Source organism: Castanea sativa, chromosome 8 (assembly GCF_040712315.1).
Source record: "Castanea sativa cultivar Marrone di Chiusa Pesio chromosome 8, ASM4071231v1".
Lineage (NCBI taxonomy): Eukaryota > Viridiplantae > Streptophyta > Magnoliopsida > Fagales > Fagaceae > Castanea > Castanea sativa.
The window spans coordinates 15,078-147,500 of NC_134020.1; the positions used below are offsets into that span (position 1 = coordinate 15,078).

The 132,423-nt window shown below is 36.7% G+C and overlaps 1 long non-coding RNA gene and 1 pseudogene across 1 annotated transcript; both read left to right on the forward strand.

Moving 5' to 3' along the window:
- The first annotated feature begins 49,366 nt into the window (after positions 1-49,366).
- On the forward strand, positions 49,367-50,507 carry LOC142606616 (uncharacterized). Its single transcript, XR_012839131.1, has 3 exons — positions 49,367-49,472; positions 49,892-49,985; positions 50,103-50,507. It is a non-coding gene; the product is annotated as an uncharacterized LOC142606616 (long non-coding RNA).
- An 11,431-nt stretch (positions 50,508-61,938) lies between these two features.
- LOC142605624 (CMP-sialic acid transporter 3-like) lies at positions 61,939-112,944 on the forward strand (annotated as a pseudogene).
- Positions 112,945-132,423: the final 19,479 nt, after the last annotated feature.

Here is a 132,423-nt window from a genome sequence, read left to right on the forward strand (position 1 = left end):
TTTCCATTTTAACATTTCTCAATCAATTTAGAATTTGATTGGGTCCTAAATCAACCTTAGGCCTTAGAATTTTAGTATCATTGGGGAACAAGAGCTCGAGTTGTAAAGGTACAAAATGTGGTGTCTACAACACCCCATGTTTTATTGTTTACTTGCATGTTTGTATTGTGTGTGTATTTGTGGACTTAAAGTTTATTAACCTACAAAATGGTTCGTCTCTTTAGGCTTTCGACTACACTTGCGAAGCAAGTATAGCCAAAAGATGGGCATTTGTAGACACCTTATTTTGTACAAGGTTAATAAACTTTAGTTTCCGGTCCTAATGATGAGCTTGACATGTCTACAAAATGTAATTAAATTTATTTTGATAGTTTGGAAGTAATTACAATTCAAAAGGCTTTTATCGCTTTCAAAACGGTGCTAAAAAATGGTCTTTGCTCACTGTTTTGACCATAAATTTTGATCCAAAATGAATATTTTAGTAAGGTTTCTTTTATTGGAATGTAGACATCGTAGGCTTCAATTTGAAAATAAATTTTTCCTAATTTAGATTTATATTGAGTGAGTTATGGCTGTTTGAAGATGGGCCATCAGAGTTGTCAAAATTAGGGGTTTTGGGGAAGCATGCGTACGCATGCCCCAACCATGCGTCACAAGGTCATTTCCAGAAGCCTATAACTTCTTCTTTTTTTTAGGGCCAAAATCCTCTCTCTTTGATGGGCCCCAGCCCTTAGACCCTTTGGAATGTCCAAAACCCTCTAAATGAGTCTAAAAGCTCTAGGTCAAACATATAAATACAACCTTATGCCTCAAAACTAAAACCCTAGCTAGAGAGAGTTGATTTTTCACCAAAAATTTTCTAACCTTGAATCATCTGCACTCACAGATTATGCACGTTTTTAGGTTCTTCAAAACCTCTATCTATTGGTCTTAAGGTAAAAACTATTTTCTAATCTCTTTCAAAACCTTTTCGAAAAATATTTTCAAGAACATCTTTTTTATTTTAAGTTGTGACTACCTATGAACTATTGAATACTATGATTCCCTTGATTATCATTCAATCTTATTGTGTAGGCACTAAGGGGCAGGTTAAATATCAACCAAGTTGTGTCCATAAGCAAGGTGAGTCTCTCTTCATGGCTCTTCCTTAATTTGGATTTTTATAAATTGTATTCTTATTTTTATTAATTTGATTTATTTGTTATACATGCTTAGAAATATGTTTTGATTTTGTTTTTTTTTTTTTTTGTGTCTTACCATGTTTTGAATGAAGGGTTGAATTAAATATTAGAAGCATGCTAGGTTTTGTTTGATTTTTGTTTGGTTGTGCTTTAAAACTGTTTTTATAGGCATGTATGCATGTGCATGATTTATGTATGCGCACGCATCCTCATGCCTAGAAACCCAAATTTAGGGTTCTTACTATTTTGTTTGTTTTGATTAGTTTTAATCTCATGTATAGGTCCTGTTCAGTTTAGTCTTCACGTGTCTAGGTCTAAGGTTAGTAGAATAACATGTTTTCCTTGTTTATTTGACATATTGATAATTTGGGTTTATTTCTTAGATGAACCACATGAACATGCATTGATGTATAGGTACTGTGATGCAGTGAGGTAAGTGAGGTAAATCATGCACAATTACATGAACATGTATTTGATTTGGATGATGAGCATGATATGGTTGATGACATGAATATGCTTGGTTGATACTATGATGTTATGCTTAAATGTTCAAGTATGCTTGATTTAATCTCATGATTGATGATACTGTTTTGTGATGTGCTTGCTGCCCTTGGATATATTGTAATACTCAAAACCCATACCAAGGATTTAGATGCATATCCTGTCTTATAAATAATCAACAATTGCTATAATGGAACAGGGCGTGCTTAAATATCCACAAAGAATCAAACCATCAAGTCTTTCTTATAAAATCCGTCAAACTAAAACTTTAACAATAAAGTCTCCAAATACAATCCCAAATAGATTCAAGAATACTAAACTCACCATCCTAAGAAAACATAATAAAATAGTTCATCAACTAACATAGCTCCAAAAGAAGTCTTCAATCTATGGCTCCAATGATCTACCACTAAAAGATATTCCACTACTCTAATCTGAAAGGGTGAAGAAAGGGGTGGGGGGGGGGGGGTGAGCAAAAAGTTCAATAAGAGACTACATAAACAAAACAATAATATCAATAACAAAATATAATTTTTACAAAATATTAACATATAGTTTTAACAGTAATATAATATATTATATAAAACCATCAAAAAGAAAATATTTAACTATAACAATGTAATGAGTAAATAAAATAGTAACCACTTTAGTTAGCCAAAATACACTAAATAGGTAAAAACAATATATTATAGTAATAAAAAAATTTCCACTTATAAAGGTCAATAACAATAAAACAGTAGTTCGATATGGAATACATTAGTCAAAGAAAGACATAAACTACTAAACACTTGGTGCGTGATTCTCATGGGAAACAATAACACTAACCTCAGAGAGGCAACACTGGCTCCAAAGAGCAAACGATAACACTAGCTCTGAAGAGCAAACAGTAACACTACTTCGACCGAAGACCAACACTTAACCTTGCGTTGGCAAAGTTTGCAAACTGTCTAGCTGACCATTTGAAAACATTCTTACTTTATCATATTATTGTCAATACCAATCATATATCATATAATGAATACTTTCTCAAAAATATAGTTTTGAGTCATTCTTAACATACAAAAAAATAATAAAATTCAGGTATGTATAAAGTAATGACAATGGTATAAGGTTTTGGAAACTTCGTATATAGACATGTCTTAAGAGACGTCATGTTCTAAAGTCCACTTACCTCTAGTTGCTAAACCAAGCTTCACTTCAATTGTCCAAAATGATGTCAACTAGAACCTAATTAAGGATCAAATAACTCAATAAGGGCAAGTTTTGACTAACCAAAAAGTTCTCTTATAAAAATTTTCCTTAGCCACTGTGAAGTTTTTGCAATATTAAATCTAACATTGTTTTCTAATATACATCATGTCTATACTAGATTTTATATAATTACAGTGTAATCCCTAATTGTACAATCTACTATAATTATATATATACCATTGAACACTGCCTATGGATATCTATATAGGCTTAACTTATAAAGATTGGTGATGCTACTCCACATATATATTAGGATCTCTTTCAAAATCAATAAACTAATGTACATTTATATAGATACTTCCATGATAGCCTATTTTCCCATGAATCTATCAATATAATTTCTAAAACTTCCATGCGACTTTGAGATGATGAATCCTAAGTCAAAGATGTATTTAATGATTATCAGTAAGGCATATATAGTAAGACATTTACCTCTACGGTTTCGTCCTCATGAAGCTTAGCAATTAAGGAATAGCAAGTCGTCGCTCTCAAGATAAATAAAAGAAAATTTCCTTTCATGTGGCTAACTTAAAAAGATCCAGTAATTATACACACACACACACACACACACACACACTTCTAAAATAACACTCCAACTTAGTCTAGGAAGATAATCTCACTCCAATTAGTACTCTTAAATAAAATTAGCTATACACGTTAAGTATATTTCCTACTTGGGCTAGAGTTTAAGACCCACTAAAACTTATCTCTTTAGTCTCCAAGAAACCCATAAAAGTTAAATATGCTTCCAAGACTTTAATTCCCAATCAACTTCAAATTAAGGTTGTTTAGATAGGCTAGAACTCTTAAGGATTCCAATAACACTTAAACTCCTAATCCAAATAGGTTTTAATCTCTTATCAATTTCCTTAACTGATAAGAAGACTAAAAGTTTAATATGAATAATTTACAAAAATAACTCTCCATGTTACATCTTCTTTTATTTATTTATTTTTTTTGGTAGTAATCATAATACAAAATAATATCACTTTCAAAATAATTCAAATAATTCACCAATTCCACTCTAGAAGCAATTAAATTAAATTTAAGTGTGGTGGGCGTTAAATATATATCGCTAGACGAATGATAGGGTTTTATGCTATGGATGAGTATGGGACATATGCCATGTTTGAATGTTAAAAGAACGTTAGTGTGTGTGAGTATAGAATAATCTATTAGAAGACCCTTTGATGGGATTAGGATTTGGAACACAATGAGTGAAGGCTGACCTACGGGTCAGGTGGGGTTGGGTGCCTAACACATTCTCATCCCCATCACTCTGAACACATGCCATGGTAAAGATCAGTCCTTTCACAAGGGTGTTACATTTATGGTTCTTAGACCAAATCTAGATGACAACTCCATTTACACCTTCCACCATGGTCCACCCTAGGCCAAGGCATACTTCCCACAGATTTTGGGAAACCCACAATATCTAACTCACATGTGAATATTTTAATTTGGGTTTTTTTTTAAATCTGACGTGGCAGTATAGTGAGCAGTTTATGTAGCATGAAAAATCATTTTATATTATTCTGTTTGGCACTTTAGCTTTTTCCATTCAAGGATAATGACAAGACTAAATTGACACGGTACTGAAAATGTTAGAGACCAAATTGACATGTGGCACAAATAATAGAGACTAACTTTGTAATTTACCTTATATATAATTATTTTTTGGTGATATATATTAGTATGTAATACATATTAAATAAAATTTGTATTTTTCCAAACGTCAATTTGTATCCCTAACATTACTATTATTTCATACATTTTAGTTCAAGAGAATTACCATGAAAGTAATAAAATTAGTATCCTTTCCATAAAACTGAAATTCTTTTGTACCCATAATTTTGCTAACGACTTTTAAGAGAATTGATACTCCATGGTATTTTCAAGGAAATCGTTCATATTTAAGGCTGTATTTGGTTTGACATAAAATATTTTCCGAATGTAAAATATTTTTCAAATGTTTAGTTGCATTCTTAAAAATGCAATATAAATTATATTTTTTTACTACTTTCCCACATTTTCTCATCTCTTGAGCACATATATAATATATAAAAAAAATAGTGAAATTTTAGATTAAAAAAAATCATGATCGAGGATTGGAGGTGAAGGCAAGCATTGGATGTGGTTGGCCACTGGAGACCAAGGATTTTAGTGGGGGTGGTGGTAGATATTTGGGGGGGGGGGGGGGGGGGTTGGGGTTCTTTTGATGAGTTTTGGGTGATGTGGAAAATGGTTTATGGAAAATAAAAGCATAAATCAATTTTCGTCATAAGTATGGTCGACAAGAAAACAATTTTTAGTTGACCAACATTTTTAGTCGCCATAAATACCTAAAAGTGTAGAAAATGCTTTTCGAAAATCAATTTTTTAGTCGAACCAAACATAACCTGAGTCTCATTCCCCAGTTATAAAAAAAAACACAAACATTACCTTTTTTTGTAGTGGCTTAAAAAAATTTAGACATCCTTCACTCAAAAACCGTAAAAAAAAAAAAAAAAAAAAAAAAAAAAAAAAAAGAGCAAAATAGTAATAACTAGTTGCTAATTTGTGCGATACACGTGATAGTTAAATAAAAATTAGAAGTATTTAATTTTCTTAAAGGTCTATGACTTGACTTAAAAAAAATGTATAACTTTAAAATGAATGAAAATAAGTAATTTTTTATTCATATATAATGGTTTAGAAAAATTCTTTTTCTTTCATATCATTGGTTCCACATAACATATCTCGGAGTGGGCTATTCTATAATGATAACTTCACACAATACTCAACTGTAATTAAATCTACTATTCACCACCAATCTAATCTGTGTTATCTTGATAGTAGAATTACAAATTGCATTCTCATACCATTCATCATTTAGAAGGTAACTGAAGTAATTATTATATGTAATGTATAAATTTTATTCTTTTACAATATAAAATTATTAAAATAAATCTAGGGTCCGTTTGGATAGAGCTTATTGCTGAAAACTGAAAACTGAAAACACTGTAGCAAAATAATTTTTAAATGTGTGAATAGTGCTGTGGGACCCATTTTTAATATTTTTTTCTAAATAAAGTGCTTGTGGGTCCCATGAACAGTGCGTGAACAGTGAAATAACGTGCATGAACAGTACCGGTTACTATTCATGCACGTTGAAATAAAAAAAAAAAAAAAAAAAAGCTACAAAACGCAGAATTTTGAAAACATGGCAACAATAATCTGTATCCAAACTAAGCTCTAATGTTCTAGAAAAATTTTTGAAATAGATTTTTAAATTTATTAAAACTTAGTTAATAGAGTTTCTATTTTACCTAAAAGTAAACTATTATATACAATTAATGAGAATTTAACCATTTTTTGCAAAGAGAAGATAACCATAGGCCCAATTTTTATTTTATAACATAGGATGTTACAGTTAGATTTGTACCATGTGTAATACGTTAGTCCATTATAATAGTTCCAAATAATATCCTAGTGCCTATCTATATGAGTTTTCTTTCTAATGATGTCATAAAGGATGGAGTTTAATATAAGTCATTTAAGATCCAACGTATCCAATAATTTAAAAAAAAATTGTAATTTCAAAAGTTTTTTAATTGTAAATTTTTTTATCATAAAATAGACTATATCTAAACTCTAAAGGAAAACATTAGGAATGATCACATCATCGATACTATATCATGATGGTTGCAAATGGCAATATTATTATTCATGATTAATAGAAAACAATGAAACTGTAAATTAACAATTTAATAATTCAAATACCAAGTTTAAACTACAACAACACATATACAGAAAACTCTAAATATTGGAACATACTTCTTGTCATTTTCATTATTCAATCAAAACCAAATTTTCAAAGATAATTGTGATTCAATTAAACCCAATACATACATACACATGAACATAAAGAATTCCAAAAATAAAAACAACAATCTCCAAAGCCTCTGCCCAATTCAGTCATTATTTTTTTTTTTTAAGACTATGCGTTCTTTAGTTCTTTTTCCTATTATGTTTCATCAAACTTTTTCTAATTGACCAAAATATCTATTGTATGTGTTAACATTAAACCTAATAAGAAAACTTTACATACCATTTGTTATGAAGGCGCTCCAAGAACCAAAATCAATGCAAGAGACTATACAATTGAGTGGTGTTGTAAGAATAATCCAAAAAAAAATTATTTAAAATATAATATAAGAATGAAAAGCCAAGTTGAAATTGTAACAAATAATCCCTAAAAAAACTATTTATAATATAATATAGGGTTATGGATTCCTAATCAAATTTGATTAGGGTTATGGATTCCTAATCAAATTTGGTTATATAATTTTTTTTAAAGGATGAATATGTTGGTAAAGTCTGTTTGAGATAAAATGTAAATCCTATTGAAATTAAAAATGATATGTATTTGTTGAGTCTCATTTGATATAATTATAGAGTTTAAATCCTATATAATTATAGAGTTTAAATCCTATTGCTTGTATTAAGTGTAGGAAATATGGATAACGTGTTACAGAATGTGGAAAAGGAGAAAGTGCTGAGAAAGGAGAAAGAGCTAAGAAAGACAAGACAAAAATGAAACAAGATGGAACGAATATAAAACTAGCAACTCTACAAGACTTAATGACAAAAGCAAAAATAATAAAACAAGAAATTAAAGAAGATTATAGACACTCGATTTTGCACCCATGATTTAATCAAGGAAGGTGACTGGAGTGATCATCCATGTACCCAAAAAATTATTTTTGCATTACATGTATTATTTTGTTCTTGCATTACATGCATCAATTTGTTCTTGCATTGCATGCATCAGTCTATTCATTGCATCTCATAACAATGATTTTGAGATTCTAACGGTCACAACGGTGCGTCCGGTTTCTAAATCAAACCATTGGATCGAAAGATATCGCATGATCAAGTTTGCACATTCCATATGCATTGTGTCTAGAAAGAGTCGACCACACACGATTAATTTAAGTTAATTCTGATTGGTCAAACAATTAAAATTAATTAAATAATTTTGTGATTGGTTGATAATTAGTGTTTAAAGTAGGGTTGATGCATAGGAATAAAAGGGAATATTGGATAACAATAAAATTGTGGATAATCTAAACTTTATCAAGATTTATTTTAAGGGATTTATGCACAAGATAATTGTTCAAGATAATTGTTTTTAAAAAGCTTGAGTTATCTAGAAAAGAGATTAAAAATAAAAATCATGGACGGAGGATGAAAACACGTCTAGATACAAGGACCGATCAAAAAACCCTAGAAGAAGAGTCCAAATGGCACCCCAACACGAAAGTGCGTTCGGCATCCAAGAGCCAATTCGGCACTTTTGGAGTGCCGAATTGCCCCCTTTTGGGCTTTGGCCCAATGGCTTTCGAGTGACGATAAGGCACACCATTTTAGACCTTTTCACAAAAGGATAAGAACGGATTCACATCCTAATCGTTCATGCCTATTTTTTAGAGATTTCTGGCCTCTATAAATAGAGTCTGGGTCTTATGATTCAGCACCTTTTTTTCACACTCTAAGAGGCATACGTTTTTAGACTTTCAAATTGCTGATCCTTGCAGATCTTCTCTGAGATTTGTTGCTTAAATTAGGGTTTTTAGGTTTTAAAGATTACTAAATAAGTTTCTTTGAACCCTAAAACATCCTCTCAAGAACAAAGAGTGCTCATACAAGAGGTTGTTTCTATCACCCTATCATTGCTATGCTTCTTTCATTGATGAATGTTTTTATCCATAGAATGAATGATTCACCATTGTTTTGTTTAAAGCATGATTATTTTTCAATGTGATTGTTATAATCTCTTTCTTGAATGTCAATAATCTGCATGTGAACAACTCTTTTTCTTAAAATAAAACGGATCTACATCTTCATTAGATGTAGATCTGACTTTTTCTTTAAAATAAAACGGGTCTACATCTTCCCTAAATGTAGATCTGAATTTTTCTTTAAAATAAAATGGATCTACATCTTCCTTAGATGTAGATCTGAACTTTTCTTCAAAATAAAAGGGATCTACATCTTCCTAGATGTATATATGAATTTTTCTTCAAAATAAAACAGATCTACATCTTCATTAAATGTAGATCTGAATTTTTCTTTAAACAAAAATGGATTTGCATCTTCCTTAGATGTAGATCTAAATTTTTCTTAAAACAAAAATTGATTTTGTATCTTCTTTAGATACAGATCTGATTTTTTTTTCAATACATGCAAATTTTTGAAATAAAGAACGAGATCATGTATTGTTGTGATTGTTGTTTGTTTTGTTTGGTCATGTATTATGAAATTATTTTATGAATGAAATCCTCTCCATAAAAAAAATCTTTTCCAAATGGAAAACAGATCTGATTTTTTCTGTTATGAAAAACCATTTTTTAACCATCACAAAGCAGATCTGATCTTTTACAAAACTCAAAACCATTTTTTTATCTCCTAAAAACATATATGAATTTTTTAAACTAACCAAAAGACTTTGTTTTTATTAAATAAAAACAAATCTGAATTTTCTCTTCAAAAACCATTCTTTTTACACATACAAAAACAAATCTGATTTTTCTAGTCAAAAATAATAATTAAAACAGATCTGAATTTTTAAACAAAAAAGAGGATACATTCATAAATGGTTTTGTGTGGTTTAGTTTATTTCACATATTCAACATATCATTTATAACATGCATAAAAATGGTACATTGGTCATAAGAGTCTAGAAGATTAGACTCTATCTGGGTGGAATGGGTGCTTAACACCTTCCCATTCTGTAACCTAGCCTCCGGATTTAGGTCTTTGGCTAAGTAGATCTAGTCTTATCTTTATTTATTTTGGGTAGATTGTAACTAGGACAAAAAGCCATGTATTTTGGTAGATTGTAACTAGGACCCAAAGCCATGTAATGTTCAAACTTTCAAACTTGTATCTTTTCATTCAATCAATAACAATGAGGCATTTCAATCATGTAAATTTGTACCTTAGTTTTTCTTATTTTTTTGTACATAAAAAAATTAGTGGCGACTCTGCACCAATTACCCAAAAAGAGAGGTACCTTAAAAAGCACACCATCAAATCTCTCTTTTTTTGAGAGGTAGCTCTGAATTTGGCGAGGTCTCTCACAGTAGTGACTCCATTGGGGACATTCAATTCGAGGTCTCTCATAGTGGCGACTCCACTAGGGATGTTAAGGGCTAAGCTTCATATTAGACTTAAGTGACCAAATATGTACCATTGTTTTGCAAGGTCTTGCATGATATAGTTGGTTGTTTGTTTGCTTATGTTTGATGGGATGTTGTATGATAATTTGATGTATGGTATTTGTTATGTGTATTGTTTGTTAAAATCTTTCCCTAATAGTCATAGTATGTGTCACTCAAATAGTATGTATGCGCCCCTTTTCAACAACTTGTAGTGGTAGTAACCATGGATCACCGATCTTCATTAGATTCGGGTACCTAGTGGCAAACTCACCAACTTATAGCTTAAAGTCATTGGATCATTTCCTGTTGAAAGGACAAACCATGTCTTTTAGACCAACATAATGTTCATTACATTACAAGTTGGGAGATGTAATGTCCTAGCTATGGGAAACAATGAAACAACAAACCCACCTTACAAAGTAATAACTTAGAACCTATCCCTAGGTCAGTCCCGGTTAAAATTGCATTATATGTTGCGTGTGTTTGTTTTGGTTAATTGATGGATGTGGATAGGGTCTTAGCTTTGATTGACCTAACCAAGCCTGTCACATTAGGGGGGAATTTGGTCAAGATCTGAAGGAAGGCTGCAAAGAGAACCTAAGTCCAACACACAAGCCAGTAGCTCCAGTTCCAAGCCCGTCACTCCCATCACAATACTGCAGCCTTCAAGCATAGAAGAAACCCTGCTGCTGCAACATCACAATCCCATATCTGACCTACAAGATACTTCAAATCCCAACCAAATCACCTAACATCAACAAATGGGGGGAATTGTTAGGATTAGTGCCCTTAAATCCTATTGTATGATGCTATGTATGACATTATGTATGACTTAATGTTATGATTAATAAAGTTGTTTTATTATTATCTAAAATAATGGTAACATGAATATTGGGACATTATCATATAGTCCATGAGATGCATAGTATGTGATTTATGTGAAAAGTCACAGAAGATATAAATCACAAGTTCTTTGTAAACTCAGAATTGTAGTTCGTAGTCGGTGATGAAATTGGGCATTTCATCTGCGAAGACTATAACATATCAACTAAGATAATTTGTCTTGATCATGGAAGTGTAGACTTCTAGTTGATATGTTGATATGTTTTGAGAGTTAAGACATATTGAACTGGACTGCTGTGAGATTTATTATTCTCCTAACGACTGTCAAATGAATAATAAATCTCACGACTTCTATTTGAATGAATTCTTAATCCTAAGAGAATAATGGACCTGATCATGGGGTGTAGGTTGCTTTGATATTTTAGGAGTGAGATCTGAAATAACGGTCAAAACCTCAGTATGTTGGGCAGCCACATTTAGTGTTGATGGAACATATATTCTCAAGATGGAATTCATAATCTCTTAACAGAGATACCAAAAATTCTCTTGAGATAAGTTTAATGGGTTTGTTATTCAGAGAGTTAGGCCTGACCACTTTGGTAAGAAGTTACTAAAGTATATATTATGAAATTGGATTTCATAAATATATGATGAATAGCTTTAAAGGATTAAACCGAGTACTCAAGGATAAGATGTAGTAATTTACAAAGTAGCAGTCTACATTCATGACTTTGTATTACTACAAATATTTTATAAAGGAGTTGCATTTATAATAAAGTCTTGAGATATAATTTATTAATAAGGCCTAGAGTGCAATTATATTTATATAGTGGTATTAAATATAATTAATGATAACTTTGGACTTGTCAAGAGTTGACGGAAAAGCCCAAGGCCCATTGGAGCTAGTGTCTTATTGGTCCATTTTGATCCCACTCCAAGCCACACACTAAAACCCAATTGGAAAGGCCTAATAGGCCAGCCCAATTAGATAATCAATTAATTATAAAGGGAGAAACATACATAATTTTTTATTAGAAAAAAAAAAAGAATAAGAGAGAGACATCATTGTGAAATGGTGTGTATGTGAGAGTGAGACACTCTATCATTCTCCCTTAAAAACTAATTGAAAGACCACACATCTTAAGCGTAAAGTGGAATTAGAGTGAAGATTAAAAGTGTTCCCAAGTACTTCTAATCTTTTGTTTTGAATTTCACCACATCAAGGTACGCTATCTTGTTCTTAAATTCTGAAATTTACATAGTACATGTTATCAATCATGAATGAAATAGATCCATGTTTGTTGCTTCAGCTGTGTGTTTTGTATGAGATACAAAACCAAAGTTTCCAACAATTGGTATCAGAGCTAGGTTTTCATATCATGATTGTATAGCATGTGATTGGATTTTATAATAAAAGGAAAAAAAAAAAAAAAACAGTTCCTTGATGATATCGACTTCACACCAAGGATGTGATTTCTCTTGGTTTGTTCGAAATGGCCTATCATCATAAAGTAATGGTGTCGTATCTTAATAGTTATTGCATCACTTGTATATATATCCGTGTCTTCACAAGGATATATTGTTTTTGAAGTGGTCAAGATTATATCTTTCCATGTATGGCGTGTTATGATTATGTTCATGTCCAATGCATTGATAGAGTTTGATGTATCGGTCTCTTGTTTTCTTGCAATGGATTGGTATATTAATGTAAGTGGAGTAACTGCCATGATTAAGATATATATTGTGTCGTGTCTTATGGATGCCAAGGATATAGTTATTGAATTTCCATAACTGTCATGTGGGTGATTCAGTTATTGCACCGCTTGGAATTCATTGCATGGTATGAATGTTATTGCATGGCTTGGACTTCATTCATTGCATGGCTTGGACTTTATTGCACAGCTTGGCCATCTTATAAACTTGAAGATAATTGCATGTTAATTGGCATGGATGTATATACGGGTTGGATGACATGTTGCATATATTATATGTTATGTAGTTATCATGTAAGGTTCACATGTAAGTTATATAAATAATGTAATAATTATATATTACATATAATAATCCGTATATTATATTATATTATATATATAATATAATATAGTTTTATAATGTAATATGAGTTTATATTACGTTATATATATTTATATACATTAATGCTAGGATTATGAAATTTATTCCTAATGAGATTAGGATTATGTTTTCAAAGTATCTAGCATTATTATGGTCCTTGATCTTAAAAACCTTTAATTTAAAATATCTAGTGGAAGAGAGATATAAGGGTTGGATCTCACGGTCTCCATTGTTGGTTCATAGTAGTGTGAAATATATACTTTGTCTTTACTTCGAGCTTAGCATTCCATGCGGAGAGTATTTATTTCATGATCCTACAAGATTAAATTTCCTGGTTTATAGTGGTTTGATGAAACACCTTGTCTTAGCCTTGAGCTTTGCATTCCATGCGGAGGGTGTTTTTATCATGGTACTACAAAATAAGCCTATTAAAGGGATAAAATGTGGCTACACATGATTCTAAACAATGGTATACACTAGACTAAGTATTATGGTATCCTCTATGCTGAGTTCTTACTATTATTACTTAGAGACTAAATGTAAAACGGCATATTATTAGTGTTTGATAAGAGTTATCATGATAGCACTAATAATGAGAATAATTCTTAATCAATCATAGTATTTTATATTCACTCTATGCTGAGGGATATTGAATATGGGATTGGGTTGTCATTGCATATATTATATTGTGGTTTTATTAGGGTTCCATACTATATGTTTATATGCTAAATTGATAATGTCCAATTTACTTATTATATTCACGTTTATTATTTTCAGGTTTTATCATGGCATCATTTAACCCACTTGTTGCTATTCTTAATCTAAACAGACTGACTGGATCCAACTATGTTGACTGGAAAAGAAATTTGGACATTGTTCTTACAACTGAAGAGCACAAATATGTGCTTACTCAATCATGTCCTAGCTTTCCTTCATTAGATGCTCATCTTGAGGAAAAATAACGATATGATCGTTGGCAGAAATCTAATGAAATGGCCAAGTGCTATATCCTAGCATCTATCTCAAATGTTCTACAGCATCAAATGCAGGATGTAGAACTAGCTTCGGACATAATGCTAAGTCTGAAGGAGATGTTTGGTGAGCAAAGCCGTTCTGCAAGGCCATTCTGCAAGGCAAGAAACTATGAGGCAAATTTATAATACCAAAATGGCTGAAGGAAGTTCAGTGAAAGAGCATTGTCTTAGGATGATTGCTAATCTAAATACATTAGAAGTTTTAGGTGCCGACATTGATGGAGAATCCCAAGTGGATATGATACTCCAGTCACTACCGGATTCATTTAAGGAATTCAGACTCAATTATAATATGAACAAAAAGATTTTTTCTTTATCTGAATTAATGAATGAGTTAGTGACGGCGGAAGGCATTCTTGGTCTTCTAGTGTTGAAGTCAATGTGGGTGAAGCTTCTACTTCTCAACCTAAGTCGAAAGGCAAGGGTAAGAAAAAGAAGAAGAAGAAGGACTTCTCTAAGAAAGATGGTAAACAAATTATTTCACCCACAAATACATAATACTCATCACACCCCTAGATTTTTTTTTTTTTTGTTGTGATTAGAAGATATAATAATCTCAAATTATAATAAATGCAAATTCTTAAATTTTACCCAAAAAGTAGAAGAGCCTTTGAGCATGTGCGTGAGAGGCTAGTACTTTTTTAACATAATATCACAACATCAAATATCACAAATAACTTAATATGAATTTATGAAATTAGTCAAAATTAATGCTACTAAAACTATCTAATAGCCAACCACTTTATTTGAAAACTCCTATGGGTGACCATAATGAAAGGCAAATACAAATTCAATGGAAAAATATTGTGTGATTCAAAAAGAGCCTATTCTAACATGTGTAAAATGAGGTTTTTTTTTATTTTTTTTTTGGTTTAGTGTCATAATTTTTCATTCATCCCAATTTTAGGTTTACGGATTTGTCCAATAATATTACGCATTGCAAACTACTGATACGATCATAATTGTCATGAGGCAAGCTCCAAAAAACGAACACAAAATTTGTTAATTGATTAATTTTTTAAACATTAATATAATTAGAATTAGAATTAAAATTTGTAGGACATAAGTCAAATTGAATGGTTCTACATTACGGGTGTGGTCAATCTTCTATTTATATTGGGTTAAGTTTCTAGTTACTTTTTTTTAGTCACATTTGAAACTTACATTTTTTTCAATGTCATGACCACAATATATAAGGATCTCATAAAGTAAACAATGTCTAGATAATAAAAATGTTTTCTAAAAATTTCATCCATAAAACATATATATATATATATATATATATATATATATATATATATATATATATATGATAGTGTATGACAAAGAAGATTATGATTCAACATTTTTATTAAGCCTTCCAAATGTTTTACAACAACATTTGCGGTTATCCTGTTATATTTAAAGACTTTTCACTTTTTTGTTAATTATTTATTTATTTTTTGCTAATAAATTTTGTAAAATTATATGTAATGAATAAATAAGAAAAGAGGAAAATTATCTTACGAGAGATTCTCATGAAACCTCTCTCCTACAATATGTGTGGGTTTCCTATACTGTCGTGACATATCTCCCACAAACCCACCTAAAATGTTTTGCCTTTTGATATGTTTGTAGTCATTTTTTCTAGAATTTTTTTTCAAAAAAAAAAGCTTCATAAAATTTTGTTTGTTACTAAAATTTTGATCCGCCTTATATTTTTCTTTTTCACGATCTCCCTACTAAAATGTTTGGATAATCAAATTTAATGGTTACTAAAATATACTCAGAATTATCTATATCACTCCTAGCTATCTTGCACTATCAAATAACAAAAAATAAAAAATAAAAAATCAAGAATTCAATGCAACATGAAAAATGAAAAGAATTCTAAAATGAAAGAAAGAAAATAATCAAACAAAACGGTATATGCCATTCAGTTAGTAAAATGTAAACAAAATGATTTTGAAAATTTGTTTGTGCCCTCTACTTAGTCCACAATCAAAAGGTAGTTTCTCAATAAGACGAATGGTAAAAAAAAGTCAGCTGCTTACAATACATAATATTTACTTGAAAAAAAATACATCTCTCTTAAATCCAAAGCCAGGGTAGCCAATTGTTCTCCCATCTTGCTAATATCCTCATGTTCTTTGCACATGTACATAACATCTGCAAGAAAAGAAAATGGTAAGACCAATGGTCTCCACACAAAGCACAAAATGGTGTTGTAGAGTAGAGGTCAAAGATGCAAATGTTCAATCCGAAATAAAACCAAATAAATTGTGCAGGCAAAGGAATGATCGAGTGGCACAACCATCCATTGAGTTTCATTGATTTCCTTACGAAATCAAAGAATTAATAGGATTTTGAGAAATGCTCTGCGTATTGGGTTCTATGGTTTGCTAACAGCACGACACATGGTCTTGCCTGGCTTGCAATTGAGATTAAATCCATTTAAATTTTTGTTCAAAAAAATTCTGAAATAAATTTATTACAACATAAATAAATAAATAAAAAAGCAACCCTACTCACCTTAGATTCTATATGACAATGGTTGCAAATTGGGGCATTAAAAAATTGGACAACAATGAATGGAACTCAAAAGAAGAAAAACATGTTGAGAGCAAAAACTCAGTTTTTGCAATCCAATAGATTTATTTATTTTTATAAAAAACGAAGGGAGAGAGTGTGTAATGACTTGGTGATTTTTTTTTAACTGCATCCATGGAATGGAATGAGATAAGGATGAATGATATCTGAATTCAAATGAGAGAGGTAACCGTGTAGGTTAGAAAAAAAATAGTAACGTGGGTTGTTTAGCTTATTTTTCTATTTAAAAAAAAAAAAGTTGAAAACCGTTTAAATTGTAATAAAATGTGTATATATCTATTTAGTTTTTTTTTTTAAATAAACTTGAGGATTTTTTTTAAATAATTTTTTTTGATAGAAAGATTAAAAAAAAAAAACAGCAAACATATAGTTGCTTAATAAATTTTTTTGATAGAAAGATAAATGTGACAATGATTTTTTTTTTTTAAGGAAAAAAAAACAGTAATGTGGGGTTGTTTAACTTTTTTTTTTGTTTAACTTTATTTTCTATATATATATATATATATATATATATATATGTATGTATATATATATATTTTTTTTAAAAACAGCAAACGTATAATTGCTTTGAAGAAGTGGGTTAGTGGGAGAATGATCCTATTTTGTAGGAAATGTTTTAGGTGAAAGTTAGAGATTTATTTTTACAATGTTATCCTCAAATTTTGTCTCTACTTAAATGTAGGTTGTAGGGGTATTTTGGAACAAAAAAAATTCGGTCCAAACAAGAGAAGCCCCTTAAATAGTAGTATAGATGAAAAAACCGTGCAAAATTAGGGCTTTTAACTAGTGTGTGTGTGTGTGTGTATATATATGAGATGGGTTCAACTTACACTTGGTGAAACTTCACAAGAACTATACATTTTGTGAACCATTGATTACTGCTAGATCTAAGAGTAAAAAAACATTCATACTAGTGTCGCTATTACTCCCTAAAAATTAGTGATTTAGACATTAACTCTTCTTATTAAATGAAAAAAAAAAAAAAACGCAGCATTTACTATTTAATGCTACCTTTCACATATCTATTTAATTTTTAATGGAATTGACAAGGGAGATGCTGAGTACCTGTCTTCACTCCGAGCTCCAGTAAAGCGATTTAAATCCGCAGATTATATTGCACTTCCTATCATTTTTATAGTCTTCTTACTTTCTTATAACCTAGAGGGTAAAGAATACATGATACTTAAGTATATATGGCCTTGAGTTTGTATAAAAGAAAAATAAATGAGAACATGCTACTGGCATCACCTCACAGGGTGAAATGTATGTGAAATATATCTTTGCATGTACGTTGAATGGAACTCTAATATCACTGTTTCTAATTTTGTTATTTTCTGGTTTCAGTTCTTTATTTTGCTGCATCTGAAGAACTTCTCTTGCTTATGTAGCACACTTAAATCAAATAGTAAATAGCATATGTAGCACGCTTAGATTACATAATTTTTAGAAAAATAAATTAAATTAAAGAGAGACTGAAGCTGTGTATGCTTCATTTCTTAAAAAATGATGTATTAGGCCTTTTTTTTTTTTAAGAGCGCAGGCCATTCATTTTCAATCTTGTACCATCCTGCTAAATTTTGAGTTCCAGCCCGTAAATTTATAGATGACACATGCTCATCAATATATGAAGCATACACAGCTTTAGTCTCTCTTTAATTTAATTTATTTTTCTAAAAATTATGTAATCTAAGTGTGCTACATATGCTATTTACTATTTGATTTAAGTGTGCTACATAAGCAAGAGAAGTTTTTCAGATGCAGCAAAATAAAGAAATGAAATCAGAAAATAACAAAATTAGAAACAGTGATATTAGAGTTCTATTCAATGTACATGCAAAGATATATATATTTCACATACATTTCACCCAGTGAGGTGATGCTAGTAGCATGTTCTCATTTATTTTTCTTTTATACAAACTCAAGGCCATATATACTTAAGTATCATGTATTCTTTACCCTCTAGGTTATAAGAAAGTAAGAAGACTATAAAAATGATAGGAAGTGCAATATAATCTGCGGATTTAAATCGCTTTACTGGAGCTCGGAGTGAAGACAGGTACTCAGCATCTCCCTTGTCAATTCCATTAAATAGATAAGTGAAAGGTGGCATTAACTAGGAAATGTTGTGTGTGTGTGTGTTTTTTTTTTCCTTTAATAAGAAGAGTTAATGTCTAAATCACTGATTTTTAGGGAGTAATAATGACACTACTATGAGTGTTGTTTTACCCTTACATCTAATAATAATCAATTGTTTACAAAAGGTGTAACTCTTGTGAAATTACACTAGGTGGAACTTGAACCCATCTCTCTCTCTCTATAAATAAATAAATAAATAAATAAATATATATATATATATAGGTTGAGTTCAAGTTACACCTGGTGTAATTCTAAGTAATGTTACACCATCCAATAACTTGTTATTGAATTAATGTTTTGAAAATCCAACCGTTGAATTACATGTTTTATATGTTCATTATGTTCATAACATGCATGCTAATTTTTATATTAATTGGATGTTATTTACCATTTGATCCATAAACTCATCTTTTATATATTATTTTAAACTACAAAAACTTGAATTTTAACAATTAGTTAATGACATGACTATTAATTTTTTATCACCTTGAAATTTTGTAAACATAGAGAATATACGAAGATAATGTAATCTAACAGTAGATTTGTCAATATTCGCATCTAATTAAAAAATATTGAGTGGTGTAATATTGTTCAAGGTTACACAAGGTGTAACATTGCTTAAACCCGTATGTATGTATATATATATATATATATATATATATATATATAAACTCATTTACTATTAATTTTTAACTATCAAATTTAAATAAAAAAAAGGAGAGATAAAATCTCACTTCATTAATATGTCACCTACTCATCTTTTCATACTTATCACTCCGAAACATTAGACCTTGTTTGGTACACTATTTTTAAAAAACACATATTTTTAAACAATTTTATATATATATTCACACACTTTTTTTTTTCACTTAAAGCCCCTCGTTTCTCTCCTGTTTTGTTTTAGCTTTGAAGTCTTTTTCAGTCTCACACACTCCCTGTTGACCTCAAAGTATTTTTGCTGCAAAATAAAAAATTTCAAAAAGTTGACCTTCCAAGATGATTCATATTTACCTAAAAAATAATGCGTAAATGCACTTTTAGTCCCTAGATTTTAGCGTTTTTCCATTTTAGTCTTTACATTTTAATTTTACCACTTTTAGTCCCTAATCCAATTAACGCGTTCCATTTTGGTCCTTTCCGTCAGTCAACCGATGGAAATTGCTGAGGTGGCAGTCGGAGGAATTAAAAAATTATTAAAAATGCCACATCACCCTGACACATCAGCATATAAATTTAAAAAATTAATTTTTTAATTTTAACAAAATAATAAAAATTAAAACTAAATTAAAAACTAAAATGGATAGAATTAAAACAAAAATTAAAAACCTCAATTACTAAATCGTTGGATCAAATCGATGGTTGCTGGGTTTTGGTGATGGCGTTTCGGTGGTGGGTTTCGGTTGTGGAGTTGAATTGGTGGCTGACTTTGGTGGTGGTTCGTTTCAGTGTTTGCTGGATCCATTTGGTGGTGGGTTTCGGTGCTTGCTTGATACGTTTGGTGGTGAGATTTGGTGCTTGGTGGGTCTGTTTGGTGGCTGGGTTTCGGTGATGGTCCTTTTGGTGGCTAGGTTTCATTGGTGGCTGGGTTTTGGTGGTGGCTGGGTTCTATTCGGGGTGGTGGTGGCCATGGCTTTGGTTTTGTTTAGGTGTTTGGTGATTTTTTGTTTAGGTGTTTGGTGAGTTGGGTATTGGGTTTGGGTTTGAATTGCTCGACGATGGTTGATAACAGGTTGTTAATCGAGGCTAAGGACGAAGAAGAAGGCGGCAGTTTTAACTCGAAGCCTAGGGTTTCAGTGGAGAGGAATCAGCGGTTGCTGAAATTGTCCTCCTCGTTCATAGCCGATGGACTTTCTCCCAAGTCTAAATCTCTGTATATGAAGCTTCCCTCTCAACCTCTCTGTCCTCAAATTGGACGGCTCTTCCTTCGGTAATTCTCTCTTTTTCTTCTATGAGGTTGTTTGGTTACCGAGAAAATCGATGAATGTGGAAAATGTGCCTTTTTTTTTTTTTGGTTTCTAAATTTGGAATAAACTCACAACAACTACATATCAAGTTAATGGATTGTGAAGTTTTCTGATTCAGGATTTGAACTTATTTTTCCAATTCTTTTCCTACAATTTTCTCAGAAACCAAAACAGGGTTGGGGTTTATTTATGCTAGACTTGAAGTTGAAATCCAAAAAACATTTCAAGTTTTCTCTCATGGATTTTGAAGTAATTGAGGTTTTTTAATTTTTTTAATTCTGTTATTATTTTTATTATTTAGTTAAAATTAATTAATTAATTTTTTAAATTTATATGCTGACGTGTCAGGATGATGTGGCATTTTTGAAAGGCGTAAATGCACTTTTAGTCCCTACATTTTGACGTTTTTCCATTTTAGTCCCTACATTTTATTTTTACCACTTTTAGTCCCTAAACCAATTAACGCCTGTTATTTTCGTCATTTGCGTCAGTCAACCGACGAAAATTGCTGAGTTTGCTGCTGAAGGAATTAAAAAATTATAAAAAAAGCCACGTCACCACGACACATCAGCATCTACTTTTTTTTTAAAAAAAAATTGTCAATTATAATTAAATAAAAAACAGAAATAAAACAAAAAAAAAATCACTAAAATTAAGATAAAAATTTATCTTTACTCTGTCTGATGTTTTCTCCTCCATCTCATTTTCTTAAATTAGTTTTTCTCCTCAATCTCTCACCTCTCTTCACTCACACACAGAAGCAAAAAGAAATCCCTTTCCACAAAATCTCTCATTTTCGGTAACCCTAAAAATCATGGCTGAGCGCGGCGGAGCAAGAGGAGAGCGCGGTGGCTTCGGCAGAGGCTTCGGTGGAGGACGCCCCAGAGGCGACCGCGGACGCGGTGGACGCCGCAGCGGGAGAGGCGAGGAGGAGGAGAAGTGGGTGCCAGTCACGAAGCTCGGATGCCTCGTCCATTCCGATAAGATAAGATCCCCGGAGCAGATCTACCTCCACTCCCTCCCAATCAAGGAGCACCAAATCGTGGACAAGCTCTGCCTTAGTCTCAAGGATGAGGTCATGAAGATCATGCTCGTTCAGAAGCAGACCCGTGCCGGTCAGAGAACTCACTTCAAGGCCTTCGTCGTCGTCAGTGACAACAACGGCCACATCGGGCTCGGTGTTAAGTGCAGCAAGGAGGTCGCTACTGCTATTCGTGGCGCTATCATTTTGGCTGTGGGTAGGCGTGGTTGTGGGTAGGCATGGGTTCGGTGACTGGGTTTTCTTTTTTCTCATCTCTTTCCCTCATGCTTTCTATTCTCTTCCTCGGTGAAGCTTCTCTCTTCTCAAGATCGGCAAGATCGGCTTTGGGTGGGTGGGCTTCAAATCGGTGTGGGGTCGTTGGGGTTATGGGTGGCTGTGGGATTTCTGTTGTGGGTTACCGTTGCTGTTGTTGGTTCAGGTGATGGGTATTTGGCTGTGATTTGTTCTATGGGTTCGAATTTGGTTGGGTTTGGTTTCTGAATTTTAGTTTGAATTTCAATTTGGGTTTTGGGGTTTGATTTGATGTTTAAATGGAATTTCAGAGGTGGTGGTGGTGGTGGTGGTGGTGGTGGTTGGGTTGCAATGGTGGGTTGGGTTTTTTCTTCTTGTTTTCATTTATGTCCTAGTGATCTGGGTTTGAGTTCTTGGATTGCTGGGTTTATGTTCTTGTGCTGGGTTTATCTGGAAAGAATACGAAGAACAAGAAGAACGTGAACTTTAGTTTTTAATTCTATTTTTGTTTTTATTATTTAGTTAAAATTAATAAATTAATTTTTTAAATTTATTTGCTGATGTGTCTTGGTGACGTGGCATTTTTTTTAATAATTTTTTAATTCCTCCGATAGCCAGCTCAGCAATTTCCATCGGTTGACTAACGGAAAGGACGAAAATAACAAGCGTTAATTGGTTTAGGGACTAAAAGTGGTAAAAAAAAATGTAGAGACTAAAATGGAAAAACGTCAAAATATAAGAACTAAAAGTGTATTTACGCATTTTTAAAAATATTTTAATTCCTCCGGCTGCCACTTCAGCAATTTCCGTCTGTTGACTGACGGAAAGGACCAAAATGGAACGCGTTAATTGGTTTAAGGACTGTTGAGGACTCTTTTTTCGGCCCACAAGGCATTACTTCATTGGCAACCCATGCCACATCAACATATGGATTGGGCTCACACAATGAATCAAAGCTCATGGCCCATATCACCTTTCTTACACCAATGGCAAGTGGCTTCTTCAACAAGAGCCCATATTTACACAACATCACAACAAAACCCGAGGTATGTCATCTCATCTTCGGCTTATGATCCAAGCTCATAAGTCCCTTCGGGGAAACTTTGGGAGTCGTGGTTTGGAGGGCCAAGAGGTATGTCCAGTATAGCTCCAGTGGTTTAAAGTTGATAAAAGAAGCATGTTGCTTGGCGTGTCTTCTCCAACTCCCTAAACTCTGACGAGTCCGTGTGTGGCGGGTAACATATGGTAAGCATCTCTTATCACGTAGCACTTAAAATGATAAAATTCTCCATTACTCTTTTCCTAAAGCTTAATATTCATCACATGACACATATTCAATATCCCCAGCCATCTAGCTGCTGGGAATATAACTGCTCATTCAATTCCCAGCTGTTGCTATACAAATTTGGGAACTTCATTATATTATTCTACATAATCTCATTACTACTTTCAGCTAAAATCCAACTCAAACACATGGCCTAATCTGATTGGCTATCCTTCATCTCCAACTATATGCAAAATATTCATTATATCACCCATACCCAGCTGCTGTCTGCCACAATCAGACCATATATTTCTCTGTCAGCTGCTAGAGCAGAGCATTAAATACTCTTCTTACTCACCAAGATTAAGTTACAACACAAAGGGACCTCAACTAAATCTCTAAACCTTCATTACCTTTCAACCAATCCTTCTATTACTTGCTAGAAATGTGTTGTAATGAGACCTTGCACCAAAAACACAAACACCCAAAAGGGGAAACATTTCCAGCAGACCCCCAGCAGTGTATTCAGCACTTGACACCTGGCTGGGAGTGATATCAGCAGCCAATTAATGCTGAAATCCCAGTTGCCAGCTGTTATGCCTAAAATAGCAAGATACCCTTGAAGGTGATCTTACCATTTTCAGCTGAAACCATAAAGTAAATGATGAATGACCTCTCCAAGACTCTTCAATCACCATGCTGACCTCTTTTGCTTCTGTCCAAAGTGACAGTTGCTCCTGACAACTGGGACAGCTGCTCTTGACAGCTGGGACAGCTTTTTCAGGACAGATATGACAGCTGACCCAGCGGCCTTAGCATTACTTTTTTTTCCACATTTGGCTAAAATCAAAACCAACTATGTAACTATCTTCTCTTTTGCTGAAATACATTCCTTTTCTGTTGCTTTTTCCCCAGCAGCTCTTACCCAAAATAGCAAGAACATCTTAAAGCTAAACTTACCATTTTTGCCCAAATCTTAAGATGGATTTTCTGAAGATTCATTGCTATTTGGGACAGATTTTGGTTGATATTATTTGCTAAAATACCCCCTCAAACTCAGCTTTAAATGGGACCCTTCATCAACACCTCAAAGGGGGACAAAAAAAAAAAGAAGGGAGAAGAACTCTTTCAAAAACTTCTTCATGCTCTCTCCCTAAGCTCTGAATGAAATTCTGAGATTTTAGTTTCCAAATAAGGAACTAAACTCTTCAGTCCTTAGCTCACAAATGCCTTCATAAGCCCTCATCTATCCTCTAGCAGTATAGACCAGCAGTAAATTCTAGCAGAAAAGCCCGAAAGCAAATCCCAACAGCTTTGCTAAACACACTACAACCCTATTACCACTCTTATACTGATTTTCTCACTCTTCATACTCAGAAAATAGACCTATCTTACTGCTCCCATCTCCAAATACTTATACATATCTCCATACTCTTCTCCTACAAAATCTTTCCTCTTGGAAAGCAATCTCTACAACTTCTCCAACGGTTGTAATCTCATATTTTTACTATCTTCAACTGCCATATCTTTCATACTTTTATATATCATACATTTACAAATACTATATCCCACAAAACATCTCTTTCTTCACTTCTCTTACACAATCTCATACATATTTACGACAACATTACATATAACACATTACACTCTTCTAAACTCCACTCTCATACTCTCTCACTTTGAAGTTCTACTGTTTTGTTGCTCATAAACACATATCGATACTCTTCTTTATCTCTCATACTAAAAGCCTTTCTCATGAAAGGCACAAACTTCTAATGCTAAAGCCCTTCTCTTAGAAGGCACTAAGACCTCATATCAAAGCCCTTGTCATGGAAGGCACAAATCCATGTTACATAAAACCCTTCTCTTAGAAGGCACAAATACTCCATACAAAAGCCCTTCTCATGGAAGGCAACACTACTCATAACTTCACAATAACTAAAAGAGCATTGTCGATGGGAAAACTCATTTAAGTGCATGATAAGAGGAGCAAGCTTAACCAGCCCCTACACACAACTAGGCATACTCTCTCTCCCTCCAGTTGCACCCATTTTTTCCCTTCAATCTTGAAGTTATTATGGCAAATTGCCTCTCTACCACTAGGGCCACTCTGCTGGGATATCATCAGCTCACAGAAGCTATACAGCTGAGCTAAGAAACCATACAAAGATAAGTGACTTTGCTTCCTTATCTTTAAATTTACATTATTGAGTACATGACTACTTTACCTCTAAATAAATACTACTTTATCTCAACCGTTGTTACAACTACTAATCAAACCTATTATATCAAGCACATGTTACATATTTATTCAACCATTATCGTGATTCTTAGACTTTAGCTTTAATGGTTTGGTAGGCGTAAAAGGTACACCGGTAGCCGTTGGACCACGTGGCCCAATGTTGAGTTCCGGGATGCAACTCCCCAAAAGAACCCGGGCCTAGCAAGGTCACCCCTCCAAAGGACCACACGTAGCCGAGCCACCGAAAAAGACCCTCGAACATTTGGTGACTCCACTGGGGAGTTGCTTGTATCGCCACATCATGCCTTTAAAGTCTAGAATCACTCGTCATAAAGGAGAACTTGACTCCCAATACTCAAAATCTTTTGATCTAGCAGCTCACGGCGTTGAGTTACAACAATATTATCTCATAATGCTATTCCACTTGTCTCTCTATCATTCAAGGCAGCTCCATGGCTACAACATTCTCATTATAAGCTTATTGACCCCAAAAAAGAAGCTTTTCCATCATCCCAGCCAGAGAGGGCCTCAGCAGCAAAAAACCCTCTTACCGCTGGGTATATTCACTCTCTCCATCATCCCAGCCACAGAAGGCCTCAGCAGTAGAAAAACCCTCTTACCGCTGGGTATATTCACTCTTATCAATCATCCCAGAAACAGAGGGCCTCAGCAGCAGAAAACCCTCTTACCACTAGGTATATTCACTCTTATTCATCATACCAGCTAGAGAGGGCCTTAGCAGCAGAAAACCTTCTTACCGCTGGATATATTCACTGTTATCCATCATCCCAGCCACAGAGGGCCTCAGCAGCAGAAAACCCTCTTACCACTGGGTATATTCACTCTTATTCATCATACCAGCTAAAGAGGGCCTTAGCAGCAGCAAACCCTCTTACCGCTGAGTATATTCACTGTTATCAATCATCCCAGACACAGAGGGCCTCAGCAGCAGAAAACCCTCTTACGGCTGGGCATATTCACTCTTATTCATCATACCAGCCACAGAGGGCCTTAACAGCAAAACCCCTCTTACCACTGGGCATATTCACTTTTATTCATCATCCCAGCCATAGAGGGCCTCAGCAGCAGAAACCCCTCTCCCCGCTGGAGATATTTGCTATTATTAGTCATCCTAGCCACAGAGGGCCTCAGCAGCAGAAAACCCTCTTACCGCTGGGGATACTCCATGTTATTCATCATCCCAGCCACAGAGGGCCTCAACAGCAGAAAACCCTCTTACCACTGGGGATATTCACTATTATACATCATCCTAGCCGCAGAAGGCCTTAGCAACAGATTACCCTTCTTTGGCTACAGTATTACCCAGCAGTTCAACATCAGTGGACTTTATCAATAAACTTTCATACAGCTGGGCAGATTTATTATTATCCAGCAGTCCAACAAAAAAGGGCTTGAACAACAGCAAACCCTCATGCTGCTAGACATATTCGTTGTTATCCATCACTTCCGCAGCAGCAAGCCTCATCAAGCAGAAAGCCCTCATTTTGCTGAACAATCTATTTTCTTCCCCAGCAGTTCAATCAAAAAAGCCCCCCGCAGAAAACACTTCTTCAGCTGGATGAATTATTACATCTCAAATCCCTATTTTCCCTTTCACCAAATACAAAATACTCAAATAACCCCCACATATACTTTCCACATATGACCCAAATACTCTCTATACAAGCCCCATAAATCATTTTGGGCCCATACAAATATTCACCATGCCATTACCATGTTGAGCCACAAAATTATACCATCTCTACAAAAAAAACTCAAACTCATTTACCTTGTGGGCTAAACCCAAAAAGGCCCAACAAAACCCTTTACTAAGTCCGTTGCTACACGGCACCTCTAAGCCCGTTGTTACACGGCACCTCTAAGCCCATTACTACACGGCACCTTACTAAGCTCGTTGCTACACGGCACATTTCTAAGCCCGTTGTTACACGGCACCTTTTTAAGCCCGTTGCTACACGGCACCCTACTAAACCCGTTGCTACATGGCACCTCTAAGCCCGTTGCTACACGGCACCCTATCAAGCTCGTTGCTACACGGCACCTTACTAAGCCTGTTGCTACACGGCACCTCTAAGCCCGTTGCTACACGGCACCATTCTAAGCCCATTGCTACACGGCACTTTTCTAAGCCCGTTACTACACGGCACCATTCTAAGTCCGTTATTACACGGCACTTTTTCTAAACTCGTTGCTACACGGCACCTTACTAAGCCCATTGCTACACGGCACCTTACAAAGCCCGTTGCTACATGGCACATTTACTAAGTCCGTTGCTACACGGCAATATTTTTTACAAAATCTCAAACTATTTTACAAAGCCCAAAAACTTTTTTGGCACTCACTTTACAAAGCCCAAAAACTTTTTTGGCACTTATTTTACAAAGCCCAAATACTATTTTGGCACCCATTTTCCAAAGCCCAAATACGATTTTAGCAACCATTTTCCAAAGCCCAAATACTAATTTGGCACCTATTTTACAAAGCCCAAAAACTGTTTTGACACTTATTTTGCAAAGCCCAAATATTATTTTGGCACCCATTTTCCAAAGCCCAAAACTATTTTGGCATCTATACTACAAAGCCCAAAAACTTTTTTGGCACTTATTTTACAAAGCCCAAATACTATTTTGGCACCCATTTTCCAAAGCCCAAATACCATTTTGGCAACCATTTTCCAAAGCCCAAATACTAATTTGGCACTTGTTTTACAAAGCCCAAAAACTTTTTTGGCACTCACTTTACAAAGCCCAAAAACTTTTTTGGCACTTATTTTGCAAAGTCCAAATACTATTTTGGCACCCATTTTCCAAAGCCCAAAAACTGTTTTGGCATCTATTTTACTAAGCCCAAAAACTATTTTGGCACCCATTTTCCAAAGCCCAAATACGGTTGGCAACCATTTTCCAAAACCCAAATACTAATTTGGCACCTATTTTACAAAACCCAAAAACTTTTTTGGCACTCATTTTACAAAGCCCAAATATTATTTTGGCAACCATTTTCCAAAGCCCAAATACGATTTTGGCAACCATTTTCCAAAGCCCAAATACTAATTTGGCGCCTATTTTACAAAGCCCAAAAACTTTTTTAGCACTCACTCTACAAAGCCCAAAAACTTTTTTGGCACTTATTTTACAAAGCTCAAATACTAATTTGGCACCTATTTCACAAAGCCCAATTATTATTTTGGCAACTATCTCCAAAAGCCCAAATATTATTTGGCAACTATTTCTAAAAGCCCAATACTATTTTGGCAACTATTTCTAAAAGCCCAATATCATTTTGGCACTATTTCGAAAAACCCAATATTATTTTGGCAACTATCTCTAAAAGCCCAATATTGTTTTGACACTATTTCTAAAAGCCCAATACTATCATTGGCAATATTTTATCAAAAGTCCAAATACTAGTTTGGCAAAATTTTACAAATACTCAAAAGCCCAAGCACTACCCTTGGCAATATTTTATCAAAAACCCAAATACTATCATCGGCAATATTTTACAAAAGTCCAATACTATTTTGGCAACATCTTATCAATAACCCAAAACTACTAGTTTTTAGACAAATAATTATTTCATAAAAGCCCAAATTTTATTTGGCAAATAATATTGTGCTCAAAGCCTAAAGTTAATACTTTGGCAACAACATATTTCAAAAGCCCATGATTCAAGTCATGGCAAAACTATTTTATCAATGGAATTCGATCCCATATTAGAAGCCCATGGTTCAAGCCCAAGGCAATTACTTATCAAAGCCCATAGAAAATCTCATGGCAATTATCTCTATTTCACTAACATACAGGTTATCATTCGAGACCTACATTCAAGAAGCGGAGAACTTTGCAAGAGAACTTTCTTAATCCATCTCGGATCATGCCAACATTTTGCTACATTACTTTCAACCTATCTCCATTGCTACATGGGGAATCTTTGCTGAAAAATGGATCACTCTTGCTGCCCTCCACAAGCAAAAATCAGATCCAAGGCTTACTTGAATGCATCCAGCAATTCCATGGCATTATTCCAAACTACCCACTGCTGTATCTTCACATTATAGCTGCAAAGGTCAGAAAAGTTACTGCATCAGTAAAAGCCTTGCACCGCTGGGGAGCAAGATGAGTACTCCACAATCCTTGTTACTTCTGATCATAACCCAGCAAATGGTGAAAAATGCAAAAAGCCAATTGCCAACGACTTGGCAAGAATCCACCTACCGTTGGGAAAGATGAAGTAGTCTCCAAACTATCTAAGTCCAACAAAGAATCATCTACCAACGTTGTCAAGTGGCACCTTTGATTCTTACTCAAGGGCAACAAGAGGTTCAGTTGAACTTACTTCCTAAACACGAGGGGAAAGCGGCCACCACACTATTCTATTGCTAGATCCGGACCATCGCCATCAATCTGGTATTTCTTACCTTACCGTTGGAATTCATGCCAGTCATACTTTCCTAGAAGCTGTCAATGCTATTTCCTTCATAGACAATGTCACAAAGATCAAATATTTTCAATTATTATCATCTACTCAACAGTCATTACATTCAACAAATCACAAAGTCATCCGGAATGATGAATCATTTATTCAAGTCTAGAAAAGATTACCCCAGCAGTAAACTGACACATACCCAGCAGCTCGCCTGGGTAGAACAAATCCCAGCTACTCATGTTCAGAGCTCCAGCAGATCCATCAGTCTATATAACTGCCCCCAACAGACAGACTTACTGATCTAGCATGCTCAATCAAGAAGTTATCATACAAGATCATTACCACAAGTATCTACACTATTTCAAACAGCAAAGTGTCAATTTCACTATTGGATTTGTCAACGTATTCCTCACTTGCTAATATATGCTTATCCAAGGCCTCTCCACACTTGGGGGCTTGGTCTTATCAATCTAAAGGTTCCATCGCTAAGGGCCGCAATTGGAAATTTATCACAACAAAGTACAATGATATCAATGGAGAAACATTTTACGGCTGGGTTATTTTTTGCAGAAGCACTTTACGGCTGGGTTACTCTTTTCTGCAGAAGTACTTTACCGCTGGGTTATCTTCTACAGAAGTACTTTACCATTGGGTTATTTTCTGCAGAAACAAATGGAGCTCTATCCATTGGAGTACTATTATGCCAAGCCCATGGCAATCCCACGCACCCTTTTCAAAGCCGTGGTAGTCCCACGCACTACACTATTGAAATCATAGCAGTCTTAGCATCACACCGCTAGGATCTTTGCAAATGTCATCTTACACTTGGGGGGCTTAGTCTTACACTATCTATTTGAGAAGACTACATGTAGAGCTACATGAGGACCAATCACTCCACCAATTAAATCAAGGCTACTGCTCTAGCTATGGACTTTCTACTACATTAAATCTCTACATGTCCAGCAACACCTATTTTATTACTCCAACAGCATCACACCCAGCTGCAATCTTGAACAGCTGCAACATTACCTTGTTGCCCTCACTCTAGCAGCACCACACTCAATTGCAATCCTGAACAAACATTGCCTTACTGCACTCAAACCAGCAGCACTACATCCAGCTGCAACATTGCTTTTCTGTCCTCAATCCAACAGCACCGAACCCAGTGGTAATCCTGACCAACTGCAACATTGCGTTGCTGCCTTCAACCCAGCAGCACCACACCCAGTTGCAATCCTGACTAAGTTGCAACATTACTTTGTTGCCCACAATCCAGCAGCACCGCACCCAGTTACAATCCTGACCAACTGCAACATTGCTTTGCTGCCCTCAACCCAGCAGCACCATATCCAGCTGCAATCCTGGCTAAGCTGCAACATTACCTTGCTGCCCTCACTCCAGCAGCACCGCACCCAACTGCGATCCTGATAAACTTCAACATTGCTTTGCTTCCCTCAACCCAGCAGCACCACATCCAGCTGCAATCCTGACTAGCTGCAACATTACGTTGCTGCCATCAACCCAGCAGCATCATCTCCAGCAGTCAACAATTTTAGACTAGCTTATCTAAAAAAGTCTTCAAGTAAACCCTCTACTCGTGCATGCCCTTGTAGTACAAGCCCATGCACTCGGGGGGCTAAATGTTGAGGACTCTTTTTTTCGGCGCACATGGCATTACTTCATTGGCAACCCATGCTACATCAACATATGGATTGGGCTCACATAATGAATCAAAGCTCATGGCTCATATCACCTTTCTTACACTCATGGCAAGCGGCTTCTTCAACAAGAGTCCATATTTATACAACATCACAACAAAACCCGAGGTACGTCATCTCATTTTCGGCTTATGATCCAAGCTCATAAGTCTCTTCGGAGAAACTTTGGAAGTCGTGGTTTGGAGGGCCAAGAGGTATGTCCAGTAAAGCTCCAGTGGTTTAAAGTTGATAAAAGAAGCATGTTGCTTTGCGTGTCTTCTCCAACTCCCTAAACTCTGACGAGTCCGTGTGTGGCGGGTAACATATGGTAAGCATCTCTTATCACGTAGCACTTAAAATGATAAAATTCCCCATTGCTCTTTTCCTAAAGCATAATATTCATCACATGACACATATTCAATATCCCCAGCCATCTAGCTGTTGGGAATATAACTGTTCATTCAATTCCTAGTTGTTGCTATACAAATTTGGGAACTTCATTATATTATTCTACATAATTCCATTACTACTTTCAGATAAAATCCAACTCAAACACATGGCCTAATCTGATCGGCTATCCTTCATCTCCAACTATATGCAAAATATTCATTATATCACCCATACCCAGCTGCTGTCTGCCACAATCAGACCATATATTTCTCTGCCAGCTGCTAGAGCAGAGCATTAAATACTCTTCTTACTCACCAAGATTAAGTTACAACACAAAGAGACCTCAACTAAATCTCTAAACCTTCATTACCTTTCAACCAATCCTTCTATTACTTGCTAGAAATGTGTTGTAATGGAACCTTGCACCAAAAACACAAACACCCAAAAGGGGAAACATTTCCAGCAGACCCCCAGCAGTGTATTCAGCACTTGACACCTGGTTGAGAGTGATATCAGCAGTCATTTAATGCTGAAATCCCAGCTGCCAACTGCTATGCCTAAAATAGCAAGATACCCTTGAAGGTGATCTTACTATTTTCAGCTAAAACCATAAAGTAAATGATGAATGACCTTTCCAAGACTCTTCAATCACCATGCTGACCTCTTTTGCTTCTGCCCAAAGTGACAGCTGCTCCTGACAGCTGGGACAGCTTTCCCTGACAGCTGGGACAGCTTTTTCAGGACAGATGTGACAGCTGACCCAGCAGCCTTAGCATTACTTTTTTTTTCACATTTGGCTAAAACCAAAACCAACTATGTAACTATCTTTTCTCTTGCTGAAATACATTCCTTTTCTGTTACTTTTTCCCCAGCAGCTCTTACCTGAAATAGCAAGAACATCTTGAAGCTAAACTTACATTTTTGCCCAAATCTTAAAATGGATTTTTTGAAGATTCATTGCTATTTGGGACAGATTTTGGCTGATATTATTTGCTAAAATACCCCTTCAAACTCAGCTTTAAATGGGACCCCTCATCAACACCTCAAAGGGGGACAAAAAAAAAAGGAGAAGAACTCTTTCAAAAACTTCTTCATGCTCTCTCCCTAAGCTCTGAATGAAATTCTGAGATTTTAGTTTCCAAATAAGGAACTAAACTCTTCAGCCCTTAGCTCATAAATGCATTCATAAGCCCTCATCCATCCTTCAGCAGTACAGACCAGCAGTAAATTCCAGCAAAAAAACTCAGCAACAAATCCCAGCAGCTTTGCTAAACACACTACAGCCCTATTACCACTCTTATACTGATTCTCTCACTCTTCATACTCAGAAAATAGACCTATCTTATTGCTCCCATCTCCAAATACTTATACATATCTCCATACTCTTCTCCTACAAAATCTTTTCTCTTGGAAAGCAATCTCCACAACTTTTCCAACGGTTGTAATCTCATATTTTTACTATCTTCAACTGTCATATCTTTCATACTTTCATATATCATACATATTACAAATATTATATCCCACAAAACATCTCTTTCTTCACTTCTCTTACACAATTTCATACATATTTACTACAATATTACATATAACACACTACACTCTTCTAAACTCCACTCTCATACTCTCTCACTTTGAAGTTCTACTGTTTTGTTGCTCATAAACATATATCGATACTCTTCTCTATCTCTCATACTAAAAGCCCTTCTCATGAAAGGCACAAACTTCTAATGCTAAAGCCCTTCTCCTAGAAGGCACCAAGACCTCATATCAAAGCCCTTATCATGGAAGACACAAATCCATGTTAAATAAAGCCCTTCTCTTAGAAGACACAAATACTCCATACAAAAGCCATTTTCATGGAAGGCAACACTACTCATAACTTCACAATAACTAAAAGAGCATTGTCAATGGGAAAACTCATTTAAGTGCATGATAAAAGAAGCAAGCTTAACTAGCCCTTACACACAGCTGGGCATACTCTCTCTCCCTCTAGTTGCACCAATTTTTCCCCTTCGATCTTGAAGTTATTATGGCAAACTGCCTCTCTACCGCTGGGGCCACTCTGCTGGGATATCATCAACTCACAGAAGCTATATAGCTGGGCTACGAACGATACAAAGATAAGTGACTTTGCTTCCTTATCTTTAAATTTACATTATTGAGTACATGACTACTTTACCTCTAAATAAATACTACTTTATCTCAATTGTTGTTACAACTACCAATCAAACCTATTATATCAAGCACATGTTACATATTTATTCAATCATTATTGTGATTCTTAAACTTTGACTTTAATGGTTTGGTAAGCGTAAAAGGTACACCGGTAGCCGTTGGACCACGTGGCCCAATGTTGAGTTCCGGGATTCAACTTCCCAAAAGAACCCAGGCCTAGCAAGGTCACCCCTCCAAAGGACCACACGTGGCCGAGCCACCGAAAAAGACCCCCGAACAAGAACTAAAAGTGATAAAAATAAAATGTAAGGACTAAAATAGAAATCAGATCAAAATATAAGGACTAAAAGTGCATTTACGCAAAAAAAAATAATCAAGAATCATATTTTAATTTTTAGATCTTTACCTCTCTCTTTCTGTTGAGTATTTTTTTTCCTTCCCACAGTTTTGGATCCTCGTTCTTATGGGTTTGAGGCTGGATTTGAAGGAAAAAAATACAACTTTTTGTCTTTTTGCTGCAAAATGCATACATCTGATATTTATTCTACAAAACAGATTCAACTGGCCTGATTTCTGGTTTTTATGATTGAACTGGTAATTACTGGGATTTTTCCTTTTTTCTTTAATTTCTGGCCTTTAAGCATAACCAGACGGGATTAGTGGCTGGTTCCGGTTGAACAGTTCGGACGGGCAGTCCGGTTTTTAAAACCCTGGTTTTTTTCACTTTTTTGAAGGACTCAGCAAAGTTACAAACTTATACCTCACCATCTGGAGAAAATAGCAAAATAACCCTAAGTTTCTAACTATATAGTTAGCAGGCCCGGTTTGCAAACTATATCATAAACTAACATCTCGAGTCTTAGACGCTCGATTTTGGGCTAAAAATCGAGTCTTTAAGGCTCGGTTTTCTCTGTTTGATGTGGCGTTTTTGCCAGGTGGCGTCCACCTGGAAATCGAGTCTTAGAGACTCGATTTATGTGACGTGGCCATCTGGATCTGACGTGGTTGTGCCACGTGGAAAATAGGAAACCGAGTTTGTGAGACTCTATTTAAATTTGGGTTTTTTTCAAATTTTACGCCTCTCACACAGCTCTCCTCTCTCTCTAACACAGCAGACTCTCTGTCACTCTCCCTCTCTCTCACTCTCCCTCACTCTCACACACCGAACCTCAGCCTCTCTCACTCGCTCACCCTCTCCACTCTCACTCACTCACCCTCTTCGTACTCACCAGTCTCCACCATTTTCCATCAGGTTTGTTTTTTTTTTTTTTTGTGCAAAATGAAATTATTCTGTTTGGTTACCGAGAAATTGAACTAGAGAAAAACAATACCCATGTCTTCAATTTCACTATCTCATCAATTTTACTCACCAAAATAAGAAAAACCCAATTCCCATTACTTAAAAGTAATGGGTATGATTCAGAATGGGTATGATTCAGAATGGGTATGATTCTGTGTGTGTTTGGTTTGGGATTTTGGGGTTTTGGGTTTGCTTTGGCCGTGTTGGTATGCTGAATTGATGTAGGCTAGTGTGTTTGGGATTCTATGGACTTTTTTAATTAATTTTCAGATTCTGGGTCTGATGATTTTCTGTAAAATCAAATACAATATCTCAGTTGTGTCCAATGCAGCATAAGTAGTAGTTTAAAGTTCATGAAGCAAGTTAGAGGTATAATTTTCATGCTTTTTTTTCCTTCTGGATTTGGTAGTTTTGGGTTATTTTTGGTGTGGATATTTTTGCTTCACTAGACTTGAATTTGAATTGTTTGCTGAGATTTTTTATAGTTGTTGTTTAACTGTGTGATTGGATTTGTATAGGTAATAATTATTGAAAGAATTTTGGTTTTTAGTGACCTCTGATGAGAGGTTGGCATTTGAGCATGATTTGGAATGGTGGGTAGATTTGGATTTCGAGTTTAATTAGGAATATTTTGGAAGTGATTCATTTTTTTTTTTGTTTGGAGGGGAAGAGGGTCTGATTTATACAGTTGACACCTATTGTGTTTAAGTCTAAGTTCATGCTTGATTGTTGTCTGCCTCCTGTTTTGTTTTTCATTTTAGCTTGCTTATTAATGCGTTTTGGTATTTGATGTTTTGGAGTTCATATCATGTGTTGTTTTACTGGTAAACTATAATTCACACTCCTGGTCCCTTTAAGACCTTACTGTATTTGCTGCAAGGATGGTACCGAATGAGGTAAAGAAAGTAGGTTGGCAGAATAGCAATCAAACTTCTTACCAAGAATAGTCTCTCCACCTATTGATAAGACCCCAATAGCAATCAAACAATTTCTTATTGGATGCAGAATTGGATGCTAACTTATATGATGGCCAAAATTTCATTTATATTGTGTGTTCATTTCTCAAACTAACTGCTTATCATTTTTGTGTAGTATGGCTGCTGCAAATGCTGGGCGGATTGACTATACAGAGCTGGACCCATTGACGGGTCGGTGTTGTCAAAGCGGCTCAAGCATCGGTCCGAAGCCATTTGGAATGGGCAGGTAAAACATAAAACTAAAGATTTAACTAATGTACATCTATTTAATATATACAATGTAGATGCAAATGCCACCCTTATATTTATCCATGGTTCGATCCTGTGCGGGATCCGGGATCCGTTACCCGCCGTAGCCGTAGTTCGAGTTCTCCAATCGAGAGCCAATGGTGGACGACCGAGTCGGGAACATCATCAAGGCGGTTGGTTTGGAGGGACTCCTTTGGGTCCCGGGTAGAGAGATTGACCACGGTTTGATAACTGCCTTAGTGGAGCGATGGCGGCCCGAGACTCACACCTTCCACATGCCACATGGTGAGATCACCATCACATTACAGGATGTGGAGGTTCTTCTCGGGCTTCCTGTTGATGGTGACGCTATAACAGGGAGCACGCAGAAAAGTTGGGTGGATGTGTGCCGGGACTTCATTGGCTTTCAACCTATAAATCAAGACAACCATAAGCAACTTACTGGTCAGAGGATTCTCATCAACCGGCTTTTGGAGCAAGTTGCCGATCCATTGCCGCCTAATGCTGAAGAGGACCAGCTGCATAAGTATGTACAATGCTACATCCTAGCGCTATTGGGGGACACAATATTCATGGACAAATCCGGCGATAGGGTGCATCTAATGTGGGTGCAACAGTTGGAAGACCTTCGTAACCCACGAAGGTACAGTTGGGGAAGTGCTTGCCTTGCATGGTTATACCGAGAGCTATGCGGGGCAAGCGAAGACACTAGTCGGATTGGTGGGTGCTTACCGTTACTCCGGTATTGGGCATGGGCCAGTTCCCCTATTTGTGCCCCGCAGTTGAGCATGGTCCGCCAGTGGGTGCTTATGGTCCTCCAGTGCGTGGTCCATTGTCCTTGAAGTAAGTCTTTACCTCATGCACGTCATCTACATTATGCGATCATTCCCTAAGCTTATAATAATGTAACTTGCTTTTATTTATTTATTTTAAAGGCTTCTAGCAATTTTTTATGTCAACATTGTGTAAATTTCAAATAGAGGTTCAATATATATGATTACGTTAATATACTCCAATTTTGTGATTGTCATGTGGCTTGCATGTGCTTTGTTTTTTGGCGTAAATGCACTTTTAGTCCCTATATTTTGACCCGATTTTTATTTTGGTCCCTACATTTTATTTTTACCACTTTTAGTCCCCAAACCAATTAACGCGTGACATTTAAGTCCTTACCGTCACCCAACTAACAGAAAATGCTGACGTGGCTAATGGTACAGTAAAATAATAATTAAAAAATCTATTTTGGCATTAAAAAATTGCCACGTCAGCTTTTAAATTAATTTTAATTAAATAAAAAAAATTAAAAACAAAAAACTGTTTCTTTTTCAAAATTTTCAGATCTAAAACTGATTTTTTGTGTGTTTGAAACTCGTCACCTCTAGAAACTTTCTTTCAGATCTGTGTGTTTGAAATTTGCTTTTAGATCTGAAACTCGTCGCCTCTGGAAAGCTCGTCAAGGTGAAAAACTCGTTCAAGCTCGTTCCTGCCGCTCTGGTGAAGAAGTCCTCAACCGTTTCTGCTCCGGCGAAGCCTAAGTCCGTTGCAAATCCGAAGGCAACCAAAGTGGCTCCCAAGGCAAAGAAAGTTTCAACCAAGCCAAAGCCAAAGGCAAAAGCTGCAACGTCTGTGAAGCCTAAGGCGAAGTTCGTGATTGCGAAGCCAAAGCCAAAGCCAAAGATGAAGGTTGCAGCGAAGGCAAAACCAGTTGCGAAGCCAAAGGCGAAGGTGGCAAGGACTTGAACGAGAACAACTCTGTCGAAGAAGGCAGCGCCGGCAAAGAAAGCACCGAAGCCGAAGAGCGTGAAGTCTCCGGCGGCAAAGAAGAAAGCTCCGGCGAGCGTGAAGTTAGGGTCCGGTTTTGTCTCGGTGGAAGAGATTTTTGTGTTGTGTTGTGGTTTGTTTTGTTGCTAATGGGGTTTGGGACTTGAATCTTTGTTAGATGTTAGAAGTTAGAATGCTAACAACAAAGATTTCATCTTAGAAGCCGCGAGATTGAAGAGTTTAATTTTCATTGTGTTTTAGGTTTTGGGTTTTGCATATTATCGAAAATTTCAGAAAAGATTTTGTTTTTTAGGTCTTGGATTCCTGTGATTTTGTATAGATTGTTTTTCACATTTTTGTGTGGTTTTCGTTTTTGGGTATTGTTTAGAAAGTTGGGGTTCTTTGATCAAATTTTGATTGATTCGTACAGCTTTGAGTCCGATTCGCAAAGAATCATTGAATTCTGCTGGGGATTATCGAAGCGGGGAAGGATCCATTCTTGTATACCTTACTGTTGCAGGGTTTGTTGTTGTTGTTGGTCTGATCGGCGTGGGTTTGTTGTTGTTGGTTTGGGTGTGGTTCAGTCTGATCTATTTTGTTGTTGTTGATGTTCATGTTCTTGATTCTGGGTTTGATGTTCATGTTCTTGATTCTGGGTTTGATGTTCATGTTCTTGATTCTGGGATTGTTCATGTTCAATTTTTTGTTTTTTATTTTTTTATTTAATTAAAATTAATTTAAAAGCTGACGTGACAATTTTTTAATGCCAAAATAGATTTTTTAATTATTATTTTACTGTACCGTTAGCCACGTCAGCATTTTCTGTTAGTTGGGTAACGGTAAGGACTTAAATGTCACGCGTTAATTGATTTAGGGACTAAAAGTAGTAAAAATAAAATGTAGGGACCAAAATAAAAATCGGGTCAAAATATAGGGACTAAAAGTGCATTTACGCCTTGTTTTTTATAATCGAGTTTCTTATTCTATTGTTATTATTAATTAAGTAAATATCTATAAGATGATCTTAGTAGTTATAACATTGGAATTATCTCTGTACGAAATAATCGAGATATTGATCTATTGCAACTGATTGTAGGTGGTTGTGGGTCCCAAACAAGAAAAATAGGCCAGCCCACATCTTCAGGGACAGATATCGCGAGCAAATAGCTTCAATGTTGCCAGACCAGGTGTGAAAATGCATTGTTTTACATGTTTAGGAACAAGATATTGGATTGAGGGGATTTGAAATATAAACATTGCTACCTAACGTATTGTGTACTTGTTTTTTGGTTGTTGTAGGTGGTGTGGCAGCCATATGAAGCTGAGTTAGAGGACCTTCCGCCATGGTGCGTTGCAGGGAGGGCCGTGTGGACGGCAACGGTGCCGCTTGTATGTTTCCACCTAGTAGAAAAACATACACCGGATCGTGTCGTTCGTCAATTTGGGATGATCCAAGAAATTCCTCGCAATGTTGACACCGACACTGTGCTTCATGGCATTGATTTGAGGGGGAAAGTCGGTGTTGATTGGACGCGAAAGCATGCTGTGCATATCGATGAGTGGGGTAATCGCCTTCAACGACGTTGTGAAGCAGTGCTTGGTGATATGCCTCCACAGCACGAGTACCATGACTGGTTCAAAAGGATAACTCGAAGGTTCATAGATAGGCTCGGTGCTATAGTGACTCTTCTGGTAACTTCTCAATGTCTTCTACATCTTACCATATTGAAATAGCATGAAACCACCGTTTAGATAACGGTATACTATCACATTTTTTGCTTAGCACTTGGTCTCTCTATAATTTGCAATTATTACTAGCACAACCAATTCTAAACCAACATTTATTTTATTATCGATTGGCATTGTTGATTTGGTGTTGCATTACTAATATGTGTGGTTTTTCCATGTGCAGATTGAGGGATACGTCCGTTTGTTGAGGCATCACCCAGTGGGCACAGAGGACCACAAGGACATTGCGAGGTCCTAACGGCAGTGCATGCAATTGAACGTGTACAACCTCCTATTCCTGAGGCCCCGAATGAGGAGGCACCTACTCCAACGGGCCCAAGCACGAGCACAACCCCGGCCGGATGTCGCCCTCGTCCGCCTGTTGCTAGCCCTCGGGTTGTCCCTACCCCCGATCCTTCTCCATGCATCCCACATCCATCCCCTAGCCCAACCATCCCTTCATCCACCCCCCAACCAACCCCGACCCCCCCCAAACCATCACCCACCCCACAACCATCTCCTCGCCCCACCATACTGACGCCCACCCCACATCCTTGTCCTGGGTCTGACATTCGTCCACCTACTCCACGGTCATTTCCTCAGCTGTTACCCATTCCATCCTTTGACCTGGGTATTGATCCAACTCCACCTGACATGCAGCAGGAGCCACCCTCCCACAGTACATCTTCTGCCCCATCTTCAGCCATCGACCTACCCCATGTTCAGGCTGAGCAGACTGTTGGGTTACCTACAGTGGCAAAAGGTCGGTCGAAACGCATATCAAAGGCACCTCCTTGTGGGACAGGGGGGCACAAACATGGACACAATGCTGGGCCCGAGGCATCTGACGAAGGACATGCAAGACCTCCTCCTTATTATACTAGACGGCATAAGATTCAAAAAAGGTAACTCAAAGCTAAATGTGAAACAACACACTTTATAACTAGTGGTATTCCTCTTTTCACATTTCAATCTACTATTGATTACTTCATGATATTATTATGGAGGTTAATATGGTTTTAACGTACATTTTCCGACGTTGGTGATGGGAACGAGTGGTTGAAGGGGGCCAAAATGACAGTGATGCGGGTGTAGAAGACGGTAAGCAACTACTCTGACTTTGGCGGTTAAAGGCCACAATTCACTCTCGATTGTTGGAATAAAAACGTAAAATTTCATTCTTCTCTCTTTTCTTTTTGTTCTTCGCCAATAAATTTTTGTTTAATATGTGTTTCTTTGAATTATTGTTTTGTAGTTTCATTTGTCTTACAAACTTGTGGGGTTGTTGGCGCCACTTGTACTCTGCTTGGTATCTTATTTCCCATGGAAACAGCAAAATCAGAAGAGGATAAGCCCACAAAAGATTTTGTCAAGACGGTCGAAAGTTTTGGTGGACTCAGGTTCTGCATTTGCCTGCATTGGAGAAAGCCCTGCCAGAGGAACTAGTGAAATCTTTGAAGGAGCAGGGATTGTTGAAGAAGGGATCAATCCGGGTAGATATGGAAGAATTTGGATCTAGAAGAAATAGATTTTGAAAGGCTAAGCGAGAGAATTTCTTGTGTTGGAAGATCAGATTAGTACAATGAAAGATATTATGGGGAAGACTGGAAGAGAGCATTGGATGTGGAGGGATCAATCATCTGGGTAGATATGGAAGAGTTTGGATCTAGAAGAAATAGATGAAGGGCTAAAGCGAGAAAATCTCTTTGATGTTGAAAGAGCGGATTATAGCAATGAAAGATTTGAAGGAGTAGAGAGCATTGCGGCGCTACATCCGGAACGGCTAGAGAAAGATCCGGAAGAAATAGCTCGGAAAGAGCTACAGAAGAAATACTCTCGCATGTTTGCAGAAATCCGAGAGAAGATAGAGACAAGTGCCTGCTAGTGCTTGGTAGATGTTTACCTGCTATATGATGTTTCTTTTCGATACTTTATGCTTTTATGTTCTCTCTGCCTACATAAAACTGCATATTACCATTTCCTATAATATCCGGTAGCCCTTACATCACTTTTTCTTATGGATCTCATTAAGTTACCTCTTTTCATCAACTTTTGTTTGTGGAAAATTCGATGGTTGCATCTGAACTCTATATTTGGATCCAATATCATCTAGATGCTTTAACGTCTTCTCAACTTTTTAACTCCTAATTTGACTTAACTCATTGTTTTAACCTGTGGAAGAGACAATTCATATGAAAATTGAGTCATGTGCTGTTGAAAATATGTTAGATTCTTTGTATTCTTAACGTGCTAGTAATTTTTAAAGTACTAAAGTAATGCAGGCTAATTTATAAATTTCATTATGGGAAAGGCGAGTCACCTCACCTTTAGCATTTCGATCTTTTACGTTTATCCATTTACATTATCTCATCCTACTTGCTAAATCCTATTGATGAATTTAGAAATTTTCTGTTTTAGCCGAACATACGTGCAAAAGCAAAACCGGATAAATGTATACAATACGCTTGGAAAAAAAAAAAAAACCCTTATAGTTTAGTTCATGAGTGAGAGTTTAGTGCCGTAAGTTTAAATTGATGGCTTTTAGTCCACGAAATAACTTGGTCAAACTAAAAACTAACATGTTATGGCTTCATTATGGCTAAATTACATCGGTTTAACTTAGGTAGGGACTAAATCGATCGCTTTAAGTCTTGGAAATAATTTTAATTTCTCTTATATCAATAGTCACACCCATATCACTAGTACTCCCTTCGATATATCTTGCTTGCTTTTCCTTTTTCTTTTTGGCTCTTGTTGGTCCACTAACGTTGAAGTTGAATTACCATCTTTGTTTTTGTTGGTAGTGGTGTTCTTGTTATTGCTAGTGCTCTTATTATTAGTGTTGTGTTTTCTCCCATGGGATTTATCTATCTATGTGATTGTCTAATTTTTTTGCTTGAACTGATTTTGTCAAGGTCTTTGTTTTGAGTATTCGGGTAGATATTGTGTACTAATGTTATTTCCTTGTTCCTTTTATAGCATGATGTTTCCGAGATAAAGAGCTTGATTTACCGATCTTGTTGTGTAGGACTTGTTCTTGTAGCAAACAATGTTTCTCTGCTCAACAAAGAGGCAAATGCACCTATCTATAGTCACGAAGACTTAAAAAATATTAAAAAAATAGCTGAGAGAGATGATACATTTGACCTACTCGGGAATTCAACGGCACCTTCTATATATGGGCATTCATGGATAAAGAAAGCTTGTAATTTTATTGATGCTTAGTGGAGTGGAAAAGAACTTAAAGAATGGAACCCACTTGCGAGGGTGAGTTGTACCTTCTTCTCTAATATTCTATCGGCATTATATGCATCTTTTTTATTGTACCCTTTCTCTTATGCAATTCTCTTATTTCACGTATACGGGACCATTCCTTGAGGCCCTAGCATAAGAATTGAACGTTGAATGTTAATAAACTGATTAATTGTTTCTTTCGGCGACATTAATATGATGATGGTTGGTGATCCTACATTTGCCAAGTCTCAACTTCTAAGAGCCATTATGAATATTGCTCCCTTGGCCATATCAACTACAGGTCGGGGTTCTTCGGTGTTGGTTTGACTGCTGCGGTTACTTGAGATCAAGAAACAGGTAAAGCATCTCCATGTGCTCTAGCATTTTGCATTATGTGGCATTTTTCTTCTTCAAGGAAATGGTAATTGACCGGTGGCTGTTGATCGGGAGAAAGAAGGCTAGAAGCCGGTGCGATGGTTCTTGGCGATCGAGGTGTTGTACGTATTGATGAATTTGACAAGATGAATGATCAAGATCGTGTTGCCATACATGAAGTTATGGAGCGGCAGATCGTAACTATTGCCAAAGCCGGTATTCATGCGTCACCCAATGCTCGATGCGGTGTGGTGGCCTGCCGCAAATCCCATATATGGAACTGTAAGTGGTACATATGGTAGTTATTCAAGTGCACCTTCTTGCAAATGCTAGGTGATTGGTGCTTTAATTGCTTAGCTTGATTTCATGCCGTTTGCGGTTGTGCGGTATGATCGTTCATTGACTCCGACGAAGAATATTGGACTCCCGATTCTCTGCTTTCTCGTTTTGATTTACTATTTATAGTATTGGATCAAATGGATCCCGATATTGATCGTCAAATCTACGAGCATGTTTTGCGCATGCACGGTACCGTTCTGCAGTTGGAGGTGTGTTAACACTAATCTCATGCTCGGAATACTAGTGGTCTCTATGATGAGCTTGATTAAAGAGTTAAATTGTAGGTGAGGCGACACTTGATGGGAGCTCAAGATATGGAAGAGAAGACGAATACGATGCCGACTCGTCTTTGTCAAGTATAACCGAATGCTACATGGAAAGAAAGTAGAAAGGGGACGGAAGCGTGATACCCTTACCATCAAGTTTCTTAAGAAATTTATTCATTATGCAAAGCATAGGATTCGGCTGATCCGACCGATGAGGTCATTATAATTATTAGTTTTTTATTCCCGCCTTAATGTAATGAGGCTATAGCCGAACTAATACTAGTACTTTTTTGTGCAGGCATACGAACAGATTGCAACGGCATATGCGAGCTTAGAAATACCAGTTCAAATGCAAAGGTTAGTGCATTGTAATCCATTGACAAACATCCAGAAATTAACTATCTGGGTTTTCTAATCCACGAAAAACATATTATACAATTAATGATAGTTTTTCTCTTTACCAATTCGTGTGTAGACTGGGGGAACACTTCTAATCACCGCTAGAACCTTAGAAACCATAATACGTCTCTCTACCGCTCATGCCAAATTGAAGTTGAGCGTAAAGGTACTTGGATCCATCTCTCTTTTGATGTCTTTTGTAATTAAATGAGAATATAATGAGATTTGTGTTCATTATACTCCTTAAGATTTTGGAATGAATCTAAGTTCAATATTCATGTTCGAGGTCTTATTTGTATTGACCTTTAACCGAGGAATTCCATTGTTTTTCTGCTTGCTCATCACAAATTGATCTCTCTTGGCGAGGTTTCAAAGTCGATGTTGATGCTACCCCGAAGGTTTTATATTTTGCAATATATCATAAGGAATTGACTGAAATGGAGGAGCGTGAGCATGAAAGGGAGAAAGAATTGGAGAGAAAACGTAGAGCCGACCATCCTGGTGGAAATGATAGAGACCATCGTCCTGGAAAAAAGATAGACGCGAAAGTGGAACTTCGGATGTAGAAGGGTGAGCCATAGGCTGTATTTTCTACATGAATTTTGAATGTACTTGTTGCTTAGAAGCATTGGTATCTATTCAAGGAAAATCTGTCATTTGGCTTCATTGAAATTTGTGCATGCTTTTATATATATACTTCTATATATAAATAATCACACTTTGTGTAGTTTTTGGTGTATACTTTCATTTGAATATGCAAGCTCGAACTAATTTGTTTTATTTTGTCTTTTCAATTATTCTTTTGCCTTTTTAACTATGGGCAAGTTCTTTATTCCCTATGTGTGTATACGAAACTTCGGGCAACCATGGTATTTGGATGTGAATCCTTTCTTGTGTAGATGAATTTCAGCCATTCCTTGCATCGCCTAGTTGAGTTAAATAGGTTTTCCTATAGACTGGTTACATAGTGACCATCATTTTGATCTCACATTGATTTGGGTGTAATGTAGTATGTTCAACAAGCTAGTCACACTAAATTGAGTTTTTAATGATTTTAAACTTTTATGAGCCAACAAGGTTTTCAAAAGAAGCCTATCTTTATTTTTGGATAAATATTTTAATGCTTTCTTCAGTTTCCTTTATTGCAGCAATGGTAGTTTGACCAATTTACGTAATCAGTAGTTGACAAAATCAGTATTTTGTTGACAAGTACCCTAAGTACAGAAAAATGCATGGAAATGTTTCAAAGCATGTGACATTGGTCACAGAAATGAGCAAGATGGCTGAAGAGAGAAAACTCATGTTAGTTTCGAAACGAGCGGGGAGTTGGCTTGTAATGGTGGTCAAGTGGCAGCATTTGAGGTAGTGTAATCAATTGTATGGTGTCTTGTTTTTCTCTAAATATTGTTTATGTTACTTCATATATGTCCATGGGCCTACTTAGATATACATTTTTCTAGATAATTTATAATAGAGATTATTATAAGATACATAAGTATGGATTTTGATATAATTTTTAGACAGCTATATGGTCATGAATCAAGCCGAAGGAGTAGATTGTCCTAGTACAGGAGGTTGAAGAAAAGGATGTTGTCTTGGATGATTTTGTTGTATGCACACATGCATTAGATACACTCATCAGTATGAGACAGATTAAGATGGATTATGTTATTTACCCAATGCTCAAATATGGTTGGGAAATGAATTTACAAATTTTAATTTGTTAAAATATATTTTAAAAAAAATGATACCAATAACAAAATTTCTTGAAATATATGAAAAAATGATGACCTGGTGAAAGTAGTTTTACGCATTGGAACTAATAATAAACTTGAGTGGCTCCACCGACAGCAACTGCATTAGTAGCTCTGTTTGTTACTATGTAAAGCATTTTCCTAGTGAAAATGTTTTTTACACAATATTTTCAAGGAAAATAAATTGTTATATATATATATATATATTTTTTTTTTTTTTTTTTTTGGGATCCTAAATTTTTTTTTCTACTATTTGGTTGCACAAAATCTCTATGTTAAAACCAACAAAAAGTTAGTAGGTGGTGGTGGGAGGAGCTTCTGTTTTTTTTTTTTTTTTTGTGGAAGGGGGTGGCAGTGGTGCAGTGAGGAGAAGTGGGACAGGGAAGTTAGGAAGGTGGTGTGGGTTTTTTTTTTTTTTTTTTTTTTTTTCTAGTGTTAAGGGTATTTTTCTAATTATGTTAAAAAAAAAAAACTACATAATTTTTAGTTATCAGTCAGTGTTGCTGGCATAGGGTTTTAATTTATTTATAGGTAAGTCTTACTCAGTTTATGGACTTTGATGTGTGGCCTTTGGTCCAATTCGTTCAGGAGTTTGTTTGTTAGTCAAAGTAGGAATTCTAGTACTATTGGGCAAAGCTAAGATCTAGAGTCTATAGAAGTGTCATTGCACTTAAAGAAAGATGGAGTTGCTGAATGGAAAAATTGAGTGTATTGAGTATTGAGGGCACTTTGGCCTTAATGTTCAATTCTCACTTTCAATTCCCTCTTTCTTTTCTCTTTAACTTTTTTTTTTTGATAAGTACCAAGTTTAATTGAAAATGAGAAATACCTTCTGTTCACTTTCAATTTCCTCTTTCTTCTCACAAAAAGAAAGACATCCTCCTAGGAACTCTGACACTCTAAATACTCTTCGAAGGAAAGGAATGAGCTGTAATGCCACAAATAACCCGGTAATGGGACCGAACGTCAAAAGTACCTCTCCCATTCAAGCTCCTGCTAACATTTATAGGAAAGGAATGAGCAGTAATGCCACGGATAACCAGGTAGTAGGACTGCTCATCAAAAGTACCACTCCCATTCAAGTGCCATCAAAAGTACCGCGCATCTGTTACCATCCGCATTACTGTCCACGTTACTATTCAGGTGCACTGTTCACAACTTGTAGGTAGATTTGATCTTAGTATCTTCCCATCTCTTACGCAAACCTAAATGAAATCCTTTCTCATCCTTTCCCTAGTTATTAATTGACCCTAAATCCAAAATCCTCCTAACTCTAATCCTCCCACAAGCAAGGAAGAACCTTCAAAGCACAAAGCTATGCAACAAGGACATTGTAATTTAGGTTTTTTGCTAAAAAATTGGGCATTGGCTATAGTTTGTTGGACACATGTTGGTTGAGATAGTCATGTGGGACAACTTTTATTCATGTTTAATTATTTATTTATTTTTTATAGGGATTTTGATGGTAACTTATGATTAAATACAACATGGCAATGGTTTATTATGAAGTTCTTTTGTATATATTCGAAAAAATCGTTATTTCCTACGGCCCGATTTACAATGACGTCTAGGATTGTAGGGGTTGGCAGAAATCCTCAATAGGGTAGTCGAAGTTAGCTTCATGATTGAATTAGCAAAGTTTAAATTTTTATTGGGATGTACATGCCTTTCACATGTTTGAATTATAAGTAGATATGGGGGGTTTGTTTGTGGGTAAATGCATGCGAGGTAAAGTCAGAAAATCAGCTGTGATTTTGGAGGGAGTTACAGTACCAAGAAACTGAGTGCTTTAGTGGTTCTTTTGGTATCCTCACATTACCATCTGATTGTGAAATATGCATTGAACTGTTAATTAAACAAGAGGTTACGATAGATAAAAAAAATGTACGTTTTCAACCGATTGCCTTTACGCCCAATTTTACCTAACTAATATGACCAATGGAACATGATTAATTGTCTTGTTTAGTGGTTCATGTTAGATTTAAAAATGTACGCACTCTTCATTTCTGTAGGACAATAGCACATACAGATTTGAAGCCTGAATTGGCCCTCCATCCCTAATAAACATTGAAAATAGGCAGCTTGCAGGTTTTGCACTCTTTCAAGATGCCTCAAGACAGTTAACCGCAAAATCAGCTCCATATATTGAAAGTGGTTGAAGTCTCCAACGACTATGTGTCCATAAACCGACATCATAACCCACACCGCCGGATAAAATCAATCATTGGGTAGAAATGTTGCGATTTCGTCATTTTATGGAGGTTCATATGGCGGCCGGTTTTCAAGTTACGGTTCAAGAAGGCAAGATTCTCTTTAGCTTTAATGATTCTTTCCTAACGAGATTCTTCTTGCTTCCTCAAGTCTTCCATTTCTTTATATTTTTCCCTCGTACTTGCACCCCCTATAGACACATTCAATCAAGGTAAATTATTCATTTCCAAATGAAGCTAAATTTCTACTGCAATAGATTTTCCTGAGGATTCTACGTACAATTTAGTGGTTTTTTGTTGTCTCTCCCAGTGGATGCTCCAAATGTAATGGTGCAATTGGTTACATTGGCTCCATTGGAAATGAGAAGTTTGGAGAGGAGATGACAAAAAATTAAAAATCAGCCAGTGTTAATGTGAGTTTCTCTTCGTCTTAGACTTGCACTGAACGTTGGTTATGTCTTCACCTTCTTATTGGAGTTAAGACAATTATGAAAATTGTAATCAGGTACATTCTACCCAAGGATGAATCTACATCAACTGGAACCTGTGCTGTTTATGTGGTTGGTGGTCAGAGGTCAGTGATATGTCATGTCTGCACGTAAACTCAGAATGCAAGGTCAGTTCCATAGGGATTGCTTTGATTGCTTAGTTTCATGATGATTTATATGTTCAATCCAGTCAGCAGTGTTGGTAGGTTGCGTTTGTTGGACAGATAATTTTGCTGCTTTCACTTGCATTTTGTCAGAAAATATTTTGTAATTATAAGTAGATCACGCAAATAGGCAATACCCTACATGATTGGCCCATGTCCTACTCTAACAGTTTCCAACTCATGGCTCCCATTATTACTACTAAGAACACTTGAAAATCGAGAACCCCCTTCATTATAGTCCCATCTTATGTTCTCTATAGTAGCTTATGCTTATCAGGTACACAACTAAAGGTTTAGCTTGATTGTTATGAGAAATATATTTGTCTATTGTGACTCTGGTGTTAGATGTTGGAACATTTACAGTGTTCAATTCTAATCTGCAGGAAATTGGAGTTAATGTCACAATATTTTTTTTATTAAGCTTGCGTTTGCCTGATGTTACCTTCACTGGCGAAATTAAGGACAATGCATGTTAACGTAAGTTTTCTATCTTATTACTTTTGAAGAGTTAATTACTAAATTTTGTGAAGAAAGAATCTCCTGTGGTGCCTTGTAGCTGTACGTTTCTTGTCACACGATTGTATTTATTCTCAGGTTTGGAGGTTCATTTACATTTTCTATAGGGTGTGCAAGTACAAGGGAAAAATATAACGAAATGGAAGACCTAAGGAGCAAGAAGAATCTTGTCAAGAAAGAATCATTAAGCTAAAGAGAATCTCGCTGCTGCTGAACCAGAACTTCAAAACCGGCCACCATATGAACCTCCATAAAATGACGAAATCAGCAACATTTCTACCCAATGATTGATTTTATATGGCGGCGTGGGTTATGATGTGAGTTTATGGACACATAGTCGTTGGAGACTTCAACCACTTTCAATATATGGAGCTGATTTTGCGGTTAACTGTCTTGAGGCATCTTCAAAGAGATATGACAGTTTTTTTTGCTATCATAAAATGTATTGGTGTACCTATAAAATAAACTGTGATCTTGTTGTTGTATTGCTGCAAGAGTCCCCAGTGGACCAGATTGTATGTATAGGTATTCTATTTGCAACTGTAAAGTCTAGAAACTAAAGTAATGGTTATTATGTTAATGGTCAGATATTTAGATTTTATGTCGTAACTTCTTCAGTTGCATCAACTTCAATCCAATTCAATCAGCTTCACGTAGGCCACCTAATCCAATGCATGATTTTTATTATATAAAAAACTCCACTTCTCAGTCTTGATAAGCCATGTATAAGAGGAAAAATTTTATATCTTCTATCTCTGCAATACTATTTAATTCCAGAAGTTTGAAATTTCATAGCTGTAGTTTAGATGTGTTTCATAGTTTTGTTATTTATCTGGAATTAGTTATCAAATTTAGAAACTAAACTATTTAATTTATGTCTTTGAAACACGTAATTGTGCGAAGTTTGAAATTAAACACCCTCTATTTTAGATTAATTTCATAGTTTTGTTATTTATCTGAAATTAATTATCAAATGTATAAATCGAGCCTTTGAAATTCGATTGCTTTAATGTGAAAATCAAGTTTCAAATTGTCGATTTTTAAATATATCCTTTCTTTCATAGTAAAAAATAATCGAGCTTTGAAAGGCTCGATTTTATTACGTGACTTTTTAAAAATATATCAAAAAGATAAATGAAAATCACGTGTCCAATTTCTACAGTACGTTTTTTCAAATTCGGTTTGGCATAAATGGAAAAAGATAAAATATAAATCTAGTTTGAGAGCCCCGATGTACATATAAAATCGAGTTTAAAAGCCTCGACTTAGAGTGAAAATGTTCTCCCTATTCGATTCGAGTTTAAAACCCTCGATTTTAGTTTAGTGGTTTTTTTAAAAAAAAAATATAGGAAATGCCGCCTTAAAAATCAAGTTTAAAAGCCTCGATTTACATTGAAAATCGAGTTTAAAAGCCTCGATTTACCAAAAGAAATCGAGTTTCAAAGACTCGATTTCTACTGGGATTTTGTTTTTTTTTTTTTTGTTGGTTGCAGCTACAGCAGCGGTAAACAAGATTTAGGTTTCCATTGAAAATCGAGTTTGAAAGCCTCGATTTAAATTGAAAATCGTTTTTCAAAGCCTCGATTTTCACTGTAGGTTCTTTTAAAAATATGAATCTGAATGTCTTGCCACCCACGAATTAAAATGTCTCTCTTCTCCAACATGCGCATTTGGAAATCATTCCCCTATTGACCCCATCATCATCTCCGAGAGAGAGAGAAAGAGATAGAGAGGTACTTTTTTAGCAGCTTCCAAATTTCAATTAATTACTTTTATGTTTTGTCTGTTGTCTTCCAATTTCCAATCTTTGTTTTCTTTCTTCACCATTCAAAGTGTCCCAGACACGCACTCTCTCTAATGGTGAAAGTCCATTGATTACATCATGCAAATACAGTTCTTTCTCCCTCAGTCAAACTCATAACTATCTTTCTAGTTAATTTCGGCCATCTTCTAGTAAATAATGTTTTCATTTTTTTTTAATTAATTGTCAAGTTTCTTTGAGTTTAACAAAGTTCCCAAACTTTTTTTTTTTTTGTTTTTCATTAAATGATGGACCAGAAACATTACTATCATAGAGATGAAATCATAATTTACGCAAATTTTGCTAGAAGAAAAAGAGGCTCAATCATACCAACATGAATTTTCTTTCATTTTTTGTGCCTTCGAAAGGAGACACATTGATTCATACGAGACCACACTCCTAGTTTTTTAGTAAGGCAATCAAAGCTGTTAATAAGCGCAATTGTGATGTTCAAACATGCATTCTAGGCCAAATAAATATAGGAATGAAAAGTTGTATTATTAATTTAAAAAGTCAGCTAGCTTTTCCTTTCTAAGAACAAAAATAGCATCATCAAAAGGGAATTTCATATAGAAGGAAGAAAAAGTTGGAAAAGGATAAAAGTGAACCTTTGCTTCCGTCTCAAGAGTCCACAAAGGATTTACTAGAACTGCATGCTCCTTTCTCATTCTAGCACATTTCCCAACTAGCTAGGCCAACTCTTATTACATTCTTTTTATTGGTCTGATTTGGTCTGATTTGGTCTGATTTGGTCTAATTTGGTCTCATTCGGTCTGATTTGGTCTGATTTGGTGTGATTTGGTCTAATTTGGTCCATTCAGTCCACTTTGTTCCATTTTGGTCAGGAAGATCCATCTTTGTGTACTTACATATATAATTGGAGACAACATGTTTAGGTTGAGAGCCCTTATTCAAAATCTAAATTTATTAAAACAAATTCTCGAGTTTGGGGGTCATTGTCCACCATTGCTACAACGATATTCATAGTGCTACATGTCTTTGCTCAATAGCTCGGCCTTGTTGAACCTATCTAGTCATATCATTCACACTCACGTCAATACACGGATCTGCATCATTTTGCAATGCACCGTTTTCAAGGATGCGAAGACCCACGAAAAGTTTATGATGCATTTAACACAACTCGGTATTGTCTTGTCAAGTTTATGTCGGATGAAACACAAGCATGCTAAATACTCTTCACATGAATACTTGTTCGACTGAATAGTCATAGCGATACATCGCAACTACGCCGAATAAGAGAATCTCACTATGACATTGGGAACATTTGAACAAAAAATTCGTATCGTGGTTTTCCGGCTGTATTGACATGACAAGCCTGAATATGTTAAATTTTATTATTGAATACACAGTGGAATGAGGTTATAAATGTACCACAATTCTTTTCTTATTCCTACACCACTAACTTTGTAGGTTGAGTAAGCTATGAGTCGCAACGCCTCAACATCATCTCGTACACGTAGAAACAAGTTTCAATCTACTTCAACAAATGAATTATCACAAGTTCCGGCGGATCAACAACTACAAACATACACAGACCACTATGGAGGGAAATGGGTTGGAAAGAAGAGAGATTTCGTTAATATGCCAATATACACGTACGAGAGTCTTGGAAGCGTTGGCCACATCATGGTCGGCAAACCTACAAAACTAAGTACAGATACCACCGCAATGGAGTTCACCGTAGCAGAGCCACCATGGTCAACCCTATACGAGAAGAGGTGTGAGTTGGAGGTGTATTGTCGATGGCACGGGTTACGAGTTCCTAAGGCACGCTCAACCGAGTTACCTAGAGATGAGCCTGCCAACATACTTGCTCGCCTTGAACAAGAGAACAATCAAATGCAAAGGCGGTTAGACCGTTTTCATGCAGTCCAAAAAGCTAGGAAGCATCTAAAGGGGAAGGCGCAAGAGCGAGCCATGAAGTCTATTAATGAAATTACTGCGTTAGATGATGAAAGTGACATTTCAGACTCCTCAGATTCAAGCAATGATGACTTCCAAAAATTTCTACCTACGAACATTCAACGTTGTTGTTGATGTCTACACGTTTTGTACAAACTGATCTGTTGTTGATCGTGAGGGCAAATGATCCTATTGTTCGTTGTTGGTATGTTATGAAAAGATGTACTTGTATTAGTGTTTGCAAGAATTATAAGTGCTTGGTGAAAATTATGGTCTAAACTCAATATTCCGTGAGTAAAACTCGCTTTTCTAAAGTAATACTGAATGTCATTATTTAAATTCTTTGACAAATTCTTTGAAATCAATTCGTCCATCTCCATTGTCATCAAAGACTCTGATCATCCTTTGGCATTCCACTTCCAAAGGTTCCATGAGCCCCACTGAACAGATCTAACATTTGAAACAACTAAACCACCGAGCTTTTTTTCTCAAATCAAATAATTTCCTACACGTCACGCCTTAACTCTCTACTTTTGTTTCTTTTTTTTCTTTTTCTTTTTCCTTTTTCTTTTTCTTGTAAATTTTAAATAAGATACAATTTTTAACCTTAGCATATCAATAAACTTCCCTAATTGACAACAATTGATTTGAAATGACTGGTGGCAATATTTATCCCATATTTTAAATTCATGGTTGAAATCTTTTTAGATCATTTAGTTGAAAATCCACCGAAATTATTGATTAATTATCAATTTATCTCAATTTTGTCTTCCGCAAGATTGTGATTATTAACCACAAATTGGCAATGCACCAAATGATAAAGTAGAAAAAACATCTCCAAAAGAAAAACCACTGCAGGGCCGGTTAAGGCAATTTATACTATATAAGGAGTTTACAAATTATAAAAGTAAAAAATAAAATCTTTGTAACTAGTCTCTATAACCCAAACACCCCGCAGATAACTCATTGATGTCATCATGGAAATTTAAAGCATAAAGCATGACATGTATTATGTAAGTAATGCAAAGGAGAAAAATTAATCAAATTGAATGTTTGAATATGATATTAAGAGAGACAGAGAGACAGAGAGAGGCAACCCGCCAAAGCTAAAGCCATATTTAGCCATCAAGGCTTTGTTGACAAGTATTATTCCGACAGATGTGACTACATTAAACATCCATGAGGCCAAATCAAGAGCACCTTTCCTATCAAACAGCTTTGCTGAAGTTATTTTTTTCTTCTGGTGTTGGAATTTGTCACCTCTATTTTCACTGCTCAGCCTTCATGAAACCAACTATTACACTGGAATGTCAAAAGGCACTACCTTTATCTGCATGATGAAACAAGTCATCCAACAAAGTCAGAATCAATGAAACCAAATGACTCTCTTTGCAGGTAACAAACATAATTGATATCAAAATATACACATCAACAAATTCTTTCACTGCAAACTCTAACTTATCTTTTCTTAAACTACATGCACTGACACACACACACACAAACAAAAAACCTTGGAAGCTTTCAACAACTACTGTCAAAAGTGAGATTATCAACCAAGAGCTTTGTGGCTCAATGAATATGCTCGGTCTCTTTTACGAGGAGAACCTACATTTGAATCCCCCTTTCCCTCACTTGTTTTAAGCAAACTAAAAAAAAATGAGATCAGCAATTGAACAAAATATCAAACCACACACCATATAAAATCTAGAAGGGCAAGCACACGCTTCTCCCTTCTTGTTGAAGTTATGTGATGAGAGGAAACACTAGTTGGAAAATTATTTTGTGATGTCAAGTATTCTAAAATCGACTCGGGACACTTTTTGAGACATTAGCTCTTTCACATGCAACATAACATGCTATAAACTCAAACATATGGCCTATGTCTTTCTTAGAAGGCCATTCTTCGACCAATCCACCGACATCTTCACTATCCGACCTCTCCGTCCGGGAAATGTCCCTATTAAGCATACAAATAAGAGAGTTCACCGTATCTTGGACCAATATATTTTGACATCCATTGTGGGAGCGGGGAGGAACAAGATGATTCGACTCGACAAGGCTTATGAGGATGAGAAAATCGGATACCTTGTAGCTTCATGGCCACAAGTCATTTTCTCATGAACACCACGTTGCAACACCGCAAACATCAGCAAGGTATTCAACTATCAGACGCAGAAGATCCAAAGCTGATACTGAATTTGAAGCTAATGCAGGTCAACAGTTGATTGTTACCATCCTCCGGTGTCATCTTGAGAGTGTAAGAGCCTGTGAATACCACAAACCATCGAGTGGTTGATGCGAAACACTAGAGTAAAAAAAATAAAAATAAATGATAGATTAAATTGTTATATTGGACTGTGACAACTAACGAAAATGTTAGATATCTAATGGTAAATGGCAACAAAATTCTAGGAATTGGCCCCGTTAAAAATCGAGTTTAAAAGAATCGATTTACATATATAAAATCGAGTTTAAAACCCTTGATTTACACTAAAAAGCCGCCTTTGCAAATCGAGTTTTAAAGCCTCGATTTTTAGTTTAGTGGTTCTTTTAAAAATAATAATATTCCGCGGAAATGGCGCCTTTAAAAATCGAGTTTAAAAGCCTCGATTTACATTAGTAAAAAGTGCGTTTGAATGTTGAAAAGGAAATCGAGTTCCAAAGACTCGATTTCCACCGGGATTTTTTTTTTTGGTTGCGGCCTCTTGCGGCGGTAAACAAGATTTAGTTTTTTCCCTTCCCCTACAGCAGTAAACAACTAGATACAACCAATCAAAGGGTACAAAAGAAACAAACAACCGGTCCCAAACAGTTACTATTCATTACTGGCTAGGCAAAAGCTGCACAACGCAACTAATGTGACGAGTACAATGGATAACAAATAGTTCAATTACAACAACATTCAACAATAAACAAAATATAGAAAAAAACAACTAACTAAAATTAACATAGTCTACATTCGGCAACAACATTCAACAAAGAAAAAAAAAACACTTGTACATGCATATACAGAAGATAACGACAAGTCCCACGTACATTGCCAAAACTTTAATCGAGTCTTCGCTCGCCTGACAAACATGAAAATACAATCGTTAGTTTCCAAATGCGAAGAACAAAAACCAAATGAAATTCATAGCATATTATATAAAAACAGTGAGAGCACTTGCCTAGTTTGTAGCACTACCACTTGTCGAAGCCCCAAGGGAATTGGGACAGCTTCTACGGTTATGCCCCTCTTGATGACACACTCCACATCGCTGCCTCGGTTGAATCTCCCTCAAGTCCGGATCTTCCCTCCGGCTTCCCCGTTCTCGTCGTACCCCGTCCATTTCATTCCTTATTCTTGAGGCCACAGGACGACCTTTGGCCCGCAATAGCCGTGGGTCGGGCACCCACCGTGGTCCGCGAACGTCCCTCCACAATGACTCGACTTTGGCACCACAAAATGATGTGAATATGTGTGAATGGCGTTGTTCAAACTATAACATGGGTCAATATAGCTGGTCGCATCGAGGTGCAGACCTTGAAGAACTTTAATTGCATGTGAACAAGGAATCTTCAAGTTTTGCCACTTTTCGCAACCACATATTCTATCAAATGCGTGCACTTCATGACTGTGGTTTCCCCCTCCACCTCTATGGTCGTTGTACGGGGTAAGCACTTGATATACACCAGTTTCATGATTAAAATTCCTCACAGTGTGGCCTGCGGTTTTCTGCGCATTTTTGTTATAGATCTCCATTGCATAATCACTCCACACCTTACCTCGAGAGAGATCTTCCGTAATTTTTTTATGTCGATCGTGGAAATATGCAACAAGTTTGGACCAAGTGAACTCAACCATTGCCGCAATGGGCAAACCGCGGGCACCTTTAAGTACCCCATTAAAGCACTCAGAGATATTGGTTGTCATTGCCCCGTAACGTCTTCCACCATCATGTGATCGGGTTCATTTGTCCACATCCTCACTGGTTAAATATGTGTATAGCATACAACGTGCAACATGGCGAGCAGTAGGGTCTACACCCCTCAGTAAATTAATCTCGGCCTCCTTAATGATTTGCATTATGGATTCAAATTTAGCTTCATGGGTCGCATATCCAGCTTTCAAGGCCAATGCCTTTAGAATCGGGTCATCAAAGCGTTTGTTGAAGTTGCTAGCAACATGTCGAAGGCAATATCGGTGATATACCTGTTCTGTTCCGTCCCTCCCTCTAGGCCACTGTCGAATGGCATTTTTGATACCTTTATGTCGGTCAGAAATAATGCAAATGCCGTTGGCAGGTATAACATGCTCAATCGAAGCCTTGAGACACTCTAAAAACCACCCCCAACTAGCCTCTGACTCCTTATCCACAACAGCAAAGGCAAGAGGCAAAACCTTTTGGTTGGCATCAGTTGCCATTGCAATCATCAAAACCCCTTTGTATTTACCATACAAATGAGTCCCATCAATAGAAATCACTGCCCTACAATATCGGAATGCAGCAATGCATGGAGCAAATGCCCAATATACATAGCGCAATAACGCAGAATTCTCGTATGGCCTAGGTATGGTGTGATAATTGTACTGGGTACCCGAATCCTGATCCAAGTATGCCAACAACAACTTTCGCAACCTTTGGTAAGACTCCTCCCAATCCCCAAATATCTTAGCAATTGCCTTTTGTTTTGCGTCCCATACTTTATAGTAAGAAAGCTCATATTTATACTTAGTATGTATGATGTCCCAGAGATCTTGTATACGAGCAGTGTGATTTTGTCGCAATTTTCCCACAATTTCTGATGCAACAAAATTAGAATCCATCATTTTACCGTCTCTTCGCAGGCCAAAGGGTATACAAGTGTGTGGACCCACATAAGACGTGACCATCCATAGACCATTAAGTTTAACCTTCATGAATGCCCCAACGTACCACTTGCAGTTGTCGTCAATGCATGCAGCGCACAATTTAGTTTTGGTCGACCTCCGGATTATAAAATTTCTATTATCATTTGCTGCGTATATTATCAATGCACGCTTCACCGCCTCTTTATTTGCAAAAGTCAACCCTTTATGAAAATGCATCCCATCTTCCCAAGTTGAAACAAATGGTATCTGAAGACGTGAAGGATCAACCATATTTTCCCAAGTATTTGCGTAAAATGAGTCGGCAGGAGGTCTGTAGGCAGTAGTCGCATTTGTATCATGCTGGATGCCAATATCATGGTCTGCATCACCTTCATCATGGTACTCCATATTTTCCTCTTCAAAATTGGGAACAACTTCATGGTCATCCATATCGTTCTCAAAGTCGCCTCGCTCAATCCTCTCTTCGTATTCATCCACATCATCAATATTTTCACCATCATTCGCGGCATGATCTTCGTCTTCGTCTTCCTCCTCTAAATGTGTCTCTTGAGGATGGAGGGGTTCACCAGTATTGGCAACATGATCTTGAGATGGGAGCGTATAACCTCCCATTGTATACCCTCCCATTGTAGTACATCCATCATCTAGGGCTGTAAATTGTAAAGCCGTAGTTGTTTGTTGCACCACCTCAGTATCAACTTCTACAAGCGGCTCCGAACTTACGTACAACTCAGCAGCATTTACTTGGGGCATTTTTTGGATCCTATTAAACATCATCTTTACATGTTTGTCTTCTTTGATCTCCATATACCCGTAATTTATCCGTTCATGAAGGACTTCTTGTGGGTAACGATAAATAATCTTGATGTCATACCAAGCAGGGTTCAAACTCAATGAGTGCATTATTTTCCTCTTCAAATCATCCAACTTCTTCAACTTACGACGTATCATCATGTAGTAGCATTCAATACCCGGCCCTCTAAATGGGAATCCGTCAATCTCTCCAGGATTGTCAAGGGGTCCACCATAGTATACATTTATATCAATATTCTTCAGAGATTGTAAACCTATTAGAGAGTAAAGTATAATATGTTAGTGACATATTTTATCTCTTTTATTTAACATCAATTAGAAAACCTTGAATATCTACTCAAAGTACAAAAATTACAACTTCTCACCCCACATCACATACAAACACACTCAATCATTATCATTTCGTACTCAAACAAATAAAAAAATTAAAGACAAAACTCACCCCCATTACAAAATTTCGACTCAATTCTAACAAAAATATAAATAAAAATATCAAACCAAACAACAAAAGTCATGAGGATGTGCAAATGAATGAGTGCAATTTGATCATGAGCAATCAAAATTAGACATATCATCTAATTTCAAAATCAAGGCATTAATATACAGTTAAATATACCATAAGTGATATACAAACTCAAATTTAATACAAATTATGCAGAAAAGGAAGCAGATAAATTCACCGAAAGCTAGCAAAAAGACTTCCTAGGTCATGAATAAAATATATATATATATATATATATATCTTTCTCCTTACTTTCTAAAATAGATATATATATATATATATATATAAATATATTTATATAAATATATATAAATATAAATATATATATATATATATATATATGTATGTATGTAAATATATATATATATCTTTCTCCTCACTTTCTAAAATAAATATATATATATAAATATAAATATAAATATAAATATAAATATAAATAAATATAAATATAAATATAAATATAAATATATATATATATATATATGTATGTATGTATGTAAATATATATATATATATATATATATATCTTTCTCCTCACTTTCTAAAATAAATATATATATATATATATAAAAATAAATATAAATAAATAAAATAAATATTAATATAAATGTAAATATAAATATAAATATAAATATAAATATAAATATAAATATAAATATATATATATATATATGTATGTATGTATGTAAATATATATATATATATATATATATATCTTTCTCCTCACTTTCTAAAATAAATATATATATATATAACAATAAATATAAAAATAAATAAAAATATAAATATAAATATACATAAATATAAAAAAATATAAATATAAATATAAATATATATATATATATATATATATATATATATATATGTATGTATGTATGTAAATATATATATATATATTTATATAAATATAAATATGTATGTAAATATATATATATATATAAATATGTATGTAAATATATATATATATATATATATATATATATAAATATGTATGTAAATATATATATATATATATATATATGTATGTATGTATGTAAATATGTAAATATGTAAATATATATATAGGTAAGAGTGAGGAGAACATTACCTGACATGAGGATGTGCAAATATGCTACTAGGATTGTATGAGAGTGAAGAGAGGAGCAATGTTTGTGTGAGAGTTGAGAGAGGAGCAATGTTTGTGTGAGAGTTGAGAGAGGACCAATGTTTGCAGGATTGTATGATGAGATGGTTTTGCTGAATGTGTGAGAGAAGAGCAATGTTTGCTTTCCTGTACAGTTTTTTTTTTTAAGATTCCTGAGAGACCTAGGAGACCTTTTTTGTGAAGACGTACACGCGTGCTTTCTTTTTCTGAAAATTCACGTGATACTTACTTTCAGAGACAATACACTACTTCACGTGATATTCTTTCTGAAGATATTTTTTCTGAAGATTTACACTACTTCACGTGATACTTTTTCTGACTGAAGATATTTTTTCTGAAGATTTACACTACTTCACGTGATACTTTTTGTTATATTCAAGACCAGGTCTTCATATCAGAGATACTTTTTGTTATATTCAAGACCAGGTCTTCAGATCAGAGTTCAGACTCTCCAGAGAGAGAGACATGGAAGTGACAGATGGGACCCACCCCCACTTAAAAATCGAGTTTATGAGACTCGGTTTCCATTTCAGGAAACCGAGTCTCTAATACTCGAGATCTAAGTGGCGTTTACGTGGCAAGAATCGAGTCTCTAATACTCGGTTTTAAAAATCGAGTCTTAGAGACTCGATTTCCAGGTGGATGCCACCTGGCAAAAACGCCACATCAAACTAAAAAACCGAGTCTTAAAGACTTGATTTTTAGGCCTAAAATCGAGTCTCTGAGACTCGAGATGCTAGTAAATGATATAGTTTAGAAACCGGGCCTGCTAACTATATAGTTAGCAACTGAGGGTTATTTTGCTATTTTCTCCTCACCATCTCTGAACCACAGTCTATTTCTTAGATCTCTCTTTTAATTACTTTCCAAAATATTCAGATTATTGTCATTTGGAGAAAAAATTTCCCTTTTTGTTACTGCAAATTGCTATTGGATCCAACAGACCCATTTCACTTTAACACTGTTTCTCTCTCTCTCTCTCTCTCTCTCTCTCTCTCTCTGTGGGGGATTGAGCTCTCCTTGTTTTCCCACAAGATCTGATTGCAATTGCTCGCTTTTCTGACTGTATTCAACTGGGTATGATTTTGTTTTGTTCTTTCTTGTCTTTTCTCATTCATTTTCTTTCAGTATTATCGTTTTGGTGATATGGGTTTGTGCTATTTAAGGAAAATATGCGTGTATGCGTGTTCTTTAAATCAATCTCAATGACCCAGCTGAAATTTTGAATATTTTGTTAGATTTGATTCGAATTTATTGTTAAAAATTTCTATATGTTGTTTGAGGTAGTAGTGCATAATGTCTATGTTATCATCTTAGTATCATGCTTAAGTGTAAGTTTAGCCATGTTTATATAAGCTCTTGGGTATGTTCCCTTGTAAGCTGATTTTCAAGGTGAGTTCTACCCATGTGTTTGCATTATTTAGTATTGATTGAATGTTTGTATTATTGGGTATTGATTGAATAACTGCGAATGGAGCCACCAAAAAAAAGAAATGGCTACCATCGGGTGAGTGTCAATAGAATGAGCTGTTGTAGACGATGGCTGTAAAGTATGGTGGTATGTTATGATTCTAGTGTTCCACGTGGCTTAAGTGTACAATGTGTATATAAGCTCTCAGGCACCCTTCCCTTGTAAGCCAACAACGGTGAGTTCTATGGTTCTACCCATGGGTTTGTATCAATCTAGCTGAAATTTTATTTCTTTATATGTGTATGTTGGGTGACTTTGAAGGCATACATTAAAATTTACTTGTATACTTATCCGTGATTAAACATGCACATTTTCATGTTTATGTATTTATATTTATAACTGTATTTATTTATATGCTGATCAGTTCGTGTGTTATATGTCCATGTGTTAGTGCATATGTAGCTGAAATTTAGTGCACATTTTCTTTCAATGTCTGTAGGGTGTGTGTGTGTGTGTGAATGTACAGACTTGAAAAATCATTCATACATATTGTTCATGATTTCATGATTACACGTGCATAAATGGCTCGATACTATCATATATTGATAGTATAAATAAGGCCTAAGCACATTGACACAAGTATGTTCCACACATCTATACTGTAAAGATGTTTTTATGTAATGAATGTAAATGCCATCCACAGCCACGTGTATTGACATGTATATAGGTATGCTTACTCGCACTAATAACCAGTTCTGTATTATATACATGTCAAATATAAACTTTCTGTTAATGGAGATGGTTTTAATTGATTTTTGTGTTTTTCTTGTTGCAAGATATTATTCTCGAATGCTAGTCCAGTCTTAGCGCAATTTCATTGGTTTTGAAAACAGTTTCATAATCAGGACTGGTGGGCAATTGGATGCAAAACGGGATGGTAGAATGCAGTGTTTGCCATTCGAAACTGTTGTCCCCAACTTCTAGAACTGTTTCAAGGGCATATGACCGGCATAGAACTGATGTTTCCTCAAAGAGTCGAGTCCTGAACATCCTTTTGGTTGTTGGAGATTGCATCTTGGTTGGTCTACAGGTGAATGAATTGTTCTCATGAACTAAATCATTCTAATTCCAGTGCAAATGAAAAAAAAAAAAAAAAAAAACTGTTTTCCTATGGGTAAGTTACATATGCACTTGATGGGTCTTGAATCCATAATCTTACCCTTTTAGCGTATTCTTAAGGGGGAGGAAGTTCTTTTTAAGCTAGAACTCATTGACCAGTGCAAACGGTAATGGAAGGAGACGATAATAAATGCACATATTAAAACATATGTACAAAATTATCTATAAAAAAGAAAGTACAGTTTACCACTTTTACCAGCAAATAGGTGAACACACAAACACGAATTTATCAGACACTTTGTGGTTTTAAGCATTTTGGTAACTACTTAAGGTTGTCTATACTTACCTGCCATATGATATTTGTATAATTGATGAATTGGCCCAGCTATATTCATAAGTCTTTTTTGACATAAAATTTTGACTTCATCTTGCTTTGTGTAACTCAATCAATCATGAAAAGTCAGGATAATATTTTTTTATTCATTAGAATTAGAACATAGACTATCTTAAGTACTTTGCAATATAGAGTCTTAGTCTTACTATTTTAGCAATTTTAATTTCTTATTATTTTCTAAACAACTCGTTTTTTTTTGTTGAATCATGGAAAATCATGACCAGTGTTATGATTGTCTTAGAATTAAGAACATAGACTAACCATTGTGCTCTATTTTAAATGCTACTTCCTCCCCTTATAAGAACAAGGTGGAGAGAGAGTCTGTGGGTTCAAAACCCATCGTGTGTGTAGCTTACCAATAATAACAAGGAACATTTTATATTAACTTATGAACTGAATATCGATTTTGTAAGACAGTCTTAAGCTTAAATTTTAGCAGTTCCTATTTAATCATTATAAGTTCTCTTATGTATTTTTGTTTCCTTTTGTGCAGCCTATATTGGTCTATATGTCCAAGGTGGATGGGAAATTCATGTTTAGTCCTATTAGTGTTTACTTTTTGACAGAGGCAGCAAAAGTTATTTTTGCTATTGTTATGCTTTTGATCCAGGTATATTTACACTTTCATCATTAGCAACATTAAGTGAGAAATTCCATTTTTATTTTCTTTTTTCACCGGGTTTCTGAATGGAATAAGTGCTGATTTTCATAATATATCTTGTCAATCGGAAAAAGTTAAATTTGTAATTATTATTATTTTTTTCCTGGACATATGAAATAAAATGTTACAGGTGGAAGGAAATAAAATTGTTTCCAAGTTATAGCCATATAACCTAGGACATAAACTAAGGCTAGGGAAAGTGTTCCTTGTTAAGTTATCCCAATGTGGACGCAATTTCAATAACCCCATGTCCAACCTTTGAGATAAATTTTCATTTTGGTTGGTAAGTCACACCATGCATCCGGTAGGTATTATAAACCTCACCCTCCACCTAGCACATGCATGAGTGGACACAACTTCAAGAATCATGACAATTTTCTCTCTATTTTACTCTAGATGATTAATCTTTGTGGTTTTCATTCATTAACTGTTGGTGTTTTCTTGTATACTTCCGGTGTACCGGGATTGTTCCCTTTGCCGTTTTTAAAAGAACTATGTACTTAAAATAAAACTAAGACATACAGGTTATGCAAATAAAGATAAATAATTTTCATGAGGTGATAATGTATCTACATGACCTCAATCACCTTCTATATCATTAAGCATTGTCAATTTGCTTTTTGTGAGGCTCGCAAAAGCATTAAGCTGGGGCATGTCAATCCACAATGTTAAATTTTCAATTCTCCCAAAAGCTTATACTATTAGGAGATGATAGATTTAATTATTTAACCACATAATTCTAATACTCCCCTTCACGTGTGGGTTCAAACTTCCTTTTCTAATACTCCCCTTCACGTGTGGGCTCAAACTTTCTTTTAATAAGTGAGGCACAATACGTGAGATTTTAAATGAGAGGTAGAGTTGAGAAGATAAGGATCAAACCCGTGACCTCTTGTTTTGATACCATATTAAATTACCAAGTCTTCTAAAAGCTTAAGCTGATAGAAGATAGTAGATTTAATCATTTAACTACATAATTCTTTTTTTTTTAATTGGTAATAAGAGTAATATTATTGATGAAAGAAAGGAAAGGAAAATACAAGATGTTCATGATGATGAACACAGAAAAGCAGAAATAGAAAAAAAAGTAGAAAAGAAATCAAGAGACTATTCTAAGAGATGAAATGAATTCTATAAGAGGAACAATCCATAAAACCCCAGCACTGAGACCAATCAAAAAGAGTATGTTGGCACAAATCTTTTAAATCAGCCAACGTCTTCTCTGTGTCCTCAAAGGAATGACGATTTCGTTTTGTCCATACTATCCACATCAAACAACCTGGAATCAAATTTCAAATATCTGAATTACTATTCCGAAGCTAGAGACTGTGACTCCAACAAGATAACCGCCTCACCACGGAGCCTAGCATGACTGATTGACTACCAAAAACTTAAATCATAAACACCCATAAAGAGTGTATAACAGGACAATGAAGAAGATGGTCCACAAATTTCCCATTACAAAGGCACATACAACACTGATTTGCCAAAGAGCGACCCTTAAGCATGATATTATGCAAAGTAAGAATTTGACCAAGAGCTGCTTTCCACAAAAAGGAAGCCACTATTTTAGGGACCTTTGCTTTACAAACACCCTTCTGAGGGAAAAAAGAGCTAGGAGCATCCCGGATCTCATGGTTGAAAGACTGAGTATCAAACTTGTAGTTGACTGTGAAAGTGTTTACGGTTCCTAATCATTCAACCCTAACACAAAATATTGTTTATATGTAAAGTACATGATATTACTGTTTTGCCCCTATTACTCATAACACTCCCCCTCAAGCTGGAGAGTATATATCATACAATCCTAGCTTGTTACATAATAAACCCAAACGAGTCTTACATAAGGCTTTAGTAAACATATCAGCAATCTGGACTCTTGTAAAAACATAAGGAGTAGCAATTACACCATCTTCTACTTTCTTCTGAGTAATATGACAATCTACTTCAATATGCTTGGTTCGCTCATGGAACACAGGATTGGAGGCAATGTAAATTGCTGCTTGATTATCACAATGCATAGTCATAGGCAGCTTCACAACGAATCTTAATTCCTCAAGTAAATGCTTAATCCACATAAGCTCACATGATGTGTGCCATGGCTCTATACTCAGCCTCTGCACTAGACCTGGCAACAACAACAGTTTGTTTCTTACTTCTCCAAGTAATCAGATTTCCTCCCAGAAAAGTGCAATACCCAGTAGTGGATTTTCTATTTGACGGTGATCCAGCCCAATCAGCATCAGTGTAGGCTTCTACCCGTAGGTGACCATTAGTTTTATACAAAAGACCACAGCCTGGATGTGCTTTAAGATACCTCACAATTCGAATATCTGCCTCCCAATGTGGAAGCCGAGGATCTTTCATAAACTGGCTCAAAACACTAACTGCAAATGATATATCTGGGCGAGTAATTGTGAGATAATTTAGTTTATCAACTAAACGACAATATCTCTCAGGATTAGATAATAGCTCCCCCTGATCTTCATACAATTTGACATTAGGATCCATAGGAGTCTCCACTGGTTTAGATCCTAACAAGCCAGTTTCTTCCAAAATATCCAACACATACTTCCTCTGTGATAAACTGATGCCTTCTTTAGATCGTGCTACCTCAATACCCAAGAAATAGCGAAGTTTACCCAGATCCTTAGTTCGAAAGGAGTTTTGAAGGTATCTTTTCAAATCATCAATACCCTGCTTGTCATCTCTGGTTATTATAATATCATCAACATATACTATCAACAAAATTTTTCCTCTATCAGAGGTATGAGAAAACACAGAGTGATCAGAGTGGCAACGTCGCAATCCAAACTTTAACACTACTTCACTGAATTTACCAAACCAAGCTCTGGGAGATTGTTTAAGACCATAGATGGCCTTATGCAACCTACACACTTTTCCAGACTCCCCCTGAGCAACAAACCCAGGTGGTTGCTCCATATACACCTCTTCCTTCAAATCACCATTCAAGAAGGCATTTTTAACATCTAACTGAAATAATGGCCAACCAAAATTAGCAGCCAGGGAGATCAAAATCCGGACAGAAGAAATTTTAGCAACAGATGAGAAGGTCTCAGCATAGTCAACACCGTATGTCTAGGTATACCCTTTGGCAACCAAACGAGCCTTCAAACGTTCAATAGAACCATCAGGCAATTACTTCACAGTATACACCTAACAACAACCAACAATAGTTTTCCTTGGAGGACGAGTAACTAAAGACCAAGTAGCATTTTCAAACAGGGCAGACATTTTTGCCTCCATAGCAGTTTTCCAACCAAAGATGGACATAGCTTCCTGGACAGACTTAGGAACAACAGTAGAATTCAAGGATGTGGTAAAGGCATAAAGAGATGGAGACAAGTGACCATACGAGACAAACTGAGAAATAGGGTGAGAGGCACAAGAACGCTTACCTTTGCGCAAAGCAATTGGAAGAGAGGTAGGATCAAGAGTCGGATCACTAGGCGGGGTAGAGGTCTCGGTTGGAGGTTTCTGCCGACGACAATATACCTGAAGTGGTTTCTGAGGAGATTCAATAGGAGACACAGGTGGTAGGAGAGGAAGACAAGGAGGGGAACTGTCACTAGCAACCGAAGGAGAGAAATAGGACTGAGATTCATCAAATGTGACATCAGCACTAATGAAACGACGCCGAAGAGTAGGTGAGTAACATCGGTATCCTTTCTGAGTACGAGAATACCTAAGAAAAATACATTTAATGGATCTAGGATCAAGTTTGTCACTCCCTGGACCTAAGATATGAACATAGCACACACAACCAAAGATCTTAGGAGGTAGATGAAACAAAGGTGCATCAGGAGAGAGCACAGTATAGGGGATTTGACCACCTAGAACAGTGTAAGGCATACGATTAATTTGGGAACATGCATATGAAACTTTAAGGCATGAGTGACCTCTAACAAATGACGCATTTTGCGTTCAGCAACACCATTTTGTTGTGGAGTATGGGGGCATGAAGATTGGTGAATTATACCATGATCATCAAAAAATTGAGACAAAGATGTATGAAAATATTCATGAGCATTATCAGACCGAAAAATATGAAGTGAAGCATTAAACTGAGTCTTTATTTCCATATAAAAGGATTTGAAAATTGAGTACAATTCAGATCGTTCTTTCATAAGATAAAGATATGTGACTCTAGAATAATCATCAACAAAAATGACAAAATATCTAAATCCCAACAATGAGGGAGTGTTTATTGGACCCCAAATATCAGAATGAACTAAATGAAAAGGACTACTAACACGACTCTCACGCCTAGAGGCAAAAGACACCCTATGGTGTTTACCCAACTGACATGCTTCACATTGTAAAGACTCAATTTGATGACACGACGGAACTAATGACATCAAATTCTTGAGAGATGGATGACCAAGGCGACAGTGATGCTGAAGAGGCGAGACAGACAAATGAGAAGCCACTAAACGGGAAGAACCACATTGATCCAAGTAATAAAGTCCACCGGCTTCATGCCCTCCACCAATAATCTTCCCCGTCTTGAGATCTTGAAAGATACAATGAGTGGATAAAAAAATGGCAGCACAATTTAAAATTTTAGTAAGCTTACTAATTGACAAAAGGTTAAAAGGAAAATCAGGAATATATGAGACAGAAGAGAGAGAAAGATTAGGACTGAGATTGGCAGTGCCCAAACCAGAAACTGTAGTGGCTGAGCCATTTGCCAATGTAACATTGGGAAGACTACTAGATTGCTCAAGGTCAGAGAGTAAACCTGAGGTACCTGTCATATGATCAGTAGCACCTGAGTCAATGACCCAAGGGTCCTGAGTGGCAAGACAAGCAGCGGAAGTACCTTGTTGAGCGAAAATAGCAGTAGAATCAGACCCAACAGAGTTGGAATGCAGAGACAAGAGGCGATTGTACTCTTCCTCAGGGATAGAGACTACTCTGGATGTTGGTGGAAGTGACTGTGAAGGCGGTTCTTGAACTTGAAAACTAGCTTGGTGAGCCGAGGGTTTACCATATAACTCCCAACAAAAGTCTACTGTATGATTTTCACCATGACAATAAGTGCACTTACGAAGACCACGTCCTTTACCACGGCCCCCTTGGTCACGACCTCCACGGCCTCGGCCCCCACGACCTCGATCTCCACGACCACCTCTATTACTCCCCATATAAGTGGTAAAGGCAGATTTATCACCAGAAGGTAATGCATCAATATTGGAGGAAGAGAAATGGTCAGTACTAGAATCAGATAATGTGGCTTGTCGAAGTCTACCAAACACTTCACTCAATGAAGGGAGGTCTGAACTAGCTAAAATTTGTGATTTTACTAGATTCAAACTTTTAGGCAATCTAGAGAGGAAGCGAACAACATTCATAGAATCTTGTTGTTTCTTCATAATTTTAACATCAGAGGAGATAGGCTGATAATTTAAGTTCTTCGCATACACCCTTAAACTTGTTATAATAGTCTTCCAAAGACATATCACTCATACTCAAGGAGAAATAATTTTGATGGAGATCATAAATCCGCTTCAAATTGTTAACACCAGAGTAAAGTTCCTTGGCTTGTTCCCAAACAAGTTTAGCAGTTGGTAAGAAAACCAAACTACAATTGATCTTAGACTCCATGCTATTCCACAAGCAACCCCTAATTTGTGCATCTTCGGCTCTCCAATCAGCAAATTTAGGGTTTGTGGGTGCAGGAGGTTCCTTAATCACATAATCAAACTTCTTTCTACCAAGAAGAAAGACTTCCACTACCTATGCCCACTGGGCATAATTACTACCATTTAGACGAATGGAGGTAATTGATAACATATCAGGAGAGAAGAAGTAATTAGGGGGCTGAGCACTGTCTTTGGACTCCATAATAGCAATCTGAAGAACAAACTAACTCTAAAGAAATATGCTGAACTGAATTAAAGCAAACTCCAACCAACAACCAATATACTTCAACCAATCAGCCACGCCAACAGCAACTCATCTATCAAAGAATCACCACCAAACTATTCCAAACAACAAGGCAGCAACAAATCCATACCAAGACCAAAAAAGGAAATGCCCAGTCCACCACTAAACATCAACCTAAGGTTGCCTGAACAGAAAATCAGAGACCGTATCGAAGACGAGGAGAAAGAAAAAAAAAACAAGTCAAACCATGGTTGAAAACCCTCAATAGAAAACTTCGGCAGCGGCGCTAGGGTGCAAGACCGGCGGCGCGAGGACCGGTGAGTAAGCTAGATAATCGCCGGAGGAGGGCGAGTAAAACCCTGCCTCTCTCGTGGTCAGGCGACGTCGATTTGGTGTCGCGAGACCAGAGAGAGGGTCACCGGTGCGGGACGACTCACTCAGCCACTAAATCGAGATTGACGGAGGTCTCGGTTAGGATCGTTGGAGCTAGTGAGTCAAGTTAGGGTTGTCGGTGACAAAAATACCGGTAGGTGGTGGTCGGAGGGTTAACGGCAGTGGCGGGTTGTTGCTTTGATACCATGTAGTTGACTGTGAAAGTGTTTAGGGTTCCTAATCATTCAACCCTAACACATAAAATATTATTTATATATAAAGTACATGATATTACTGTTTTGCCCCTATTACTCATAACAGAACTTACCATTTCCGTTGAGGCACCAACATAGATTATCACTCCCTACACCCCGGGGAATACAAACTTGGATAAAATCAAGAAGAGAAAAAACTGCATATAGCCCCCTGTCTTAAAAATCCTGGTAGAATCTCAAGTTCCAAACTTTATCATTTCCCTCCTCCAGATGGCACAAAACATCAGAAATACTGGCTTTCTTGTCATTTGAACACTTGTATAGCTCATGATAAAGGATTTTAAAGGGGTCATCCCCAACCACCTATCATGCCAGAAGAGAATACGAGTACCATCACACACTATGATAGACAAATGCTTAGAAAAGCTCTCCCACCCTTCATGAATACTACGCCATAATCGACACCCATAAGCCTTCCTGCATACTTTAGTACTCCACCTCTCTTTACTCTCTCCATATTTAGTGGAGATAACCCTCCACCAAAGATGAGTAACTTCATGTCCATACCTCCAAAGCCATTTCCCTATTAAGGATTGATTAAAAGACACTACATTTCTTATCCCCAACCCGCCCATTTCAATAGGTGAGCACATAATTCTTACACACAACAATGTAAGAAAGACTGCTTCAGATGTTTTAGTAAAACAAAAACTGCACAGCTACCTCAGACTCCAATACCACCACTTCTGACCTGGATTCTTGCAGGCAAAATTCTTCTAGATTGGATTCCTAAATGACGGAGTCGCCAAATTGCCCAAACTGATGTCCTAATCAATCAAAAAGTGACTGCGCTTAAGTCCGTCAAAATTCTAGGTAGTGGAAAGTCTATAGTGACAGAAAAGTAGAGAGATTTGCTCACCTCAAATGTGTTTAGGCTCCTTATGTTTATCTCAATTATTTTCTGCTCTTTCATTCAAGATTACCTAAACAAACCAATATAGCACATTGCAAGTTCTGTTTAACTCTTATTTGGCCATAGCCATGATCAAATAAGTTAAATCATTCATAAAATCTTTCTGTTCAAGCTTCTTTGGACATGGAATTAACAACTGAAAATGGGAAGGGACAAATTTTGCCAACTAATATATATTTGCTATGAATTTTGAAGTGTTAAACATACACCATCCCATTCCATCCCTTCTCATGCTTGTTTTAAAGGGTGCCTTCTACAGGAGTTTCAGATTTTAGTTAGTACTTACCTGTAGTCAGAATCTCAAGCAATAGAGATCTCCTTTCATATATGGTTGCTTAGTTCAGTTATAACCAATGCAAATCTAATTTTAAAATTTTACCTGAGCCTCTAAAAAGATCAAAGCCTTTGTCCTTGAAAGCAAACCTTTATTGAAATTGAGTTTTTTTTTTTGGTAAGTTTCACGCACCCAATGGACCTTGAACCCACAACCTCACCTTTCCCCTAGAACTTATAAAGGGGAGGAGGTGCCAATTGAGTTAGAGCTCATTGGCTTTGAGTTTTAAGAGAGGCATTCTTTCCTGGCAGTGGTCATCGCCTTGTTTAATCTATGCTTCAGTGACATGGGCATTTGCAAGGATTTGTAGATGTGGTGGCACACTGTCACTATTGAAAATGGCTTTAATATAGAGAAAATTATGGGCGTCAGCATGTTTCTATAACGTGTATCTCTAGGTGTGTGCAAGAGACGTTTTCTTCTTTTTTACTTCTTGCTTTTTTCTTCCCCCTTGTGGAGACTGGGGGGAGGTGTTAAGCTGATCCCTTGATTTGGTGCATTAGGCTGTCTCAAGCCTGTTTGTTATGCTTATCCTTGCTTACAGCTTAAAGCCTTGGCTCAAGCCCAGTGAATAAACTGTTGAGTGTGAACCCCAAATGAAGTAACAATCAAAATTAACTGTGATAGTTAATAATAAGAGTGTGTTTGGATACCGTTTATTTTTTTAGAATTAAAAAACTATTGTTGAAAGTACTGTAGATAAATGTAAAAGTTAGTTGAAATAGTACAGTGAGGCTCATGAATAGTGTCAAAAAGTGTAGTGGGCCCATGAATAGTAGCAATAATAAGCTGAATAGTGAAATAATTTTCTTTTTTCATCCTAACCCAAATGCACACTAAAGCATATTTATAGAGAAGTGGTGGATCTGGAAAGAAGAATTATATAGAAGTGGTGGGAGCTAAATCCTTCAATCGAAGTCTTTTTAATATTCTTGTGAAGTGTGGTGGGAGAGCAAGCTTTCTCTTTTCTTCCTTCTATTTACTAGCATAAACTTGCAGCTAATATCCTATATTTCAACTTTATTATTTCCAGGGTCAACGTAAGAAAGTTGGTGAGAAATCTCTTCTCTTTGTGTCTACATTTGTACAGGTAATAAATATAATATCATTTTGAGTTTGGTTTTGTATATTTTAAGACAATTTTGGAGTGTTGTATATTCTAGAGTTTAATTAACACTGTGGTTTGATGACATGCCGATAATGTATATGCCTTACAGAAGAAAGTCATTATTGAATGACTTCCTTGGGTAGCATCCTTGATGCAGGATAACCTAGGCTTCCCACCTAGATTAGTCCTACCGTAGACCTTAGGCTTCCCACCTAAGGTGTTTGGCTTCAACACCAAACAAACACAATGCAATCTCTACAGATAATCTCAATAATAATAATAATAATAGTTTGTAAAAAAATACAAAAGGAACCATTTGGAGCTTTACATACAGCTTCCAAGAATCATAATGATAAAGATAAACTCTCCTTAACAAATCCTAAACAATCTCAAATACTCATACGATAACCCTAATAATCTCAAATACTAATCCAGTACTAAAGATAAACCCAAATAAAGATAACATAAATGATAAAGATAATCTCCACAGATTTGCTATCATGTGGTGTCCCAACTCTCCTGGGGTGGGAGAAACTTGACCCCATCTAGTAAAGCTCATAAGGATCAAGTGACATCAGAATAAGCTCCATTGAGCCACAAGCTCACTGGGTTAGCATGGCGCCTCCATCAACGCTCATATGTGCGGATGATAGGAGGTAGAGATGAGGTGGTAGCAAGTGTATCCAAGTAAGCCTCCAAAAGAGCGGGGTCAAGTTGCTGCAACTCCTCTCTGGTGATCCATGTACAATCAGAATTAGGTCGTCCTCGCCAGCGAACCAAGAAGCGCTGAACTGTTCCATCCCTAGTGAAAAGAGACTGCTCATTCAAAATAACATCAGTAATATCTTTATGTGCCTTTTGGAAACAAGATGGTGTAGGGCTGGGGACAGGGTTAGCCAAAGAAGAAGAGGGTGGATCATCAAAAGGGTCATAAGGAATAAATACTGGACCTTTAAAAGCAATTAAATCAGCAATATTAAAAGTAGAACTAATACCATAATTTGAAGATATATCAATCACATAAACATTATATCCAAGTTTCTTTAAAACCTGGAATGGGCCAGCACTGCGAACCTGCAATTTCTTAACGGTTCTTGAAGGATACCGTTCAGGCCTGATACGACTCATAACATAATCTCTTACATCAAAGTCTAAATGATGTTGATGTAAATCAACCTGAGTCTTATACTTAAGATGACTAGCATGAATTCGTTTGTTGATCTCTTTATGCAGCTCATGCACGTGACTAGCAAACTCTACTGCAGACATAGAAACCCTATCATGTGAGGACATTGGGAGAAGGTCTAAAGGTCTCCTAAATGTATAACCATGAACAACTTCAAATGGACTCATACCTATGGACCTATTGACTAAGTTATTGTATGCAAATTGGGCTACAGGGAGTATAGATTTCCAAGTCCTACCATTCTCACCTATAAGACACCTTAAAAGATTTCCTAGACTCCTATTGACAACCTCAGTTTGACCATAAGTTTGAGGATGGTATGCTGTGAAGAATTTCAACTTTGTTCCCATCATGTGCCAAAGGGTCTTCCAAAAATAACTCATGAATTTAACATCCTTATCTGACACAATTGTTTTAAGTAACCCATACAGCTTAACAATCTCATCAAAGAAAATCTTGGCTACCTTGGATGCATCAGATGTCTTAGAGCATGGAAGAAAGTGAGCCATCTTAGAAAACCGGTCTATCATCACTACAAGAATGGAATCAAACTTCCTAAGGGTACGGGGGAGACCTAGTATAAAGTCCATGCTAATATCCTCCCAAGGATGGTGTGGAACTGGTAGAAGAGTGTAAAGGCCAGTATTTTGCTTGCAATGCTTAGCTAGTTGGCACTGGCGACATTGACCAATTATCTTGGCAACATCTCTCTTAAGACTTGGCCAATAGAATTGCCTCTCTACCTCTTCAATTGTCTTATCACGTCCAAAATGTCCTGAAAGTCCTCCCGTGTGCATTTCCCAAATCAAAAAGTCTCTAACTAACGTGCGGGGGATACAAAGCTTATTAGCTTTAAACAAGTAGCCATCTCGGAGGATAAAATCATCAACAACCTGAAGATGCTTAGTCCTAAGTTTAGTGTACACTTCTCCAAAATTTGGGCAAGATTCATACTCCTCTTGCAACTTCTCAAACCCTATGACTTTTGTGCTCATCACGGAAAGTAAGGTGATTTCACGACTCAAAGCATTAGCTACCTTATTCTCAACACCATATTTCTGTCTCCAAACAGAAGAGAATCTTTGCAAATACTCAACCCAAAGGACATGTCGAGCATTTAATTTCTTTTGGGAATTGATGTGGTGGAGAGCATCATGATTAGAATAAATGACAAACTCAAGGGGTGTCAAATAATGACTCCAATATCTTAAAGCTTGTACCACAACATAGAGTTCTTTGTCATATGTTGAATACTTCTTAGCCTCATTTAATTTCTCACTAAAGTAAGCTATAGGGTGACAATCTTGGCTAAGAACTCCTCCTATGCCTACACCAGACACATCACATTTCACTTCAAAGACCTTATCAAAGTCTGGTAGGCGCAGCACCGGTGCTTTTGTCATCTTCTTCTTGATTTCTTGAAATGCTTTACCAGCAGCATTTGACCATTGGAATTCATCTTGCTTCATACAATCAGTGATTGGTGCCATGATTGTACTAAATCCACGTACGAAGCGGCGATAGAAAGTTGCAAGCCCATGAAAACTACGAACCTCATGAATGTTCTTGGGCTCGGGCCAATCCACGATGGCCTTGAATTTTTGTGGGTCAATAGAAACTCCTTTGGATGAGACCACAATACCTAAGAAAATGACACTATCAGTGAAGAAAGAGCATTTCTTGAGGTTGGCATACAAGTTTTCTTTCCTCAAAGTGGAACAAACTTGTTTAAGATGGTCCAAATGTTGCTCCTTTGATTTACTATAAATGAGGATGTCATCAAAGTACACTATCACAAATTTGCCCATGAAAGGCCTTAGTACTTGTGTCATCATTCTCATAAAAGTACTAGGAGCATTTGATAAACCAAAGGGCATCACTAGTCACTCATATAGACCATCCCTTGTCTTAAAAGCAGTCTTCCATTCATCACCTAGGCGGATCCTAATCTGGTGGTATCCACTTTTCAAATCAATCTTCGAAAAGATTGTGGCTCCTGACATCGTATCAAACATATCATCTAACCTAGGGATAGGAAAACGATACTTCACAGTAATCTTATTGATTGCGCAACTATTCATGCACATCCTCCAGGATCCATTTTTCTCTGGGGTCAAAATTGCATGGACTGCACATGGGCTTAAGCTTTCACGCACAAATCCTTTGTGCAAGAGCTCATCTACTTGTCTAGCCATTTCATCATGTTGAGGAGGGCTCATTCTATAGTGGGGCAAATTTGGAAGTGCGACTCTTGGGACAAGATGCGTGTTGAATATCACGCATAGGAGGCAATTGATTTGGGAGCTCCTTAGGGAAAACATCTTGGAACTCTTGAAGCACTGACCGTACTTCTTTTCTTGGTTCTTCAAGTGTAGCTTCCTTAACAAACTTAGTTGATGGAGATCTAGTGTAGCTTCCTTAACAACCAAAGCAAAGATGATGGAGTCTTGATTAACAGCTCTTTCAAGTTCTTTTGTACTGATGAGGTTCATACTTAGCTTTTTGGGATCTTCTTTAGCCTTACTTGCACTAATAAACTTAGTTTTGCCTGGGTTAAACTTAATCCTTTGTCCATTGTGCATGAAGGAACAAGAGTTGGAGCGACCATAAAGAGTGACATCTAAATCATAGAGCCATGTTTGTCCCAAAATTATGTGTCCTACATCCATTGAAATCACATCACATTAAATTTGAGCCTTGTATGAAAGGATATGAATAGGAACAAGACACATTTCCTTGATGGTGATAGATGAATCATCTACCCAAGAAACCTTATAGGGTTTAGGATGGGCAACTAACTTCAAACCTAAGAGAGAGACAAGTTTAGAAGAAACTGCATTAATGCAACTTCCACTGTCAATGATAACCTTGCAATTTGTAGTCCCACACTTGACAAAGGTTTGGAAGATAGTATTTCTTTTCCAATCATCACTATCTTTGGACTGTGCTAGAGTACACCTAACAACACTCATTATAGGAGTATCAAGACTACCTTCACTAAGATTATCAAAAGATGGTAGGGCTCTAATGCAAGCTAATTGGGTGGAATCATCTTCTCCTATTTCTACGATGTCTTCAATGTTAGGCTCATAGACTACTTCTACCTCTTCCTCTCCATCTAATTCTTCATTCAACAAAGTCTTATTAGGACATTGGGCAGCCATATGACCAAAGCCTTGACACTTAAAACACTGGATTCTAGAATTGGGCCTAAATGTCTCTCTAACCACACTCTTCCCTTTGTCTTCTGGGCGCAAGGGTCTATTGATGGGATTGGGTCTATTCTGAGGACCTTGTTGGTATCTACCTAGAGGATTGTCTTCTATGTGCAAGGGTCTATTGTTGGGATAAGGCCTATTTCTACCTTGGGGACCTTCAAAATTGTTGTGAGGCAACATGCGATTGTCAAATCTCCTTCCACCTTGGGGCCTAGGGATCAGCTCTAAATCTTGCACTAAGTTATAAGCATCATCAAGAGTTGAGATCTGTCGGGCCACCAATTCTCTTTGAAGATCATAATTTAGACCTGTCCTAAATCTACTCAAGGTAATTGGCTCATCTTCGGTTGCATTGCTACGTATCCTGTACTCTTCAAATTGTTCTACATACTCAGTAGCAGACCTATTGTCTTGTCTCAAATCATGCCAATGATCCAACAAGTTGCCTAGATGAGAGACTGGGAAGTACTTTTCATTGAGCTTTGCCTTCATTTCTTCCTAAAGAGTTACGGGTGGTTGGCGGGTCTTACGGAGGTGGTTGACAACATTATCCCAATGGAGTTTTGCTCTTCCTACAAGTGATGTAGGACACAATTTACTGTTTAATTATTGTAATTTATTATTTTTGGTATTTTTATGTAAAAACGTTATTTTAGGTTTAGGTGATTTAATTCCTTGTTTTTAGGTGCATTTAATGCTTTTTAGGTCAAATTTGATTCCATATATGGTAAGGTATCAATTAGGAGTTATTTTAGAATATATTTTCTTGTCTGTCAAGTTTTATGGAGCCCTTAAATAGGCCCTGAAGTCTGTAAACGTTTTTCAAAGATATTATTGAATAAAAATCAGAAAAGGTAAGGCTTTGCTCTTCTTTTGGTTCTTAAGAACTGTAAACTTATCAGAGATTCTTCCTTGTGGCGTTCAAACTTTATACCTTCGGTTCGTGATTCTTTATAATCATTGGGTCAAGGTCAACTTATACATTTGGTTCGCGTTTCGATTATAAACGTTGGGTCAGAGTTTCTATCAAAAATCTGAATTTTAGCTTTCTTGAGCAAGTATTCCAATATTTTTGTTGGGTCTTAAAGCGTGTCGATTGAGGTTTACATCATTTGGTGTTAAATATTCCAATATTTTTGTTGGGTCTCAAAGCGTGTCGATTGAGGTTTGCATCAACAAAATTCATTTTGGCAAACCTAACCTTTCTGTCCTCAGACAATTCATACCACTCAAAAAAATGTTCCATCTCTCGCACCAAATCATTGTAGACCCGAGGGTTCCTAACACCATCGAAGGTAGGGGCCTCTACTTTGATATGCTTTGCTGAGTTTTCTTCATTGTCTCTATGGTCTTGCTTAGGATGAGGGTCATGTCTATTATTATTATTTCTATCATTATGTGCATTATCCTTGTCATACCTAGCCTCTAAGTGGCCTAGACGGGCAGTAAGCTTTGCAATGGCTTGTCTTAATTCATCTTGGGGAGGAGGATCCATGTTCAGGTGGGATTGGAGACTAGAGTGAGATTCAAAACTAGACTCTGATTTGGAATTAGACTGTTTGTCAGAACTAGTTACTAGACGACCACTACGCAAATGCATGCAAAGAGATCAACAAACTAATTCTAGCAAGTGAATAGTAAGGATAAAACTCAAGTTAAATTATATGTGAAGAAAATTCATGAATTCCACAGGTTGTTGCATTCAAGCAGTACTAGCTTCAACAATAATTAAATTAAAAAGGACCTAATTGTTACCATGTGATTAGGCTAGTTCAACTACTAATACTGAGAATTAATTACTTTGAAGGATTTTTTTTTTGTTTTTTTTTTGTGTTATAATTTTTTTTGTGTGGCTAAAATAAAAAGCTAAAAGAAAATAAACTAGCAGCTAAAATAACAAAGTCATGTTCATCAGGACAAAGGGTAAAGGCAGTAGCATGTTATGAAGGTAAAGTTGAGGCACATAGTAGACAGATTGATATTAAATTTGAAAGTGAATTTCAATTCATTAAGATAGGAAAGTCCACACCTTGGTTGGGCTGACTTAACAACCTGGGCCTCACTAGACAGTGGGTTAGCTACTAACAATGGGAAGTTGGGCTTGTGGTTCCTCACGTGGCACTAGGACCTTCTTGAGTCTTCTGCTTTGACCTGACTTTTATTTTTATTTTTTATTATTACAATAAAGAAAGACCAAAATATAAAACTAAAACCTGTTAGTGCCAAACTGTAGCACGTCAAATTGAAACATTACACACGGAAGCTAAAGAAACTAGAAACAGAGGAAAACTAAAAAGAGAAGAGATCGATGCTCGCAAGAATCATCGGCAAAGAGGCGGCCTGGCTCATCGGTGTTCACCATCGATGGTGCGCGATGGTGGAGATCGGAGGTGGTGAGTCAGATCGTGGGAGCGATGGTGACGGCGTGTTAGCGGCAGCTGTTGGTGATGATTTCGGCAGCGGGTTGTGCGACAGCGTCATTCCGTTGGTGGGATCGGCGGCTTGGTGTTGACTTTCAACTCTCTTGTTCTCAATCTGGCAGGTTGAAGTTGTGGATTCGAATTTTTTTTTTTCTGTGGAAGTTACGTTCTCTGTTTCTGATCTGGTGGTAGTCCTCAGAGTCGGGCACGGATTGGGGTCACAGGTTTTGGGGGAGTAGTTGGGGTTTTCTGTTGGTTTTGGGATGAAGAATTCATGTGGCCAAAGGGGGTATATGGTTCGGGCTGGTTTTGGCTCTGGTTTACAGATCTCGTGAGGTAAGAAATTGGGTTGTGTTGGTTTGCAAATATCATGGGGTAAGTATTTGAGTAATGGCATGTCTGGCGGTTGAGTTGTTTGCTGATGGTGAGTGTGGCTGTGGATTGTCAGTTGTGATTTTGGGTCTGCTGAAAGGGGTGATTGGGTTGGCTCTGATACCAAGTTGATGCAGGACAACCTAGGCTTCCCACCTAGATTAGTCCTACCGTAGACCTTAGGCTTCCCACCTAAAGGTGTTTGGCTTCAACACCAAACAAACACAATGCAATCTTTGCAAATAATCTCAATAATAATAATAATAGTTTGTAAAAAAAATACAAAAGGAACTATCTGGAGCTTTATATACAGCTTCTAGGAATCATAATGATAAAGATAAATTCTCCTAAACAAATCCTAAACAATCTCAAATACTAATACGATAACCCTAATAATCTCAAATACTAATCCAGTACTAAAGATGAACCCAAATAAAAATAACATAAATGATAAAGATAATCTTCACAGATGTTCTATCATGTGGTGTCCGCACCAATCCCCTTGTTAAGGTCCTTGTATGATTGGAGGACTACCTAGTGACCTAATTCTGTAATCAAAGAGCTCTTTTTGAGGTCCTTGTATGATTGGCTGTCTGCCTTGTGTAGCATCCCCTCAATTTGTTGATCTTATAGATTCTTTTTCTTTGCATTGTATTCTTTGGAAAGGGATTGCTTCACATCTTTTGTATGTGACCATCCCTTTTTTTTTTTCTTTAAAATTACTTAATTATCAAACAGAAAATTCTTTGGGTATAGCCAAGTGGAAATTTTTTTTCTGATCTAAGACAATGTTACCAACTGTGTTCATTGTCTGCTGCCACTGGTCATCTGCTAGGAAAGGAAAAAAATAATAATGACATTTTATTTATTTTTCTTACTCTTGTAGGCAGCTCGAAATAATGTGCTTCTCGCTGTTCCCGCTCTCCTTTATGCTATTAATAATTATTTAAAGTTCGTTATGCAGGTATAAGTCTTCATATTGCTCAACCACTGCAATCTTTAATTTTTTTTTCCTCTATATTCTTTTTGCAAATTTCTAATATGATCAGTTGCTGTCCTCTTCCTCTGTACAAGAGATGAAATAATTATTTCTCTAAAAAGTTAACATTTAATTATTGAGGATAAAATAAAATATATCATTGATTAGTTTGAATTTCATGTATGATCACGATAATTCCTATTTCTTGTGCAGCTCTATTTTAATCCTGCAACTGTGAAGATGCTAAGCAATTTGAAGGTATCTTCAAGCATGATATATGATGATGTTTGTTCTCAAGTGGATGTATTTGTATTTTGATATTTGTCAACTGAGCTTTGAGATTATATTGAGGCCCTGTTTGGTTCAGCTTATATTCATCCTGAAATGGAATGTACAACTCTGTAAAGCATCACCTTTTCCAAGGTACAACTGTACTTCTACAAAATAAATGGATGAAAATAAGCTCATCCAAATGCACACTGAAAAGTGATGCGGGAGCATAGCCAAAATTATTTTAGAATTTATATTCTCAGATTTTTGTATTTATATCATAGGAGATTGGATTATTATGAACTTTTAGATTTGAGTTCAAATAGTGATTATCTTTTAAATTGGGATTAGTTTTCAAGTTGGTTTCAGTTTTATCTAGGATTATCTTTTATTCCTAAAAGCTTTATAAAAGGGTTCTAGATAGTTGTATTTAGGGATGGATGATTGATTAATGAAAATTTCAGATAGGAGATTTTCCATTATGTTGGGTGCTGATTCCTAACACCTTAGGTGTTCCAGGCAACTCCTAGGTGCTGATTCTTTTTTTTTTGATAGGTAAAAATATATGCATTCAAGAACACTACCTTATGCAAAAGACATAAGGCAGAGAGAAAAGTACACAGGGAAGAGAAAGAGAAAAAAGAGAAAAGAGGAAAATAAACTAAGTACACAGGAGAGAACTAAGAAACATAGGGAGGGAATCACTAGAGGTGAGTCCCCAAGCCCTAGTCTAATCAAACAGAGTGCCACTAAGAGAGGCCAAAAGCTGGTCGTCTGAGCTTTCCATGTCCTCGAACGTCCTCCTATTGCGTTCCCTCCAGAGACACCACATCAAGCATAAAGGAGCTAAATTCCAAATGCTAGACGAGTGCTTTCCAGGCCAATTCCACCAACTGAATAGAGTATCCGCAATCGATCTAGGCAAGACCCAGGAAAACCCAAAAGATCTAAAAACCAAACTCCACAGTCGAGAAGCCTTTCCACAATGTAATAACAAATGATCCGCCATCTCCCCATTACTGCGGCACATGATACACCAATCGACAAAATCCAACCCTCTTCCCCTCAAATTATCCCCTGTAAGGATCCTATCCCAAACAGCAGTCCACACAAAGAAAGAAACACGCCGAGGAGCCTTAACCTTCCAAACCCCTTTCCAAGGGAAGATAATAGGCGCAGAGCTTCTCAACTTATTGTAAAACGAACGAATATCAAAGACCCCGTTCTTTGTCAACTTCCATCGCATACGATCTACATTTTCGGTGGAAGGAAGATTAGAACCCAATGTTCGGAGAAAATCATCCACTCCACCCATCTCCCAATCATTAGGACTCCGAATAAGACGAACATTCCAGCTTCTCCGCTCCTCAATCCCCAACCGTTCAAGAGAAGAGGCCACTGATGCCTCTTTATTGGATGCAATCCCATACACGCTTGGAAAAGACAACTGAAGAGGAGACTCCCCACACCAATGGTCAGTCCAAAGCTTCACTCTATCCCCCACCCCTACCTCAAAGTAAGTATTCTTGCTAAAATCCTCCCATCCCATGCGGATACTTCTCCACAAGCCACACCCATGCTCCCCTCTACCTAGCTTGGACTTCCATCCCCCCCAATCTTCCCCAAACTTGAGGGCTATGACCCTTCTCCAAAGCCTAGTCTCCTCAATCCCAAACCTCCATAACCACTTCCCTAGTAAGGCTTTATTAAAGGTAGTTAATTTCCTTACCCCTAACCCACCATTTTTCAAAGGTGCACACACCTTGTCCCATCCCACCAAATGTAGCTTGGAGTCCCCCCACAAGAAATCCCTTTGCAACCTCTCAATTTTATTGGCCACGTGCGTAGGGATGGTAAAAAGAGACAAATAATAAGTGGGAAGACTAGATAAAGTGCTTTTAAGCAACGTTAGTCTTCCACCTTTTGACAGATACAACTTCTTCCAACCGGCCAACTTACGCTCAAAATTCTCCAAGATAGGATTCCAAACAGTAGGGGACTTGAAGGACGCCCCCAAAGGCATACCAAGATAGGTCATAGGCAAAGATCCAATCCGGCAACCCAAAAGCTCTGCTAAGACATGGATATTAGGAACCTCCCCAATAGGAACCATCTCACTTTTCAGCACATTAACCTTTAGACCTGTCACTGCCTGAAAACAAAGAAGAAGCATCCGAATATAAAGAATCTGCTCCTCATTAGCATCACAAAATAGAATCGTGTCATCCGCAAACAATAGATGCGATACACAAACCCCTCCCCCCCGTCTACTGTGGGCCCTAAAACCTCGAATTAAACCAGCCCCTTCAGCTCTTTGCAGCATCTTACTGAGAACCCCCATCAAAACCAAAAACAACATGGGCGAAAGCGGGTCCCCTTGTCTCAACCCCCTCGAACTCCCAAAAAAATCAGCCGGAGTCCCATTAAACAACACCGAGAATTGGGCTGTAGATATGCATGTGCGGATCCACCTACACCACCTCACCCCAAATCCCATTCTCTTCAACAAATCAAGAAAAGTCTCCCAGTTCACATGATCATAAGCTTTCTCAATATCTAATTTGCAGATAACCCCTGGAATCTTACTTTTCACCCTACTATCTACACACTCATTAGCAATGAGAACTGAATCAAGAATCTGTCTACCACCCACAAAACTGTTCTGAGACTCAGATATCAACTGATCCAAAACCTCTTTCAAGCGATTTGCCAGCACCTTGGCCAAAATCTTGTAGACACTCCCCACCAAACTAATAGGTCTAAAATCTCGAATATTGGAAGCACCATTCTTCTTAGGGATTAAGGCTAGGAATGTTGCATTCAGAGATTTTTCAAACTTACTGTGTTGATAAAACTCTTCAAACACAGCTAGGACATCTCTTTCCACAATTCCCCAACACTGGTGATAAAAAGCCAAAGAGAAACCATCAGGACCAGGAGCTTTATCTCCTTCCATCTCTTTGACAACTCGAAGGACCTCCTCCTTTTCAAACCTCCGTTCAAGCCAGTCCCTCTCCAACCCCTCTATCTGAACAAACTCCAATCCTTCCACGAAAGGCCTCCACTCCTCTGTCTCCTTGTACAAATTTTTATAAAACTGTACAGCTTGGTCAGCCATCTCGGATTCGTCTTCATAGGTAACCCCATTCACTTCCAACATACTAATATGGTTGTACCTTCTCCGAGAATTGGCCATCTTGTGGAAAAATTTGGTATTGTTATCTCCTTCCTTAATACAAAGCATCCTCGATTTCTGTCTCCACGAAATCTCTTCCAAAGAGAGAAGATTCTGAATTTGGGATCTCAACCCAGCCCTCTCACCTAACTCCACTTCAGAAAGACCATGCTCCCCTTCCCTAACGTCCAATAATCTCAAAGCCTCCAACAATTCTTTTTTCCAACGCTCTACATTTCCAAACTCACTCTGGTTCCACTGAATAATATCTGCCTTCAAAGCCTTCAGCTTTTTGGCAAGAACAAAGCTGGGGGTACCTGAGACGGAATATTGATTCCACCAAGAATGAACCCTCTCTTTGAACCCATCCGACTTTAGCCACATGTTTTCGAACCTAAAAGGACTTTTCCCCCTTACAATCCGTCCTGCCTCCACTAAAATGGGGAAGTGATCTGAAATAGGACGAGATAAAATCCGTTGGGTCACATCCGGGTAGTGATCCTCCCAATCGAGGGAAACCAGAGTCCGATCTATCCTAGACATCGAGGGCTGATCCGAACCACTCGACCAAGTAAAACTCCCTCCTTCCAAAGGCAAATCTACCAAGTTAAGCTCCTCAATGAACTCAGAAAAGTTCTCCATTGCCGGGGTGAGACGTGAACCCCCCAACCGTTCACTTGGGAACCTAACAATGTTGAAATCCCCTATGTAGCACCATGGGACCTCCCAAAGTTGCTGAATACCAATCAGTTCATCCCACATATGCCCCCTCAAGCTATTATCATTCGGACCATAAACCCTAGAACAAGCCCAAATAAAACCGTCCCCCAAGCCCTGCCACCGAATTGATACGGAAAATTGACCCATTAGAACCTCCAACTTTTCTAAAACCCTCTTATCCCACATCATCAAAATCCCACCAGCTGATTGATCCACATCCAAAGCCACCCAATCAACATAGGGGCAGCTCCACAAACTGCAGATCAACTGACAATCCATGCCTGCGAGCTTAGTCTCTTGAAGGCAGACAACATCACAATTCCAATCCCGTAATAAATTTCTAACTACCAAACGCTTCCGCGAGTCATTCAAACCTCGCACATTCCATGACACCATTCTTAGCTTCATTAAAACTATAAAACTCCCTACTGCAACCTCAGTCAAGCAATCGAGGAAAAAAAAAACTATCGTCCATCATAATTAACCAAGGAAATCAAATTCCTCAACTCCCTCTTCCCTTTATCCTTAGAGGCAACTTTACGGTGGGCTACATCTTTCCTGTGCACCAGCTTGGTTGCCTCAATCTCCGTCTCAAGTCTTTGTAGGAGCATAATGCACCTCTTCTCATGTCGACCCAAAGGAAGCCCCATCAACTTACTGAAACTGGGGAGTCTCTGTTTCACCCAATTAGACACCACCAAAGTGTTATCCAACCTCCTCACCTCAGTATTTTTATTCAATTCAGCAGTCACAACCACCCCCAGGGGATTAATAGACATCAAGGGGGAAGAACTCTCCACATCACCCAGGGCCTCAACTGCATAGGCTGTTCCGACCTCAGACAAAGCCAATCCCGATTGATTAGCCTCAATCCCAACTCTCGGTGGACTCAGGACAGAGGTAGATAGCTCGAGACCTTTAAAAGACCTTTCACCCTCTGTTTCAGCATTACCCAAAGTGAGCAGAGACTCAACGGCACAAGGCCCACCAGGAATGAGACTCATAGCCACTACTGTAGTCTCCGCAGGACAACCCAAGTGCTCCGATGGATAGACAGACACCAAATCAGACCTCGTGGTGTGAAAAAGGCCAATATCGGCCCTATCCAGTTCCGCCGGTGAAGCCCCGGCGAGAGACCCATCGGAAAAAGAGCCACCGACCACCACCGAGACGGTCGCCGGCCCACAACTCGTCTCGGTTTGGGTCGCCGCGCTCGTTGCCATCGTCGGAGCAGGTTGTCGCATTGAGTCGGCCTTCTCCGATAGCTCCGGTGACTCCTCGGCGAGGGCAAAGTCAACCCCGATGACATCCTGAGCATCCGAAGCTTCGTGTGTTGCTTTGGACTTAGCCAAAACTTGATCTTTCAGACTTAAGAGACTCAGATTTCTCCTCGGTGGGCTATCACTCACTTCCATCCTACTTGGGCCATTGGGCTCAGAATGAAGGCCCACTTGGAACCCATCTTTGTCTAAGTCCACCACAGGACATATATTAGCCCGTGAACCACAAGGCTCCCTCTGATCCCTTGATACACATAAGGAACTCCTCAGACCAACTTTATGCCACGCCACCCTCCTTTTTCCTTCTGCGATCACTTCTATGGTCAAGCTGTTTCCTGCCCAGTCAGGCTTTCCCAGTTCACGATTTTTTCCAAAAGCATGTTCAGACCCCTTTGATTTGAAAATCAGCTGGGATTTCCTTTGAATTCCTACCGGTTTTGTTATACCCACATTAAATGCCTCTGTACTGCTCCGAGAACTTGCGACTCTACCTTCTAGAGTCATCGGACCAGCCAAGCTCACCGGGTTCTGTTTCACAACTGGGTTTTGCTTCTCAAATTGATTTTTTCTTCTGACCTGCACCTCATGCCCACGCACCGCATCGGCAAAGGATGTAGAAGACTTAATCCCTGAGTTATTCTTAAGAAGCTGAGCCACAAATTTGGACTGCCCAATCCCACTATTCGCATAGTTATCAGGTTCCAACATCTTCCTTAACTCTATGATATAGACTATTTCAAAAATTTATCATTTTATGTATTCAGTACATTAGTTGACTTGACTCAAGATGACCAGTCTGTGGATTGATTTTGAACCCTTGATTGATTTTGAACCATTGCCCATAGATTTGACTATTCTCCCCATATTCCATCTTCAACAGATGAGTGATTCATAAATAATTGTCTTCTTGTTTATTTAAATGTGGATTGCAAACATATGCAGGTTTTGGTAATTGCCATTTTGTTGAAAATAATCATGAAACGGCAGTTTTCTATTATTCAGGTTAGTCCAAACAATAAATATTTTTCAGTTGTTGCATACTGCAGTTTAACTTTCTGAATGTTCATATCAATTTTCATAAGTCTTTGTATTTTTATATTGGTTAATTGTTTTTAACAGTGGGAGGCTCTTGCTCTGTTGCTCATTGGAATTAGTGTCAATCAGTGAAATCTCTGCTGAGGGTACCGCTTTAGGTCTTCCGGTTGGTACAGGAGCATACTTATACACATTGATTTTTGTACGTATATTAAAATCTTGTCACTCTTTAATTTGGCTAGCATATGTTATATGTCTAATGAAAAAGTGATTACTTGGTGTGCAACAATCTTAATTCAAGAACGTGTCATAACTATTTTGAATGGTGGCATTGCTGAAATTTGTCAAGATGGTTACTGATCACTAATGTCTTGAGCTTGTAGCTAGATTTGACAAGTGCATTGCATTTAGATTTATATAATGTAGGCCAATTTCTTTATCACAACATATAGTAATACATTCCCGCAAAGTAGACACTACGCTATTTGATTCCTGCTGGTGATGGGCATAATACCAAGTTTGAGTTTGTCTAAGGCCAATTGGTTCTGTAGAACTACATGATCTTATGACATTGGACTGTTGTTGATGTTGGGATTCACATGCCATGATCAGTCATAAAAATTATATAAAGACAATGAGTTCTAAGTCAAATGGCATCACCCCCCACCCCCCCAAATTTGGGAATGGGGGTGGGAGGTAGATCATGGGTTCAAGACCCAATTGGTGCATGTTTAAAGTTACCAGTAAAAAATGTTATACAATCATAAAATAATATCCACAAGGCTGTAATGGGCATTATGATTTTTTCATAAACATTACTGTGACATTTTCTTTAATTGTCATCCTGTTATGTTTTTTCAACAATGTTGCATGTTTTAGTGAAAATTTTTGGAAACTGTTTATAGTTCGATAAGAAAAAAAAAATGTTATTAGATGTGTTTATGTTGCAACTAAACACAAATGTGTAATTTCCTAACTAATTAGAGAACTTGACCAAAAGAAAACTGATATAGAACATAAATACAGGTCACTGTTCCATCGATGGAATCAGTCTTCAATGAGTATGCATTGAAGAGTCAATTTGAGACTAGCATTTACCTTCAGGTAAAGGTTCTATTGCTGCCTGATATTTCTTACATTCTTTTTTCTTTTTTCTTTTTTTCTTTTTTTTTTTAGCTTCAAGTAGGAGTTTCAATTCTCCATTACTTTGTGTTTGCCTCCACATGACCCCATATTAAATCTCGGGCAAAACTAAATTGGATGTTGGACCGCTTACAGTGCTGCTTATTTTATTCTATCTTAGGATGATTTTGTAACTTTCTCTGCTTGTTTACTTTTATTTTGGTTTCTAAAAGCTTTAAATGTTATCTCTGCTACAATTTTTTTTTGATCGGTAATAAAAGTTTTATTGATAATAAAATAACAATGTGTTTACGATTGTAAACTCACTGCCCTTGAAACAAATACAATCAAATCATAAGGAAAGTCTAATAGAGATAAGGACTTTAGGCAAGGAACTACAATGAGTAAGACCCCAAATACGAGACCACTCAAACAAAGTCCTAGCGAGCAGATTCTTCAACAGATCTATAGGTCTCTTGATGTCCTCAAAAGTTCGGGCATTGCATTCCTTCCAAACTAACCACATAAGACATGCTGGTACCATATTCCAAACATTTGAAGAATAAGTTCCCAACCTATTCCTCTAAGCGAAAAGAAGAGAAACAATTGTATTCGGCATCACCCACTGAACCCCAAACATAATACAGACCTCATTCCACAAAACATATGCAAACTTACAATGAAGCAAAAGGTGATCCACAGTTTCCTCATCACACCTACATAGACCACAAGTTAACAAGGGGCAAGTTCTTCTTAACAAGGTTATCTATTGTAAGAATTCCATCCCTAGCAGCAATCCATAAAAAGAAAGACACCCTTTTAGGTACCTTAATACACCAAATGCTCTGCCAAGGGAAAGAAACAGAAAGGGCTTTCAATAAAGAAAAACAAAAGGATTGCACATCAAAAACACCACTACGATTTCCTTGCCAAATGAGGATATCATCACCCTCCCCCCTAGGTATCCTGGCAGAAACATACTCATAGAAAGAATAAAATCTTTGCATCTCCCATTCATTAAAGTTGCGACAGAAAAGTAAGTTCTAACTCCTACCTCCCCCATTTGGTGCAAAAACAACCATGTTAGAAATTAGAGCTTCTTGAACCACAGCACAGGTAAACAATTCCGGGTATAACTCTTTCAAAGAAATAGGACCACTCCAAGGGTCGTACCAAAACCGAATACGAGTGCCCTCTCCCGCTGCATACACCACACGACCGAAGAAATTGTCTGCACCTTTCCTAATATTCTTCCATAATCCACAACCATGAGTCCCTCTTACAACTCTAGTGCACCAACCTCCACTAACCTCCCTATATTTGGTGGCTATGATCTGACGCCATAAATTGGTAGCTTCCTTCCCAAAACGCCAAAGCCACTTCCCAAGTAGAGCTGGGTTAAAAAGCCCAATCTTCCGAATCCCCAAACCACCTACCTCCACCGGCCAAACAACCTTATCCCAAACAACATGCGGATATTTAAAAACTTCATTGGATCTCCCCCAAAAGAAATTCTATTGAATCCTCTCTAGTCTGTCTGCTATATGTTGCGGAATTGTAAACAAAGATAAATAATAAGTTGGGAGACTCGACAAAGTACTCTTCAATAAAGTAAGCCTACCTCCTTTTGACAAATACAACCGCTTCCAACTAGAGAGCTTTTTCTCCACCCTTTCTATAATATAATTCCAAATCGAAGCATCCTTACAATGAGCCCCAAGAGGCATTCCCAAGTAAGACATGGGCAAACAACCAACATTACAACAAAATATGAGCCAAAGCATCCAAATTCCCAACCTCACCAACTGACACAATTTCACTCTTGCCAACATTTACTTTTAAAGTTGTAATAGCTTCAAAAAAGATCAACACCATCCGTATATATAATAATTGTTCCCTAGATGCATCACAAAAAAGAATAGTATCATCAACAAAGAGAAGATGAGAAATATGCAAACCTCCTCTCCCATTGGGGCCTGCTTGGAAACCCCTAAGAAAGTCACCCTCTTCTGTCCTCTTCAATAACCTACTTAACACCTCCATCACCAACAAGATCAAAAGTGGAGATAAAGGATCTCCTTGACGAAGACCACGCGAGCTACCAAAAGGCCAACCAGGGACCCATTATTAAGCACTGAGAAATGTACTGTAGAGATACAAGCCTTCATCCATCTCCCCCTCTTCTCCCCAAAGCTCATCCTCTCCATAAGTAAAACAAATCATTCCAATTTACATGATCATAAGCCTTCTCTAAATCCAACTTGATAATCACACCCGGAACACCACTCTTCAATCTACTATCCAAACATTCGTTTGCTATGAGAACAGAGGCAAGAATCTGTCTACCCCAACAAAGGAGTTCTGGGTGTTACAGATTAGTTTCTCCAATACACTTTGAAGCCTGTGAGCCAACACCTTTGACAAAAGTTTGTACAAACTTCCCACAAGGCTTATAGGGCAAAAATCTTTAATATTGATAGCATTAATCTTCTTGGGTATCAAACACAGAAAGGTAGCATTAAGAGATTTCTCAAAGATGCATTGTCTATGAAAGTCTGCAATTAAAGCCATAACATCCTCTTCAATCACACACCAACTTTTGAAGGAAAGCTATGATAAAGCCATCAGGACCAGGAGCCTTATCACCCTCAGCCTCCCGAAGAGCCACAATGATCTCCTCCCTATCAAACGCCCTTTCAAGAGAAAACCTATCAGACTTATCCAGACTAGCAAATTCTAACCCATCAACAGTGGGCCTCCAAGATTCAGATTCCTGATAATAACTCTTATAAAACCCCACCACTTGATCATGAATATTTGACTCAACTTCATACATAATGCCACCGAGCTCCACACCCCTCATGATATTAGCTCGTCTATGTGAATTGGCAAGCCTGTGGAAAAACCCAATGTTATTGTCCCCCTCTTTTAAGAACAAAGCCCTTGATTTCTTTTAGCTTCTTTTAAAAACCCAGTGTAACTTAAATGAAGTACAACCAAGACGCTTTGCTGGATATCTGATAATGTTGAAATCGCCAAAAACACACCAAGCTGAACTCCATCTCGCTCTCACACTATCAAGTTCTGCCCATAAAGCATCCCTCAAACCGGCTTCATTTGGGCCATAAACTCCCGTACATATTCAAACAAAACCATCTGTCACACGCTTCAACAAGACAGAAACAAAAAAGCTACCCACCAGCCAATCAATTTCTCATACACCCTAGTGTCCCAGGTCACAAGAATACCTCCCGTTGTGTGAGTGGCATCCAAAGCTACCCAATCTACAAAAGAGCTGCCCCAAAGACTTTTCACAACAAAAGAATTGGTACAGCCCAATTTGGTTTCTTGAAAACACACTACATCACATTTCCATTCATTGAGTAAATTCTTCATAGTATCCCTCTTGTGAGGATTGTTAAATCCTTTCACATTCCAAGATAAAAATTTCAAATTTATGGGCAACCATCAGAGCCCAGCCCACTGAACTTCACAATCTCTCTTGGGTCGTCTACCAGCTTGCCCATCGTAATTAAATGTGGAAATTAAATTCCATAATTCCTGCATACCTTTTTTAGAGGAAGAAGCAGTGCGGCGGAGAATACCTGCAGCAACTTGTTTCTCCCACACTTTCTCGAGTCGTTGAAAAAAATCAACACACTGCCTCTCACGGGAATCAATAGGGAAACCCACCCACTTACCGAAGCCCTTAACTATCTTACTTACCCAAACCGAAGGTTCCAAGTCATCCTCCACAGAGATGTCATCTAGGTCACCTTCCTCTGCCATTAAAACCAGACCCCATTAGGATCCCATTGAGCTAGAGGTACAAATTGCATCGACTTCCAATCCTCCTCATCCTAATCTGACCCGGTGGGATTGACCCAATTTAACAATAGAGTCTTCTTTGAGAGTATTGGAAACCAACTCAGAAATATGAGAGAAACGATTTTGTTCCAATAAAGACTGATGGTGAAACACATCGGCAGTCTTCAATTGCGTCGTCGAACACCCTGCGGTTGAAGAATCCATAGTATCGGTGAAGTTGTGTTGACCATTGGAGTTCGAAACGCATGAAACCTCCTCAACCCCACTGATCGGACATTCCATCCCTGGGACATCGGCACCCGAGACCATAGAAGAAAACCCCCACCTTAGCGCCGTTGCCTGGATAGTCCGCCGAAACAAAACCTGTCTGCACAGCCACATCGGAACCCCCATTGGATCTTGAGAAATCCCCTCCCATCCCGGCGGTACATGGTGTTGTATATATAAGTATATACAAGGATAGTTGAATTTGGAGAATATGGTTTCATAAAGTGAAAATTCAAGTTCTGGAATTTTCTAAGTGAAAATTTGAAGATCTGAATTTTTTGGAAGATTGTTGGGGATATTACACAAAGTAATAATGGAAGAATAAGGTTAACACAAAAGACAAACAGAAAATAGATAACTTGGAGGCACTATATCGTTTTTCTTAGACAATATTTGCCCCCCACACTTTTGTTACTAAAGGGTTATCGCAAATTTGTCCCCAGGATACAACCAAGATGTTGGGTTCTACAGATAGCAATTCTGGAGAATGACCATAGGATTTCTTGTGTTTCTCTCCAACTTTCTTTTTGTAAAGTAAGTTATTATTATTTTTAAGGGAACATAAGCCTCTATTTATACTCATGGTTATGTTTCATGAAAAGACACGTGTGGAGAGTTAGTTATTTCATGAAACCTCGTTATGTTTCATGAAAAGGCACGTATGGAGAGTAAATTACTTTTTCATAAAACGGTTAACAAAGATTGAAACCTCTTCAATCTTTCTAAATAGTCACCAGAAAATTCTACAGAAAATTCCAGAAAATTCAGATTTCAAATTTCCACTTAGAAAATTCTAGAACTTGAATTTTCACTTTATGAAACCATATTCTCCAAACTCAGTCATCATTATTACAACCTATCCTTGTATATACCTATATATACAACAATCCCCACTAAGTTGTAATAATATATGTCTCACTTGATTAATATCCTATCATGCATAATGGAAGGTGTCTTTCAACTTAAACCTCCCTTTAGTGTAATTGCTCAAGAAATTAACAGAGTTAATGGTGGCATGGTGCTTAAACCAAAACCTTTATGTGTTGAAATTGGAAACAACACACACATGAGAACACCCAAAACACATTTAGAAATCTACTATTGTTAGCACTATTATGGCCTTGTGCTCTTCCTGGTTTAGTGAACATGTACAAAAGAAAACCCTTTTACTCTTGCTAGAAGCGGCACCACTTCTATGTTCACAAAGGTGAAGATCCTTCTTATGTCCCTGTTACTCAGACATTTATTCTTTATGAACTTCATTAAGAGTGTAAAACTCATCTTCAATTACATTGTAACAGTTTGCACTAATTCATCCTGAATGAGACAAAATTAGTGCTCTTACTAACCCGTATCAATAGCTTGTTGTTACCCTTTAAACTTCTTTAGATTTAATCAATTCAAGGTTGGGTTCCCACTATTAGTGATTATCTTCGGAGAAGGGTTTTAGTCTCATTCCAATGGATGTTACCCTAACCATATCTCGAGACACTGCTTTGGTTAAAGGGTCTGCCAAATTATTATTTGACCTTACATAGACAATTGAAATGGTACCAGATTTTATTAATTGTCTTATGTAATCATGTCTTAGACCTATATGTCTAGACTTACCATTATACATTTTACTGTATGCTCTACCCAAGGTGACTTCACTATCGCAGTACACCGAAATGACTGGTATTGGTTGTGGCCACAACTCTATGTCTAACAACATATTTCTTAGTCATTCCACTTCTTTGTCGGTTGCCGCCAAGGCTATAAATTCTAATTCCATAGTGGAATGAGAAATACACATTTGTTTCTTTGATGCCCAAGAGATGACACCCCACCAAGATTGAATATCCAACCAAACGTGGATTTGTTATCACTCACACTAGTAATCCAACTAGCATCCGAATAACCTTCAAACACTGTTAGAAATTCAGAATTCCTAAACTTATGGTTTTCTTTAAGTACCAAAAACTCTACCAATTTTTTTCCAGTGACCCACACTTGGATTACTTGTAAATCTAGAAAGTTTGCCCACCGAAAATGATGTCTGGTTTTGTACAATGCATAGCATACATCATGCTACCAATAGCACTAGCATACTCAAGCTGTGCTATTGCTCTTCCAGTGTTTTCACCCAGCTTTATGCTCCAATCAAAAGGTGTATTTGCTTCCTTTATTTTAATATGTTCAAATCTTTGAAGCACTTTCTCAACATAATGAGATTGACATAGTGCAAAACCCTCATTATGTCTTTTAATTTTGATTCCCAAAATAGCATCCACTTCGTTCAAATCTTTCATTTGAAACATAAAAGAAAGATACTTTTTGGATTCACATACAGCTTTCATATTTGTACCAAATATGAGCATATCATCCACATATAGGCATACAATGACTCCATATTCCTTTGTGAATTTGGAATACATACATTTGTCGGAACTATTGTACACAAAGTCATCCGACAAGATTGCTGAGTCAATTGTACGCAAAGCCATCTGACAAGATTGCTGAGTCAAACTTCTCATGCCATTGTTTTGGAGCTTGTTTCAAGCCATACAAAGACTTGACTAATTTGCAAACTTTCTTTTCATTTCTAAGAAGTACAAAACCCTCAAGTTGTTCCATGTAAACTTCCTTATCAAGATCACCCTTTAGGAAAGCTGTCTTAACATCTATTTGATGTACAATCAACTTGTATATGGATCAGCACTTTGTTCTGCCTCTGCGCCTCTTTGCTCTCTGCTTTCTATGAGCCACCACGCCTTACCTATCAGAAAAAGTATATGGATGCAAGAGCTAACGACACACTAATAGACGTGATCCTAGCCATTGGTGCATAGGTATCAAAATAGTCTACTCCTTCCCTTTGTTTAAAGCCTTTTGCCACTAACCTTGCTTTAAAGGTTTGTATTGATTCATTAGTATTATATTTTCTTCTAAATATCTATTTACAACCAATTGGTTTAGAACCAGTAGGTAGATCCACTAGGACCCAAGTATTATTAGATAATATTGTGTCCATCTCATCATTCACAGCTTCTTTCCAGAAAGCTAAATCTCTAGAAGCCATAGCTTCCTCATATGATTTAGGATCATTCTCTATATTAAACACTATAGGTATTTTATTTAGGACCACTTGTCTATTTCCTTCAACAAGAAACAATTGAGCTTGATAAGAAATGAAGTTTGGACCAAAGTCCTTTACTTTTCTTATCCTTGGACTCTTTCTTTGTTCACTTGGTGAACCACTTTCAATCCTCTTAATACCACCCAAAGCAGTATCAGGATTAGAGTCACCTTGTTGTGTTTGAGTAGGTATCAAAACATCCATGAAATCTTTATTGAATTTATCCTCAATAAACTCAACATCTCTTGATTCCACCACTATATTAGAGCTTAAGTCTAATAATCTATATGCTTTTGAATTTTCAGCATAACCTACAAACACACTTTTCATTGCTCTTGGTCCTAACTTTGTTCTTTTTGAATCAACCACTTTATAAAAGGCTAAACACCCCCACACTTTGATATAATCAAGGTTTGGTATCCTTCCATTCCATAACTCATATGGAGATATTTTTATCTTCTTGGAAGGTACTTTATTGTGCACATGACATGCTATAAGCAATGCCTCTCTCCATAAATTAAATAAAAGCTCTGCACTTAAAATCATGACATTTACCATATCTACAAGAGTCCTATTTTTTCTTTCACCATTTTGTTGAGGTGTATAAGGGGCTGAACTTTGGTGTATTATACCATGTTCCTCACAAAATGTAGAAAAATCATTAGGAAAATATTCACCACCTCTATCACTTCGTAGGATTTTTATTTTCTTATCCTTTTGATTTTCTACTTCAGTTTTATAACGGTTGAACATGTCAAAGGATCCATCTTTATTTCTCATTAATTACACATTTGTAAATTTGGAGAAATCATCAATGAATGTAATGAAGTATCTTTTACCTCCTTTAGTTAATACACCATTCAATTCACATACATTAGAATGTACAAGTTCAAGCATAATAGAATTTCTATCCGACTTAGAAAAAGGTTTATTTGTCATCTTTGCTTAAATACAAATTTCACATTTCTTTTCATCATCATGCTTATATGAAATCATACCATGCTTTAACATAAACTTCAAGTATTTGAAATTTAAATGTCCTAATCTAGCATGCCACAAATATGAAGAATCAACAATATAAGCACAACCAGAAACTTCTTTGTTAATAATACTTAGTTTGTACATGCCATCAGTAGTATATCCCTTCCTACAAATATCCCATTCTTGGACAAGATTAACTTGTCCGATTCAAATACAGCTTTTACACCACTCTTACATAACAAATTGGCAGACACAAAATTCTTCTTGACATCGGGTACATGAAAAACATTGGTCAAGATCAGCATCTTGTCGGAACTCATTTTCACATCAACGGTGCCCTTTCCAAGAACCTTTGCTTTATTGTGGTTGCCCATCAGCACTTGTTGTTCTATGGAACACTCATCATAAGTCCTGAATTGTTCTTTGTTGTTGCACACATGCACCGTTGCACCCGAATCGAACCACCAATCAAAAGGATTTGCAATCACAACCATATGAACTTCAGTGATCATATTAATATGTATGCCACTCACCATAGCAACAATGTCCTCAATGACATTTGTTTCAATGGCATTGCCTTCTTCATCCTTTTTCTTGTTCTTTAAGAGTCTACATTCGCAAATGTAATGACCTTTCTTTCCACAATGGAAACATGCCCGGTTCTTCTTGTTCTTGTTGGAATTATTGGAGTTGTTCTTCTTGAAACCACTCTCACTTTTGTTCACTTTCAAGTGCTTATTGGTCTTACTCAAACTCCCACTTTGAACATTGCTCACATTATTCACATTCACTATAGAATCGGTGTTAGTCACATCTCTAACCCAACTTTCCTCTTCAATTCGAAGATGTTGTCCGAATTGTTCTAAAGTGAGATCTTCCGACATATGCAGAAGCTTCTTCCTAAAATTATTCCAACTTGGGGGGAGTTTCGCACTGATTGCACCCACTTGGAATGATTCAGGAATATTGATTGACAAATCACGGAGTTTATTGTCCAAAATCTGTAACTCATGCACTTGATCCAAAACTGAGATATTATCAAGCATTTTATAATCAAAATACTTTTGAATAATAAACTTATTCGTACCTATTTTCTCAGTTTTGTACTTTGCCTCCAAAGCATTCCAAATCTCCTTCGGTGATTTCATTGATGTGTAGAGATCATAGAGACGATCCGAAAGAGTATTAAGAATGTGCCCTCTACAAATCAGTTCGTCTTCCTCCCATTTCTTGCTTTGTGCCTTTATCTCATCAATGTCTTCATCACTCGTAGTAGGAAAATGCATCAAATTCGGGTCCAAGACATTGAAGAGTTTGAGTGCAGCAAGTAGGAATTTCATCTTGTCTTTCCATCGATCGAAATTGGTTCCATTAAAGCGATCCAATTTCACCAACTCATGATTCAACATCTTCAACGTTGAAACATCACTTGTTCCTTCCATTGTATGAAATATTGTCTAAGATTGTTGGGGATATTACACAAAGTAATAATGGAAGAATAAGGTTAACACAAAAGACAAACAGAAAATAGATAACTTGGAGGCACTATATCGTTTTCCTTAGACAATATTTGCCTCCCTATACTTTTGTTGCTAAAGGATTATCGCAAATTTGTCTCCAGGATACAACCAAGATATTGGGTTTTACAGATAGCAATTTTGGAGAATGACCACATGATTTCTTGTGTTTCTCTCCAACTTTCTTTTTGTAGAGTAAGTTATTATTATTTTCAAGTGAACATAAGTTTCTATTTATACTCATATGGTTATCATGAAAAGACACGCATGGAGAGTTAATTATTTCATGAAACCTCTTTATGTTTCATGAAAAGGCACGTATGGAGAGTTAGTTACTTTTTTATAAAATAGTTAACAAAGATTGGAACCTCTTCAATCTTTCTGAATAGTCACCAGAAAATTCTGCATAAAATTATAGAAAATTTCAAAAAATTCAGATTTCAAATTTTCACTTAGAAAATTCCAGAACTTGAATTTTCACTATATGAAACCATATTCTCTAAACTCAACTATCATTATTACAACATATCCTTGTATATACCTATATATACAACACATGGAGCCACTAGTGGTGACTTCTCAACAAAGTCGTGGGAGCCCGATCCTTCACGTCTCTCACATGATCGTGAAAAGCCTTCAAGTGGTTTAAGGCACAGGTTTGAATCTGCTGAGTTTCGGCCAAATGGTCTTCTTGTGCTTGCTTAATAGGCCCACCTTGTGCTTGCTTAAAAGGCCCGAGTCCAGTAGGTGATATAGCATACTTAATGGCTTTGGGTTGAACAAAATTGGCCCACTTCACCAAACGTTGGCCATTAACTTCAAGGTCAGCAGATATATTTAAAGAAAAATGGGCCTGAGTCCACTTAAAAGAAGAAGCACGTATTGCCCGTCCAGATATAAGGTGAGTTGAGATTTTTTTTTTTTTGAATAAAATCAAATCCCCCAAATCTCTCCTTCTGATTTAAAGTGCCAGAAAGTTTTGGAAACTGCTTCTCCAAATCTAAATCACTTCCTAATTTCACGTGACCATTAATTTCTTTCCAAACGTGGTTCCTTGTATTACCAGTGGATTTTACAAACCCACCACCACCGACAGCCACCTCCTTCCCCAGCCTAGAAACAGGTTTTCCCAAGAAAAATTCCTGCAGCTTCATTTCAAGAAAAGCCCAGCCACCCTTATGGAAAACCTTCTGGAACATGCAAACAACCACGTCTTGCTCCATTATGATACTCAGATATTTCCACACAAAAACCACCCATATTCAACCTACTAGAACACTCCAAAATTTTATAATTCTCATGAAACCATTTGAAAAAATTGTTGCTTGCTAAAATCCCAATAGCATGACTCTACCAAGCATGCATTGATCCAATCCAAACCCGATCTACCAACCCGGATGGAACCATGATGCTTGCCCCGTTTTTCAGTGATGGAATAAGAATCCATATGACCTCCGTCAAAAGCCAAGAAGAAGGCCTTTGTGTCAATGCAGAAAAAAGTAGAATTCCCCCGTCCCCCTAGGTGAAGGTGAAGGTGAAGGCTTGGCTTGTGAAGAAAAGGACATGAGTTTAGATGAAGGGTGCAATGTAGAAGGATTAGGATTCTTAAGGGGTAAGGATGGTTGGGTCGGTGTATGTTGGGGTATGTATTGACCAAATTGACGCCAATAGCAGGGTTGTTGGAAAGGAATATGATGTGGAGGGAAGAAATAATGAGGGGTGGGGAATCAATTTGGGGTAGCGAAAGGTGGAAAGTCTTGTGCATGGAAAGAGGAAAGAGGTGGTGGTGGTGGGAGTTGTTGTGGCTGAGGGAAGGGGTGGGGTGGAAGGGGTAGGGTGGGAACACTGGGTGCGCTCATATTATCATGCAGTATCTTCTACAATCAAGTTAAATACTCTCATCATAAAGGCACTTTTTGCATTTTGCAGAACTTGTTTCTATATGGTTATGGTGCCATGTTCAACTTCCTAGCTATTCTTGGAATTGCCATTTTCAAAGGTAAGGCATCAAACGTAGTTTAAATTTATTATGATTGAAATTATTGAAGATCTGAAAGGGTAATGTACATGATGCCTGTGAGAAATTTGTAATATTTAATGGAAAATATGCTGTCAATTAATAACTTCTATTGTTATGCTAATGAGGCTTTTTCCAATCTTGATTTATTTGTTCTTAAGTGAATACTTTAATAGTATTTACACATGCACAGACACCACACACAGAAGAGAGAGAGAGAGAGAGAGAGAGAGAGAGATTTAACATTAGTTTAATGTTTATTAACCTGACAGTTTGTAGCTGGAAGAAATTCCTTTACTATGTTTATATCTACCATCTTTTTGCCCCCACACCCCCTTTCTTTTGCTTCTATAGTCCAATAGTCATACTTGGGTTGAGTTATGCATCACCCAGATTGTAGGAAAGAAACGTGGATGTTATTTTCAAGTGACAGGAAAATACGGTTAAAGATAATAAAGCAATACAAAACTGTATAGTTTAAGTTGGAATTATTGCTTTAACCTCTGAAACTTAATGTTTTAAGGTCCCGGTAGCTTGGATATTCTACAAGGACATTCCAAGGCTACCATGCTTTTAATTTGCAACAATGCAGCTCAAGGGATTTTATCATCATTCTTTTTCAAATATGCAGGTGACTACTTGACTACAATCTATTTGTTTAGCAGCTCATATTTTATCTAATTGCCATACCATTGTTGGCAGTGTGCTTCCATTCTCTCTCTCTCTCTCTCTCTCTCTCACACGCACACACACACACCAGTTAGATTCTAACATATCCTCAACTGCTAATTTTTGGGTTTATTAAATATATTTTTTTGAAAGTAAATAAATGCGCTAGAAGCACTGTAACCCAAGTGTGCAAGAAGCATCCAATTGAGAAACTAGAAACTTAGACGAGTTGAACTTTGACTAACACAATCTCTGCTGAAACTAAACATACCTATTAGAACTAGTATGTATAGTTTTTGAGTTAATTCAAGATTGAAACTTGATGTGTCTATTTGACCATCTCTGGGATGGCTAGTTTCTCTCTCCTCTAAACAATCTTGGTCAAGTTCTACTTCAAGTGTTTGATCCTCATCTGATATCTTTTTATGTAAAGAGATTTGGCACTTTTTTTTTGAGGCCTGACTACCTCTAATTAGCCAGAAATTTTTTTGTAGTTTCTTTATTGAATCGAAACTTTTTCAATTGGTGCTAGAGGAAGGGGGTAGTTTTTTCGCTGTACGGATTTATGAAAGGGGTAAGTACTTCATGAATTCAGTGTTACGGGTAAGAAGGCAGCACAATGGTTAATGAACAATATTGAGCATACCGTCTATGGGGTTGGTCAATCCTAAGCAATTCTTTACGTTTCGAGATGGCAATACTGCATACACTTTGCAAAGGTGTTCTAATTCGCTTGGTCACTATTTATTTCTGGCAGACTTGAAAGTTGTCAGGCTAAGGAGGTCTATCATCGTTCCTGAAGGCAAGGCAATGTGGTTGGAAGGGTTTTGGGCTTGAATTGAGATGGATGTTAGATCCAAAGCAACATGCGTTGGGGGTCTCAGGTACTGCAAAAATTACTACACAACAACATAATACAAAATTAACACTTCAACGTTCCTGATCTTTTGCAGAGATGATACGTCAAAGAGTAAGGTTAATAAACATCAGCCTATTGTCAGTGATAAAAAGGCAAGAGTAGGATGGGGGTATTAGAGGTGTCGAAACCTGCTACGGTGGTGGTGGGCAGCAATACTGGTGTTAAATTTGGTCTGGAAGCCGTGAGAGGTGGAGATGGGCGCTTTAAAGAGAAACCTAATTTAGGGGCAAAATCACTAAAGGAATTAAGAAAAGATTTCTGTTGCCGTTTGGTTTGAATTCAAAAGATTCTGATAATGTAAAATTGCAAGAATTTCAAGAGAAAGAGGAGATTTTTCAGGTTGTTAAAGAAATGGAAGGAGATGTATCTCTAGGTCCGGATGGTTTCTCTATGGCTTTTTATAACCATTGCTGGAGAGTAGTGGAGAAAGACGTTTTAGCTGTTTTTGAAGAGTTTTATCAACATTGTAAATTAGAAAAATTTCTCAATGCTACTTTCATTGCCTTAATTCCAAAAAAGAATGATGCCTCCAATATCAGAGATTTCTGGCCTATCAGTTTGTGGGGAGTGTACAAAATCTTGGCCAAGGTTTTGGCAAATCGTCTGAGAATGGTGTTTGATTAGTTGATATCTAAATCTCAAAATAGCTTTGTGGGCAGAAGACAAATTTTTGACTTGGTTCTTATTGAAAATGAATGTGTAGGTAGTCGACAAAAGAATGGGATTCTAGGGGTCATTTGTAAACTTTTTTCTTTTGATAAGTAACAAAGAAATTTTATCAAAAACACACAGCCCAGTACATAGGAAATGTACAAAAAGGCAAAAACATCAAGAAACCAAATTACAATGATCTAGCAGCACAGGAAGGGGAATACAAGAAAAAAATGGTAAAACAAGACACCATTCGAGAAGAGTAAAAAAGAAGAAAGATTTAAGCTCAATCATGGACCGTTCACGACCCTCAAAGCTTCTAGAATTCCATTCCCGCCAAATACACCACATCAAACAGTACGGCACAAGCCTCCAAATAACTATATTACGATGACGCCTGAATTTGCATGTCCAACAATCCAACAAATCCACTACCCTCTGAGGCATCACCCAACAAATACCAAACAAGCTAAAGATCATACTCCACATCTCAAAGGCTGTAGGACAGTGAAGGAGGAGATGATCTACAGATTCTCCACACCTTTTGCACATAAAACACCACTCAAGGAACAAAATGCCTCTTCTGAAGGTTGTCTATAGTTAGAATCTTGCCTAAAGCCGCAATCCAAGAGAAAAAAGCTACTTGAAGAGGAACCTTTGATTACCACACCATTTTTCAAGGGAAAAAAATGCTAGTAGAAAGGGCAATAGAATGGTAATACCCACTCACCTTAAAACCTCGACTGCTAGCTGGCATTCAACAAAGAATGTCAGAACCAACACCCCGCACCTTTGTGGAGTAGATCAAAACCATAAACGAATCCAAAGATTGTGACTCTTGGTCATTCACTAAACGACGAAACTGAATGTCCCAAGAAACTCTCCCATTTACAAAGCACATAACCTCAGAGACCGAAGCATCCCTTTTCCTACTAATATTATATAAATCTGGAAATGCCTCTTTAAGAGGGCGATCCCTACACCACACATCATCCCAAAACTTCACACAGGTTCCATCACCCACTTCATACCAAATGAACTTGGAAAAATCCCCCCAGCCATTCCGAATGAACTTCCACAAACAAACTCCATATGCACCAAACACAGATTTTGTTTTTTTTTTTTTATAAGTAAGACGCTTATTGATATCAAAAAAGGAAACACCCTAGTACACAGGGAGTGTACAAGGGTTAAATAATCAAGAACAAAAATTACAAGAATCTAAGAAATCAAGAAAAGATAAAAATAATTGGTTCTGCAAAGCAGCCAACCAATCTATTAAGGTTGTAAAGAAAAATAGCTTCAAGTCTAAGATTGATATCTCCATATCTTCAAAGCAACTGCTATTTCTCTCTCCAAAGACACCACAATAAGCAATGCGGAACAATCATCCATATATACCCATTTCGATGGCAACCAAATCTGCCTTGTCAACATGCTAAATAGCCCCACTACAAATTGCGGAATCACCCAGCTAACTCCAAACAATCCAAACACCATTGCCCACATATCCATTGCAACCGGACGATGGAGAAAAAGATGATCAACCGATTCACCATTGCGCTTGCACATGTAGCACCAATCCAATATCCAAACCTTCCTTTTTCATAAATTGTCAATCATTAAACACTTCCCCACAGCAGCAATCCAAACAAAGAAAGCAACTCGAGAAAGAATTTTCTGTTTTCAAATACTTTTCCAAGGAAAGCAACAGTCATTAGAGCCCACTAAGAGACTATAATAATCCTTAACCAGGAAACCCTTCTCTCTATCAAGTTTCAAGCACATCTTATGTTAGAAAAACACATGGAAAATACGTGTTTGTATCTCATACAAAACATGCGCAGCGGAAAATTAACGGATCTACTTCACTCGCAATTGATAACATGTACTATGTAAGTTTCAAAATTTAAGAACAAGAAAGCGTACCTTGGTGCGGTGAAATTCAAAACCAAAGATTATAAGTACTTGAAAATACTTTTAATCTTCACTCCAATTCTACTTAATGCCCAAGAAGTGTGGTCTCTCAATCAGTTTTTGAGAAGAGAATAGAAGACTATCCAACACTCACATACAAACCATTTCATTCCTTGTATGTTCTTAATGAAAACACTTATGAAAAGGACTTATTAAAATTATGTATTTTTCTCTCCTTATATATTAACTGATTATTTAATTAGGCTAGCCTTTTGAGCTATTTCAATTAAGCTCTTATGTGTGGCTTGGAGTGGGACCAATAAGACACTAGCTCCAATGGACCTTGGGCTTTTTAGTTAACTTTTGACAAGTCCAAAGTTACCATTAACTATATTTAATACCACTATATAAATATAGTTGCACTCTAGACCTTATCTATAAATTATATCTCAAGACTTTATTATACATACAACTCTTTCATTAAAATATTCGTAGTAATACAAAGTCATGAATGTAGACTGCCACTTTGAAGATTACTACATCCTAATCCTTGAGTATCCGGTTTAATCTTTTAAGTTATTCATTATATATTTATGAAATCCAATTCCATAAATATATATACTTTAGTAATTCCTTACTAAAGTAGTTGGGCCCAACTCTCTAAATAATCAAACTCATTAAACTTATCTCAAGGGAATATTTTGTATTTTCGTTAAGAGACTATGAATTTTATCTTGAAAATATATGTTCCATCAACACTAAATGTGGCTGCCCAACATTTAGAGGTTTTGATCGTGACTTTTAGATCTCACTCCTAATATATGAAAGCAACTTACACCTCATGATCAAGTCCATTATTCTCTCAGGATTAAGAGTTCATGTAAATAGAAGTCATGAGATTTATTATTCAATTGACAGTCGTTAGAAGAATAATAAATCTCATAGCGGTCTAGTTCAATATGTTTTAACTCTTAAAATATATCAACATACCAACTAGAAATCTCCATTTCCATGATCAAGACAAATCATCTTAGTTGATATATTATAGTCTTCGCATATGAAACCCCCAATTTCATCATCGACTATAAACTACATTTTGAGTTTACAAGGAACTTGTGATTTACATCTTCTGTGACTAAATCACATACAATGCATCTCATGGACTAAGATAATATCTCATTAATTCATTTATAAATAGTTTCATATAATTAAACAAATTAATTATTTATGACATGCCAATAAATTGGATTTTAGGGCAAAAACTCCAACATCTTATCCTCGCCAAACCCTTTCACCGAAGCACTATAAATGGTATTCATGAAACCAGCCAATGCCTCTGATTCCGGAGCATGCACACCCCTAAAGAAACTTACATCCCAAAAAAGGACTCCATTATCAAGCTTCATAAGCTCAACCACGCTAGCCTCCTTGTCTCGGCAAAATCTATACAATTCCGGATAGCTGACTGCAAAGGAAGTCTCACCACACCAATGGTCTTGCCAGAATTTCACCCATGACTCATCCCTAATATCATGTAGAATGTGGCGGGAAAAAGAAGGCCATCCCCGACTAATATTTTTTCACAAGTCCACACCATATGGACCATTAACAGGCCTAGTACACCAGCCACCCCATTCACAGCCATATTTCACCTCTATCACTTGCCTCCAAAGGGTAGTCTTCTCCATCCCAAATCTCCATAGCCACTTTCCAAGCAAAGCTTCATTAAAAAGTCTTATCTTCCTTATCCCCAAGCCACCCGAAGCAATGGGACTGCAGACAGTAGCCCATTTAACCAAATGGAATTTTGGTTTATCTCTAATGCCATCCCATAAGAAATTTCTCTGTAGTTTCTCAATTCGGTTAGCCACAGTAGCAGGAATAGGGAATAGAGATAGAAAATAAGTAGGTAAATTAGATAGAGTGCTTTTAAATTAAAGTGACTCTACCTCCCTTGGATAAGTACAGACGTTTCCATCCTGCTAATCTCCGTTCTATCTTCTCCAGAATTGGGTTCCATATTGCCTTATCCTTGCATTTAGCTCCTAAAGGAAGACTCAAATCCTTGCATTTGTGCACCAACCACCCCACTCATTCCCATACTTCACCTCAATGATCCTTCTCCAACGGGCATCATTCTCCAAACCATAGCGCCACAACCATTTGGCTAATAAGGCTGAGTTAAACCTTCTCAAACACCTAATGCCTATCCCTCCATTCTTCACTGGCCTACATATCTTAGACCAATTTACTAAGTGAATTTTATGCTCATCCTCCATACCAATCCAAAGGAAATCCCTTTGTAATTTCTCCATCCTCTTAGCCACCTTGTCAATGATAGGGAAAAGAGAAAGGAAATACGTAGGTAGGCTAGAGAGAGTACTCTTAATAAGGGTAACCGTACCCCCCTTAGATAAATACAACCTCTTCCAACCAGCTAGCTTTTGCTCCATCTTCTCCGAAATAGGATTCCAAATCGTCTTATCTTTAAAAGAAGCACCCAACGGGAGACCTAAATATTTCAGTGGAAGAGCCGACTCCCCACAGCCCAAAATCTCCACTAGTTCATGAAGATTAGGCACATCCCCAATTGGAATCAATTCAGACTTTCCTAAATTAATTTTTAGGCCAGACATTTCCTCAAATCTAGAGAGAATCCCACGCAAGGCTGTTATATGATTGCTATTAGCATCACAGAAAACAAGTGTATCATCCGCAAATAAAAGGTGAGACACCGTCATCAAGGAACCAGTCACATTCCCCGCTATGAAGCGCGAAAACTGCCCTGCTGCAGTAGCTGCGGCCAACATACGGGTCAAAGCCTCCATGACAATATCAAGGAGAAAATGGGATAAAGGATCTCCTTGCTGAAGTCCTCTAGAACTCCCAAAAAAAGCAGAAGGGCTACCATTGATCAAAATGGAGAATTTAACAGTTGATATACAACACCTGATCCACCTTCTCCATTTTTCAAAAAAGCCACACTGCTGTGATAGAAACATGAGAAACTCCCAATTCACGTGATCATATGCTTTCTCAATATCCAGTTTGCACAGCACCCCCGGAACCCCTGCCTTCAATCGACTATCTAAACACTCAGAAGCAATAAGAACAAAATCTAAAATCTGTCTACCTTTCACAAAGGCATTCTGAGATTCAGAAATAAGGCCGTGAACCACCCTACGCATTCGATTGGCTAACACCTTAGCAATAATCTTGTACAACCCTCCCACCAAACTAATAAGCCGAAAGTCTTTGACATCCACAACATCAGTTTTTTTAGAAATGAGAGCAAGAAAAGTAGCATTGAAGCTCTTTTCAAACACAACGTGGGCATGAAAACTATGAAACACATAATATCTGATTTCACCGAGCTCCAACAAGACTGGAAAAATGCCATTGTAAAACCATCTGGTCCTAGCGCTTTATCACCATTGAAATCATGGACCACTGCAAAAACTTCTTCCTCATCAAAAGGCCTGTCCAACCAAGTGGCATCTTCCTCAGTAATTCTAGAAAAAACAACCTCATCCAAAAGAGGTCTGTGGATTGAGACAAGGGGACCTGCTCTCTCCTATGCTATTTTTGATCATGATGGAGGTTTTTAGTAGGATGTTGAAGAGAATGGAGGGTGCTGGCTTACTTCGTAGTTTCAAGGCTGATGGTAGGCAGGATGGTGGAGAATGTGTTTCACATCTCCTATTTTCAGAATACTATTTTGTTTTGTGATGCAGATTCGGAGTAAATCCTTCATGTTCGGATGCTCCTACTTTGTTTTCAGGCGGTGGCAAACTTGAAGGTTAACGTGCAAAAGAGTGAAATGGTTCCTTTAGGGGAGATAAATAATGTGCATGCTTTGGCTAAGATTTTGGGGTGCAAGATTGGAACTTTGCCTGTGTCTTATCTTGACATGTGATGAGGGCTTCTCATAATCTCCTTTAATTTGAAATCCTATTTTGGAAAAAATTAAGCGAAAGTTGGCTAGGTGGAAGAAGCTGTATTTGTCAAAAGTTGGTAGATTGATGTTGCTCAAGAGTACATCATCTAGTCTTCCTACTTATTTTCTATCGCTTTTCGCTATTCCTACTCATGTGGCTAACAGAATCGAAAAGTTGCAAAGGAAATTTTTGTGGGGTAATTATAAGACTCATTTGGCAAGATGGGATAAAGTGTGTTTGCCTTTGGCCAAAGGTGGTTTAGGTATAAGAAAATTAACTACTTTTAACAAAGTTTTATTAGGGAAATGGCTTTAGAGGGGGGTGGTAGCTTTGAAGTTTGGAGAAGAGTTGGGGGGGGGGGGGGGGGGGGGGATGGACTTCTAAGTTGGGTAGGGGTGTTCGTGGGTGTGGTTTATGGAGAGATATTCATATGGGTTGGGAGGATTTTAGCAAAAATACTCAGTTTGTTGTTGGGATAGGGATGAGAGTGTGATTTTGGCAAGATGGGTAGTGTAGGGATCAACCTCTCCAACTGGCTTTCCCAAAGCTGTATGGTATTGCCATTGATAGTGAGGCCTTTGTTGAGTATTCATTGACAAGGCTGGGGGCAAGGGAAAGGAGAAGTTGGGATTCAATGAATTCGGGATCTTAATGATTGGGAGGTGGGTATAGGGGATGGCTTTCTTCGTCTTTTGAACTCTAATACCTTCTACAGATAATGGGGACTGGATGGGATGGAAGTTGAAACCTAATGGAGATTTTGACATCCGTTCATTTTACAATAAGTTACAAGGTTCTTTATCCGTCGTCTTTCCTTGGAAAGGTATTCGGAAAGTTAAGGCCCCTCAGTGTGTTTCCTTTGTTTGGACTGTAGCTTGGAATAAGATTTGTAGAGGTGAAAATTTGAGACTTAGGGGTTTTGATTTTGTTGATTGGTGTATTATGTGTCGTCGTTATGGGGAGACTGTGGATCACCTACTGCTTAATTGTGAGAAGGCTCATTTATTATGGAATTTGGTTTTTAAATCTTTTGGGATTTCGTGAGTCTTACCAAGAACGGTTCCAAATATGCTTTTTGGTTGGTGGAATTGGTTAGGGAAGCATTTGTCTAACATTTGGAATTTAGTTCCGTTGTGCTTATTGTGGTGTTTGTGGAGAGAGCGCAATAGGTGGACTTTTGAGGACTTGGATAGCTTCGGAGATCAGTTGCTTGCTGCTTTTAGCGGATCTTTATTTGATTGGTCTCGGGCTTGGGAACACACATCTAGTGATTCTCTCCCTTTGTTCCTTTGTTCTCTTCTCTTTTTTAATTAATTTTCTTCTTTATTTTTTTTCTTTTCTTTTCTTCTCTGTTTCTTTCTTTTCTTTGTAAATATTGGTTTGCTTTATGCTTTTCATGCATAAAGTTGCCTTTTGATTATACATCTTTCTTATTTATCAAAAAAAAAAGAAAAAGAAAAAGAGTTAATTCAATATGATATATGCACTGAAGACCTTCAACCCTGATTTATGCTTAAGCAAGGTATGAATTTCTTCTATCCAATTTGTGCTGTCATGTTCCACATGTAACCTCAGTTTTAGTGGCAAAGTAGCTGACCATAAACTGCCTTTCCATGTTCTTAAATTCAGTGGTGGAGATTTTTAACTTTTGAAATTGGATTTTGACAGTAATTTTCATGCATTACCTTTCTAATAGCCTGGCTTCTAGTCAAATACACTACTTCTGAAAGTTGAACAGTTTAAAAATCAGTTTGGTGCCATTTTTTTTACCATGCAGGTCTTAGCCGTATTTAGATGATTGAATTTTTTTTTTTCGAAGTAGAAGATATTTTGGTTACTGATGGAAGGATTGAAGTCACCGTGCTCTCATATTTTTGGTTAGTTGAATAGGGGTGAATATTTTGTCAGAAAAATCCATTTGACAATGATGTGGTATCATAACTAGCCAGGATGCTACCCTTGTTTGAATAAGGTTTGAGGCCTTGCTTGAATAAAAAAGGAAAAAGCATAAAAATAAGAACAAAATGTTTAACTGAGCGTTATTAAACATAAGTTCTTGTGACCCTAAGGAAACATCCTAGTTGGATATACATGGAATTGGGTCTTATGTTCATTTTTTTTTATAGTTTCATGGTTTAACGTTGAGGGGAAAAAATAACAAAACAGAGGAGAACATGGGCATCAGTCAGTTTTATTAGTTAGGGTTAAATGTTGAAAAATGGCTGGTTATGATATCTGCATTGCACTCTAACTTGTTAAAGTGCAATCAGACTTCTTTTGTCTTTCTTTTTCTTTTTTTTTGGCTGAGACAATCAAAGTTCATTTACTACCTTGGAACCTGTTCTCACTACAGGAGAGAGGTAAGTTGTGGTATCATGACCAGCTGGGACTACAATTGTTTAAGCAAATTTCCCACCCCCCAACCAACTAGAAAAGGCCATATTGCAAAGCTATTATGTTGTGAATTCTGTCATGGGTTCGCTCATTGAGCCACTGAGTTAAGTTGAAGTCTCTACCTTGGCCTGAATGAACTCTTCAGCTGCTCATGTTAATTGTGAAAGGGAAAAAAAGAACACTTCAAATATATTATAATTTTATATTATTTCATAAAAAAAATGACAGCATCCATATCATATTTTAATACTGGTATTTTACCATTATCTTTCACAAACTGGTGGGTTTACACTACCATTCCTTGTGCTTTTCTAAATCAGTTTTCTTGATGCTTGCAGATACAATTTTGAAAAAATATTCCTCAACTGTTGCAACAATTTTTACAGGAATAGCATCTGCTGCACTGTTTGGTCATACACTGACTATCAACTTTATTTTAGGAATCTCTATTGTGTTCATTTCTATGCATCAGGTAAATATGAGAGAGAGAGAGAGAGAGAGAGAGAGAGTCTCCATTCTATCTTATGAACTTGTCTTATGCATTACATCTCTGTACAGTTCTTTTCACCACTTTCAAAGATTAAGGACAAACCACAGAATGGTAATTTTGAAATGATCGACAATCAGAACAACCAAAGGTGTGTGCTTGTCCGCTTTGATTCTGTTTATAAGTTATATATGTAAACTAGTTCATGTCTTTGGTGGTTCACATCCATTGGCATCCTTCTATATATTTTTGTGAATGTGCAGGCGGACATGCTAATGAAGTTTCTTTTGTTATTTTCTTGTGAAATCAAGGTTTATTTTAATTTATTTATCTTAGATGACTATCAGTTTTAGTTGATTTCATCTGTGGGAAATAAGAAACATGAAGCTGATAGATGCCAAAATGTTCTCTTTACTTACATGATATTCTAGGTCAAAGGATACATCATTTGTAAATATGGCAGCTGGAGCAACTGAGGATGTAAGAATCTTCAGCTAAAGTTTTTTGTTATATTTGTAAGAACAGTTGTTGTTGCGATTTAATTGATTATTTGTACTCAAATTATATTATTCCTTTTTGTTTTTTACCTAATGTGATCCCAGGCAAGCCACCGTGTTGGACATGATGAGAAAGCGCCGCTTCTTCTCCACTAAGGTAACTTTGGTAACTTCACAATTTTTTGGTTCTAGGAGCATCTCAATCACTTTTACCAGTCAATTGAAACAAGAGGCGCCTTTGAAGTACTTGCTAGAACTTAAAAACTACCTGTGGAGACAGAAACCAGTCTAAATAATTGCAAGCCTGTCTCAGAGTTGGGTATTCAGGTCTAGTTGTCATTTAGAAGAATAATATTTCTACCTAAGATAATGTTGAGGCGTTATTATTTAATAAAATATCAAAATTTAAAATTTCCTGAATCATGTTTGTTGCTAACATTTGCACTTTCACCTATCTGAATCGCAAACCTGAAAAATGTTCGTTGTAACTAAGAGCTAATGTATTTTTAAAAAAAATACCAAAAAGCTAAAGTCTATAACCTGCATAATCATCCTTCACTTTTGTTATTATTTAAGGAAAGAAGAAAAGTTATTTGTATGTGCGTGTGTGTGTGTGTGTGTGTGTGTGTGTGTGTGTGTGTGAGAGAGAGAGAGAGAGATGTTTCCCTGGATACCTCCATTGTTCACGGCTTTGAAGCCTTCATTCTTTGAAAAGGAAAAAAATGGAAAAGAAAAAGGGAATAGCTTTATTTGTTTCGATCAATCACTCAATCTACAGTTATACCTACGTTATCCTTTGCAGCTGTAGTATATCACTGTCAATAGTTGCAACAAACAAATATTTAGCTGAAGAAAGGTTTGGGCAGAGTTCAGATATCAAATTTGAAATTGAAATTGAAATTGGTTCTAGGTAGGTAGCCAACTGTAAAGTTTCTGGAAGGATTTCATGCTTTAATGGATCTTAAAAATTTTTGAACGATGGATCTGGAATATGCAGTCAGTTTAAATTAATAATTGAAAATTTTAATAAAACTAAAGATTTTCTAAGTTAAATTTTGATAAAGTTTCATCATTGAAAAAAAAAATGACCTCACACTTCTCACCATATATATAATTTGATTTTTGCGGTCTGGATTCTGGAATATATCTGCCCTAATTTCCTGAAGAATAAAAACAAAAACAGATATTATACTCCAGTTGAAGTTTTGAAACCAAATTTAAAATTAAAGACAATACCAAAGGTGTTAAACCATGCTACATATGTTAGACTAAATTGCACTTCACCTTCTCTTTTTTATTTCTTCTTTTTGGGAAGGGAGGGGAGACTGGTGTTTACCCTTTTCCAGTGATAGCAAAAATTTTGGTGAAAATCATCAAAATGCTAATACTTATGCACCTAAAAAATGGATGAGGGAAAATATTATGTACTGCCATTTTTATGTCCTTGTGGCTTCACTACCTTCCCCGATATCAAGAAATTATTTTGTTGTTAGGATTCTTGCTGTTTGGTATTAAATGGGCTTATGCCGAAGACACTGGCTGAAAATATTAGTTGTTGTAGAGTTTAGAATCCCCCCACCCCCCTCCCCCCCCCCGCCCTCTTTTTAATTATTCAATTAAAAAGTAAAGAAGTGCTACCCAGGTACATGGGCTGTATACAGGGAAAAAAAAAAAGAAGGAAAATGGAGAGTTTGGAATTTAGTTACATTCTGTCTGATGTGGATGATTTGGAGGGAGAGTAATAACAGAATTTGAAGGAGATTTGTAGTTTTTTGAAATACTTGTGGGTGAAAATGTGTGAAAATGTGTATAATGTTGTTTAAAATGTAAAAATGTGAGTTTGAGATAGTAAAACAAACGGACCCTTAATTATATGCCCATTTCGAAGAATGTTCCAACCAAACCTACCGAATAAAAAACTCCATGTGACCTCAAATTATGAACACAAACCCTTGGATTTGTGACCATGACAGACTACTCACCAAGAAGTGCTGCTATAATGCTATTGTACACTAAAGTTAAGTTACATTGAGGTATACTGAAATAAGATTTTTATATAAAATTATTTTGATTATTTGAGTGTGGAATGTTATATATTAAAAATCAGATAGGAAAATATAACGAATTTAAATTGTTATACTTCAACTGCATCAGTAAAATTTGCCAATCATCTATCTAAGAAATGAGAAATTATGTGGGATGTGTAAAAAATATAAGTAGAATGTTTTTCCTGACGTTGTGGAACACTAAATTTATCGCATTCATTACAATTTATCTTTAAAATTAAAAGGGACATAAAAAGAGATGATTTAGCACCTTTGTGAAAATGAGTTCCTTGGAATCTGGAGCGACGACCTGAGATTCTTCAGAGAGCGACGTAGGTATGTTATACTTCGCCGGCACGAGAGTTGAGGTGCACTGAGTCTTCTCAAATGATGGTTTTTAGCTTCAGCTCTAACCGAAACAGTATCTTGGGCTCCAGTATGCTGTCGGGTGGGTTGATCTCTGAAGGAAAGAGGATGGTGGTTCTAGAACTAGTGCCGCGATTGTTTGGACCTCTTTTTCCCGTTCTTTTTCTGGAGTTTTTGCGAGCTGGGCCACTGGGCTTTGGAGTTTTGGGTCAGGAGGTTAATTCCTCTTGTTGCAAAGTTCTCTCTTGCCTCCCGAGGGAGGTCATGTTACTGGGCCTTGGAGTTTTGGGTCAGGAGGTTAATTCCTCTTGTTGCAAAGTTCTCTCTTGCCTCCCGAGGGAGGTCATGTAGGGAGGTCATGTTTGTGGAGGATGCAGCTGATTCTTCTGTGGGTTTTGGTGAAATAGAACTGTCAGCTTGTTTACCTCTGCAAACCATTGCTCCGAGAGTGGAATGGTTTGGAATTGGTTGGGGAAGCACTCATCTCAGATTTGGAATTTAGTTCCGTTAGGCATCCTTTGGTGTGTTTGGAAGGAGCGGAATCGGCGGACTTTTGAAGATTTGGACAGCACCAATAATCAGTTGCTTGCTTCTTTTAGTGAGACTATTTTTGATTGTTCTAGGGCTTGGGGACTCACGACTAGTGACTCTCTTCCTTCTTTTCTTAGCTCCCTCTTTTTTTTTTAATTTTTCATGTTGTTTGGTTTTCTTTTTTTGTTTTTGTTCTGTTCTCTTCCTCTTGTGTTTTCTAGGTCTGTTCTATGTTCTTTATGCATAAAGTAGCCTTTCGTATATATATTATTCTTACTTATCAAAAAAAAAAATCTAGATAGCTTTTGGTGTATGGTTGGACGGTTGGAGCTTTATCTTTTTGGAGACAGCAAATCTAGTGGCTGGTATAGCACCATTCCTGACTGCTTGGCTTCTGGCTGGAATTTCTTAAATAGATGGTGATTATTTCATAATTAAAATATTATAATTAAATAAAATACAAATAAATATAATAAATGTGTCAAAATTTAGCAATGTTAATTCATATAGCAGTGATAAATCTTGAAGGTTTATAACAAAAACATTACTTATAAAATAACATATTGAATTTATTATGCACTTGTTGTACTATATAGGCTTTTTTTTTTAATAGAAAATTCTCACTTACAATAATGTTGCAACAATGTATTCATGGCAAAAGTGATAATACATAATCACTCAAGTGAAAAATATTTGTTATTCGTTTCACATTATTCACAGACATTCTAGAGAGAGCTCATCCAGTTCCCACTTCCTTTTAAAAAAAAACAAAACAAAACAAAAAAACAAGAATTTGGGTCAAAAGGCTTTTTTTGGAGACATTGAAATCAAAAGAAAAAAGAAATCCATATACTTTTTTCTATTTGGAATTGGAGTCCCACCGGATCAAACTTTAGGATTACTCTCTCAGTTGGCTAATGCCACTCGAATCGTGGCGAATAAGTCACCATATAATCAAAGATATTCCATGTCCTTTTGCATTAGCTTTAACTTCCATCTTCTTGCCTAACCTGAAGAGGAAAGTCATACAGTGTCTCGCTAATTTTTCTGTTTATAGGAAACTATATAAATTTTTTATCATTTAGTCCTGTATAATTAACATTGATAATAGAATATTTAAAATATTATTATTGTAGCACTTAGTTTGATACCACATAACTACAGTATCTGATTTTATCATGATGCATGAGTGATTAAATCCCGTTAGTTAATATTTACTAATACTAGTTAATAAGATATTGTTATAGAGTTTTTATAGCTTAATTAGCACTCTCAAATGTACAAAGTATTTGGAGGCTTAAGAGAGAAAGAATTCGAGTTAAGAGAGAAAAGATTTGAGTTGTTGGATTAACAACCTATTGTTAATATTAAATTTATATATATATATATATATATATATATATATATATATATAATAACAAAAATATTCAAGGAAACTTCGTAGAAGTTGTGAGGGCATGCAGTCCCTTTATTACAAACATTTAACTATTTAAGTAACTGCGCCAGTCAACCACATACACTCCCTATTTTCCACACATCTCGCTCTCACTCATCACCTTTCCAACCGTTTCCTTGTTTTTTTGGTCATACCTTTTTTTCCACAAAGAAAAATGTGGATAAAGTCCAAAAGATTTTTATCAAGAAGAAAATTTAAATTATTTTGCATATTATATATATTCATTCCACTTTATTTTATGTGATATTCCACTTAGTTACACAAACGTGCTTTTATACTAATTTTATTATTGTGTTTTTTATGTGAACCATTCATTGATGAGTTGTAACCAAACTAATTATTCAATGAAAAAAAAAATCAAATTTTCTTCATGATCTTGAGAAAGTAATCCTAACTCACAATTTTATTTCATTCTATACTTTATATTTAAGTTAAAAATTCCAAAAGTTAAAATATTACTTAAATGATTAGAAGTTTAAGACTCGCATCATTGCTTAAAATTTTGGTATTTTGAAACCGTATAGAGGGTGGCCATATAGAGAGGCCGGTAAGCCTTGTACTTTTTTTTTTTTTGCTAAACGGTAAGCCTTGTACAGTTGTACAAGAAGTATAAGTTCAAGGATATAATAATATTTTACTGTAATACAAATAGTACAGGAAAAATAAATTAGTAAGTACATTCATAAAAAAAAGTAACCTAATGTGGTTGGGCGAGTGGTTGGACACTTGGTTTTAAAGTGGCTGTCTTGAGTTTGACTAGGAACTCCATAGTTCAAGTCAAGGCATCAGCACTTTGAAAAAACTCTGAGCCAGTGATTTACCCTACTATAGGCTCACCCGTCGCGAACAGTGATTAGTCTTTGGTTAAAAGTTTTGAGGAAACACTGTGAGAAACCAAAAAATAAAAAATTCATTAGTTGAGATAACTAACTAGAACCCACAATCAATTAATTGTCGTTCTAGGGGACATAAAAACTGATGAATTACTTTCTTTGTGATAAGTATCAACAATATGATTTTAGAAGTCCAGAGTTCGATAAGGTTTAATTTGTAACATTCTTAAACTTTGAAGTTTAATTTGAAACTCCTGAAATTTATATGATTATTTAATTTGAACCAGCCTTAAAAGATAAAACATTGCCTTAAAAATGTAATTTACTCTATCAAAAATGGAAAAAATAGGATATTTCAATAGACATTAACCCTGGACATGTCAGAGAAGGGGATCAAATGGGCTTATGCAGAAGACACTGGCTGAAAATATTAGTTGTTGTAGAGTTTAGAATCCCTCCCTTTTTAATTATTCAATTAAAAAGTAAAGAAGTGCTACCCAGGTACATGGGCTGTATACAGGGGGGAAAAAAAAAAGAAGGAAAATGGAGAGTTTGGAATTTAGTTACATTCTGTCTGATGTGGATGATTTGGAGGGAGAGTAATAACAGAATTTGAAGGAGATGAAGTGCTGCCTAGCAGACTAAGGGGGTGTTTGATACACCCACTCAAACACACATTTTTAATTTTTAAACAACATTATACGCATTTTCATATACTTTTTCACTCACACGTATCTTTATACATATTTTCAAACAATAAAACACATGTACCAAACACCCCCTAAAGCATTTTCTTTTTGAGCTCTGTTTCGGTGTATGTATACTGGGTGCAGTATGTATTCTTTTTTCTTTTTTTTGGATTGTTTAGATTCTTTATCTGTAATTTGTAATGTTTGGGGTACTTTAGTACACCAACCTACGTATAGTTTCTAGTTTTCTTAATTGCTTTATTTATCAAAAGATCTTAGACAAGTGAAATGCAATGTCTAAGTAGCAGTCAACGCTTAAAGAGCTGGATGGTATAAGATAGAGGAAATACAAACACCAAAAACTGTAACAAAATTATTCAAGTAGCATCTTCTGACCCCACTGTTTTGTGCTGATGTTTGAATTCACACCATTTGATGGACCCTGCATGTGATGTTCCCATGGTAGAAGGGGTATATAGAGTCTCGTTAGGAGTCAGGGAAAGAAGCACCATTGTTTTCATAACCGGACTGGCCGGTTCAACTGGAAACCGGAGGTCCAGCCAGAAGTTTGGCAACCAATTCAGGAATATATATTTCAAGTATCTTACAACTTAAAAACTACCTGTGGACACAAAAACCAATCTAAATGATTGCAAGCTTGTCTCAGAGTTGGGTATTCAGGTCTAGATGTCATTTAAAGGAATAATATTTCTACATAAAATAATGTTGTGGCATTATTATATAATAAAATTAAAAATTGAAAACTGTCTGAATCATGTTTGTTGCTAACATTTGCACTTTCAAAGTTTCGCCTATCTAAATCCCAAACCTGAAAAAGTTTGTTGTAACTAAAAGCTAATGTCTTTTTAAAAAATAAATAAAAATAAAAATACCAAAAGGCTAATGTCTATAACCTGCATGATCAAATCCTTCACTTGTGTTCTATCGCATTTCAGTCCAAAAAAAAATACTTCACTTGTGTTATTATTTCTCTAGTGGGAATGAAGAAAAGTTAATCTGGTGCTACCCAGGTACACGGGCTGTATACTAATTTTCATGACCAGGACTGGCTGGTTCAACCTGAATTTGGGGTTCAGTCAGTTTTTATGCAACCGGTTCAAGGAAGAGGTTGTGTTTTTGGATAAATGCACGCAAAGGGACTCGAAACTAGGCCCCCCTCGCAAAATTTTGTCTGACATGCTAACCATTAGTCAGCTTCTTGGGTCTTTGTGTTACAAACTATTATATTCATTATTTGTAGTTGAATTAATATGTTTATTTTGTCATGGTTTGATCTCAGTTAAACCCTAGTCTGATCTTAAAAATCTCAACATTTCCCTTGTCTGGTTCTTTGAATGGTCCTAGTTTCAAAACGTTGAGAAGCACCCATCAGAGCAACCAGATTATAGACTTTGATACTGTTCCTTAATCTTTAGTAAGGACTTGACTATACAAGGGTCCACTTGGGGTTTGGCTTCCCTCCAGTACTTATTTTATTAGACATTTCTTGTTATTTTAAATATACAATGGTAAGTGGTAGCTGGTTTTAATCTCCATCTTTTATTTAGGTAGTAGGTGATGTGTTAGCTTCTCATTAAAATAAAAGGAGATTCCAGTTAAAAAAGTACTGGAGGCAAGTCAAACCTGTCTACTTATGATTATTTAGAAAGAGAGAAAATGTAGAGGGTTCTTAGCTTTGGGGTTTATTTTGGACTTATGTGTGTGTCAACAATAAATACTGTAATCTCCTTGATTTATTTTGGATTTCTTACATTCCTCACTCATGGATGTTGACCAGAGGCTGAGCAATGTGCATTTTTATTTACTTTGAGCTGCTTGGTGATTGGCTATTTTATCTTCATAAATCAACCATTCAGTTTGTTGGTTTTCTCTCGAGTCTCAAAGCAAAATTTGCTAAATAGTAACTTTTTAGAAAAAAAAATTTGGTGAATAGCATGCAGCTGAAGGAAAAATTCTGGTTTTGTATCTCATACAAAACACATAGCGGAAGCAACAAACAATGATCTATTTCATTCATGATTGATAACATGCACTATGTAAATTTCAGAATTTAAGAACAAGATAGCGTACCTTGGTGTGGAGAAATTCAAAACAAATATTAGAAGTACTTGGGAATACTTTTAATCTTCACTCCAATTTCACTTTATGCCCAAGATGTGTGGTCTCTCAATCAGTTTTCAAAGGGAGAATGAAAGTGTGTCTCACACTCTCTCACACACCGTTTCTTATTTCACTTTTTTTTTTCTCTTACTTCTAATAAAAAAATTCTGTATGTTTCTCCCTTTATAACTAACTGATTATCTAATTGGGCTGGCCTATTAGGCCTTTCCAATTGGGCTTTAGTGTGTGGCTTGGAGTGGGACCAAAAGGGACCAATAAGACACTAGCTCCAATGGGCCTTGGGCTTTTCCGTCAACTCTTAACAAGCCCAAAGTTACCATTAATTATATTTAATACCACTATATAAATATAATTACACTCTAGGCCTTATTAATAAATTATGTCCCAAGACTTTATTATGCATGCAACCCCTTCATTAAAATATTCGTAGTAATCCAAAGTCATGAATATAGACTGCCACTTTGAAGATTATTACATCTTAATCCTTGAGTACCCGGTTTAATCATTTATGTTATTCGTCATATATTTATGAAATCCAATTTCATAAATATATACTTTAATAACTCTTTACTAAAGTGGCTGGGCCCAACACTCTGAATAACTAAATCCATTAAACTTATCTCAAGGGAATATTTTGTATCTTCATTAAGAGACTATGAATTCCATCTTGAGAATATATGTTCCATCAACACTAAATGCGGATGCCCAACATACTGAGATTTTGACCGTAACTAATAGATCTCACTCCTGATATATCAAAGCAACATACATCTCATGATCAGATCCATTATTCTCTCAGGATTTAGAGTTGATGTAAATAGAAGTCGTGAGATTTATTATTCATTTGACAGTCGTTAGGAGAATAATAAATCTCACAGCGGTCCAGTTCAATATGTCTTAACTCTTAAAACATATCAACATACCAACTAGAAGTCTCCACTTCCATGATCAAGACAAATCATCTTAGTTGATATGTTATAGTCTTTGCAGATGAAACGCCCAATTTCATCACCGACTACGAACTAAACTTCTGAGTTTACAAAGAACTTGTGATTTATATCTTCTGTGACTTTTCACATAAATCACATACAATGCATTTCATGGACTATGATAATGTCTTAGTTCATTTATATATAGTCTCATATAATTAAACAATTTAATTATTAAATACATGCCAATAAATTGGGTTTTAGGGCATAAATCCCAACAATCTCCCACTTGCCCTCAAAGACAATTTATCATATATCTGACACTTATTTCCCTTTAGAGTAATTCATAATCACTTTAAGGCAAGACTTGGAAACAAGTTACAGCCAAATTTATTGCATAAATTATCTTTTCTACTACTACTATTTCTCATGTACTCATATCTCTCTAATGAGAATATATCATTTACACTTGATGTGTATCTTCACCACCTAGAGTGAACACATATCTTGAAGTTCAACTTTATAATGTGTATTTTCACTACCAAGGATGAACACATATCTTGAAGTCCAACTTCATGAATCACAATCAAACTACAAATCAGTATTTGCACATCCAGTAATGATCAAAACTTCACTTCTGTGGACAAGCATATAACACCTTATTCCCATAAGATATTTGAGTATATGCTTTACTCCCACTAAATTAAATGATCTTTGATTCAATTGATATTTGCTTACTATGCCCACCGTAAAATAGATATTTAGCCTAGCATGTAGCATAGTATAAAGACTTCCTATCTATTTGATATAAGGGACCGTCTTAATATGCTCTTCCTTTTATATGTCTTAGGACCACAATCCTATATAAAGGAACTTCAAACTTAAAAGGAAATAATCATTTCTTGAAGTATTATATGCTATACTTGGCTAGAATCTAATTTATTTAAGCAGTTTGAGATAGACTCAACATCCTAATTTCTGAATTATAACAAAGTTTAATTCTTAGGATGTGACCAGTCTTTCCCAAGTACTTTATATCAAACAGGACTAGACAACCAAAAACACATTGATGACAATAAATCAACATCATTCTAAATGATTAGAATGTCATCAACATACATTAAGAAATTTATTATTCTATATAGCTATACACACATAAGGCCTTTTAATATTTGATCAAAATCAAACAATTTGATTTCTTGATTAAAGATAATATTTTATGATTTAGATGCTTGCTTTAATCCTTAAATGGAATTTAAGGAACTTGCAATCTAAATACTACCGTTTCTTTGCTATGTACAAGTCTAGTTACATCATATAGATGTCTTCCTCAAGATTGCTACTAAAAGAAGCTTTCTTGATATCCATTGCCATATTTCATCCAAATGAAATATAATGGATAAGAGAACTCGAGTTTGTTAAAATCGAGTTCCAATCCAAAATCGAGGTCCAACTAGTCTAGATATGACGTGAAATTATGATAATAATAAAAAATCACATGCAACTCAAGTTTAGTATACTTGAGTTCCAACCCGGTAACAAAGAGGCATAGAAATAACAAGTTTGCGAAGCCAACTACTTTGTGGGAAATGGGAGTGCATTTCATTTGGCTTGATATATGGAAGAACCTGATGTCATACATACTATCTTTTTCTATTGAGATTGAGCCACGCAGAGGACACCAAATACCAAATCCCATTGAAAACTCAACACGCAATTAGGCTTCAATAGAGTTAATTGAGAAACATTTCTTCTTGGGCTAACAAAGAAACTAATGGCTTAACTTCTTACTGGTACGTTTTCCGCGGGTTATTATTATTTTTTTTATAAATCCACGTCAGACGGTTAAACCAATTGGAAATCAAGTTTTCTAAACTCGATTTTGAGGTGGAACTTGATTTTGACAAACCCAAGTTCCAAAAACAGTAGATTTTTATCTAATTTAATTCAGCCGCATGCGATACCTCAAATTTTTCTATAAAGCTACTCTTTAGCAAATTTTGCCTAAGTCTCAACCCATTCAGCTCTCATATATCACTTTTACAAATGTATCTTTCAAGAATTTTGTTACATAATTTATATGATTCCATTTCAGGAATGCTGGAATACATGTTCTTTTGGCTGGATTCATCAGACAGGAGAGAAGATGGCACTGGTTTAGTAACTCAATAGAATAAAATTTATATATAAAGAAAATTGATTACTTCTTTTGGGGACCTCCTTTCTTCGACTCTCTTGGGATCCACCCCGAAACTTTATTCAGCCTCTAGTAACCTATTTTCGAAGTATTAAGGCCTTTGAGCTAGTTAAGATCTACCATAAATGAAAGCTACAATAATATATACTGAATGGTAGAAATTTTGTATTCATCCTCTTTATCATGGTATAGAAAATGATATATTCGTTTTTATACATGTTCGTATATGTATTTCTACCTTTATCTCCTTGTTCTATGAGGACTACCGTTGCCCTGTATTGTACACCTCCTGCAGATAAGTAAATGAAAAGATCTAGCAATTCTCTCTCTGGAAATCATAGACTTGCATTAACTGTTTCAAGTTGGCTGAGAGTTCTTATGCCAATCATCAGCATTTTCTACTAAACCATCTGCATATTGGTTTATTGTATGGGGCATCTTTGGTCATGGAATATAAACTCAGAGTGGTTTGTATAAAGAACCATGCATCTAAAGCACTTCTATCTATATATAAGATGCTATTTCAAAAGTTAATGTGTTCCAAAGAACTGTTATTTAATTTTTGGGACGGTTTGTATTCAGTCTTAACCGGCTTATTATCCACATTCAGAACGTGTTTATGTGAAAGTTAATAGGATGCATGGGAAACTTCTGATTTAATAGATTCAACAGAAACGTTTTTATTTTTTTCAAGAATTGATTCAGTTTCTAGAAACTGTAAAACCTAGAATCGTGCAATTTTAGTTCAAATTCACTTGTGTGCAAAATGGTGTGTAATTAACATTGCCCTTCAAGAAATTTTATTTGTTTCATGTGTTTGGTTGCAACACACAACACACACTAGAAAACATTGTTGTTGTTTTACTTCCACAAAATATCATTAACATAGTTTTCTTGTGCATGTGAGAAATTAATTATTGTTTCAAAAAGAATTTTCGCTTTCATACGTTGGTCTTTAAACCAAAGAAAATGAAAACATAAATCTCTAAAATATTATCAATAAAGAAGAATAAGAGAAAAGAACACCCATGTTCATGATTTATGTTCACCACCTCTATTTTTTTATAGCAATTTCACCTCACCTTTTTCCTTTCGTCCCCAAAAGGCTTTAATGGTGGGACAATCCTCTCTCTCACTCCCAAAAACCCATAATGTATCTGATAAATCAATCATTCAATTGATACTGCCGGACCCTTTCTTAGGTTGGTTCCTCTGGCCCAAACCCAATATGGTATCCTGGGTTGTTGAAAATGACTTGGAGTAAAATAAGAGTGTCAAACGGGCAAACTGGGCTCGGTTCACGACGACCTATTTGAGTTGTTATACTGAACCGATCTGTGCATAAGTCACAAAAGCTCTAGAAGGCAAATACAAAGCAAATATAACAACAAATACACTACCTTGCAAGAATCAAAAGAGAACAATAACATAAGCAAGCATAAATACTTCAGAGAATTTTATCTAGATGAGTCAAATGTTCAAGTATGATAAGCCATCTTTTAAAGGGGACTCCACAAAGCCTGTAAGCCATAAAGGTCACAGACTTGGTTGGCCCTTTTGGGTCCACAAGACTTGTGAGATTTGAACCCTTGGATCCAGCATGGCTCCTTGGATATCACTAAAGAAAGACCTTTTACAATATTTCCTCTTTCAATGAGCTCGACCTAAGTTCTAAAGCTCCCTTATATTTTTGAGTTTCTTTTTCTATTGTGTATTTTTTCTTCTTCTTGCTTGCTACTCAACTTGTTTGCCATGGCTGTCTTCTTCTCCTTTTATATTGGTCTTGGAGGGTTTGAAATTATCATCTTCTCCCATTTTTCTTTGTACTAGAGTTAGTCTCCTCGATCTAAAACTTTGGCTATCTTTCCTAATTTCCTCTTACTTCATTTTTCTTGGAACCCATGTCTAAAAGTGTCATGGTTGTCTTTCCCTTCATAGAAGGCATCTTCTTGGGTAAGTTAAATGCCTTTTAAGGTCAGCAAGGCAGAATCCATTTTCAAAGCTTTAAAAGGGACATTTCGAAGGTTCTCTAGTCTTGATAATGACTTCTACTTGTTGAGCCTTTTACTTAAAGTGGTATAGATTATTCTTTAAGATGGATGAGCTCCGAAAGTCTTCAAGCACCTTTCCTCTTTTGCCATGCTTCTCTGGCCAAGGTTGCTTGAACTCTCCACGTTGATTAGCTGATTTTCAACTCTCAAAATTCAAAACTTGTTGGGACATCATACGTCCCTGTCATCTTTTCCTTTCCCCTAAGGAGCTCGTTCCTGATAGTCAATTCCTCGGTTGGCTTGCTATGGTTTGCCCTCCTTCTTGGTGAGGTTTGCCTTCCTTCTTGGTGGGAAAAATTGGAAAATAACAATAAATTTCAAACAATTTCGTTAGTTAGCACCATTTCCAAACTATTTAGGAAACTAATATCTTGAGCTCATTAGACTCGATTTTGGTGTAGTAAATTGAGTTCTGGGGACTCAATTTCAATGACTGGAACTCGAGTTTTAAAGAGTCAAGTTCCATAAAGAGATTTCAAACCATAAAACCACGAAAAACAACTCAGAAAACCCAAATCACGAACAACAAATCAGAAAACCCAAATTGAAAGACCACAAAGAATTTCCATGAACCCAGATCGAACGTAGGAGTGACGGTGAAGGTTGGAGGAGGCAGTGGCAGCGAAGCTCCAGGCGTAGCAACCCATGGTTTGGACTGAACTTAGGCGAGCAACCCTATGATTCGAACTGAACCCAGACAACGGTCTCTGCTCCCTAAACCCAGATAGTGGGTTTTATGCATTTTTCTAAATCTTTGATTTGGTTCTTAAAGAAAGAAAGATGAAGGAAGAAGAAGAACTCGCAGAACGCAGAAAAAATGAAGGAAGAAGAAGGATTTGTAGAACGCAAAAATCGTCTCTCTTAGGCTCGAGTTCTCAAAGAAATCGAGTCTGTTAGGGTCGAGTTCAAAGAGCAAAACCAAGTTCCTTATACTCGAGATGTTAGTTTCCTAAACAATTTGAAAACATTGCTAACTAACGAAACTGTTTGAGAATTGGTGTTATTTTCCTATTTTTCCCCTTCTTGGTGGGCTTTCAAGAGGATCCCTTTCAAGGATCTTTTCTTCTTGGTCACCTGCTCCTTATACAAGGCTTTTTATTATTTCTTTGCTTTCTTTGGGCCTTTTACTCCACCTTTTATATCTTTTCTTTAGTTTCTTTTGCAAGAACACTCACTGGGCCACAAGTCCCTTAGTTCCCTCAAGGTCCACAATTCAGTTCCTAGGATTGGGCTTTTCTTATTGAAATTTTTTTGGACAACATAGCCCCATGTATTAAAGGAAAAAAAGGTTCATCTAGAACCTCTTTTGATTACTTGTACTTATTATTATTCTCTTTTTTTTTTTACTATCCCTTTTTTGAAAATGCAAGTTTCTTATTTTTGAGGAAGTGGGAGAGTGGACTGTTAAACAATTGCCTCTTCCTCTTTTATCTCCTCACGTTACCTCTTCTTTTTCTTCTAGCCATTATCATGATTTGGCACTCAGCCCCCAAAACTTAGAGGTCGTTTGGTATGGCATTTTAAGCAACAGTTTTCAGTTTTTAAACAACATTATATGTATTTTCATACACTTTTCCAATCACACATATTTTCAAAAAATACAAATAACGTTACTAAAACAGCATTACCAAACAGGCCTTAATTACTCAACTTCCCCCCACTAAAAGCACTCTCTCTCTCTTCACATCAATATTACCTCTATTGTCTTACTTTATGTAGACAAGACTTATCTTCTAAGATTTCCCTTCTCATTTCTTCTCTCAGACCAATCTTCTCCCTTTATTTTCCCTTTTCTTTCTCAATTCTTCTTTTCTTCTTCATTCAATTCTCATCCATGGCTTTCTCCATTTCACATAGAGGGAAAAAAACAATCATCTTCATCCTCTGATGCTCATAGTGAAGGATCCTCTGCAAGTTCAGGTTTTAAAGAACAAGAGTAGGTCCCCGAATGACACACCTTGTCACTTCGAGACCCCTAGTATACTTCCAGTCTCTTTTTCCCCTAGTTTCCCATGGGCTGAGGTCCCCTCTTCCCATTCTTGGTTTTTCTTTGGGAATCAGGTTTTGCGAGTTCACCTTCAGTCCTTGATCCAAAAGAGATTTTGGATATTTAGATCAAATGGATAAACTGAGAGGTAGTCCCAATATTCTTTGATTTTGGAGCGAGTAATACCAGTGGTTGGGTGGAATGGGTTGATGAGGAGTTTTCTGATACGGCCTTTGTTGGATGCTTGGATAGTGCTAGGGTTCTGAAGTTAGTTTCCATGTTAAGGAACCTAGATGGTTACCGAGACATTAAGAGGCTCAGACACTTGGTTCACTGATGGTCCCTTTCTTTCAACACATTTTTCTTCTCTGTTGGTGAACTCACCATTACCTCGGAGGATGTGGTGAATACTTTTATGTTGCCTATTTTTGGAGATGAAAGTTCCTTCAACTAGCCTAGGGGTTTAGTTTTGCCCTTAGCTCCTCTATTTATATGCAACTTCTATATTCAACTAGAATTGATGCATAGCAATGAAATTGTAGGTAACTCTTGCCATGTCATTACTTCTTCCCTTAACCGAGTTATGGTTCAGATCTTCATGTGGGAGAGTTCTAAGGATACCTTAGGAAAATGTAGGAAATTGAGGAATGCTATGGAGGGGTTTTTTGGTTCCCCATGTGTTATTAAGGGGTTGTGTGGTGGTTCCATGGATAGCTACCCCATTATATTTTGTTGGGTTAGTTAAACTGTTTGATTAGGAGGGTCACTTGAGTTGGTGTTCCCCTGGGGAATTTAAGGTTGGTTTTTCTTGTGAATTTGTGCTATTGTCCTTTTTGAGTACCTCGGGTTACACATTTTCATGAAGCATGCGCATGCATACACGCCGAGAAATACAAACCTGGAAACAGCAATGAACAAACAATCAAAACAAAAATTCTAAAAAACTATCATGCTTATAATATGAAAAATAAACAACCTAAACTAACAATCAAGATATTAAAACAACAAAACCCGAATAAATACAAACAAAAAACAAGAATGAAAGAGACAAAGTTAGAGCTTTACCTCAAACACTAGAAATCTTTTAGGCTTTTGATTTCACCGTTCTCCTAAGTCAATCTAATCAAGACAAAACCAAAGGTTAGTAAACTCAGAAACATGAAGGTCAAGACAAAAACAGGTTCCAACTAAGTAAACCTTTAACTTGAGGAGGTTTGGAATAAACTCGTTCTTTGATTCACTATTTTCTAATAAATTTGGAGTGTTTTTGTAAAAGAGTCTTTAGGGCCTTTTTATAGTGATCATAGAGGGGTGTAGGGTGGCTCCCAACCAATGTGGGATTCACTCTACACAATTTTATGTTAAAAAAACTTTCCTTATAGAAATTTGAAACCCTACATGTGTACGCAAACGCGGGGTATGCGTGCACATGGATGAAACATGTGTATGCATATGTATGGTTTTCCTACAGGCTTTTCTTTACCAAAACACCGTTCAAGCTAAAGATTCACAAGATTGGGACTTAAATCAACCCTAGGACTTTGAGTGATGTTGTCATTGGAGAACAAGGGCTTGAGTTGTAAGGGGTACTCCAAAGAGTTGCGTGGGATTCATATGTCTGAAGTCCCACAGGTGTTACTTGGGAAATGAGTAACAACAGGCTCACTATCTTAAAGCCCATGGCCTCAAAAATCAATCAAGCAAACAAGGTGCTCTTACGAGCTAGAAAGGGAACGTATCTATGGTATCCATCTATGGCTCTTTGTCTCAAACTTCTCCAAATGGCTTTTGTCTTAGGTGGCTTTCGCCTTTGTCTCTATCTCTTCTATTCTGGGTATCTTGAGCCTTTGTCTCAATCTTTTCTGTATTCAAGAAGTCTAGGTGTACATGTTCAATTCCAATAATGATATGTACTCAAAATCTGTGTCTTCTGCTCTAGTATCAAAAGTTCCTAAGGACTTGTGCCTGCATGTTCAATTCTTGAAGTATATGTGCACAAAGTCTGATGTCGTCTCATGGTGATGGTAATCTTGGTGAAAAACTCGATCAAGGTGTTTCCCAAACATTACGAGGCTTTCTTGTAATTTCTAATCTTCAAGGTGTAGACACTCGATTTTGCACCTATAATTTAATCTTGGAAGATAGCTATAAGGACCATTCATATACCCAAAATTTAGAGTTGCATTACATGCATTAATTCATTCTTTGCGCATCATTAAAATGATCTTGAGATTCTAACGATCGCGATGGTATTGCCCGATTCGTAAATCAGATCGTCTGATTGAAAGATATCACATGATCAAGTTTTCACGGTCCTTGCTGACTACAAAGGATAGACCTTTCCGTTTGGACCAATGTAATGTTCATCACATTATAAGTTGGAAGGGGTGGCGTCCTTGCTATAGGAAACAATAAAACAACGAACCCATCCTACAAAGTAATGGCTTAGAACCTACCCTCAGGCCGGTCCATGTTAAAATTGCATTGCATTTTGTGTATGTTTTTTTGGTTGATAGATTGATATAGATGGGGGTATAGCCTTGTTTGACCCAACCAAGCCTTAGGGGAGAACTTGGTCAAGATCAAAGGCAAGACTCTAAAGAGAATCCAAGGACGACATTCAAGTTAGCAGTTCCAGTTCCAAGCCTATCATAGTATTGAAGCCTGTCAGCATAGAAGGCACTCCGTAGTTACAACATCTCAGTCCTATGTTTGATCTACAACACAGCCCAAGTCACAAAAGGTCCGAAGACTCCATCACCATGGCAGAAGTGGAAGAGCATCCAAACACCGAAGAGCCAATGAACACTCAAGAGCTACTGAACACCATGGTAGCGAGCCAAATTCAGTTGAGGGATGACACAAACCTTATCGTTCAGCAGTTTCAGAACTTGAAGGGTGGCCAAGAGGAGAACAAGACTGATCAAAATCCCCCTATCCTGGAAGGTGAGAAGAAGATTAATGAGAAGATAAATAAGATGGAGGAAATGATCAAAAGGGCCTGCAAGATGGAAGACCTTATGGATTACCAGTCACTCTCGCTTTTCCCAGATGTAAGATTGCCTCCCAAGTTCAAGATGCCGACCTTGGACAAGTTCAACGGTACAAGCTACCCCAAGTCCCACCTAAAGATGTACATGAGGGTCATGCAGCCCCTAGGGGCCATGGAAGAAATGTTGGCACAAATGTTCGAAAACACATTAACTGGAGCCATTCTCTGGTGGTTCTTCAATATTGAAGACAATAGAGTAAGAAATTGGAAAGATATTTGTAGGGAGTTTCACAACCAATACATGTACAATATAGAAGTGGACGTGATAAGGAGAGATTTGGAGACCACTAAGCAAGAGCCGAAAGAGTCTTTCTCCTTCTTCATTACCAAATGAAGGTCTAAAGTTGCACAGATGATGAATAGGCCAAGTGAAGAAGAACAATTAACCATGGTTGTAAAAAACTTGTTACCTATGTACCATAAGTATTTGTTTGCTCAGTATTTTCCAAATTTTAAAACTTTAATAGTTGTTGGTACCCAAATTAAGGATGCAATAAATAATGGAACTATAAAAAATGAGGATGCACCGAGGTTTAAAAAAGAATTTAGAGTTTAGTTCTAAAACTGCAGAGGTCTCTAATATATATAAACATGATCCCTACCAACTTATTGCCCCTATTGCCCCAGTACAAATATCACAAGGGCCACCTCCAAGGCCTAGGAGGGATTTTCACGAGCTATATATGCCAATAAGTCAAGTGTTTGAAAAGCTAAAAGCAAAGGGATTGCTAAAGCCCTTAGACCCAAGACCAATCCTAAACCCATTACCTACATAATTTGATGTGAGTAAAAGGTGTGCCTACCATCAGGGCCCAAGCAACGACACTGACAAGTGTTTTAGCCTTCGTCATGCAATTCAAGATTTGATAGACACTAAGGTGATTGCATCGCCTACAAGGCCTAGCATCACCAATAATCCCTTGCCCAACCATAATTTTGGGAAAGGACCGAGGATTAATTGCTTGATGACTGGAGAGGAAGGAGAAAAGGACCCATCTGAGTTAATTTATGACTTACCCGAGTGCTTTAGGATGACATGGGAAGAGTTGATGGGTATGACGTCCATTGAAGGGTATGATATATGTAGTGAAGATGCTATAGAAACCCCAAATTACCTAACATTCACATATAGGGGGAGAAACTTCAAGCCCCAATCAAACTACCAAACGTCTACAAATGGGGGGAGACACTTCAAACCCTAATCAAATTACCCAACACCCACAAATGGGTGGGAGACACTTTAAACCCCAATCAAACAACATAACACCCACATACGAGGGGAGACAATTCGAACCCTAATCAAACAACCCAACAACCACATATGGGGGAGACACTTCAAAACCCAAGATACTGAACTAAATGACCCATAAAAAATTGTCCACGTCACAAAGTGGGGGGGGGGAGACACTTCAAATCCACACACCTAGAGACAGAAAATCCGATAGAGACCTTGAGCAAATCCACCCAACAGACATCCACTAAAGAGGATGAGGTCCTCAAGTACTTGTAGAAGACGCAAGCCAATATATCTTTATAGGGTTTACTCATGGCCTCATACAAGCCTTGCCAAAATCTGGTAGACCTTCTCAATCAGATCCAAGTCCCTACAACC